The sequence below is a fragment of the Hyperolius riggenbachi genome, chromosome 7, assembly GCF_040937935.1.
Source record: "Hyperolius riggenbachi isolate aHypRig1 chromosome 7, aHypRig1.pri, whole genome shotgun sequence".
Lineage (NCBI taxonomy): Eukaryota > Metazoa > Chordata > Amphibia > Anura > Hyperoliidae > Hyperolius > Hyperolius riggenbachi.
The window spans coordinates 220,140,353-220,284,531 of NC_090652.1; the positions used below are offsets into that span (position 1 = coordinate 220,140,353).

The window sequence follows — 144,179 nt, forward strand, 5'->3', positions numbered from 1 at the left end:
ATCATCATCTGATTTGTCCATCTCTTGGCATAAATCTAAATATACCATCATATTGCTTTGTATTATGCATGCTCAAATGCTGCCTCTGTTGTGTGGAACATAACACCTGTAGCTTAAAATAATTTTACACATTTGATCACATGACCAAAAGTAGCTAATCTGAAGCAGTCAGTATGTGGTTCTGTAGGAGGGGCTACTGCTAGGATTGTATCATTTTGCACCCAGTAGACACCAACAGCTTGATTAGGACTATTAGTTGGCACCTTCTGACTGAGTTGGTTCATCAAAATTCCTAAAGATGAATATATTTGACTTAGTTGGTGGTACTGCCATAAATCTGTTTTATTTTTTCTTTCATGGTTCAAGTTTCAGGGAAAGTTTTAGATGCACCCTCTGTGTATAGTAAGTTCAGCAGGCAGTAAAGGCACAAGTGTTTTTCATTATTGTATTACCATTTATGGAAAACATACTTTAGTGCTAGAGCCAAATGAGAAAGAAGCAAGACACAGTGTGACAGGAGAACATTTTATTGTCATTACAGCTCCAGGACAGATAACAAATAGGTTTTTTGTTTTGTTTATTCCTGGGTCTCTGCATCATGTGACAACAAACTGTTATGGGGTTAGCTTGTCTCTTCCCAATGTACAAAAATACCCACTTACACCGCCCCCCTTACCTCCTCCCCCACCCCTGCCACAGGTTTAAATTCAGGTCTCCATGTTATGTGACCTATTGTTAGCACCACATGAGTGTGACACGGGACAGTGACACCAAACAAATATCTGAGTGTGACACTGTGAGCTGCTCCAATCTATTTCACTCTTAGAAAAGTTTCCCTTAATTACAACATCAACAAGAAAATTCCAATTTCAAAAACATGAGTTATAGTCATTAACCTACAGTTGAGTGCAGTTCTTTATCTTCTTCCTATGGTTGTGTGTCTTCTGCTTATGTATGTTTCAGACATCATCATTGCCAAAATACGACTTTACAGTTTGGACTGTATTGAGCACCGGGCTGTAAGAATGGGCAGTGAGAAGCTAATAATTCTAAGCTGATGCAAATTATATGCCAATGTATGCAGCTTGGATAAGAACCAATTAAAAGGAGCAGCTGCAAGATTTTACTGGCCTATTTTCAAGCTGCATAAAATCTGCATAAACCCAGAATTATAAGCACCTCATTGACCATTCCTAGCAGTGTACAGAAAGCAAAAGTGTGACATAACTAAGACCATCAAACTGAAAATCAGATTTTAGCAGTCCAAGTGCAGCATGCTATACTGTCCAACATTTACGTATGTACAATTTTGACACTTTCAAACTCATTCTAGATTTGGTCAAGAATCCTCCAAGAACAACTCATTTAGCCCCTCCCCTGCCTAAGCCCCAAAGAAAGACGGCCTCTGAGGATTCAGTTATGCTAAACTGCTGAAAGTTGATTTGCACTTGATTTCTCTCAGTAATTTCACGCGATTTGGACAATGTTGTTAAATAGGCTCCTAAAGAAAGACGGCTTCTGAGGATTTAGTTATGTTAAACTGCTGAAAGTTGATTTGCACTTGATTTCTCTCAGTAATTTCATGCGATTTGGACAATGGTGTTAAATAGGCTCCTGAGTCTATGTGAAAAGCCAACTTTATTACTATACTTTTAATTTACTGAGGCCTGAGAAAAAGTTATCTTAATTACTATGCTATTATTTGAATTGTGGGTAACCCAGCACCATAGAATAACACAGTAATTAAAACAGGTGTGTTTATACATCTTTCTACAACTGTGTTTTTTTCCTGTTACCCAATGCTCTGCTCAACAACATCTTTTAACACTTCTGAAACTGAGCTGAACCCAGTGTAAAAGGCTCTACTTGGTCATATAAAAGATATAAATGAGAACAAATCATTATGGAAACGATTGCAGAGCACTGAGTAAAGGGAGAACCTATGTTTTATCTTTGTACTGATAAATGTAGACCCGTGTCTAGCACACCCAACGCACAAATCTGTCCATGAAGGAACTTTCAGTAATCTTGGAATAATCCTTTGCCTTAAAGATAGCAGAATGCTCACCTAAACTGAGCTGCTTCAGAACTTGCATGTCCAGGTCACTTCCTACAGAAACCAAGGTAGAAACCACATTATTCTTTTTCATTGCTGTGATAGCTTCCTTCAGCCCCTCATCCCCTGTAACACCATCAGTAATTAAGACAAAAGAGGTTTCTGCAAAGCGCCGTGCTCCCCTGGTCTTGTCTTGAAGGACATTGTTGATAGCATAGATGATGGCACTTCCAACATTAGATGATGAATCATAGTAAGTGAGACGTGACAGTCCTTGGGAAATCTCAGTAAGGTTGTAGGAAAGAGGGAATGCTACGGCCTGTTGATCCTTTCCACCATACTGCATCAGAGCCACACGGGCATTGGATGGGTCATCATCCCTCCTAGATAGTGACAATCTTCTAGAGACCTCCTCTACAAAGGATGCAGCTTGTTTGAAGTTCAGTGCTCCGATTCTCTCAGAGCTATCCAGAAGGAAGACGAGGTCCACTGGGCGCTGTGTGCACTGGGCAACGGCAAGCTCTGTGAAAGAAAGGTGTATATATACTATGTATACAGCTCATATACACACTATATATACTAGACAAATCTACAGTACATACTAAACATATGTAACAGTGTGTCAAGTCTTTCCATTTGTTCTGGTCTCCACAGTTAAAACGTAAAAGAGACAATAGAATAATTTCATGTGCGAAAGTAAACATCTGTGATCAGGATCAATTGTGGGACATGGATGCACCTAAATGCATTAAGAAAATAGAGCAAAAAAATCCTTCCAATATGCAAATCTCCACTGACCCAGGAAGATAATTAAATTCAGCCAATGAAAGCCTCTTGTTGCAAGTTAACTTCCTGGCTGTCAGCTAACTGAGGGTTTTTTCCTCTTTATTCTCTTCCTGGGTCAGCAGATATTTGAATCTCAGAATTTTTAGCTCATGACATGAGCATTATGCAAGTGCCATGTTTTCTATTCTTCTAAACGATGTACAGAACACAGGAGACACAGAAGGATGGAACCAATCTACGTATACCCTAGCACTAGTCTGCTACATTATATACTGAGGTTAAACATGCTATGCCACAAACACTACATTACTCTACTTTGTAACTTGTATTAGAAAAAAGAGGTAATGCAGAGCCAAGACTTTAAAACCAATACTAATGTAGGCTGAGGCAAGGATTTCCATGCATACAAAACTCCATGTCAATACACATGCATGTAGATACATGCACAACACAGTTAATATAGGTCAACGAATATTAGCAAAGTGGTAGACAGACATGCAAACTTAAAGAGGCTACCGTCTTAACATAAGTATTTAACTATGGTAAACATAATTATAATACCTATTTATTAATGGGTAACTCCCTACTCCATGGAGGGCTTACATTAACAATAGACCTACAGGGTCATATTTACAAAGAGTTTATTATTGTGTTGAGAGGGACTACACAAGTCCCACTTTGCACTAAATCCAGCAAACTTTTTTGTCAGCTACAAGCTAGTGACGTAAAAGTTTATAGTCCCTGGTTACCGATACTGTTCAAGGAACAGTATCGGTAACCAGTCAAGAACAATATCCCTATATATTTATTACTTCTGCTGCTGACATGACTGGGACATCATAGCAGACCTTATGGCACAAAGGGCTGGAGCTACATTCAGAAGCTGATTGCACTTTCTCCATCTGCTCTTCTGTGTTCTCGTGGTGGGGTAATCCCACGGCACTACATTTATTAGAGGCACCTGTTAATTTGAGTGCCAGGTGGTGCCAGTAGTAAGAATATTAGTAATGTGCTGTTACCAAAATTCTCCTTATGGCTTTGCAATGATATCTTTATTGTTTTTTGGGTGTTGTCTCCCCTTGTCTCTCTTAACAAAGCTCTTTTGTTACTTAACCCTTTACCCTAATTTAATTTCTTAATTACTTGACCCTAACCATGTAAAACCAAGCATCATTTCTAACCCTACCTTATCATCTAACACTAACCCTTTTAAAACGACACCAATCCTTAACATTTGACCATAGCAGATACTGACCTTACGTGGTCTTTCTTTAGGTTTTGTATAGCCAAGCACTTGGGAATCATTATAGCCAATGCTCAGCTAATCTATAGTTGGGTGCCAGTGCCCAAACTACCCTGTAAAAGTAAAAGAAAAGCTGGCACCCAAATGAATTCACTCTGAAACCAATAGTTGGAGCTTGGCTTTGGCCAAAGAATAACTGAGCACCAGCACCAGAGCTGTGGAGTCAGGACAAAACTACCAACTCCGACTCCATGCACCCATAAATTGCTCCGATTCCTGAACTCCAATTCCACAGCCCTGACCAGCACACAGATTAAACAAGCACTGCCACATAGCTGCAATGTTGCATTGTATTCTATGTTGCGCCTACTGAAAAAAAGTATAAAGTAAAGGTTGACGCTACAAACAATACTAATGATGATATTTATTGCCACATACTCCAACATTTCAAGGCAACAGCCTGCCTCTTTATTAAGGTAAACGATGCAGAAAGATGTACGCATGTGGCAATTCAGGCATGATGTGCTCTGTTCGGCAGGAGCAGCAGCTCAAGTGATCATGCAACAATTTACGCAAGGCCACAACTTTCTGCAATGTTTACCTTGATAAAAAAGGCACAAAAAGTAGGATTTGTATTATGCAGGAATAAATAGCTTCATCACAATTGCTTGTAGTACCAAACTTTACTTTAGGAATACCCAGATAGCTCAGGGTGACCCAAAACTATTTAGCAACCTTTACTTTATACTACTACGTTCTTCCAGTGACCACGGTTTGAGCAACTGGGGACTTATGGGCCATGCCATACAGAGTGCATCATCACCACTTCTCTAAGCTTTATTTGAAAAAAGTAACTCACATCCATTTTACCTGTTTTGTTCAAAGGAACTGCCAGGCTGTGCCACTAATTCCTCTACGACAGCGGATCACCCCTGAACCTGCCAGGGGGATAGCCGTGTCACTGCTGTAGATCGCAGCACTGTACACTGTAAATAGACGGCGATTTCGCCATCTAACAGTCTCCTAGTGGCGATCGCCGCTGGTAGGCTGATGACGGAGCGGAGCTCCATCATTCAAGCGGAGATGCACGCACATCGGCGCATGCATCTCCTGCAAAACACGCCACCAGGACTGCATGCCAACCTGCATTAGGCGGTCCTGGGGCTGCTGCCGCGTCCACGCCAATTGCCGTGGAGTGGTAGTTAAATGGTTAATCGGGATGATTTCCAGAAGCACAGCTGTGGCTTTTGTACCATAGTGTGATTTATTAGGTTGTGGAGTACAACAATAACTTTAGGTGGTGAACCTCTTTAGCAAGAAAAATGGAATATGAGACAGAGAAGAAGATGACCATACAGCAGGCTTAGACATTGAGATAATAAAAGAAGTCTTGAGAGGAATAAGCATGCCTCTCAAGTTATTTATAGGATATTGCACAAAGAATTAAATAGTTTCCAAAATATGCAGATATATAGTATTTATATTTTATACATATACAGTACAATACAATTATAAGATTTCTTCATGTATGGCCCTGCAGAGTCCTGTCTGAGGACTTATATATATATATATATATATCTATGATAAGCGCGCTGCATCTGACTAAGCACTACATCCTAATATACACACCTGATAATACAACCTGTTAAACCTGTAACAGGGACATACCACCTTGCAACTAAAAGGCCAGATAACATACTTTTAACAGAGTCCAATGAGGGCATTTGTATCCCCTACGATGTCTGTGTGAACCATTTTAAACGTGTCAATAAACAGCCCAGTCCACTTCTGCCTCTCTTCTCCATTGGAGAACTTGGCTCTCTCAGCTGTATAAACCATCATAGCAACGAGCTGGGAGTGCGGTGGGGGCTCGGAATTCGCCTTCTGGACCTCAAGAAATTCAGCAACCTGAGGGAACGTTTTAGGAAAGGCAATCTCCATACCCTCTTCACTTAGGTCGAAATTAACGATAGTTTCGGGGTTATGCCCACTCCCACCTGCAAGTGAGTGTCAGAAGGACAGGGTCAGGGCTCCCTTACCCTGAGACAATAGTCACTAGACTTATAACATTCAAAAGTCCTTTTTGCCTCTGCTTTCTTTAGAACTTCCTAAACATGTCCTCATCAGTTACTGTTAGCAAGGATGTCATTGTACAGTTGTAGCTAAGGTGTGCAAATAGCTTACAGAACAATCATGAACAGAGGAAGGGTTGACAGATCTTGGTGACATGCAGTGAAACAGTAGCAACAGAAGCATTGTGCAAGAAAGGTGCAACAAAGATGGCTATTGATTGATAAGGAGGTGTAACAATGATCTTTACAACAATGTATTATCAGGCTCTGGGACTGCTGTCAGTCATTCTTTCTGAGCATCCTTATCAATGCAGAAATTTGAAAAGCTAAGATAAGAAATACCTTTATGGAGTGGGAAGGGGATAGGTCTAATTTTTTTTAACTGCCATTCCTCCATCTGTGAGAGATTTCATAACTTCCTGTCCAGACAGGAAGTAAGGAAATTTCACCAAGAGTAACAGAGATTGCAAGCAATGCAGTGTTTTTGAACACTGAGAAAAAGTTAGCATCGCCGAATAGTTTTTGTTGCTATTTCTCATTATCTGATCAGTGTCCTGGATTACCAATATTTACATGCAAGCCACAAAGCTCTATGGAAATTCCCAGTTAAAGCAAGACTGAGGGGAAAATAAACTACGGTAATGAGCTGAGCAACTGTTGTCCTAATCCTAAATATGACTTTTCTGGTCATATTTTGTTTTTAAATGTAAAAAATGTAGTTTAAAAGTTTTGACTGTCCCAGCCAAATGATGACAGTTAATTAATGTTTATTCAGCTAATGGACAGGGAAATCTTGAACTATTGAGCATTTTATCTACCCGAAGTGTTTCTTAGCCAACAAAACTTACTGTCTGTCTGTTACTGGGGGGGAGTGCTGCCACTAAGGGTCCTGTCTGCTACTGGGGTCTATCAGGGGAGTGCTGTCACTAATGGTCCTCTCTGTTACTGGGGTCTGTCAGGGGGGTGCTGTCACTAAGGGTCCTGTCTGTTACTAAGGTATATCAGAGGAGTGCTGCCAATAAGGGTCCTGTGGTGTTACTGGGGTATATCAGGGGAGTGCTGTCACTAATGGTCCTCTCTGTTACTGGGGTCTGTCAGGGGGGTGCTGTCACTAAGGGTCCTCTCTGTTACTGGGGTATATCAGGGGAGTGCTGTCACTAAGGGTCGGGACTATTACTTGGGTATATCAGGGGAGTGCTGCCACCAAGGGTCCTGACTATTACTTGGGTATATCAGGGGAGTGCTGTCACTATGGGTCCTGTCTGTTACTGAGGTATATCAGGGGAGTGCTGCCACTATGGGTCCTCTCTGACTGTTACTGGGGTCTGTCAGGGGATTGCTGTCACCTTGGGTCCAGACTATTACTTGGGTATATCAGGGGAATGCTAACACTAAGGGTCCTGACTATTACTGAGGAGTGCTGTCCCTATGAGTCCTGTCTGTTACTGGGTAATGTCAGAGGAGTGCTGCAACTAAGGGTATATATCAGGGTATATCAGGGGAATGCTGCCACTAAGGGTGTGTTACTATGTTACTGGGGTCTGTCAGGGGAGTGCTGTCACTAGGGGTCCTGTCTGTTTCTGGGGCATGTCAGGGGGGCGCTGCAAATAAGGGTCTCATGTGTTACTGGAGCCTGTCATGGAACTGCTGTCACTAAGGGTCATGTTACTGTGGTGTGTCATCATGGGCGTGTTGTCTGTTACTGGGGTGCTGTTACTGAGGGATTAGTTACTGGGGTCTGTCATTGGAGTATTTTCTGTTACTGTGGTCCCTGACTGTTACTGGGGTGTGTCATGGGGGTGCTGTCTGTTATCGGGGGTCTTATTTACGTTATGTCTGTTTTGAGTAATATATGTTGCGGCTGGAGGACTGTTATGGGGTCTGGTATTTACTGGGCATCTGTCTATCACTAAGGTTAGTCACAGGTGCCTGGGCTTTTATTCGGGACATGCGTGCTGCCTAACTATGACATTTCTGACTAATTTTGTTACTTTACTGCCTAGTTGTCACTTCTATTTCTCACCACTCTCTCCTCTTCTCTAGAAATATATGCTCTCTCTGCCACACAGAGCAAGAATGAGTGTATAAGGACTGCTGGTCAGAAAAATAGATTACAGGATTGTGTTTTGCCTATTTGACTAATATGAAACATCTATACAGGTTTGTGTGTATGTGTGGTCTGCAGTTCTTGTTCCTTTTCTGTATAGTGCATACATATATGGTAAAGACACCTCACATTACCTTCATGTTATAATTACCTGATTGACATGGAAGGTCCGGACACACAATGTGAGGATCTGTAATGGTAACAAAAGTTATAATAAATTAGCATAATAAATTAACATTTACCTTCTAATGCATATATTATTCTGGCGTATAAGACTACTTTTCAAAAGTTGGGGGTTGTCTTATACGCCGGGTGTCGTCTTATATGGCGGGTGCTGAAACTTCCGAGCCGGACTGGAGAATCTACGGTTGCCGCATATGGTGGGGGGAGCTCAAAAACGTCTGCAGCATCCCCACTGGCTTGGAGACAGGGATAGCTGACCAATGCAAGCAGGCTTTGTATACAACCAGCTAATTGCTGGTAAGGTTCATCGCTTGCCCTGATTGGCTGGATGTTGTATACTGGGTACCACATACAGTACAGCACCAGTATCTGTACCTGTTTATACAGTATAGCACTAGTACATACAGTGCAGTATACAAATGTCCAACAGTCACGAGGGGTAGTCTTATAGGGCGAGTATATTCCAAAATGTATATTTTAACTGGAGAAGTTGGGGTCGTCTTATACGCCCAGTCGTCTTATACGCCGGAATGTACGGTATATAAAAAAAATAATGAATTACTTGTGTATAATAATTGTGGTTAGTATACTTTAAAGCAGAAAATACAATTAAAAACTTGTCTCCTAGCTCCTGGACAATATAGGTATCCTACAATAAAAATAAAAAATATCTGCTCCCCAGCACATCAGCTACTGCACCCAATATAATTGGGGATCAGTGTGAACAACACAACTGGATGAGAATAAACTATCAAATTCCAACAACCCAGAGATATCGGTAAATAAATAAATGTTATTGAACTACCTGGCAGTGCTTCCTTAAACCATTACTGTACTCATCGCACACAGAGTGCCCAGGCGATCAATCTGTCTTTCTGTCTATCTATCTATCTATCTATCTATCTATCTATCTATCTATCTATCTTTCTATCTATCTATCTATTAAGGCTATTATCTGTATGAAAAGTCCTCCCATATCAAAAAGCAAGAGGGCTGGTAGCTGCCATCTTGGACAAAAATTAAGATAAAACTGTTAACTGTTTTTCCAAACAAGACTTTGTTCGTAAAACTTATAATAGTGTGGCTAATCTGTTGTACCAGGGATGTGGGGGTGGGAATTTTGACTGTAGTTCTGTTTTAAATAGCTGTATAGCAAAATTCAGATCCCCTGGTAATCCATTACTTCCGGGTCCATTAGACCTTCAACACCATTGCATTTATGAAAATTTATAAGGCTTTAAACATAGTGGGTTTTTTTAGCATGTATTAGGAATGTACATTATTTTAGCAGTCTACGTAGTCCTAATACCTGGGCACAGTTCCTTGTCCATTGTTTCTATGAACTCATCAGCTACAAGTTCTGAGAAGAGCTTCATCTTCCGTACTTGTTCTTTTTTGTTGCAGGCAATGGAAGTCAAGGTCTCAAGATCATCTTCTTTGTGGAACATATCTCCAATGCCAATAGCATTGACTGTAACATTGTTTTCACACATTACATTCAGATTATCATCGGGGTCCCTTGGGTCATGACGCCCATCAGTGATCACCACAGCAAAGATTTTGGCCTTGTCCCGTCTTGTCTCTTTGATCAGAGTATTATATGCAAAGTGCAAAGCAGATGGGGTCCAGGTGCCTCCAGCAATCCATTCCAGACGTCTTACTGCCTCTTTGAAGCTGGACAGAGAGTCAATGCGGGGATCATTCAGCTGGACAGCTTCAAATGTACCCTCATGACTGTACTGGACGACTCCAACTCGAGTACCTGCAGAAATGCACTAATATTAACAAATATACTCCTTTTGTTATACTAAAACCACTTCAGCGTTTCCTTTCTGTATTTTTATAAGGATTAGGATTAGTGTTTGCTATTTCATTTTTTTATTCCTCATGAACTATCATTAAAGTGTTAGTGTACTTACCGTAATACTAGGGGTGCTTAAAATAGCTTAAATAACTCCCGTATCAATAATGCAGTAAACTTGCATTATCTATTTTTACACCCTTTATAAAATATCGGCTGGTCAAGCCCAGTATGCTCAGTATAAATGACCACTTCTGCCGAGAATCTAGAGTGAGTACAGCAGCCCCCGTTGTCACCCTATGCCTCGGCCAGGTGGACTGATTCGGCTGATCACTAGGCAAGAGCATTGTTCTCTTCACTTACCCCACTTGCCACTTGACATCACTAATGCACTGCTCTGCTGGCCCTCTGCCCCCCTCACACATGGCAACAGAACATAGAATCTGTTTCCTTTTGCCACTGAGAGCTGCTGTATCTTACCCATTGTGGTTTGTACAAAATTGCTTGTCAATGCGGTAACTATGTTGATGAGTATTACTTTATTATAGAAGTCATAAAAAAATATGGTTCTTTTTTATATTTACATATTGTATTGTTCCATTTCCCCCTTTTTTTATTCTTGAAAATAAAGATCAATGTTTTATATCAGTGAATGGCGTGTAATTTTCTATTGATTGGACTAGATTTGTATTGTCCCCATTAAACTTCCATAGATAGACTTAATTAAAGTAAACCTGAACTCATGCACAATACAGAAGTAAAGCATGTTATTTATCCCCCTGTTTGTGTTTAGAGTGAAGAGCCTTTCGAATTCTCCATTAGCTGCAAGTAATCACAATTTTAATTTGAGCTCCCATCTGTGTCAGCACGGGAATCTTAGCAGTCTTAGCTAATTTGAAAACACATGATGTTAACCCTTTGTCTGATTCCATGAAAGCAGGAAGTAGACACACTGCAGATTTATTGCAGGCGTTCTGTAGGCTGCAACAAATACATGTTTTACTGTTAAGGTTGTTATGCTGTAGCTTATATTTTAGAGCAGAAAGTAAGTTTTGTGTTCAGGTCCAATTTAACCGATCTAAAAAGTTAGTGTGAGACTAGGTTAAGATAGGCAATACTAGAATATCTGTATCCATAAATAGTAGAATACTGGTAGAATTACCGATATTCTGCTATCAGCAATATCTTGTGCCCAGTTTTCCTCGTAAAGCTTTTAAATGTACAATAATCCAACCTTGTAAGTGATTCTAAACACACCAGACTTTTTCTCATATGGAAGTTTCCTAATTACTGATACCTATATCTGCATTTGGATCTTTAGCGAAGGTTCCCAGTTGGCTTGCAACATTGATGACAAAGTTCTTCTCCAGAGTAAAGTTGGTGTAGCCAATACTTTCAGAACTGTCAATAATAAACACAAGGTCCACAGCACCACAGCGTTTCTCACAGTCTGAAGAAAAAAAATGAAGATTTACAGTTAATCCTACACATGATTCAATACAGTATTCACACATTCAGAAACAGAAAGGCAGCTTGAATAGGGCTGTGAAGTGAAACAGAATTATTTGGAGAAAACTGTTGTAAAGTAGGTGCTAAAATGGCATCACCTTGTTTGATAGCGAAATAACGGCATGAAATAATTAATGTTAGAAATACTATAATAATCTTGCTCCTTTGTGCGCAGGCAGGGGAGTAACTAGACTTCGTAGGGCCCCCCTACAAAAATGATAGCACGGCGCCTCCTTTGTCCCCGAACCCCGCCGGATTGGGAGATGGCAAATGGCAGCAGAGAGTGCTCTGCTGTGAAGCAGCCTTTGGAAGCAGGAAATTGCACACGCTCCTGCACTTGGTTTTCGTCAGTGAATAGGGAGGTCTGTTTGCTAATTGGCTGCATTTGCGGTTGGGGAGAGGGAGGTGGAGGGGCCCACAAAGCCTCTGGGCCCCCCTGCGATGGCAGGGGCCGCAGTTGTGATTGCTACACCCATGTGCGCAGGAATGTAGAATGTAGGAGAAACAGATATTAATCAGCCTCATGGCTAATGGCTTTCCTGGCTATAACACAACAAGAATACAAACAGTTTTTTTCACAACTTCCTTTTACAGACACAGGTTGTAATAAGACATTTGCTACTAAAGCACTTCACACCCTGTGGTTATAGCTGGTAATGCATCTTACCTAATAGATATACACATAATAGACTGTTGTTGCTAAATACACATCCCAACAATTAAATTACAAAAAATCCTGGATTGTAAAATTTTCTAGGTCAACTCTATAACAGTTTCTTCTTTAAAAACTCAAAATGAGGCTGACATTAAAGCAAACCTGTAAATGCAAAAAAAAAATAAAAAAAAAATCTGATAATTACCTTAGCAGAGGGAAGACTCTGGATTCTCCAAAGGCTTCCCATGTCCTGCTCCAGACAACCACTGGACACTGAGACCCCCTGGAGTTTCATAGCCGTGGGGAGTCCCAGTACTAGATCAGTGGAGGCAACTAAGGAAGCCTCTAGATTATCCAGGCGCTTCCCTCTACTGAACTAAGCACCCATTAAGGGCACATTTTATCCATTCAGGTTTCCTTTAAAGGCTGTTTCACACCTGGGGATGTTGCTGTATTGCAACCCCATCACTCCTGCTTGACTTCTCAAGGAACCGGCAAGCACACATATTCGGGATCAGGCAGTCCCCGCTTGTGCTGGATATTAGGGGTCTTACTGTATTGGCTCCATAACCTGCATAACCTCCTTGCCGGTCTAAAAAAAGGAGGCAGCGCCGCACTTTTTTTTTTTTTTTAAATCATGTAGCGAGCCCAGGGCTCATTACATGATAGCCGCTGAGCGGCGGCATCCCCCCACCCACTCCGATCGCCTTCGGCGATCAGAGTATGCAGGAAATCCTGTTGAGAACGGGATTTCCTGCAGGGCTTTCCCGGTCGCCATGGCGACGGGGCGGGATGACTTCACCGACGTCATGGACGTCGGGACATCACAGGGAATCCCGAACCGCCCCTCAGCGCTGCCTGGCACTGATTGGGCGGCTCGGTGCGGCGGGTAGCGGCGAATCGGCGGCGAGCGGCGACGATCGCATACTACACGCAGCTAGCAAAGTGCTAGCTGCGTGTAGGAAAAAAAAATTATGCAAATCGGCCCAGCGGGGCCTGAGAAATCCTCCTGCACAGGTTACCCCGAGCTGAGCTCGGGATAACCGGCAAGGAGGTTTAAGAGACTCTGAAGTCTCCCTAAAATGAGGTTTTTAGTTTAAAAACCTCATTACCATTATTGTCCCACCTAAAACACCACAGAACCGTGGCTGAAAACCCCCTCGGTCACCCCAAACTCACGGGGGTACACGGCAGGCAACTTCCGCATAGAGGTAGCGTGGCTCTACCTCTATGCTCGTCAATCAGCGCTGATCGCCGCCTCTCCCCGCCCCTCTCAGCCTTCCTTCACTGAGAGGGGCGGGGAGAGGCGGAGATACGCTCTGATTGACGCGCATAGAGGCGGCAGCAAAATCCACGACCAAGAAAGTAGTGGATTTTGGCTGCCGTGTACCCCCATGAGTTTAGGGTGATCGAGGGGGTTTTCAGCCGCGGTTCTGCGGCGTTTTAAGAGAGACAATAATGTTAATGAGGTTTTTAACATAAAAACCTAATTTTAGGGAGACTTCAGAGTCTCTTTAAAACATGCTTGAAACACGTTATCCCCACTGCTTCTAAAGTGATCCTTTCTCTGTTTGTTTGGCCTGCTTATAATCTCTGGGCATTTCTGATCAGCACTTTAATATATACAGTTATTAGAGGTGTGTATCATTAATCATAACAGTGAATATATAAATATGGTTATAGAGGTTACTACTGACCACAGCATCCACATGTCTCTCGGACATAGGTCATGACATCACATTCCTGAAAATAAAATAAATGCAACATGAAGTTAATATTGTTGTTATTCCATGCTGCAGAAGAATGCATTGTTCATGCTAAAGACAAGTTGTACGCTCATTGAAAAATTGCTACAGACGTATATTAGTGCTACATATCGACAAGTCTTTTGTAGTGTTTGATGTTATTAAAATTAATTTTCATTAATTGTGTCATTATTGTCAGTATGCGGTTAGGTATGATTTTCCAAAGCTAAAAGTATACTCAAGTTACACTTCTATGCAACCATGCAACAGGATCTGGCAGTACAGGTGGCCCACAAATTCTCATTTTCTGAATAAATAATTAGCCGCACATACAGTAACAGCTGCCTGCCCTGCACAATCCCACATTAACTGATGTAACAGCAAGCTGTGAATTCTAAGGGCCCGATTCATTGGCGAATGGGACCCGAAGGGATGCGATGCGGCTACGCATTACTTCCGCTCCCATTTGCGTCACTTGTGCATCAGGAGATGCAGCTGCCCATGGGAGGAGACGGGACACGGATGCATGTGAATCTGCAGCATGCTCCGCACCGTTCCGTATAACCAGCAAGCAATGGAAACTGTTCCACTGCCGTGCATTAGTTTCAGTTCAGCTGCAAAGCGATACGGTTATGTAGCCGCATCGCACAGCATGTAGTGGAAAAAGACACAGTGAAAATCTGACAGAACCGACAGGCTTTGGACTGGTCCATCTCCTCATAGGAATTCACAGGGCTTCTTCCTTTTCAAAAGCATTTCCTGAATGGCAGTTTAACTGCCAAATAGTAAGATAACAGCCAGCCTCCCTACTCACTTGCACTTGTCAAAAGAAGGGGGACTGTTGTTTCTCAGCAAATAAGGGATTTCACTTTAAAGCATATGGCATGTTTGAATAATTCTTCCCCATCATTTTTGCAATATTATATATTTTAATGGATAGTATGGCTGGATAGTGTAATGGTTAAGGGCTCTGTCTCTGACATAGGAGACATACGGCTTTATTCAATAACCGGCGCTAAGCCAGTTAGTGTGCCTTATCACTTAGTGGGCGCAAACTACGGCACTAAGTAGTTTGCGCCCACATACCAGTCTTAGTACCGCTCACTGCGCGCGCAGCACGGGTGCGCCTATATTAGTGCACGGTGCGACGATAATGTCGCAACAGCTGCCCCTTGATAACTGCGCATCGGGTGCCCCTGAAACACCGCATTAATGCGCCGCTTCGGGGGCACCCAATGCGCCGTTATCGTCACACCTTAAGGGGCAGTGGGTACGACGATATCGTCGCACCGTGCGCTAATATAGCAGTGAGCTGGGCTGCGCGCAAAGTAGCTTTGCGCACACTAGGGGCAAAAAATGGCTTTTCACACCGGCGCTAACACTTAGCGCCGGTTAGTGAATCAAGCCCATAGGCTCTTCCTGTTTAGTAAGCCAGCACCTATTCAGTAAGGAGTCCATGGGCAAGACTCCATAACACTGCTACTGCCTACTGAGCACACCCTATTGGTTGCAGCTCTGGCACTTTGAGTCCGCCAGCAGAAAAGCGCAATATACTGTAAATGTTAGTTGTCCAGTCTTATCTAATGAAACTACTCTACAGTTGTGATATAAAAAAATAAAAACAAAAACAAACAACTCACGGTCAATGCAGGATCACCTGATGGTCCAACATCACCCTACAGGTAGAAAATATAAAATAAATATTTAACAAACATTTTTAAAGCACAGATGTCTGATGTGTACATTCACGCTATGAACAATGAAAATGAGTAACACATAAATAATGTAGAGCTATACCGGGCCTCCGGGGCCTCCAGTCGTTCCTCGAGGGCCGGGTTCTCCTCCAAGTCCTGGGTCACCCTACGGGGAATTAAATAAAAAAAAATTCTTTACATGTGTGGTTTACGTTTGTATTTTATAGGCCATTTCTAGGATTATGTTCTTTAAAGTAAAAAAAGAAAGAAAGAAAGAAAGGATTATAAAGCCATGAAACAAACACATACAGTATAATAAAGGTAGTCTGTCTAATGACAGAAGTATGCATTATTTCATTAGGCATGCATCAGATCTGATGTTTAATTTGGCCACTCACAGGTTCTCCTTTCACTCCTTTGAGTCCTGGTCCTCCTTTTTGTCCAAAGTCCCCACGTCCTCCCTATATGAAGATTAAATAGAAATACAGATCACATGACTTGAAAATGAACATCATAACTTATAGTGCACATACATTCTTCAGCATGTCACGATTTCAAAGGGGTACAAAAGTGCCAACCTACTTAACCACTTTATCCACTACTGCAGTATATCTACGTCCTCTGTGACTTCATCTAAGCCACGAGAATATAGATATACGTCTCTTAGCTAAAGCAGTGCTGTGCAGGATTGGGCTTGTTCCTGTGCACACCTCCGGCATCTCATGCAGCACTAATTGGCGAAAGGGAATCTATGTTCCCTGAACCAATAACATTGGTTTTTACCATTAAAAATATTTTTCTTTTCTCAGTTCATAGTGAAAAATAGGCACTGTAGCAATATTTCAGAATCAAATATCATCATGATAAATTGTGACAGGAACATAATGTAAGTTTTGTGACAAAATTTAGAAATAGCCAAACACAATTTGTGTTTTTTTATCTACAGTAGTGCTTTAATGTGTTTTTTTTTTCAGTTTTTTTTCCTCTTTTTCCAATTAAAATGCATAGAAAACAGAATTGACTGAGGGAAAAAAATGCAGTGAATATATATATATATATATATATATATATATATGTATATATATATATATATATATATATATATATATATATATATATATATATATATTAATTTAGACAGAGGTGCTCTGATTAGACTTGGATGGTATAGCTGTATACTCCTGTCTTGCTGCCTGATGAAGCGGGATCACGCCCATGAAACGCGTTGCAACCTTTGTGGAGTGTATAAATAAATTGTGTTAATACGCTCCCTTTGGTCATTTCCTTTGGAATGGGTTAGGATCCACCTCCTCCACTTCCATGTTTTAAAAATTGTACATCCTTTTATCCTTCTGGCGCCTCTGTTCTCTTTTGCTGCTATACCAGTCCACCCTGGATGGAAGGGCTCTCACATTTCTTTCTATCTACAGAGAGCGACTTCTTAATCCTGAGTGGGGACAGGCTTGTTCTCCCCACATGCCTTAACAGTGGTTGCCTAGGAGGTAACCCTGGTTTGCAAGTATTACTCTACTTACTATACCATTCCTTCATCACCAGTACATACTACACCATATTGGGCTCTCGGTGTCTCGGTGTCCCTATTTTTATCTCTTCAATATATTTAATTTAGGTATCATAAGTAGGAATAAAGTTATTGCTGAATAAATAGGGACATAGCTAAAATGTAAAAATTGTTCTGGTGCATAAGTGGGAAACAAGGTCTGGATGCGAAGTGGTGAAACATCTGGTGTAGGCACCACTGGAGGACAGTAAACATGCCCCGATCACATAGAGGCTGATTTGTGTTTTTGGTCATTTTCATTAGATCTACCAGATATCTACACCTTCACTCAAATGTGATCTATACTGTTTAATTGATTTTATTGACTTCAAGAAAAAAGTAATTCTGGACCAAGAGCAGGAATTGGGACAATCTTAATGGGTCATGTTGCAAAGTGGTGGTTTTCTACCAAGAAATGCAAAATGAAGCACAGCAATAGGCTGTATTTGTACTGTGTAACATTCATAGAATGGGAAAATCAATGTGTTACATTGAACAGCTTTCAGTATGGCCTGGGTAACGGTCAGTAGCCTATTAATACACTTTTTTAGCTCATAGAAATTCATATTTTTATAGAACTTTTCTTACCAGGGGTCCTGGTGGTCCTTTGTCTCCCTTGTCACCCTAGAATAGAAAAGAAAAGTGAGTTTCTGCATAATCAATGTGCGTGGACTTCTTAAAAAAAATCTTCAAGGGAACTTCAGATCACCTGGCAACAATGACAGGACTGGGTACAGAATGAACATCTACAACCCTTAGGGCTCTTTCACACTAGAGGCTGCGGTAGAAAAGGCTGAAAGTCAGCCTTTTGCCTAACGCCAATACATAGCGTTTTCAAAGCGTTTTCAAAGCCTTTTGAAAGAGTTTTACAGCCCATATGAAAACGTCCTTTTTTTTTTCTTCTATAAAAATAAGTGAACAAGATAGATGTAAAACGCTTTGAAAACGCTTTGAAAAGGCTTTGAAAACGCTGAAGTTGGCGTTTTCCATTGACTATCATTGAAACGCCAACAGCCAACTTCGGCTGTAAACAGCCCTGAAAAAGCTCCTGGGAGCGTTGAAACGCAACGCTCCAAAACGCCGAGTTAGATGTGAAAGGTAAAATGAAAGTCTATGGACTTTCTTTTACCTAGCAAAACGCCAACTTCAGCCGTGGCGTTAAAACGCCGAAAAATCTCTCTGGTGTGAAAGGGCCCTTAGTGCATTTCCCCATTCATCCATTATACGGTTATGGACACAAACTCAGTACTGACAAAGTCTCCAAAACCACATGTAAATTACATTGATTAACCAGCATCAGCACCATCGAACAATTGCTAGATTCACAGCAAGATGCCAAGAATCATCTGACGTGTGTATGAGGCTTTAGGAGTACTGACCAGAGTCCCTTGCAGCTGACATGTCTATCTCTGATTATATTTAGAGAGAGAATTCCTGCTGGCTTGTTATAAGCTGAGTTAGGCATGCCTTTATTGTAGCACTTTATACTGTATATTGCAAACACTGTGTTCCTTCAAGCTGGTTCTAAGAAGATCGCCAATTTATTTTTTTCCCATTCATTAACCATTGTGTGTATTGTTTCAAGCCCGGCTTCAAAAGTGCTATATGGTAGAGCTCTCAATGGTGCTTTATCTCCCTGTTATACAGAGCACAACTCCACCCAATATTGACTATTATTTTGTTATAGATGTTGTGACACAAACATTAAAGCCCTGCAAGATCTTTACTACCTCTATAGGTAGGCAGATCCAAACTCCCAGCCAGGCTGCCTTGGTGAATAGCACACATATAACTTCACGTACACTTGGGGCACATTATAAAATGTATAGATAACACTGAAATATCACACCAGTTGATGGTTAATGGACTCTGATAGAAATGCATAAATATTTAGCTGTTGGTCTTTATAGCTCAACAGAAACACGGTAGAAAAATCTTCTTTTTAATAATCTGATTAGAATATAAATTCTCCATTCAGAGTTAAGAGCCAGTTTTAGGGCCGGTTTCCATTACAAAGTGATGCGAATGCGCTACCTAGCTGCATCGCATCACTTCCGCTGCCGGCCGCATCATTCCCACATCTCCCGATGCGGAAGTCAATGGCGGAGATGGGATGCGGCTGCTGGTCGGAAGCGGCCATGCGAGAATCTGCAGCGTGCTGCAGATTCTCGGATCGCTCTGCACCGCTCCGCACAACATGCACGCAGTGGAAACTCTTCCATTGGCGTGCATGTGTTTCATCACACACGCAGTGCGATGCGGCTATGTAGCTGCATTGCACCGCTCCTAGTGGAAACGGGCCCTTACTCTGACCAAAATTGAAAATAGGCATGAAGCTCTCTAACACCACTCACAACTATGTAACATCAAAAACATCCCTCAGATACATCTCACCCTCTGCTAGAAGTCCTCCCTAAGTGCCACCATAGAAATGAACCTTAACCAGGGTCTGGCTGTAATGTGCATCTTTCTCATCCAATTCTTTGTGTATACTTACTGAAGGACCCCGTGGTCCTGGATAACTGATGCCTGGTCTTCCTCTATCTCCCTACAATACAAAGGAACTGTATTAGCATATCACAGAAGAAAGAACTAAGTGAACACATGGATATTTTTATTTTTTATAATGATGTGTAAAAATCTTTTCAGAATTTAATTATCAAGACTCTTTCCTTTGCTACTAATGTTCTATTTATTATCCATACTACACATACAATTCATTATATCATACTTTTTTTTTCGCTTCAGGTTTGTTTTAAATACGGTAATTGTGGCAAAGTATGGTGTGGTCCTGTGAGTACATAAAAAAATAAACAAATTAAGAGAAGAGGAATAATGTCTCTCAGAGTCCAACACAGATAAACTTACCTTGAGTCCAGGGCCACCTGGGTTCCCTCTCTCCCCCATGTCTCCTGGGTCTCCACGTGAGCCCTGTGCATGAAATAAACAGCAGGGACATCAGCTTTTTAATAGAAGGAAACATTTCATACCAGATCGTTAGTGAAAATGAAATAAACATCGAAAGCGCTGCTTAGAGCGGTGAAAATAGGTGATCAGAAAGGGGGGGGAGGGGGGCAAATCAGAGGCAGAAATCCCATAATGCACAATAACACTGCAAACAGTTCACAATACCTCAACAATTACGAAAAGGTTGGGAAAGGTGATCACAAACAATCAGTGCAATGCATGTGTGCAGACAGTTTACCCACTTTTTGTGACTATACCCCAATATGAGGTAAAGGAAAATTCAATTTTCATACTTACATTCCTGCCATTCACTCCTATAGGTCCCTGTGCTCCCCTTGGTCCAGGAGCCCCACGATCACCCTGTAAGGATATAATTGTGTTAGTATGTGATTACCTCAACACAAAAGCATCTCTGAGACATCATAGAGCAGTCACCATCATCGATGTTTAATGTCACTGTAGCTACGTAAAAGGCAGGTGCAGGAGATGAGCTCTAGGTGCTCCGCACCACATGCCCTATTCAGCACTTACAGTATTTTGCCTGGCTAGTGGCTGCTGCTTGTATTTTACCTGGCTAGTGGCTGCTGCTTGTATTTTACCTGGCTAGTGGCTGCTGCTTGTATTTTACCTGGCTAGTGGCTGCTGCTTGTATTTTGCCTGGCTAGTGACTGCTGCTTGCGTTTTGTCTGGCTAGTGACTGCTGCTTGTGTTTTGCCTGGCTAGTGACTGCTGCTTGTGTTTTGCCTGGCTAGTGACTGCTGCTTGCATTTTACCTGGCTAGTGGCTGCTGCTTGTATTTTGCCTGGCTAGTGACTGCTGCTTGCGTTTTGCCTGGCTAGTGACTGCTGCTTGCGTTTTGTCTGGCTAGTGACTGCTGCTTGTGTTTTGCCTGGCTAGTGACTGCTGCTTGTATTTTACCTGGCTAGTGGCTGCTGCTTGTATTTTACCTGGCTAGTGACTGCTGCTTGTATTTTACCTGGCTAGTGGCTGCTGCTTGTATTTTGCCTGGCTAGTGACTGCTGCTTGCGTTTTGCCTGGCTAGTGACTGCTGCTTGCGTTTTGTCTGGCTAGTGACTGCTGCTTGTGTTTTGCCTGGCTAGTGACTGCTGCTTGCATTTTTCCTGGCTAGTGACTGCTGCTTGCGTTTTGTCTGGCTAGTGACTGCTGCTTGCGTTTTGCCTGACTAGTGACTGCTGCTTGCGTTTTGCCTGGCTAGTGACTGCTGCTTGTGTTTTGTCTGGCTAGTGACTGCTGCTTGCATTTTGCCTGGCTAGTGACTGCTGCTTGCGTTTTGCCTGGCTAGTGACTGCTGCTTGTGGTTTGTCTGGCTAGTGACTGCTGCTTGTATTTTGCCTAACTAGTGACTGGCTGCTGCTTGTATTTTGCCTAAATAGTGACTGCTCCTTGTATTTTGCCTGGCTATTGACTGTTGCTTGTATTTTGCCTAGCATTGGATACCTGCCTCTACCTTGCTTCTTTACCTTGCTCAACTACTGACAGCAGATTTGCAGCATCAATGCGGCACAGGAAAATCTGGAATTGATGAGGCTGGAGTTGATAAGTCGTCTGGAGCGCAGGAAGAGGGCGAGCTGTGAGAGCTTTGAACATGTATTTGTTATACTGTAAGTTGGGCAGTTGGGGATATTTTATTTCATGCTGGTGGGGTGTCAGGATTGAACTGGGGGGGTGGGGGGACATTTGTCATGCACTGGTGGAGATGGTGGCGGCTCTTGTTTTGGTAGTTGGAGCATTTGCACTTGTATGGGTGAAATTTAGTGGGGCATTATTTGGTGGGAGGGGTATTTATGAGTGCACTTGGTTTGTAGTTTTGGAGGAGGAGAGAATAATGTTATTTCAGCACTTGTTATGGGAACCATTTATGGTGACCCTTGCTGGAGGAGGTTGAGCAATACTCTTTGGCAACAATTGTGAACTGCATTTATGGCATCAGTTGTTAAAGAGGGGTTCATTACTTGCTATGGAAAGTGAGCACTCATGGCACTATTTGGTTTGGGGTGGATTTATGACAGCACTTGCTGCAGTGGAAGGCACTTGCCTTTGTCGTAGGGGGCAACACATGGTATCAAAGGGAGGCACTTATGAAAGTACTTATTAAGTGGTGGGAACCTTAACAGCAGCACTTGTTATAAAGGAGGAGGAGTAATTTTGGCGGGGGGAGGGGGCATTTATGGCAGCAATTATAGAGGACAGCACATGTCATTGCTACTGTAAAAGGCTTGCTTGCATTTGGTAGTATAAACACTGGTCAGTCGTATGTAGCAGCTAAAAATTTAAAGAGGCACTTCTGACCAGAAACAAAAAATCATAGGGAAATTATAATAAGTCATACTTTTACTACAAATGCATGAAAATACACATATTAATGGAGGCACATGTAATGGGCTGTACCTAAATGGAGGTACGTGGACAAAGATCCACATTGAATGAATTACACGGAAGGGGCTGAACATACGGAATACACAAATGGGTTGAGTGGGTCAATGTGGGAAACATATTAATAACGATTGCCTCATCCTAGAGCCACACTCACATTAGTGGCCAAGCCCAAAAGTAGCATGTCTCTGCATAAGCTTGAGATTGTGGAAAGATAGAAAAGGGAGCCCTAGAGAAAGTATGTGTGTGTGTGTGTGTGGGGGGGGGGGGGGTGCAGCAGATACAAAGCAGGCTGCACAGGTGCAGTTACAATGTCAGATGTCTAAGGGGTAAGATACAAATTTTACTTAAATATATTCTGAGCTATCTGCATTTACTTGAATGGCTAGGAAAACAGTTAGTAGGCCAGGAGGGCTGATTAATTCTGCCTGAATTATAGGACTGACTGAATAGAATTACTTCAATGCCTATAGCTGTTTGCCTGGAGTTCATCTTTAACAAATATATATATTCACCTTTCCTCCTTTTAAGCCAGCTTCTCCACCGAGACCACGTGGACCCTCTGGACCAGGATCTCCCTATAACCAGAAATACAGCATGAGAAGAAAGTTAAGGGTTATCAAAAACAGATTTTCTAACTTATGATGGCTGAAACATCAGCTACAGCAACAGTTTACCCACCTTCTCTCCTTTGGATCCATCTGTGCCGGCACCTCCTTTTGCGCCAGGATCTCCTCTACGACCCTAGAGAAAGACACATGTGAGTAATGTCTGGGTACAGCTACACTGCAAGGGGCAGAAGAGGCAGTGGAGACAAATGAGGAAGACTCCTGTGAGGTTGATGTTCTTGGGCAAAGGGTTAATTTACATATGTACTAGTTTTGATGGAGCTGCACCGCTTAAGTGCCGCCCTCAATTCAGCCTATTTAAATTCCTTTGGTCACTTAAAGAAAAAACAGGAAGAGGAGTAGGTAGGTAGGAGTCAAGGAGGGTATCGGAACAGTTGACCACATGCACAGAAATTACCCTGCGTTTTAATGCTTATGCATAGCCCAAAAACTGCTGGTGCAATCGCCTCTTTTTGTAATTTAACGTTATTAAGAAAATCCATTTTGCTATGCAGCTGAGGATACAATTCTGTCGACTTAAACAGCAGTGGCATACCTACAAATCATGGGGCCCCCCAGCAAAACTTTGATGGGGCCCCCTCAATGCTCACGCCCCTTCCCTTGCCATCCCCTTGGTGTCCTTCACAGCGTTGGGGCCCATCTCACAAATCAACTGTAGCCATCATGGTCTTCACACCCATAACAAGTAAAGCCACAAAAACAACTGATCTAAAGTGTAGACCTCTGTATCAAAGGAAGGGAAGGTTAGTAGTCCCCCAAAAGCGATCACAGGAGCAAATCCACTCTACTTAAAACCCTGTTAAACAGAAGTTATTTACAAATACCCATTTTCACATGAGCACCAAGTTACTCTCATAACTTTAGGTCAATGGGTGATTGCTTAAATTCTTACTTCATGTTCCATGAAAAGCCATACATCCAGAGCAGTTCTTTCACATCATCCTAAAAATAATCCTGATAATTGGTTGGCGCTCAAAATAGGTCTTATACCTTGACAGGGATATTAAACTATAATATGGTAGGGAATAGACTGTGAGCTCTTCTGGCAGAGTGACATAACTCTGTAAAGTGCTGCAGAAGATGCCAGTGCTATATAAATGCATAATAATAATAATAGCCTATTCATTTTCCAGAGCCTAATAATCTAATTTCCACTCTGTTCTTTTAGGCTATTTTCAACATTTATTAGTGCAAAGTAAGGACAAATACAGCTAAGAGCAGAGGTATTGAAGAGGACACTTAAAGAGGAACTGTCGCAAAAACTTTTAAAATGGAAAACACATACAAATAAGAAGTACATTTCCCCCAGAGTAAAATGAGTCAAAAATTACTTCTCTCCTATGTTGCTGTCACTTACGGTAAGTAGTAGAAATCTGACATTACCGACAGATTTTGGACTAGCCCATCTTCTCATAGGGGGGTCCTCAGGGTTTTCTTTATTTTTAAAAGCACTTAGTGAATGGCAGTTGTTCCGTCCAACTGCCAAAATAGTGTGCAGCGAGCAGGGAGGCTGGCCAGCATCTTTGTGTAAATTTTTTTTCTGGGAATGTCTTTATAAAGAATAAAGGCCATGCTGAGAATCCCCTATGGAGAGATGGACTAACCTAAAACCTGTCGGTAATGTCAGATTTCTACTACCTACTGTAAGTGACAGCAACATAGGAGAAAAGCAATTTATGGCTCATTTTACTCTGGAAGAAATGTACTTCTTATTTGTTTGTGTTTTCAATTTTAAGATTTTTGCGACAGTTCCTCTTTAAGTAACGAAGATCAAGAACAGTTAAGATTTAGTAAATGGCTAAAAGGAACCAAGAAGCAGTACAATTCCTCGGCTATAGGCATGCTGTAAACCAGCAGCTCTGCAAGTATTCCTGGCTTTACAGGGACATAAGGGAACATACAAAACAATGACCGACACACTCACATAACCATGACAGTAAACTATTCTTAGAATGGGAGCAAAAGCCACAACAAAAACACTCACTATACAAATGGATCACACGCAACAATTGTTATCAAACAAAATAATCTTTATTGAAAAACATTCCATCATTTGTGGTAGAAACATTCCCCAACAATAAAAACAAGCTACAAACAACACTATGACATTGTAACTGAGCTACCACAAATATGGGCACCCACACGGCATACTTTCAGCCCTAAGCTTGGGAATTAGACAGTGGGAGTAACATCTAACAACTAAGATAACCCAGGTAAAAGCTAGGTGTGTAAAAAAGCACAGGTTAAGCAGCTGGATAGTGGTCAGTTGGGGTGGTACAGGGTAGATCATCCTGGGCTACTGAAAAGTTAATCAGTCCATTCTACATAGATAGATAGATGTCCAACTTCACCGCATCAGTACAAATCTGACGACTGATGCATTTACTGGGGTATTTCACAAACAAATGCATCAAACACAACTATACCGCCACAGAATTAGCCAGGTATGCAAACCAAAACATATAACTTTGTTCTGTTGTTAATTCCCCGGGCATAATATACAGCTGTAAGCTTGTCTACTCACATCCCACTAGATACAACCAATGGGGCTCATTTTTCCACCCCGTTGCAAATTTGGTTGCATCCCTTGCAAACTTGTATGCAGGTTGAAATTGGATGATTCAAACATCATTGGTGTCTACTTGGATTGGCCCCATTGAAAGCTGCAGGCAATCTACAACAAAATAGCACCAATCATCTCTGCATCCCACATACAGGGCCAAGCTGAGGCAGAGGCTTGGGAGGCACCAGCCTCTGGGCACGGTGCACGGTGCACTGAGGGCATACCTGACCATACAGGTGCCACAGATGATAAAAGAACAAATATTTTTTCTCTCAGTCGAGCTGGTGGTGTTCCTTGTATGCTCAACCTATCCACACACTGAGCACCAGGCACAAGGATATGCATTCGCTGAACTAAAGTGCTGCATTATATAACTCCTTGCTTGGCTGGAGCTGAATATTTGCAAATATATTTTGTTTTAGGTAAACAAGGCTGTACTTAGCACTGCTTTTTGTAAGAGTATTTTTTTTCCATTACTTTAGCTTTCTATAAAAACTTACGGTGGCCACACACCATATCATTTTTTACATTTCTTTTCAATTCAAGAATTACAATCAATTTTTCTGATTGATTGTAACATTTGAAAAATCTGATCATTCTACCACACGCATGTTCAATTTTTCCCCATTTATGAAAAAAAAAAAAGATTGAAAACGCTGAAAAAACATTCTATTTCAAAAACATTGCTCAGAAAAATTCATCTCTCCCAATTGACTTATTTTGAAAAAAAAATGATCAGATTTCTCCAACGAATAAAAATTTTTTTTTAGATTTTTCAGTAAAACTGATCGTTTTTATCAAATGGCTGTAAAATCGGTTCATTTTATTTAATGGCGTGTGGCCACCTTTAGAGGTTCTATTTTCTCATGATGTAACTGGATATTCTGTGAAGGCAATATTGTTGCCATGAGACTATCGAGAAACTGCAACATTGGCTGTTTATATTGCAGGGATTAATGACAGCCAATTATCATGCAACAAACTCAGAAAACTGAGCTTTCCTGAACAAAGGTGGAGTTTCCCTTTACAATAAAATTAGGGAGCTTTGGGTAGAGTAAGACCTAGTCCACACTAGGCCCGGAAACGTATCCATGGCTGCGTTTTTCAGCCCTGATGAAAAAATGAGTCCCGGATACTAATGTTAAAAATAGCAGCCGTCCTCACCCAAGAAAAAAACGGATCCGTCTGCGTCTGCAAGGACCCGTTTTCAAAACTTGAACGGAAGGTCCGGAATTGCTGCATTTTTACGGACCACGGATACACGGATGGGTAGTGAAAAGCAATGAGAAAACGCATCTCCATCTCCACAGGCAAAATAGCAACAAAAACTGATGAGAAAATGGATAGCCTGAACTTTATTATTGGCCCAAAAAATCCTCCCACTACCTTCCTAAATACATGTAACCAGGCCAGTTACCATTTGAATTCGGAATTTACGATGTCTCCCCATCACCAGAGTCTGCTTCATGTCATGTTGAGGATTCTATTGATCTTATCAATTTAGATAGGATGCCTGGGAAAGCCTCCTCAGTAACAGTTAAGGCATCTAATTACATTTATGTTTGCTAAAGAATGTTTCTCCTCTGTATGTCAGTGTATATAAGCTGTGTTTTTCAGTTCTGGTCAGGAACCAGTCCGACGAAGGCTTTTTATAAGTCGAAAGCTCACTGTTTATCCATCTCTAAGTTAGCCAATAAATGGTATCATCCTGATTCAAAACTTCTACCTTCCTAAAGATAGGGACGTTTTCTGTCCGTTTTTTGGGGTAAACAACTGAACGGAAACTGATGCAAAACTGATGCACTTTGATCAGTTTGCGGTCTGGTGGTACTTCCCCTGCTCTTCCCCTGATCCTGGACTGCAGTGTCCGTCCTGCAACCGTGCCTAGTGTGGACCTCCTTAGTTGGTTTGGCTAGTTTTAATGGCTTTAGCTTGAGTTTTTGTGACTACACTTGTTACAGGTGTGAAAATACTGAAGGCCACACTTTTTTGGCCGTGAAGGTCACCAAGGTGAGGCAAGGGAATGTGTGAACATTGGGGGCCTATTCTAAGTTTTGCTGGGAGGCCCTATGAGTCGTAGCTATGCCACTGTCTGCAGTTTATGCACTAACGCAGCGTTAGGCCTTGTACCTATTGTTTGCGGTCTGATCCACTTTTTGGTTCACTTGCGATTTCCTGTGGCACAAGCTTTTTTTTTTATAGTAACCCTTAACCCCATTAGTGCAGGTATTCCTCTCGGAATCCCAAACATGTTTCATGCTGCAAAGGAGTTCATAAGCTGACCAAATCTTGCTCAACAAGCGCACAGGAAACATGCTTTATGATTGTGAGTGGGAACAAGGCCACAGTCATAGTTTTTAGCAAATAGAAATGTACAGAGAGTTATTACATTACTACATTAACTCATGACAACATAAAACAAAAATAAAAAATGACTCACCGGCTCTCCTTTCGGTCCCTGTGTTCCAGGTCCCCCTTTGTTCCCCTTGGTACCTGGAGATCCCGGAGCCCCAGCACTTCCAGGAGGACCCTACCGGGGGAGAAGAGTCCATCAGTTATGTTTATGGGGGAGCAGTAATTGTTTTATGCTTAAAAAAAACCCTCCTAAAATATGCACATTGTATCACCCCATGTTCATAAATCACCATTCTGAACCTATAGATTCTTCGTATGGTTCTTCCAGCTTTTACCAGCAGACATAAAGAATGTGCTAAGTTCTACATTCATCTTGTGTACAACTTCTCCTCAAGTATGATGGAGGGCGGGCCAAGGGCACGGACACCACTGGGGTGCAAGTTCACTAAGGTTCTCCAGGGCTGTTAACATCGGAGAACTGTTTGGAACATCAGAGATCCAGTAAACCTGGCCTGTATTTTTAAATATACTTTACATAACAAAATACTGCAAAGGTCTCCTGGGTCATATCAGGTTAGTAAAAAAAGCAGCATTGATAGCAATCACTTGTCGTAAGAACATCTATATAGAATGAAGGTGGCAATTGCAAATGGGGGATCAATACTCTACACATATCTTACTGCACAAAGTGTCACCTGAGTCATAATTTTAGCCACTGTTCATCAGACGCATGAAACCTTTGCAAGAGGATATACCCATCAAAAAATGGCCATTTCCAAGAGGCCTTGCCCTATGATATGGTGAAAGTATAAACATGATGAATAAGCACTAAACATTTAAGTCACAACCATAGGTTCAATCCACCAAAAGACAAATGAACAATTTACTAACTAGTACATGGGTATATAAGGGGGTTCCTCCTGTATTTTCTTATCCTGTTTAGTTTAACTTACCTTATCTCCCTTTTCTCCAAAAGGCCCTGGAGGTCCCCCGCGGCCTGAACGTCCAGGATCACCCTGAAATAAGAAACATGCAGGAATTAGTGATCTCGTTCATAACACTGTTCAAAAGCTCATATTAGACAATGATCTGCCTATTTTACTTGAAGTTTTACAGAGGCTTTAAAGGGATACTGTAGGGGGTCGGGGGAAATGAGCTGAACTTACCCGGGGCTTCTAACGGTCCCCCACAGACATCCTGTGCCCACGCAGCCACTCACCGATGCTCCGGCCCCGCCTCCAGTTCACTTCTAGAATTTCAGACTTTAAAGTCTGAAAGCCACTGCACTGTGTTGCTGTGTCCTTGTTTCCGCTGATGTCACCAGGAGCGTACTGCGCAGACATAGACCATACTAGGCCTGCGCAGTACGCTCCTGGTGACATCAGCGGGATAGAGGACACGGCAACGCAGGCGCAGTGGTTTTCAGACTTTAAAGTCTGAAATTCCAGAAGTGAATGGGAGGCGGGGCCAGAGCATTGGGGAGTGGCTGCGTGGGCACAGGATGTCTGTGGGGGACCATTAGAAGCCCCGGGTAAGTTCAACTCATTTTCCCCCGACCCCCCTACAGTGTCCCTTTAAGTAAACAGCATTCTTGCTCATTACAGATTACCAGCTTTGATGTTTGTGCAATTTATTGTACAATGTGCAAAAAGAGTAAAAACTAAACAAAACCGCAGCCTATGCAGATGCCTTGGACCTCTTGAGCGCCCATGGTCCTAGCTGTCATCTCTTCTTAGCCCCTGTCCCCACCTTGCCTCACTGAAGAGGTAATTTGCGATGCAGTGAGAGACAATACTTGGATCTCACCTAGGGTACTCATGCCATCTGCCTTAATCACTCTCTGAATGATAAAAGAGTGATAAAAGCTACCAGCAGTATTATTCAAGGTACAGACTGCAAGGCTGTCAATGTGATCCTGATTAATCAGGACGACAGTCAGGTATCTTGTCTTGTGTTTTTTTGTTGTTTTTTTACAGTTTTGTCCTTACAAATTCAGTTTAGTTTGCATATGTATAAAAACATGCTACTTAGCCAGAGTTATAAAATAATATTTGTATAATGAAAAAAAAATTGTCTCTTAGGTGCATGCAATTATATAATCTTTATTTATCAAAAAATGGCATGGATTAAAATGTAATTGTATTTATCACCTACAAAATTCCCACACAACTGAATTAGAAATATGCTAGATATGTATAATTTCATTTGTGTCACTGTTAGTCCTGTTCAAACCAAAAGAAACATACCCCTTGACGCTGCAGTGCTCATTAGAGTGGAGTCCATATACAGTACTTTATATTAGATTTGGAACTAATGTGCACATGAAGTGATCCTGGATATTATTAGTGCTTAGTAACCAAATCATGGATGATGAAATCTAATGCAAACTGTATGGGCTCCGCTCTAATGAGGACTGTAGCCTCAAGGCCTTTGTTTCCTGTGGTTTGAGCAAGGACCAACAGTGAGTGACGCAAACGAAATGATATATTTCTAGCATATTTCTAATTCAGTTGTTGTGTGTGTGTTTTTTTAACTGATTCATACTGCTAAATTTTAATCTATGTCATTTTTGATAAATAAAGATAATATAATTGTATGCACCTAAGAGACAATTTTTCAGAGGCACTATATTCAGTCCTGACATCTTTCCATTTGTTCCTTTTTGTACCTTGTCTGAGGAAGTTGGCGATAGACTCGCGAAATGCATTGCAGATTATATTGGAGTAAGAAGTAAACGTTGTATAAACTTTATGATACTTTTGTCATATCATCTGTGGGCAGGTAAGTCTACCAATACCAATGCCCCATTTTTAAACTGTTTTTAAATATTTTATTCTTTACTGGTGCCTCTGTACATTTTACCCAACTTTTCTTTTGTTCGTTTTCATTGTTATGTTAGCATGGTGAATTAGATTGTACATGCATAGTGGGAATTTACTTATTTAGATTTCTCTATGGTTGTTTTTCATTGTTTTTGGTCTTTTTTTGGCTTTTTTTGCCTTTACAGAATCTGTGCTGTACAGTATTAATATTTGTATACATTTTATGACAAAGAAATGTAGTCAATATACACTTTAATTATAATTTACAATACTGTATATATTTGCATTGTCTATTGAACACTGATGGGTGTTCTACTGGTTCATTACTATTGCTGTGGTTCCCTCTGGTGGCAATTGCTGAAATAGCAGGTATAGTTTCAGGAAAATCATCCATTGCTGCTGAAACTTTGCAAGCCATTTCTGACATGCAGGATTAGTAAAGTCAAATATAAAAATATATATTTATACAATATAAGCTCCCTGCTGTTATTAACCAAAAATGCCTTCTCAGTTTGAACATTTCTTGTAATCTGTATACCGTATATACTCGAATACAAGTTGCCCTTGTATATAAGTCGACCCCAATATTTGACCCTCTTAAGCTGGAATTTTGTATTGACTTAAAGCATAACTGTATATTCCTTTTAAAAAAAACTGTTTCACTTACCTGGGGCTTCCCGAAGCCCCCAGCAGCCGTCCTGTCCCAAGCCGGTCCTGCATGAACGTCCGTTCTCCCGCGCCAGCTACTTTCGTCACCACCGTCAACGGCAACTGCGCGCCCCAGGCTATGCAAAACTTTCTTCACGTTCCTGCCCACTATAGCTTTGCGTAGCCCGGGGTGCGCGCAGTTGCCATCGGTTTGCAAATTGGCGTTAATGAAAGTAGCTGGCGCAGGAGACTGGAGGATCGTGCAGGACCGGCGTGGGACAGGATGGCTGCTGGGGGCTTGGGGAAGCCCCGGGTCAGGGAAACTGTTTTTTTAAGGGATTTACAGTTTTGCTTTAAAGGGACTCAGAGGAGTGCCCGAATTTAAAAGAATATACTTACCTGGGGCTTATTTCAGCTCACCGTAGGCGGCGAGGTTCCACGGCGTCCTCCTGGCTCCTCTCCTTCAGCCTCCGCCGGCCCCCGTTACCCGCATCACCTGGGCCGGGTGTTGGGCCGGCTCTTCCTGGTTAATGACGCAATGCGTCATCACGCCGGTTGCTTCACATCATCACGCCGGCCGGCGTGACAGGTCTTCGCATGCGCGGAAAACCCGCGCATGCGCAGACCTGTAACGCCTCGCCACCTACGGTGAGCTGGAAGAAGCCCCAGGTAAGTGTATTCTTTTAAATTCAGGCACTCCACTGAGTCCCTAGTCTACCCAGCAAAGTTAATGGCTGCACTTAGGGATTAGGAAGAATTAGCACCTGCACTTGGGGCCTAGGAGGAGTGCACTGCCTACAGTATTGCAGCCATTAACCCCTTCTGTCCCTTAAGTGCAGCCAATAGCTCCTCCAGGCCCCCAAGTGCAGCAACTATTCATTCCCTTTCCTGCAGCCCAGTATTTCACCCTGACCCTTTCCTTGTTAATTGTTGTGGCCAAGACTTTCAGAACTGTGCTTTCTTGGCATTATCTTTATCAAGAAAGAGTCAATTGCTGCAAATAGGAATGTCGCTAATTACTCAGTGTGCTCAGTGTTGCCCATGACTTATGTATAAGTCGACCCCTATACTTTGATTTAGTAAGTCAGACCTAAATTTCAAGACTTATATTCGAGTATATACAGTATATTCTCCCTTGAAGTGAAAACTTGTGAAGCATAAGATGGAACAGCTAAAGAAATAATATTTTTAGAGAAAGAACAATACGGTAGCATACCTCCCAACTTTTTGAGATGAGAAACCGGGACACTTAAGCCACACACCCCGACACACCCCCAACCACACCCCCTGACACACCCCTAGTCAAAAAAAAAAAAATATATATATATATATATCTGACTGGTGGGGAGAAGGGTGAGGGTGCCCATGGCCCTGGGTGTGGAGGTGAAAAAAGGATCGAGGCGCCAGCCGGCGGCTTTGGTGTGTGGGATGCGGGTCTGGGATAATAGTGTCCTTCCCTCCCTCCGAATGTGCCCCCCACAGTGTCCCACTGTATGGAGAGATACGAGTGCAGCAGAGCGGGCAGTCTTACCATTCCTCGTCGTGTACGGGCATCTCGTCTTCTCCGCTTCCTGCTTCCTGTGACGTCACAGGAAGTAGATGGAAGCAAGAGATGCCCGGTACGCGAGGAAGATGGTAAGACTGCCCGCTCTGCTGCACTCGTATCTCTCCATACAGGGGGACACTGGGGGGCACATTCGGAGGGAGGGGGGGGACATTCTTATCCCAGACCCGCATCCCACACACCACAGCCACCGGCTGGCTCCTCAATCCTTTTTTACCTCCGCTGCCTGCCGGGCTGCCGGGACACAAGGGGGGCTATCCCGGGACAGCGGGACCCCTCACCCAACCCGTGACCATCCCGGCGAAAACGGGACGGTTGGGGGCCCTGCGGTAGTGCCCAGCAATTTATTTTTGGTGGTAACATGATCTATCCCTTACACCCAAAAATAGCAACAGTTTGTGAGCAAAAAACAATAAGTGAAACAGAAGCCAGATCTAGACTAACAATCTATCAGAATGCAATCTATCATAATCTATCATAAATGCAGTCTAAAGTAGAGGTGTCTGTGTTACAGGAAGTGGTGGTGAGGTGGCTTCCGACCAGCTAACTTTAAAGCTATCCAGGGAGCTTATTTACAGATTTTTTTTTTTAAATAAAGCATTGCCGTAGAGTTCCTACACAGGAATATAAAATATAGACTAGGATTTGGGCTTTCAAAGCCTTAGATAAAGTTTGAAGAGTATGTAGGCAGCATCATAGTATCGGGTTGAATACTTCTTATAAACGTATAAGTCATGAAGTATTTGACATAGCATGTACTTAGTGAACGCAAGCAATAAAAATATAGTACATACTGCAATGCAGAGATCTATGAGTCCATATATGATTCTTATTGAACTTTTTGATATATGAGTATGTTTCAGTAACAGCCTGCAAGAGCTGCTAAACGTTTGACACTAAATGCTTGAATAAATGCATTTAAAATGTAGTGATGACCATTGTCTGTGCTTTGACACTGAGAGGACAGCCATCATTTCCTGTTTCCAGTTGACATGTTTATCGAAAACAGGAGGTAGATGGAAACTTTTCAGCATTGCTATAAATAGCTTATAGACTGTAAACTAAAAGAATAAAGAAAAAATAGGAAAAATACAAGTTTGACTGGAGTTTCACTATGTATTTGTGTCTTGGGGGTCAACCCTGAATATTACTGACTCTTTTGTGCGGAATAAGAGAAGCATAATAATTAGTAAAACACAGAAATGACACACCTTTGGTCCCTGGTCTCCATCCGCTCCTCTGTCTCCAGCGTCTCCAGGATAACCATCTGGACCCTAAAAAAGAGTGAAATAAATGCGTATTATAAATGTGAGCTCATTAGCATAGGGTTCTGTCCTCTATTATAACCTGTAATTGCAGAATGTTTTGTTAGACACACTAGGCTTAATATCCAACCTATTCACACGTGCTAGGCATATCAGTTCATGGATTTCTGTTAGATATCACACATAATATAGTCACTGGCAATTCACTATGTGGTAATTATCTGGTTTCTGATAACTATCACATGCATTACTAAAAAAATGCATTAAAGTAAACCTATGAGGTTTGCAAATTAATAAACAAGATACAAGATACTTATCTCGAGAGAGGCTTCCCCCGTCTCACTTCACTTCCCCCTTCCAGCTCTGTGTACTCCCGAAGCTCACCGTACCACAGACCGGTTCAGACCTCCTCAGAAACAGCCAGTCGGGTCCATGCTACTGCATATGCGCAAGCCATTAACAAGGGCCTGCTGATGGTTTTGCGGAGGGGACAGAGCTGGAACGGCCTAAGTGCAGGAGGATTGGGGTAACCTCTGGATTATCCAGAGGCTTCACTCTAATGAGGTGAGTACCCATTTGGCGAACTTTTTTTCTTACAGGGACACTGTAGGGCAAGTACTCTTGGGATCTTTTGTTGTACATAGTTTTTGCATTGTTTTTTTAAGTTTAGCAGGCTGGGCTTGCAAAACCATCTTCATGTGTGCTGTCCAATGCAACTTAGTTAGACTAAATAGCAGTCTCTAAACCTACCAAAACTCCTATACCTATCCCATTAGGATTGGTAAGACTACTTATAAAAAAGCCCAAAATATCTGCTTTGTAAATGAGTATTTGAAATGCCATGTACAGTAACATCATCAGATAAGCATGTTTATACAATACCATGTATCCCGATGACGGGAGCACGGCAGGGAGGGGAGCAGCTTGACCGGCCTGCACAGTTAGCCCCAGAGCAGAGGACTTTCTGGGGCCAATTGCAGAAGAACGAGGGCGCGGAGGAGGACAGTGAGGGAGCGATAAGCCTGGAGGGGGCTGGAGGAAGCCCCAGGAATGTATATTTTTTATGTTGAGTCTCATCTCAGATAGACTTTAATGTTTTAGGTTACTCTGAGCCAATTTAGAGCAACTGAAAATGTATACAGAGTGGATACAAAAGGCTATCATTCATAAAGTATTCCCCCATGCGGTAATGCTGAAAACAGCTGCCTTTACCGAGCACTTAGTAAAATGTCAATTTATAAAAGCTTTTACTGCATGAAAAGCTACAATTACCGAGCACTGCAGTGAGGTAAATTACCGCCTTGTGCTGTGATTATCTCAACACGTCACTAAATGTCAATTCATAAAGATTAGAGCAGGCGGTATTGAGACGGAGAATACCGCTTGCTTGGAAGAGGTGTTAAGCATGCGATAAGGGCAAAGTTAATGGAGACAAATCTCCTAGACAGCAGGAGAGAGGGGGGAACAAAAAAAGGATTTCCAGAATACCCAAGCTGTGTTTTTTAACCTCTTGGGTACCTGTTTTCATATGTTTTTTTACATCAGAAAGCCTGCATGTGTAACATTTCTTGAAGTTCTTCTAAGCTGTGGCAATTAAATAGATTGTTTAGAAAGACTAATAGACAGATTCAGCGCAGATTCAGGGCAAACGGAGGCAGTTTAAAAAAAAATGCACATCTAAAGGAAAGCTGGGGATGCTTTTTTTATTGTAACGCTGTCTCTGCAGGAGAAAATGTATCAACTCAGGAAGCTTCTCATGTTACCGCCAGGCTAGAGCCAGCCTTACTTCGGGAAAATACCGAACTTCAATCGCAACTGTAAACATTTTTATGAATTAGCACACAGATGTCTAAACTACAGAATGCAGTATTTTCCCGCCCGTTTTTTTTTTTTTTACTGAACACACTTTTATGAATGATAGCCAAAGTATCATTAGAGGGCTTAGTGTGATCACAGATTACAGCAAAGGAGGAAGCACCAGCACCTCCCCTTTTTCATACACAGCCCTGTTACTAGGTTAAAATAGTGACAGGTATTTTTAAGATTTTTGTGGCTCTAAATCTTACCTTGTCTCCAGGATCTCCCTTACAGCCAGGAGCACCAATTCGACCCATTCTACCCTATAAAGAGAAAAAGAAACCCATTTCATATTCTGCTTACAGATATATAAGAAATTCAATTTAAATATTTATTTTTAGAGTTATAAAAACAAAATCACAACTCTACTATAAAAGAAAAATCAGTGACAATACAACCTATTGTAATTAAAATTAAGCTAATAATTAAAAGCTGCAGATTATTTATTGCTGAAAATCACATCACTTATTGCATTCTGCCTTGACCTTATACTGTTCTGGTGGGCACATTGTTCTTCTGATATTCAAATGAGGGCCAGGGGCTTAAATGTACATAACTGCTGATATAACTGGGAAATATCAGATCTAAACTTTAATCTACACTAATGTACATGTTTAATGATGCACAGCACAGTACAATATTTGCACCTACAGTTCAGGGGCCTAACCACAGAGTGCCTCCCCCTCCCCCCCCCCCACTATCACAAGGAGGGGTGGGTGTTAGCTTGAGCGGCTCAGCCTTATGGGTATGCAGAGTGTAAGTGCAGCGTTGTATGTTCCCTGCTACTGGCAGCTATACAGGTCCTCTTCCCTTCCCATCAGCATGCCATACTGCCAGCCAATCACTATGCAGCTTCTGTCCCATATCATGTGACAGGGATAGAAGATGCATGGCACTTGTACACTAAAGAGGAGAGGAATGAAGAGTTCCTGTATGACTGCCAGGAGCAGGCAATTTTCAAAGAGACTTTGAAGCGAGATTAAAACTCAATTTTTTTACCTTATATTTAACAGGGGCATGTTTGCCCCTGCTAAAACGCCGCTATCCCGCGGCAGAACGAGCGGTCTTTACCCCCCAAATCCCCCCATGCAAAATCCACAACCAACTTGGTCTTAGATTTTGCTGCTCATGGAGGCAGAGCTAATGGCTGTAGCTCTGCCTCCATGCACTTCTATCAGCGGCGGATCTCCACCTCTCCCCCGCCCCTCTCAATGAAGGAAGACTGAGAGGGGCAGGGAGAGGCGGCGATCAGCGCTGATAGATGCGCTGAGAGGCAGGGCTGCGGCCGTTAGCCCTGCCTCAAGCAGGAAGAGATCCCCAGACACCACGGAGGGGACTTGGGGGGTAAAGACCCCCAGTTCTGCCGCGGGATAGCGGCGTTTTAGCAGGGGCAAACATGCCCCTGTTGATTATAAGGTGAAAAGCAAGTTTTAATCTCGCTTCAGATTCTCTTTAACACTCTGCTGGCACTCTGCATACCCACGGGACCAGCCCCCCCCCCAAGCTGCCCCCCCCCCCCCCACACACACACACACACACACACACAACAGCGGGGGTTGTGGGGACTATTGCTACACCTATGCTGCAGTGGAATTCTCTCCTAAAATAGGATATAACAAGCTTCACTGATCATTTAGTAATACATTATAAAACTTGAGAGTGAACTAAAGTTGTAAAATGGGTTACTGAATAATATTGCAATATACCTCCATTGCTGATTTTACTTCAATGTTTTTTATAATGTTATGGGACATCAGCAGCAGATACTGAGACAGTGGTCATGGTATTCAATGTTATTCTATTCACAATACTGGTAAATGGCAGCAAACTTTCACTAAGCACATTAGTAAATATGCCCAGGATCACACAATGCAAGTTCTGTGTGCATTTACAACAAAAAAAAAAATAATAATAATAAGTACATGATAACTATGTCCCGTATTTAAAATTATTATTTTTTTCACTATATAGCCAACTATGTAACATCATAAGAAAGCTCAAATTGCTCTTATCTGGAATGATGGCAAGATAGCTAGATGTAAGTAAATTTAACCATCCTCCGACACAGTCTCATATTTAGAATGCTGAGTCTTTGCTTTTATGTCAATTTACATGGGATGGGCACCTGCCTTGCTCTGTTTCCACAAACCTGGGACTGGTCAACTATACTATATGTACTGATATGAATTATTTGCTATGTTTTCTGTTATATATACAACAGAAGTAAAAAAAAAAAAAAAAGGAAACAATTTTTCATTTAGTTTTAATTGCTGTTCTAAATATAGAAATGTGCTCTTACCTTCTGTCCATCTGTGCCATTTCTTCCGTGGAACCCACCTGACCCCTGAAATAAAGAGAGAACAATGAATGGAGTACCGGTAGAAACCCCAATTTACAATCCTTTCCCATACAAACATTAGCTAATTTACTCACCTTCCTTCCATCTGCTCCAAAATCTCCCTGCGAGACACAAAAGTATGAAAGTTAGAGGTGTCCAACCCCTGCTTTATTAAACAAGTCAGGGTAAATGATTTCATAATTACCTTTTCTCCCTTAAGACCTGGAACACCCTAAGATGTAAGAAATAGTGGTTATTTATGTGATTGCTACAATGAGAAGAATGCAAAATGTTGAGCAGCTGATAGCTGTTCTCTTGTGATCTTCCAACCTTAGGTCCGGGATATCCAATTGGTCCTTCAATGCCAGGATCACCCTAAAAAGAGAGGAAATGAGATGAGTGCAAAGATTCAACCAAAAAGAGGAGGCCCCTACAACCCTTGTAGTCTTCAATTATTAACCTGTCGTCCTTTTGGTCCAAGGGATCCAGGTTCTCCAGCGTTTCCTTTAGCACCCTAAAATGTATAATAAAGATGAGATGAAGATATCACAGAAAATGTACAGAAATATAACAGGACATGGTAAATTGGTTCCGTTTTAAAAGAAATACAACAAACTTTTTAGGCATGCAAACTTTTGGTTCAGTCTTGAAATGTCTGAAAATTTGTCCCATAGGTGAGTATTGGCAACAGAGGTGGAAATATTGCTCCTACTATAAGTCAGATGTTAATAGCATGCTAGCTACCATCATATAGGGAACACAGTAAAGCTTTTATTAGCACTTTTCAGCTTTTACTAGCAATGAAAAGTTAAAAGTCAATTAAACCCAACCCTAAACAAGGCCAAGATATAAAAAAAAGATGTTGATGAGTGTAAATTATTATCATTATCTTTAAAAGTAAAATTTTCAAATTGGGAAATAATATTTTGTGTAATTTGTGTAACAGTGCTTGCAGAAACTGTTAATCTATCTATTCAGACTGAGGGCCGGGACCCACTAGGAGTGCTTTGGCACGCTTTTCAATCGCCAGGAATTGGCAAAAAATCTATGCCAGTAGATCCCTATGGGGTGGTGCCAACTTTGTTTGCAGCATTTTGTGGGTGATCCACTAAGGGATGCATCTGTGGCCACAGTAGGCAAAATGCTATCGCTCTGGGAAATCCAACTTCCACTATTTATAGTGGGTCCTACTGTCCCAGCTCTTAAACTGTTTTCCTGTTGAGTTACAAAAGTCTGGCCTTCTAATGTAGTCATAAAGACCTTCACTCAATAAGCTTTACTCCTGAGTTTTCTCATAGGAGCTGTTTCACCTTGTAACAATGAAATACTTTTTCAGCCAACAGCAAGTAAATAGTACTTGAAATAGGCTCACCCGAATGTATTTAAGTTATAAGATATACTTACTTAAATACTTTTTAGTACTTCTTTTACTTGCTAGCTATGAAAAGTGTTTTGGGTAGAGATACCATGAGATAGAGAAGCTATAATAGCCTTCATGGTAACATAGTTCATTGGAGTAGAAGCACTGTCTGGTTGCAATCTAAAAAAACAACCATTTTTTTGTCTTGCCACTTCCATTCTGTAGAATCAGTCTTTATGTAGGGACAGATTTTATTCCCTGGTGATCTGGTGGCTTAAAGTGTGTTTACCCATAATTCCCCTAAAGTAGCACTTAGAGACCCCATGAGACAAACATGTTAGAAACAAAAATCGCTGTCTTCATTACTTCCTATGAGGCTTGTCACTATCAAAGTGGTGATCTCCATAGGTAACTATCTGATCACCAATTTATACTTGTGGTCTTCGGAGGGAAAAAAATAACAATAATTTTAGAAGTGACGGTTATGCAGAAAATATGCAAATTCAGACTTTTATACATATGACCATTAGAAAAATGCCATTATTAAAAAACAAATGACAGTTTGACAAACAGCCTTACTTTTGGTAACACAGGTTTGGCATCTTTCTCTTGGGATATGTTACATGTAAATAACAAAGAAACATGCAGGTAAAGAGTCAGGTGGAAAAGTTACCTTCTGTCCTCTCTGTCCAGGTAGACCAGGTGGTCCTGTGATCTCCAGACAGCTCAGCTTATAACACTGGAAAAGAAAAACAAAAAAAAGTATATAGCAACAGAAGCTAGACCCTGCATCCATCTCTGTACCAATGCTGATTAAATTACTTATGCATTAGTTAATTTGATTAGGAAACTTAATATACTTTATATATCTAGGCTTCAATTGATATACATATACAGCATTCAAATACATCATAGTGATGTGTAGTTTTAATTATTTTGCACCTTAAAGCATAATTTGACTATAGTGTAAAAAAGTTTATAATGTACTGTATATAATCACACCATTTTATAATTGAATGCTGTTCAATCATGGGACTGTAGACAATACATACATCCTTAACTTAAAATAACTTAACAGAAAACAGACTTGGTGCATAAAAAAGGCTGTGGCCAATTTTATTGGTTTAGATTAATGCAAAAGAGGTCCAAATGACTTTATTAACTTAAATAAATAACCAATAAATAACCAAACTTAGAAATAGGTCCACCATTACAGTTCAGACCTTAACTAGCAAATATTTAATACCGCAAGGACCCCTTGATGGAACCAATAAACTTGACCACAACGGATCTTCTTCTTGCTGGGAGGGTGGGCGGGAAGCTTGTCCCATCCACGCTGGAAACTTAAGGCAGATAAGTGCTGATGGGCACCTACTTATATACCCTGAGAACGCCCCTGATTGGCTGCTGCAACAAAGTTTAGGCCTAGTAACACCTGGCAGACTTCACCTTATACCTTACCGACCAATCCTCAACAGGCCTACAATCCTTTGCCTCACTACCTAGAGAAAGAATAGCAGCCAATCAGGGGGGAACCTACCTCAGCCATAGAAGCCAATGTTATTTCTTCACATGCAATCTATACAAAGTTAAAACATCTGTTTTAATCATTAGTTCACCTATATAATCTTACCTACTAATCATTCCTTTTTGCCACATTCCCATGAAGGGCCTTCTTTATTAAATACGGCCCTGTACATTCCCTTTAGTTTCTTCCTCCAGCTGCTAATCCTTTCTAATACTGGCAAAAAGTTCGGAGCAAAGCTGCTAGAAACCGTGGCAACAGTACAGGGTTTTATGCAAGGATTTCCCATACTCTTTCTCTATTTTTACCATTGCTTCATGGAAATTTGCACAAGGCAGGAAGTAAAGATTCAGATGACCCCTTTGTCCCCAAAACTCGAATCCACTGGCTACAACTCTTGTCCTGGCATGCATTGCGGCAGACACACGTAGGACAATGGCAGGAAGTTGAAAGTTCAGCACAGTGTGGGCTCTTCTTGGACAAGATGGTGGCTTCCATAAGGGCCTGTTTCCACTACATGCAGATTCTGGATGCAGAAAAACTGACTCCAATGAATGGGCCTGTTTCCACTAAACGCGATTTTTCTGATGCAGATTTCCTATAAGCATTAATTGGAGTCAGTTTTCTGCATCCAGAATCCGCGTGTAGTGGAAATAGGCCCTAAGGGTGAGAGGATGGAAAGGCAGCACCCCGTCGGTAAGTAATTCTGAACACCCCAACCTCTGCCCCCCTTCCCAACAGCACACTCCAGTAAGAACTTTACTTATGTGGAGGTTTATTTAAAAAAAATCCCTGGTGCTCAGTTGCCTTTAAATTTGCACGCAAGGGATTGCAAGCTAGAATTATTTTCATCTCATTAACCATCTCTAAGGACTTGTGTGTTGTGTTCTCCTCTTTTGTGCAGTATATGGAATGCTGTGGACTTGAACTAAAAATAATGAGATAAAACGACATTGTGGATCACCCCGCACATTGGGTACTATGGCATTATGCAAAAACTGATGTATTCATAGGTTTGTGTGACTTTGATTTGTTAAGAAGTTTTGCTACAAGGCCCAGTAGTAGCCACTAGTCAAGTTCTGCAGCACCCAACAGGCTTAGCCGGTGCCTGACTATACAGTGCACCCAGAGGGAGAGGTAAGGCAGCGCCCCAGTGTTTATCTACTGCAATACGTGACCAATTTGGGTATTTTCATAATAGTATAGGACCACAGCTGTAAGATATGGCCATGACAAGATTGTGTTATATAGGTGCATACATGAAAAACTGTTTTTTGTTTTTTTTTATTTAGTAACAAGTATTATTTTGTAGACTTGGTGAGAGTTGAGATGTGGTACCTTTTTTGTTTCTTGATTGACTAACTATTGACCATTATGCCTATGCAACTTCAGTTTTATTCCATTTGCACTAATGATTGCGTATGCTAGAAAAAGCATAAAATGCTTGGCAATTTCCTGGAATCCATTGAAAGTAAGGGGGAAGGGGCAGGGCCAAATGCGATGCTTGTTGAAGCCACGACTCTCTATTGATTGACAGCCAGTTGGATAGATTGTCAGTCACTAAAGACACATGGCTGCAATGTGGACTGCAGTGAGCCGCGCCCACTTTGCATAGATCACATCACCGCTTCTCTAAGGTTGGGAAGGAGAAGGAAGGGCAAGGAGAATGCCTATTGTTGACAGTGAGGATCTGGGCATCTGTGTCCTGTTGCAGCCGTACGTTTCTTTTTTTTTGACATTTGAAATTACAATATTGTATAATGATATTCTATCATTTGCATTTCTATGAAACAAAATTACAGTATATAAAATGTATCTGAGCTAGGGCTGTAAGGGTATGTTTATGTTAAGCAAGATGACCTGAAAGGAACAACAGGTACTGGACAGTTTTTTAAGTCTGTCTCCTCAATTTTTATTGGCAAGGAGATGGTACTGCAGACATAAGATCTCATTCATATTAATGAACAGAAAATTATCCTAACATTCATATTTCCACTGACCCAAGAAAGGAACTACATTTAACCAATTCAAGCCTCTAGCTTTTGTAAAAAAACTGCCACAAAACTGCCAGCTAATTGACTATCAGATGCTGGCTTTGATTGGCTTAGTGTTTTTCCTTTCTTTGGAGAATATACCCATTGAGAGATATTTATTTGCTCATCTGTAACCCATTCTTATAGCCAGTTTAGAGCACAATAAACATATTTTTGCACATAATAAACGTATTAGTCTAATATTACATTTAGTGTACATACCTCTCCATAAGCTTCATGTTTCTGTAGGAAAAATACAAAGAAACAGTTAGTTTTCTCAGTAGAAATGCATACAGTTATTTTAGTCTTTACATATTTATAGTGTAACCCAACAAACCGATGAAGTTATGACATGTACGTTTCCTAATATCCTGGTGCATACAACGCCATCATTTCTGATCATTTTTCATTTAAAGTGGAAATGTCTCCTTCATTCCAACCAAGTCTGCAAGTATGAAATGCATTTCAAGCATACATAGTACATTATTTTGTGAAAAAAAAACAACCTGGAGCTTCAATCATGGGACGAAAATGTAACATTTCTTTTCTGGTAGCATTGCATTAGAATGATGTAATCCATAGCATGTAAAACATAAACCCAGAGAGAGGAAGTTGAAGCACTTTTACAGTGCATATTACCAGAAGAAAGATGTTACTGTATGTATGTACAGTACATGTCGCCAGTGAGTTGGGCCAGACCAATGATGGTTCTCCCTCTCCGATGGCGGTAAATACTGTTCCCCCTCCAAGTTGTCACAACTTGGTGGAAGATGTAATTCAGGGTTCGGCAACCACCGGAGTCCCAAATTACCCTTACATGCCCCCGCAGCATTACACTGCTGTTATTGGGCGCCTGGTTTCAGCACCCGCCAGTGAGTGCCGTGTGCCGAAATCACCTGCTTCGAGATGTTGGCCCAAGCCCTAGAGAAAAATAATATGGCTGTCCCCATTGAGGAAAAATCACAACCTGAAACCTTTAGAAAGTGTAAGCTTCGTCAGGAACTTTTAATATAACATATACTCTCTCCAAGAGTCATTGTGGGCAAACTATGTGTGTCATAGCCAATATACCTAAGACTGATATTCAGGGGATTTTGCAGATAAGTTAGACAATGTCTTATAAAATTTATGTTTTATTTTGGAAATGTTGAAGGCAAGATGAGGCCTGTGCTATTTTTTATCTCCCAAAGGTTTAGGCAGCGAACTAACTCCATAAGACTTACTAGTCTTACACAAAAGTTATGGGCATGGATCAATGGACTGTCCATAGCTAGAGCTGGTTGGTGAAATGCTGAAGTTTTGGCTTGCATGTACATTTAAAGAGAATCTGAGGTGAGCCGGGTCAAAAGAAAAATACTTACCTAAGAAGAGGGAAGCCTCTGGATCCTCCAGAAGCTTCACACACTGTCCTCCAGTCCTCCACCGCTGCCCCGGAACCTACTGAACCTTGCTACTGCACTTCTCTTCATGCACAAGCGTGTCTGCACTGCACCTGCAGAGGCACGGATGGGCCTGGACAGTAGCATGGAGCTGGCTTACTGTGCAGGCACAGCAGTGCTCGCGCAGGTGCAGTATACACGCAGGTGCAGTATGACCACGCTCATGCTTGACAAGGAGCGCAAGCGTGGAATCTAACAGGAGCTTTTTGGATTCTCCGTAGGGATCTGCACTCGGCAACAGAGGACAGTGTGGGAAGCCTCCAGAGGATCCTACTCTTTAGGTAAGTGTATAACTTTTGACCTGAGGTTTGCCTCGGGTAACGTACTCTTTAATATATATTGTGTGCAGCTTGGAATTAGGCCAACTCCAGTTGCAAGATGCAAATAATTTACATTAAACTTGCATGCAAGCCAAAATAATTAGCATCTCTTTCACCATCTCTGTCCATGACATAGATAAGTAAATGTGAATTCTGATTAAAGATTCTAAAAGCATTGCAAAGTACACTGCCTTCTAAAAACACAAAGTGCAGGTCAACTCTATCAGAACATGTCCAAAAAGGTAAATGCATAATGCATTAGTACAGGGAAGCCATGTACATCAAAGGTGGACCTTGCATCCATATTCACTAGTTTACAGACCTATAGCTGAATTCTGACTGGCAGGGCCGGATTTCTGAAAGGGCCACAAAGGCCCAGGCCTTGGGGGCAGCAGCCCATGGGGCCACCTGGACATGAAAGGGGCTGCTACATATGAAAGAACAGAATAGAGAGCAACACAAGAAAAAGGGAAACTGATGCTCAAGGAAGCTGTTCATAAAAGCGAGGGGCTGCACATGGATGTCTTACATGGAAGAGGCGGCTGCACATGGACGTCATTCATAACAGATGAACACTTCACAATAAATGTACAATAAAGGGGAGGCTATAATGGAGAGCACAAAGATAAAAGTACAGTATAATAAAAGGGTACCATAATGGTGGAGCTCAATAAGGGAATACCAAAAAAGGGAATATTTTAATGGAGGAGCACAATGGGTACAACACAATAAAGTGGGCACTATACTGGGGGAGCATAATTGAAATCACACAGCATAACTTTATGTAGCCTTAGAAGGGGAGACCATCAAACTGGCACTACTACAATAGGAGGGAGGACACCATAATGAAAGGAGAATGAAGGCAGTAGCAAGAGCTTGCTTAGCTGCCCATACTGAGGTTTGACAAGCCTAGCATATAGGAGGTTGTTGCATAAGTCTGCATACTGTCCTGAAAAGATGAATGAAAACTGAAATGAAGAAGGGATTCAAACCTCAACATTACTATAGGGCTCCCAGACCCAATGAGAATTATGGCCACTTCTGGATCATAAGGTACCAGGAAATTGCCATAACTTGGTTCCAATACAGTACTGACATTCTCTGTTACACTATTCATTCAATAATAATCAGGATATATGTACAGGCAGTACATTAGGGGGTATTTGTACGTTAGAAGGCACAGAGCTATGCACTAACAAGCAGAAGAATCATTCAGTTGCCACTAATCCCAGTCACAATAGTATGGATGATATACACTACAATACAATACAATAACATGTCTATAGCGCTTTTCTCCCATAGGACTCAAAGCGCTTAGGCTCTCTCAAATTCATTAGCTGGTAGTAGGATGAAGTCTTCACACAACAAAAGTTATATTTCTGCAAATGCCAAACTGAACAGGTGGGTTTTCAGTCTGGATTTAAACATGTCCAGAGATGGAGCTGACCTGATCTGGTCCTTATACAGGTATTCCATCGCAGTATCATAAGTTTACTCACCCAACATTTAAGAAGTGCATTTTACAAAAATATGTTTATTTTTAACATTTAAAATTATATTGGAGTGCATTTAACGTTTTGGCAATATCTTAAGGCAGCTCCAGGTGCCTTGGTTCTCTCAAACCCAGAAAATGTTGTTGTTGTAATATTGGACTGCAATCATGAAGGAGTGGAACAGGTAGAGGTTCATCAGGGCAGAGTCTGATTTACACTATAAAATGTACTGTATGTTTGTATATCTATATATTAAAGAGACACTGAAGCGAAAAAAAATATATGATATAATGAATTGGTTGTGTACTATGAATAATTACTAGAAGATTAGCAGCAAAGAAAATATTCTCATATTTTATTTTCAGGTATTTAGTGTTTTTTCTAACATTGCATCATTCTCTAATATGTGCAGAATACACGACACTCAGCATTCAAAATGATTCTTTCAGAGCAGTCTGTGAACTAATGACCTCTTCTCTGGCAGAGAAAAAGTAAATAGTTAACTAACAGTTGAGATAATAAAAGTCAGAAAACAGCCCTCTCCACGACTTTGAAAGTCGTAGAGCTTAATGGCTTTTTTGTATAGAGATAACAACTGGAGTTTCTTAACTCTTCCTGTACTGGAAATCATTAGACTGATGTATCTGATCTTAATGTTTTACTTCTTAGCTGTACTACACATACAAATCATAATATCATAATTTTTTTTTTCGCTTCAGTGTCTCTTTAAGTACTACTGACCTAACAGCATAAGAAGAGTTTCTATCAGCTCACTGGAAGTGTTTTTGATTACTCTGCCTAACCTTGTGGCATACTCTTTTATTAAACCCATTTGAATGTTCTATAGTGGGCCAGTAGGGGTAACGGCAACCTGGGGTCATCTCTCTGCTCAAGGTAAGTCTAATGGGGGGAGAGGGACTCTATAACATGCTCAACATCAGCTATGGAAAACTAGCAGGATCTAATTATACCATGGAAAGTTATAAAATTATTTCAGAAGACAAAGTATTGGCTGGCACATGAGTTTTGAGCAAACACCGTTTACACAGCATAAACCATACCATCAACTGAAATGAGAAGTTCAGAGTCGGGCACCAGCGTAGTATAACCTTCAACATTTTATTTCATTAGGAAAATACAGTAAAGCAGCATGAGAGTGACAGAGCAGCCTGACAGCTGACGGGGCTCTCTGCTTTGTTAGAGACCAAAGTGACATCTGACAAAGCTGGGAGAACCGTAAAACATCTGTCAGATTGTAATATGCGCTGCGTAATATGTTGGCGCTTTATAAATACAATAAATAAATAAATACTACTGGAACAAAATTTTGAACGTTCTACTAAACTGGAGCCCGACTCTAGACTTCTCTTTTCAATTGAGGCCATTACAATTTACAGTAGGCCACTGGATTTCAGCCTGGCCATACTGGTTATATCAGTATCTCTTTTCTGTAAAATCTATTTATTGGGGCTACTGTAACATCTGCGGCTGCGGGCACGCAGGGTGTCTCCTCAGCTGCCTCGGTTCCCTGCTCGGAGGATTTTTCCATTCGGCCGGCGTCTAGCGGAATTGTCATTGGCACATAGGGTTGCTGTATCGCGCGGCCGAGCGCGTAGACAGGACCTTTATGTTGGGAGGAGGCGCGTCAGCTGACCCGCTGGTCGGCTGACGTCAGAGGGAACTCACACCGCTCAGGATTGGCTAATTGTAGTGGGCGCGGCTGTGAGGTTTCCTCTGCTTCTTAAGCCTTCACGGTTCACTTGCAACCTGTCTGCTGTTGCGAATACATACGTGTTAGCGCTCAGACCTTAGACTAGTATCCGGTGTGCTTTGATCTGGGAGGAAACCAGGGATTTCACACAAGACTAGGACTATTGTTTTATTGTATTATTATGGATATTCTGTGTATGACTCTGGCTTATCTCTGACTCTGCTATTGCTTTACGTTTCTGTACCTCTGCCCATCTGATCTAGTTGCTGAACCTCTGCCTGAATACCTACTACTCTTTTGCCTACTGATTCTGTACTGTATCTGCCTCTCAGTTGCCGAACCTAGTCTGTCTGACCTCTCTACTCACCAGTGAGCCCTTGCCACTAGTGAGGTGCTCTTCTGATAGTACCCACCAGCTCCTCTGGTGAGGTTTAGTTAAATCTACTTAGTTACTGTTTCTGATAGTACCCACCAGCTCCTCTGGTGAGGTCTCAATAAACTGATCAGTTACTGTTGCACCAAGCACATCTTTTTCTGTGTTCCTGTTAGCTATACTTGCATTATTGGTGATTCTGCAGATCACCACATAATCAGGTATAGCGTCTGTATTATTGGTGATTCTGCAGGTCACCACATAATCAGACGCTTGTGTTGCTACACCAAAACGTTATACAATCATTACAGCTACATTATTTCCCCTTACAATTAGCCTTCCTCATTTAGTGCTTTAAGGCATGTATATATATATATATATATATATAGATGTGATATGTATAAGATGACTGGTGACGTCCTGCTACTGCTTGGTACATCTGAAAATGTTCTTTACCTTCTCATGAAAAATCAATGTGTTTGAATTTATATAGCCAGCATGATGGTCTCCAAGGATACCTCTTATAGTTATCCACAAAGTGTGTCTCATCATCATAATAGTGCTAATATTTGAATGTATTTTGAGGCATCTAACACCCCCAGTATGTTCCCAAGGAATAAACAGTAATTCATATCATTACCTAAGTGAACTGATGAAAGCAACCGATAGAATGGAAACTTATCAATAAGTAAAAATGACTAAATATGTTTAATTATATGCTGCAGGCTATGGTAACTCTACGGACTTAATCGTGGTGCTTAAGTTCATACATTTTCTCTGCGTTGCGATTGCATAGTATTGCAACACTATGTGCATGGTATGAATGGAACCTTAAAGGCTGAAACTTTTCTCTGTTATGTTTCCAGTTTCTTACCATAACTTGGATGATTTTATCAATGGTTTTGTGATCTATCTCAGTTTGGTCTTCTTGCTGGGTCACTGAATATGAATTCCTGAACAGCTCATAGGGCTGGTTTGCAATCTCTCGGAGACCAGATTCGTACACATCCCGACTTGCGGCAACTGAGAATAGCTTGATGCCTGCACTCTGTGCGAGGTCTGCTTGCTTTTTCACTCCACCACAGGGGTTTCCAGTCACATGACCATCAGTGATCACCACTGCAAAATTCACAGTTTGTAGACCTTGGGCAGCCTGCTCCTTAATTTGGGCCTCAATCAGGGCAGTCATGTTGGAGATGGCACAATCGGTGAAGGTGCCTCTTCCGATGTACTTGACATTACGCAAGTCTGAAATGTATTTTTTCTGATCGCTAGTGAGTTGGCTGTAGATCTCTACCACATCTGAGTAATGCAGACCACCATACATCCAGTTCATAACAACTCGGTCCAGGTATGCTGCATTCTCTAACTTTGACAGGAAAGCGGGAATAAATCGCTTCATATGGTCCAGCAAGCTCTGGATGGGAGCGGTCTGTAGGATTATACTCTCAGATGTGTCAATTATGAAGAAAACATTGATTGGGCATTTGATTTTATCTGCAAAACAGTAGTAAAAGGACTTAGTTATTGGTGAAAAGGAGAGTAAAATATTCTACAGCTTTTGTCTAGTAATAAGTGGTCTGCTTTGGTTGAACCAGAATTTGCATGCATTAAAATAATCTACAGAGACTAGGATTACCATGGATTGTCTGATCCTCCCATCCATATGGAATATAAACGCTGATGAAATAAGGGAATCCTTGGATCTCTTAACCTCCTTGGCGGTCTGATTCTTTCCAGATTTTAGGGTCTAAAAGCGGTGCAATTTTTTTCCACTCTTTCAGACCCTAAAACCTGAAAAAAATCATTCTGGCAGGGAGATCTGCAGCAAAAAAAAAAAAAAAAAAAAGTACCTTCCTGGGCTCCTGTGCTGCAGTTTTCTCTTTGCCCACAAGATGGCGCTAATATACATATAAACAAACTTCTCTATATTTCTCTAATATAGAGAAGTTCGTTTTCAATATTAGCCCCGCCCCCGATGACGTCACGCTGCCACCACCGCTCTGCTGCTGCCACCACGGCTGCGCTGCTCCAACTGGCTGCCGGGTCCCCGGAAGAATAGCGGGGACATGGGGGATCCCGGCGGCCAGGGAAAGACCCCACACTGCCGGGGAGAGAGGCTGGAGTCCCGCTGCGCAGCGAGATCGCGTGCGGGACTCCACAACTACAAGTAAAGCTCTGCAATGCCTACCCCGACCTGAGCTCGGGATCACCGCTAACAGCTTCTTTTTTCTACCCCGAGCTCAGGTCGGGAAAACCGGCAAGGAGGTTAACTGTACAATTTTTAGTGAAAAATTGTATTTTGAATACGATTATTCAGTTTATATTGTATGAGAACAGAGTTGTTGGTTGGCCCAATCGATCCTGAATGATTTTAGACAAGACAAATAACATTTATATTGTGCTATTCTCCTGGCGGACTCAAAGCACTTGAGCTTCAGCCACTAGGGCGCACTCAGTAGGCAGTAGCAGTGTAAGGGAGTCTTGCCTTAGGTGGTCTCCTTGCTGAATAGGTGCTGGCTTACTTAAAGTGAACCTTAAGTAAGTGCCCTCGCAGCCACTCACTAATCCTCTGGTCCCCCGCTGCCAGCTAGTTTCGTTTTTGCCGACAGGCCCGTCAGGACTGGCCACGGGTAGCTTTTTCTGCATTCCCGACTGTAATTAGCGCTATTGCGGGCCGCAACGCGTACAAAAATACACGTTGCCGCATTACGTATTTTTGTACGCGTTGCGGCCCGCAATAGCGCTAATTACAGTCGGGAATGTGGAAAAATCTATGCGTGGCCAGTCCTGACGAGCCTGTTGACAAAAACGAAACTAGCTGGCAGAGGGGGACCAGAGGATTAGTGAATGGCTGCGAGGGCACAGGACTGCTGCAGGGGGCTGGTAGAAGCCCCAGGTGAGTAAAACTCTTTTTTTTCTGGCTTAAGTGTCCCTTTAACAAGAAAAGCCGACATTTGAACCCTGGTCTCTTGTGTCAGAGGCAGAGCCCTTAACTAGTACACTATGCAGAAGTATAAAGTAAAGTTTGATAAATAATTCTAGGTCCCTCCCCATGAGTTATCTGGGTATTCCTAAAGTAAAGTTTGGTACTACAAACAATGCTAATTAAGCTATTTATTGCTGCATAATGCAAATCCTAGCTGAGATTCAAACCCAGGTCTCCTGTGTCAGACGCAGGGCCTTTACCTATTACACTATCCAGCCACTGCTGGTACGTAATGTGCGTGTTGCTAGAACACCAGGGGCTTTATTCACAAAAGAGTGATAACTGAGTTATCACGCCTAAAAGCTTTGCATGTGCAAACTTGCATGCAAGCCATTTTGCACGCGTGTTGCGCATGCAAAGTTTTAGTGCTCGCGCGTTAACTTTTATTATTTACCGTAGTATTTATATAGCACTAACATCTACCGCAGCGTTGTACAGAGTATATATAGTCTTGTCACTAACTGTCCCTCGGAGGAGCTCACAATCTAGACCGTACCATAGTCATATGTCTATGTATGTATTGTGTAGTGTATGTATCATAGTCTAGAGCCAATTTAGGGGAAAGCCAATTAACTTATCTGTATGTTTTTGGGTTGTGGGAGAAAACCGGAGTGTCCAGAGGAAACCCACGCAGACACAGGGAGAACATACAAACTCCTTGCAAATGTTGACCTGGCTGAGATTCGAAACCGGGGACCCAGCGCTGCAAGGCGAGAGCGCTAACCACTATGCCACCGTGCCGCATTACGCCGATAAGTTCGCTTTGCAAGTGATAACTATGGCGCTTCGCGTGCCAACCTATTAGAGTGTATGCTTAGCACGCCGTTCTAAGCTGGTTTTCAAGCAATGTAATGCGCGCAAAACTTAACGCGCGTAAACTAATGACTTCATTCGAAGTCATTAGTTTATGTGCGTAAAGCTTTATACGCATGATGTCACGTGCAAAGCAGCTTTGCACGGGCGTGCTAAGTGTTAGCACTCTTTTGTGACTCAAGCCCCATGCGCTCTGCTACCTAGGTAACTAACGTAACTAGTGTTAAAGTGAATCTGAGATGAACTTTTATTCATTGCATAATTGTGTTCCTTACATATAGTTTATAGGGCATTCCTCAAGCCAAATACTTTTTTTTTAATACTCTAATTCCCTATAAACTAAACAAGCCTCACCCACCGCTTCTCCAAAACACCAAGGCACTCAGACTCCTGTACCAATGGCTTATGGGAGCTCAGTCTGGGTAGGAGGAGGAGGAGTTTACTAGCCAGAGATTTCAGAGGCAGAGGGGAGGGGGGAGTGCTTTTTTCACAGGCTAAGGAGGAGGGGGGGGGGGGGGGGAGATGCAGTTGCGGATTACCTGTGTAATGATGACAAGCAGAACATGGCGGCTCTCATTGCATCACAGGAAGAAATCATCATATACTGTTGAAGCTGTTTACTGTTAGATTTTATGTGTAAACTATCTAAACTTTAGATAAGATATATAGACAAGTTACTTGTTATAGTTAGTTTTTCATCTCGGATCCGCTTTAAGTACTGGTAAAATTGCCATGAATCAACCCATGTCACATTAGTTCAGGAACCTTTTAAAGATATATCCTGGACCCTTGATTTGGAGACCTTAAGGCTAAAGAATGATTCTTGTTTTTAAAGAGAAACTCCGACCAAGAATTGAACTTTATCCCAATCAGTAGCTGATACCCCCTTTTAGATGAGAAATCTATTCCTTTTCACAAACAGACCATCAGGGGGTGCTGTATGGCTGATATTGTGGTGAAACCCCTCCCACAAATAAATTCTGAGTACATACTCTTGGCAGTTTCCTGTCTGTGAACCCTGTTGCATTGTGGGAAACAGCTGTTTACAGCTGTTTCCAACTGCCAAAACAGCAAGCAGCAGCTACATCACTTGCCAGCAGTAAAAGTGTCACCACGTGATAAATGTCAGAATATAAATCAGGGATTTAAAATATTTTACAATGGGCAAACACTGACTAAATCATTTATACATAATTATTGTAAAAATGAAGCACTTTTTTATTACATTATTTTCACTGGAGTTCCTCTTTGAGGGTGACAGTACTCAGCTAATGTTCCTTTGATGGTGTAGTGCTATTTTGATCATACAAAAAGTCATGCTAATAATTGTAACAGTACTAAACAAATAATGACAACTCTGATCAATATATAATTCAGAAGGTGAATTCTGGAGACTGAAATCCCCCTGCGCTGCCACAGCCGTTTTTAACATTATGGTGTGTTGTGGTGGCCAAGTTAGGTGCAGCCTGATGAGATCAGGCGCCTAGATGACCTGATCCACACCTACAGGCCAGCTACGCTGTCACCTGCTGTCTGTCTCTGGGGTCTGCTTGTGCTCTGAAGTGTGGGCTGAGGGAAGGGGAAGTGTCCCATGCCCCGGATCGTTTCAGATCCTAGTAGCACCCCAGTCTTCCGAGTTCATTGATGAGCACTATGGTACATTTTACCCATTTAGGTCACAGAAGAGTGTAAAGCTTTGAAACAGCTGGATATTCTTCCACTTTTTGGCATTACAGACTGAATCTCTCTGATGATAGCAGCCTATAGCAATGGCAAAGTGTGCTACAGGAAGTGTGCCAAGAATAGGCTTTAATAAAATATTTCTGATACACTCCTTAAAGGAGAGAGTTACCTGTGCATGATTTTTCTTCACCGTTCTGTGCCCATAGCGTTCCAAATGTGATGGCAAGCAGCAAACACAGCACATGGGGCCGGGCCATGACTGCTCTCTGGGGAAACACAAAACAATGCAGAAGGGAGAAAACATTAGATAGATACACTGATGCTGGAAATACAGCAATACATAAGCCACATTCACTGCAGTAACAAACACTCAACCAGTATATATTATTGATTGTGTGTGTATATTGGCATACAGAAGCATTGTGCTTCTCTCAGTTTACAATAGAATCTTCTGAACAATGAATAAGGGAGAACGAAGTTACAGGGGCACTTACTAAGGGCTCTGTACAAGGAAGCGTTAGAAAGAGGTTATTATAAGGGAAAGCACTGCAACAGCGGCATTACAAAGAAAAGCACTATTGGTGGCAAACTACCAGTATTGTAATCAGTGGCGTAACTACAATTCATAGGACACCCAGTGAAACTTTGATGGGGGCCCCAAAAGTTCACACCCCTTCCCTTGTCTCCCCTCGGAGCCCTTCACGGCCTGGGGGCACGTCTTGCAAGGGTCATAAAACATGTGGCCATCATGATCCTCACACCCATAACAAGTGTATCCACAAAACACCTGATCTGAAGGATAGTCCTCTGTATCGGAGAAAGGGAAGGTTAGAAGTTGGGGCCCCCACAGCTCTGGGGCCCCCTGTAGCCACAAAAACACCTGATCAGAGGTATAGTCCACTGTATCGGAGGAAGGGAAGGTTAGTCGTTGTAGCCCCCCACAGATCTCGGCCCCCCGTACAATCGCAGGAGCTGCTCCTTTCTAGTTACACCCCTGACTGTAATTGAGGAACACCAGAATAATACCTTTGGGCATTATAATGGATGGATAAGGGGGACATAAAGAGTAGGCATAAAGGGGACTAAATCATAGTCATCATGGAGACTCCATTGGAGTGCCACAGTGTATGAGACCCCCCCCCCCCCTTTCATTGGGGTTTGGGATGCTGGGATCCTAGCAACTCAGCATGGCCATGAAGTAGGGAGTATTGGATTACATGAGGGAGACACATAAAAAGCAAAGTAAAGCCAAAAAGCTTTGAGATGGGAGGGATGTAATGTTCCATTGTTCCATTGCTCAAGTATATGCCATAAAAATGTAAAGTAACAAAATGTGTTACCTTGGCCAAAGCTGCCGTCATTCAGGATCTGGCATGTCAAAGTGCTAAATCACACATCCCCAACTAAAACATATTTTCGGCTAGTGAGCAATGAGCATAATCTGACTTACCTGTGCATTTTTGCTCATCACTGCAGTAAACATGATAAATAATATGGCAACAATATCAGTCATCACAACAAATAACCATGAAAAAGCATCAGGTGTAAAAATCAGTGCTTGAGTTACCTTAGAGCATACATGTCAAACTCCGGCCCGCGGGCCAGATTTGGCCCTCGGAGCCATTCAATTTGGCCCTCAAATGGTTTCCCTACTTTGCATTATGTTTGGCCGACTCTAGACCACCAGGAAAGCTATATTTTAGGCAAAGCCCTAGAATAGCAGGGAAGCCATACGGGGAGGTAGGGGGAATGCACTAAACACTAAGGAACTGTATAGGGGAGAATGGGGGCCTCTAGACACCAGGGAACTGTACAGGGGTTGGAGAGGGGCCATTAGACACCTGGGAACTTTATAAGGTAGGAAGGTGGCCAGTAGACATCGAGGTTGGCCCTCGACTGGGTCCCAGTGTACAAAATCGGCCCACTTTGTATTTGAGTTTGACACCCCTGCCTTAGAGCATATTTCCTATAATTTATTGAAATTACCAGTGCCTCCTGGTCTGAAGAATAAAACTATTTATGTGCACATTACCCAATGAGATTTTACCCTCCACTATTCCATGCTACAGAGCAATATACAAGAGCACAATCTATGGTTGTGGCAAGAACAGCACTCCCTTCAGAAACCTTCTATTGTGGAATCACTAGTGTGGTATGAGGCCTACATAGGTAGGAATCTCACTAAAAATCGTTGATTAGTGGATTATTAGTATGTTGGAGATAAGGCCTATGAATTACTTAGATGACTACTGATTGCTTCAATTTGGTGCTGCCAAGCACACATGCAATGCGATGTGACATCACAAACATTAAATGGCTGATAAAGTGCTGACACTCCATTTTGGCCAGCGACCATCATCATCTGTGATTGGCGGGCTGCTAGACAGGAGTGGTAGATCATGCGCATTTAGCTCAGCCAAGTTACAAGTATTGACCTATGGAGAAAGTAGGGCAATATGCGGCCCAGCCAATAGCTTGTTGCTCAGATAAAGTCAGGCCTGCACTTGCAACAAACTGACCACCAAAAACTATTCTGTTGGTTGGATGTTTCCTCACACCTTAAGTGTAGGGATGGCTCTGCTTAGGAGAACTCACGGAGAAGCATGTGATCAGTTTGATCAGATGATAGATTTGTAAGGCTCTGATTTGCTGGTCCTGATCATGTGTTAAACCAGGAAGTCATCACAGCAAATCAGGACCTTACAAATCTATCAGCTGACCAAACTGATCACATGCTTCTCCATGAGTTCTCCTAAGCCGTGCCATCCCTACTTAAGTGTATGACCACCATGCTTGTTAGATTACTATTACAGAATAGGCTTATAATGAGAACCTGTAGGCCCCAAAGTTGACTTGACTTTATGGTATGAAGATGGACAACCATGCTCCCTCATTGAGCCATACACTTTGCATCAACATAGAAGTTGAAGGATAGTCTGATGGGATAGGTAATGGCCATGCAACTGGGTCCCATTCAAGTTTTCATCTAGCCTTAGAGGCCTCCTTAGTTTAGTAGGTCACAGATTTGAAAAAAAAGATATGATGAGCTGATTCCCTTCTGAAAGGAACCATGTGAAACCTAATGTTGGAAATATGGCTAGTAACCGTAAGATAAATATTTGTTCATCAGTAGCTGTCATTGTAGATCTTTACATGGCTTAGCAATAAAACTTGACATGGATTCTAAAGCTTCCCCACTTCAGAAAATGTTTTATCGTGTTTGTATGTATGCCATGGTGTTTGGACAATCTATTTACATTAAAACTACAGTAGTTAAGATGGCAGCATCCACGCAAGTGCACAAACACTACAGTGTGCCGCGAAGTCAGCCAATGAGAGGCTTTATATATCTCCAAAGGTACACTCCTACTAAATAAAATGCCATTAAAGCTGTCATGCTTGAAAAACATGCCAGGTGTGTCAGCTGGGTGAGTCTTGCTGTGCCTACCTGATTCCTGTCTTAATTTATTTCAGTGGTGTTCTGAATCCGGTTTGTAAAACAAACAAGTATGTGCCTTTTGTAAAGGGAAGTAGACATACATTACTGTTTTAAATGGAAGGTGGTGTCTTAGGAGACTAGGCCATATAATATGCATAGAACAGGAAAAGAAGCATAAAGCTAAACTCCTAAAGTTCCCTAGCAATACAGTAAGTGAAACCATGATCACATTAAAGGACTAACAGGAAGTCTAGAGAGGCCATGGGGGAGGGACTTCCTCTTCACTTCTGGTTATTATCACCTGACACTCTTAACAACAGTAGTAATTTGCATGATATTCTCCTTGGTATAACTCTGCAATAAAAAAATATTTCTGTAATGATATACTCTTGTCATGTTTTATACCATGCTATGCTAAATTTTTACTGCACAGGTTTACTCCAGAGCCATTTGAAAACAAATTTGTAGGCAGTTATTCTACCAATCAGTAATTATAATTTGGCCATGAGTTTCCTGTTTTTCGGCAGGACTTGCCCCACCCCCTTACACTCATGCCACAAAGCAATGTGGCTAACTGAAATGCCCATGCATTTGTCAGGTGAGTGTCTGGTGCCTATGTGAATCATGAACAGGATGAGGATCACAATTGTATTTTGTAGAACTACAGCATGAGTACTGGAATAATTTAGCAATAGCATTATCACCCATGGATATGACAGAATACACTGACTTATAATGTACAGAGAATTAAGGTGTGGGAGAATATAGCTGCCTCCACAAATGTAGAGAATAAAGGAAATCAGTACAGGGCACTACATCTCACAAATATTGTTCTCTAAAAGAAATTATCAATACTTTTCCTTTCATGTCTTGTCTCTAGTGATGTCACTTCCTGCAAGTTAGCAACGTCACATTATTTATAGCCACAACACTCAACACAGCTTCCTTGCAGCCACTCAGTATGTGAGAGCCCACTTATTCTCACTCCCCATAAGGCACAAATCCCACACCCCATTCCTTAAGTGACTGACGGAGGGGGATACAACAGAGCGGGATACAACAAACAAAACGCCCCTCCCTTTAGATTGTCAGCCTTTGGCAGGGCCCTCCCTCCTTGTGTATAATTCTTGATTATGCATCCTGTCCACAGAATAAGGTAAACTAGAATTACTGCGACTACTTTTCCAATGCGTAAGCTAGCATTGTGTATATTACTGCATATTACCTGTATTGTGTATCTGTTACCCCTATTATCATTGACTGTGACCTTATTTGTTCAGTGCTGTACAATTTGTTGGTGCTATATAAATCCAATAAATAATAATAATAGGGACACAATGTGTCTTCACCTGCCCCCAGGCCCCACCAAAACCCTAGTCATAACAAGTTAGGGTACCTGCTGTAATAGGTAATGTCAGTCTTTCAGTCTTCAGATTCACATTAAAGTGAACCTGTCTGTACAGAAATGAGACTTGCTTACTTTTATTTGGACTGTCAAGCTTAACCTGCAACTTCCATACTTAGTGAGTGACTATTCTAACCAATCACACTGGTCAGTACTTCTGACATCACACAGACAGCAGAAAGGCTTTTTCCTGGGTAGTAAGTCATTAAATAAAAGCCACTGGACTAAGATCAAAGCCATGAACAAACAAGTAATAAGGGAGCTGGGCATAAAATCAGCAATTTTGTGACATTTGGAGAATAGGTGTATGTTTGCCTAAGCAATAAAAAAAAAAAAAAAAAAAAAAAAAAAAATGACCACAATTGCAATGCTTTCTCCATGTCATATTTTAAAAGCTTATGGTTGTTTATCATATAATTTCTATTAAGGAACAGGTGTCATTAGTACCCAACATAAACCTATGCTCAGGAGAATTTGATGGCTGCCATCACTGGCATTCTGATTGGCTGACAGGCTGGGGTGTGGACACCATGGATTCGATCTTACCTGGACTGAGTATACAGATTGTTTTTCTTTTCACCATAACCCTAACTTTATTATCTGCATGCCTGCTGTGGATCAGTGGCACAGAAACTGTTTAAGTTAAAGACAACCAAACAGCATGCATTTTCAGGAGGTCAGATATGACAACTTTCATGTAATTTTCACTATAAATTTCCTTCAAATCAATCCCCTGTCCAATAGAAGTTTAGCTAAATCTTACAAGTACACTATCAGAACCTTTTATGATATGGAATGCATAGTCTTATCTAGTCTGATATATATTTTTGAGTGTAGGATAGTGTATCCCCGACACTGTACAACACTTGACCAAATTACAGCAGTTACCAGTCTGTATGGAAAATAAGCACACCCAAATGACATGTTCTGAAAACAGGAGATGAACAAATTCAACTTGTAATATAAATAGAAATTACAGTAACAACTGTCAAAATTAGGTTTAGCTTAACCCTATGTGGATTCTTGCATTTTGAATATTATTTTATGTACCACAAAGCAATGCTGATCATTTTATTATTCCCTGAAAATGGAATCGCAAATAAGCACAGCAATGGCATTTTCTGGGGGTTGGCAATATGCTTATACACCAAGAATAAAAGAAAATACATACAAATGCAACAATAAGCTGCTGATCCACAGAATGGTGCACTTTTTTCTTTCTTTTTTCTAGCAGGGGATTAGAAACATACAACTGCTATATAGGGTGCATGGAGACACTTACCCAGATGGTAACAGCAACACTCTCTTCTATATTGTCAGTTGTTGTCTAGACCTGTGCATCCTCTGTGGGGAGAGAGAAGACGCTTCTTAGTACAGGACCTGCTTCCTCAGAGAGAAACGTTTGCTCCCTACACCCTAGTTCTCTGAAAACTTTTTTCCAAGTTTGGGCCGTCCCCTTCCAGACCTCATCAGTTATTATAACTAGGCTCAGTGGCCACAGGGTGGCGCTGTGGATCCACTATAAGGAGTTCAGGTATTCCAGCCTAGCCTCATGCGAAGGGAATGTCTGATTCTCTAACCTTTCTCTAGATTAGTACTTTTAGCTCCTCAAATGATTATGATGAGTCACTTATTTCCTGTGAACAACCAAGGAGCTTATGTACTCCAGCTGTTGTGGGACTACAAATCACAGCACAAGCTGGCAGTACACTGAAAGCTGTCATTTTCTTGGATATAGCCTCGCTCTTTTCTATCCTGATAACTACTTGTCAGTAATGGACTTGAGATAACTTTCTACAGCTTTTTGTAGCAGGTTTTATGTTAGGTTGAGTCCCATTTTTGTAATTTAATAAAATATAGGTAGAGACTTTATGTTAGCCATAAGTGGTGACCTTTGATGAGGACTTTTATGTTCAAAGTAAATCCATAATGGTCTGTGATCACCGATGGGTAGCAATGAAGTTTTGTAGGAGTGATGCTGAAGGATTAGGGAATTGGAGAGCGCAGTCGGGCGCACATGCTTAACGCTATGTATATATTTTCAATAACTGTTGCCTGTAGGGATCTGCCTAATTCATAGGACAACACGTCCTTGCAAAAGAGCATGCAGATGCATCTAGCCGCTCTGTTTGTATGGAGAGGGGAGGAGGGATGACAGCATGGGACACAACAGAGCGGAGGCAGGGCTTCAGCGTGCGGCAGTATTTACCTATCCGCACTCCTGCGCAGCGCAGTACAAGCTTCCTCTCAGCGGAAATAGCCGAGGCAAACCGGGTTGCCAAGCCACCTACGCAGTAGAGCAGACCCGATCGAGCTCGCTATTTCCGCTGGAGCCCAAGTACTGCCGCGCACTGAAGCCCATGTCTGCACTTGTCGGCAGATATTCGGGGGCTGACAGCGCTGGATCCCTGAGGATGAAGAGGACGGGAAAAGCCTCATTAGGATCTAGAGACTTCCCCCTCTCGAGGTAAGTATTCCATAGGGGCCTTATAGTGTCTCTTTAAGTGACCCAAGGTGACACCAATCCAAATGCTAGATTTTTAGCTGAGATGGCCCCAAACAGCCACCTCGAACAAGTTAAATCTTGCATAAATGAATCTAATGGTGCCCATACATAGTACAATTTTTTTGATTAGATAATTTCGTTCAATTAGTCCGTTAGATCGAATAAAAAGATTTTTCCAACATATCCGATCAGAATTTTACTGAAAAACAGGATAATCATCACTGGCATACCAATAGGCCCTGCAGCCCCTGCGCCTGCGGGGGCCCGCCCCCCCCCTGGGGCCGTTTTGTGGGGGCTGGAGCGGTGGCAGCATGAGGGGAAAGCCTTGGCCACAGTCGGCGGGGAGAGGGGAAGTCCCCCCCCCTCCCTCACCTCGGGGCTCTCCCCTCTGTGCTCACCTCCAGCTAATGTTATAGTGTGGGCAGCGGCCGGCAGATACATACCTTCCTTGCGTTCCACCGCATAATCTTCACTCTGGCGTCTGACGTCACTTCCGGAAGTGACGTCAGACGCTAGAGCGAGGAGTATGCGGTGGAACGTACAGAAGGTATGTATCTGCCCGCCGCTGCCTGCTGCCCACACTATACCTTTAGCTGGAGGGGAGCGCAGAGGGGAGAGCCCCGAGGTGACGGAGAGGGGGGGAACTTCCCCTCTCCCCGCCGACTGTGGCCAAGGCTTTCCCCTCATGCTGCCACCCCTCTAGCCCCCACAAAATGGCCCAGAGCGGGCCCCAGGGAGAGGGGGGGCCCGCTCTGCAATTTTGCAGGGGGGGCCCGTTGAGGCCTAGTTACGCCCCTGATAATCATTCTTTTTTTTTATTATAAAAAAAAAAAAAAAAATTCTTTTAAACTTTAATTTCATTCAATCGTTTTGGTTGAATAAACAGGAAAATCAAACGTTTTTATTGTACCGTGTATGAGCACCATTAACCTTCCTGGCGGTAACCCCGAACGTCGGGGTAAGCCGCGCAGGAGGTTTTCTCAGGCCCTGCTGGGCCGATTTGCGTAATTTTTTTTTGCTGAACGCAGCTAGCACTTTGCTAGCTGCGTCAGCACACCGATCGCCGCCGCCCCGCGCCGATTCGCCGCTATCCGCGTCACCGCAGAGCCCCCCCCCCCCTAGACCCCTGCGCTGCCTGGCCTATCAGCGCCAGGCAGCTCTAAGGGGTGGATCGGGACTCACTTAGACCTCACGCGTCCATGACGTCGGTGACGTCATCACACCCCGACACCAAGGCGACGGGGGAAGCCCTCCAGGAAATCCCGTTCTTTGAACGGGATTTCCTGATCGCCTATCGCCGAAGGCGATCGGAGGGGCTGGGGGGATGCCGCTGAGCAGCGGCTATCATGTAGCGAGCCCTAGGCTCGCTACATGATTTAAAAAAAAGAAAATAAAAAAAACGGCAGCGCTGCCCCCTGGCGGTTTTTAATAGACCGCCAGGAGGGTTAAGGAGAACCCGAGCCTAAGTTCAGATTCAGAAACACATGTAGGATTAGGACTCAGAAGCACAGATGGGCAAAAAGAGCCTTTGGGACATATGCAATTCACTTTTTCTCCTGAGTTTTCTCCTAGGTGATATTTTCACAATCTTTATATATAATAGACTAAGTGCCTCAACCTTCAAACAAGAAGAAGAAGTACTTTGCATGAGAAAATTTATGCGTGCTCAAACACCAAGTTTAAGGCCACTTTTCCACGGACTGTTGAGCTGTGTGCTCAGCAAGCAGTTACCAGGCAGCAGCAAGCAGTTACCAGGCAGCAGCGAGCAGTTACCAGGCAGCAGCGAGCAGTTACCAGGCAGCAGCGAGCAGTTACCAGGCAGCAGCGAGCAGTTACCAGGCAGCAGCAAGCAGTTACCAGGCAGCAGTGAGCAGTTGTGAGAGTTTGAGAGGCATTTCACTGCCTATCAACAGTCCATGGAAAAGAGGCCTTACCCTAGCAAGTCTGACTTTGCAAATCTGGCCTAATTGGCTATTCATGAAGCAATGCTTATGCAAATGCATGCACAAACCAATACCGCAAAGCGGTCACCCTGCTACATGCTACATTAGCGCTATTCAGGAGCGCCACGGGGAGGATTCCCAAAGCCCCCTTTTTATACATCCGGGGGGACCACAGGGTCCCAGGCTCTCTCACTACCTGGAAACCACAGCGGCACCCCGGAGGGGGAGGCTGGGTGGCGCAGCCGCCCCCCCCCCCCCCCAAGTGTGGCCAGCGCCGGGGAGAGCCGTCTGCACCCACCTCCCAATATTAAAAACAGGCACTTACCTTAACGTCCATTGCGCTCTGCTACATGCGCATTAACTTGGGGGCACCACATGAGAAAGGAGTGAAGCATGGGTCACTCCGAGCTATAGAGCTCAGGGCTGGCTCACATACAACACTCCTGAGGGGGGGGGGGGGGAGGACAGGCGCAGACAACTCACTCCAGGGTTCACACCACCGGAGCAAGCCATCCACCTCCTGCCTCCAAAGGATACAAACTGCACAAAATGCTTTCCATGAGAAAATTAATGCGCATGTAGCAGAACCCAATGGAAGTTAAGATAAGTGGCTGTTTTTAATATTAGGAGGTGGGTGCGGACGGCTCTCCCCAGCACTGGCCACGCTTGGGGGGGGGGCTGCGCCACCCAGCCTCCCACTCCGGGGTGCCGCTGTGGTTCCCAGGCAGTGAGAGAGCACTTTGCGGTATTGGTTTTTTGACCCTGCATAGTTTGGCATGCGAAAGCAAATGCATATTTGCATGAGCATTGTCTCATGAATAGCCAATTAGGCCAGATTTGGAAAGCCAGACTTGCTAGGGTTAAACTTGGTGTTTGAGCACGCATGGATAGTGCTAATGTAGCATGAACTAATTCCCGCAGGGCGATCACTTTGCGGTATTGTGTTTTGGACCCTGCATAGTTTGGCATGCGAAAGCAAATGCATATTTGCATGAGCAGGGCCTCAACCTTCAAACAAGAAGAAGAAGAAGTAGTGCCCTGCTTCCAGGGCGTGCCTCAACCTTCAAGCCAGAAGAAGAAGTACTTTGCATGAGAAGATTTATGCGTGCTCAAACACCAAGTTTAAGGCCTCTTTTCCACGGACTGTTGAGCTGTGTGCTCAGCGAGCAGTTACCAGGCAGCAGCAAGCAGTTACCAGGCAGCAGCGAGCAGTTACCAGATTTGGAAAGCCAGACTTGCTAGGGTTAAACTTGGTGTTTGAGCACGCATAATTTTTCTCATGGAAAGCATTTTTTGCAGTTGTATCCTTTTGGAGGCAGGTGGTGGATGGCTTGCTCCGGTGGTGTGAGCCCTGACGTGAGTTGTCTGCGCCTGTCCTTCCCCCCCCCCCCCGGAGTGTTGTATGTGAGCCAGCCCTGAGCTCTAAAGCTCGAGGTGACCCATGCTTCACTCCTTTCTCATGTGGTGCCCCCAAGTTAATGTGCATGTTGCTTGCAGGACGCAATGGACGTTAAGGTAAGTGCCTGTTTTTAATATTGGGAGGTGGGTGCGGATGGCTCTCCCCGGCGCTGACCACATTTGGGGGGGGGGGGCTGCGCCACCCAGCCTCCCTCTCTGGGGTGCCGCTGTGGTTCCCAGGCAGTGAGAGAGTCTGGGACCCCGCGGTCCCCCCCCGGTTGTATGGGGGCATTGGGAAGCCTCCCCGTGGTGCTCCTGGATAGTGCTAATGTAGCATGAACTAATTCCCGCAGGGCGATCGCTTTGCGGTATTGTTTTTTGGACCCTGCATAGTTTGGCATGCAAAAGCAAATGCATATTTGCATGAGCATTGCCTCATGAATAGCCAATTAGGCCGGATTTGCAAAGCCAGACTTGCTGGGGTTAAACTTGGTGTTTGAGCACGCATATATTTTCTCATGGAAAGCCTACTTCTTCTTGCTTCAAGGTTGAGGCATGTACTCTATTAGATAGATGCGGCGTATGCTACGACGCGGGTTGGCTAGTTTGTCATAAAATGCATTTTAAGCCACCAGCAAACAAGAAGATTCTCAAAATATATTTGATAGTACTTTTTCACCAACTTTTGAGTACTTTTTCAATTGTAAAATGCTGAAAATTTAGTTTAAAGGGAAGATCAAAATTCTCTCCTAGGAGATAACTCAGGTGAAAAAGTTAATTGCATATGGGCCATTGTCTCAACTGCCTTGAGCAATGAGAAACCAGTGGCTAGCAGAGCTATGATCGGACATGTTGGCAGGGACGGATCTAGACCAAGTTGCCCCAAGTTGCGCCTGGGGCAAGGTCAGGTTTTGGCGCCTAAACTGCCATTCCCCATCCACATTTTGCCGCCTTTTTAAGAATTCAACAAACTGCGCCTGGGGCAAGAGACCCGCTTGCTCCCCCCTAGATCCGTCCCTGCATGTTGGAAAGATTTTTCCAACATGTCCGATCAGAATTTTATTGAAAAACAGGATAATCATCACTCGCGTACCAATAGGCCCTGCAGCACCTACGCCTACCACATGGCACTGCTGAGCAGAGGTGAGGATTGGGAGGTATAGATGTGTGTAAATATAAATATGTCATTGTTCATTGACATTTGCGCACCTAAGGGTGGATAACTCCAAAGCATGTTTGTATTTAACCACTTCTAAATATAAATTGCTTTTTTAATTAGCCATTGGAGTATCTCCTTCATTTATATTGCTAACTACATGTGATCACTTTCTTATGCATGAAGCATATAGAATCCATGCAAAATCATTATTTTCACTAGTAAGCAGATGTGTAGAGAGTCTGTGGTTATTTTACATCTGTGTGATCCTTGGTATGAGTCACCACCGTGCATCATCATGTCATCTCCACTGGAAACTCTGATATATATTTATTTAGGAGCCTAAGTTGTTTATTATCCACTGCTGGTGTGAGCACTCCTCCTTGTGCATATCCACTATGCTGTGCCCACTACCTCACCACTTAGCTGGCACAGATACTCCATTGGGAATGTATAGATTCTCAATATCTATCTAACTTGTAGACACAATGAGTACCATGGGCTTCCCTGAGCAGAATATGGAGGCTACCATATCTATTCCCTTTTAAAGAGGCACTAAAGTGAAAAAAAAAATTACGATATTATGAATTGGTTGTTTAGTGTGGATAATTACTAGAGCATTAGAAGCAAAGACATTCTCATATTTTTATTTTCAGTTCTATAGTGTTTTTTTATAACATTGCATCATTGTAATGAATAGCGGAGATGCCGCCGCACGGTCTGGCGGCGGGGCGGCTGTCTCCGCGTTCAGACCGGTTGTTTCCGCACAGCAGCATGTGTCTGGTTTGCCTGGGCCTTCTAGTGCACACAGATGGAGAGCTACGCGCGCGCGCTAGAAGACAGGACCTTTATGCCAGCAGGAGAGGTATCAGCTGATCAGGACGATCAGCTGATCCCAGCGGAACTCCTGATTGGCTGAGAGGCTGGGGGCGGCGCTGAGGAGCGCTGTAGTATATATAGATCTTGCTTGTCAGTTGCTGGTTGTCTGCCATTGCGAATACTTACGTGTGAGCACTCAGACCTCAGTCAGATCCTACAGTGTGTTAGAACCAGGTGGACCTGGGAATTCACACTTAGCCAGATTACGCTCTTGTTATTTACTGTGTTATACTTTAGACCAGTTCCAGGGTGTTGAGACCAAGGACCTCACACCCAAGCTTAGGATTACTGTGTCATTGCTGTGTTATACTTTAGACCAGTTCCGGGGTGTTGAGACCAAGGACCTCACACCCAAGCTTAGGATTACTGTGTCATTGCTGTGTTATACTTTATACCAGTTGCAGGGTGTTGAGACCAAGGACCTCACACCCAAGCATAGGATACTGTGTTATTCTTCAGACTAGTTCCCGGGTGTCGAGACCAAGTACCTCACTGTGATGATTTGCTCAGCTGCCTGTGCAGGCAGGCAGCTTTTTGACCATTGTGTAGGTTTGCATGCTGCAGGACTCTGGAAAGAAGAGCTTCTGTCAGTTTTGCAGCTTGTGCTTGCTGAGGAATTTGCATACGTTGTCATGCAAATTGCCTGGCCACATTCATTGGAGGCGTGTACTATAAGTACTATGTGTTTCCCACAATGCTTGGCTGGTCATAAGGAGTCTTCCTGTGAAACACGCTGGAGAGTGTCAGCCATGCTCTTTGTTTGAAGATCAGCTTAGAGTAATTCCTGGAAACTGTGCTAGGCAGATTCCCTAATGCAGTTAGGATTGTTTATCTGTTTGTTTGTTCTGTTGCTGTTGTCCTGTCCCAGCGGTGGTCGACAGAAAATGGTTCTGATCTCTGTTCTTGGAGTATAGCTAGTGCAGCGGTTGCTACCAGCTATCTCTTCTGTTCTGTCTCCTTGGATCGCGCTAGCCACTTTTCGCTAGCGCTGTGGATCCTTCTGTTCTGTCTCCTGGGATCGTGCTAGCCACTTTTCGCTAGCGCTGTGGATCCTTCTGTTCTGTCTCCTGGGATCACGCTAGCCACTTTTTGCTAGCGCTGTGGATCCTTCTGTTCTGTCTCCTGGGATCGCGCTAGCCACTTTTCGCTAGCGCTGTGGATCCTTCTGTTCTGTCTCCTGGGATCGCGCTAGCCACTTTTCGCTAGTGCTGTGGATCCTTCTGTTCTGCTACTCTGTACCTGGATCGCGCTAGCCACTTTCGCTAGTGCTGTGGATCCTATCTCTCGCTTGTCCCTGTTTTCGTGTGTCTGTCTTGTCTGCTACGAACGCTTGCTGGAGGCTCGGTGAGGTAAGCATTAAGCAATCGTTCGCGTCCTCTGTTTCATGTTTGTCTGTCGATAGTTAGTTAGGCGTGCTTGTCTCTATTGTGCTTATCACGTGGAGACCGCGCATAACCGCGTGCACTGTTGCGAATGAGTGCGGTGTTCGCGGTTAGCTAGCGTTTGTTATTTTCCGCATCTCCTCATTGTATGATTTGCTGTGCCTTTGCTAACCTCGTATTCTGTTCTGATCTGCCTTGTGTCACGTCTGGCGATCACACCTCTCGCGATCGCGTTCCTGTTTCATATCTGCTGTTGTGTGTGCACTGTCGCGGGGTGGCGACTAGGTTGGCGCACACACATACAACCTGTCCCTTTGCTCGTCTCATTCGCAATCGCCTCTCTTGCGATTGCGTTCTGCGCTTCGTACAATTCCTGTCTGGCATTTGTGGAAGTACAGAGGATTGGTTCCTCTGCACTCCCCAGCGCCATCTGCCGACAGGAATTTTCCCTCTACGGGTGCGTAGCACCTTTTGCTGGGTGCCTGCAAATATACGCTTGTGGAGGATTTCCGCTGTGTCAGCGCACGCGTTGTGCGCTGATCACGGAGAAAGTTCCACAATCGTTACACTCACACCTCAGACTAGGATTGTGCTTGATATCTGTTATGACCTGTTGCTCTGTCGACCTCTCTCTTGCTTTCTGATTCGGTACCTCTGCCTATCTGCCTACCAGTTGCCAACCTTGCCTGTACCCGGTTACTGAATCAGCCTTCTGTCTTTGTACCTTATCTGCTCGTGTGTTGCCGACCTGGCCTGCCCGACCCTTCTGGCTGTCACTCATCCCTCGAGTGTTCAGTCTGTCTGTACTACCCGTGACACTATTCCACCAAGTGTCAGTTAGCTGCAAGGACCTCCTGCTCCTCAGAGAGTCCTTCCTGCAGTGCAGCCAGTGGCCTCTATCCCATAGGAGTCCCCTGGCTGCAGTACAGTCTGATTCCCAGTTTACCAGGGAATCACTGGCTGCCAGATTATCTCTATCCCCTTCTCTTAAGGAGATAGTCCCTGCACAGCCGAGGGCCACCTGCTCCTCAGGTGGTCTCTGGCCAAAGTTATCTGTGTCTCCCGCCTCGGGAGATAGCCTACAGTTGCACCAAACACTTACACTTTATTAGGTGTCCAGAGGTTAGTCATACTTTTATTATTGGTGATTCTGCAGATCATCCATAATCAGGTATACATCTGTATTGCTGATGATTCTGCAGGTCATCAATAATCAGATTCTCTCTGTGTGGTGACACCAATCGTTACAGAACGGCAGACCCAAAAAACAACATGGACGCACTCAACAGCCATCTTGATGGACTAACCACCTCGGTGGAGAATTTCATCAGGGTGTTGGATGGCCAACAGACCCAGATTACCGCTTTGTCTGGGTCCATACAAGTCCTTCAAACGGCTGTGAATGCAGTGCGATCTTCTCCAGTTACAGACTTGCGTATGTCTGTACCCGAAAGGTTTTCTGGCAATAGATCTGACTTTCAGAACTCTAGAAATCGAGTATTGTTTTATTTTGAGTTGAGACCCAATTTATCGGTATCTGAGTAACAGAGAATTACTTTTATTAAGACCCTTTTGTCAGGGCACTCACAAACATGGGCAAATAGCCTCCAGGCAGGGCATGAGGCTTTGTCATCAGTTGAGGAATTTTTTAAGGCTATGGCCATAATTTATGATGATCCGGACATTGCTTCCACCGCTGAGTGGAAGCTTAAGACTTTACGTCAGGGTAAAGATCCGGTAGAAGTTTATGCAGCTGAGTTCAGGAAGTGGGCTGTGTCAGCTAGGTGGGGGTCATTCGCATTGTTAGACTGTTTCCTATCAGGTTTATCAGACGCAGTTTCTGATTTGATGTTGGGACACCCTGAACCAAAATCTATTGATGAGGCAATCTCTTTAGCAGTACGGGTTGATCGCCGTTTGTGCTATCAAAAACAAACCCGGGGTAAGAATACTGTAAGATATGTCTGCTATGCCTCTCCTCCACCCGTGTCACCTACGCCAGAGCCAATGCAAATTGGACATTTAAGATTGACACGGGTGGAAAAGAATCGCAGGAAAACAGAACAACTCTGTTTGTACTGTGCAGAGGAGGGTCATAAGGTACAGAATTGTCCTAAAAAGTCAGGAAACGCTGCCGCCTAGGTGTAGTCAGAGGTAATACCCTAGGCGCGCAGTTATTACCTCTAAACAATAATCGTCTGCTCCTTCCCTGCTCTGTCACGTGGGAGGGTCAGACTGTTCCCACTGAAGCTTTTCTAGACTCTGGTTCAGCGGCTAACCTTATAGACTACGAGTTTGCAAAGAATTTGGGGATTTCCTTACTCCCGTTAGACCAACAGCTCTTGGTCACTGCGGTAGATGACTCTCCTCTGCAAAGTAGACAACCCCTTTCTCGGACCCCTGAGTTGATATTCAGTGTTGGGGTGCTACACAAAGAGAGTCTACAGTTTCTGGTCCTGCGTATGGCAACCTCCACCATTATTCTTGGCATGCCATGGTTACAACTTCACTCCCCTCAGATTGACTGGGCTTCAGGTCAGCTAACGAGCTGGTTTACCCATTGTCATCATCACTGTTTAGCGAAAGTAACCGTAGGAAACACCAAGATTCAGGTTAAAGGTGTGCCAACTCAGTACGCAGAGTTTGCTGACGTATTCTGTCCCGAATCAGCAGATAAACTTCCCCCTCACCGTACCTTCGACTGTCCCATCGATTTAAGATCTGGTTGTATGCTTCCTAGGGGTCACCTCTATAATCTATCTGGGCCTGAGAAACTGGCAATGCAGGAATACATCAAAGAGAACTTGGCCAAGGGTTTAATCCGTCCCTCTCGTTCACCAGCAGGGGCAGGATTATTTTTCGTAAAAAAAAAGAAAGATGGAGGCCTTCATCCCTGCATTGATTATCAAGGCTTGAACAAGATTACAGTGAAAAATCGTTATCCATTACCCTTGATTGATGATTTATTCACTCAGGTTACCAACGCCAAGATTTTCTCTAAACTAGATTTAAGAGGCGCATACAACCTAGTTCGAATTAGAGATGGTGACGAATGGAAGACGGCCTTCAACACACCCGACGGGCACTACGAGTATCTGGTGATGCCCTTCGGGTTGTGTAATGCCCCGGCCGTCTTCCAGGAGTTGATTAATGAGGTATTCAGGGAGGTGTTAGGGAAGTTCGTCTTAGTACATCTTAGTACATCTGGACGACATACTGATCTTCTCTTCCAATCTGTTGGAACATCTTTGCTTTACGCTAAATTGGAAAAATGTCTCTTCGATGTAACCTCTGTTGCCTTCTTGGGGTACATTATCTCTACGTCTGGCCTCTCCATGGATCCTGGAAAAGTCTCTGCTGTTTTGGAGTGGCCTCAGCCTGTGGTTTTGAAGGCACTCTAAAGATTTTTGGGCTTTGCCAACTACTACAGGAGATTTATAAAGGGGTACTCCTCAGTGGTCTCGCCTCTCACCAGTCTCACCAAGAAGGGTGCTGATACTTACCACTGGTCAGCAGAGGCACATTCTGCTTTCTCTACACTGAAAAAACTGTTCTGTTCTGCACCCATTTTAAGACATGTGGATGTCACCTTCCCCTTCATCGTGGAGGTTGATGCCTCAGAGGTAGGGGTGGGGGCTGTATTGTCCCAGCGCTCAGGTTTGCAGGGCAAACTCCACCCATGCGCCTACTTGTCTCGTAGGTTTTCACCCGCAGAGAAAAACTATGATATTTGCAACCGGGAGCTTTTAGCTATTAAATTAGCTTTTGAAGAGTGGCGACATTGGCTAGAAGGTGCAGAGCATACTATCACAGTTTATACAGATCATAAAAACCTGGAGTACATAGAGGGCGCCAAGAGACTTAGCCCTCATCAGGCCCGGTGGTCTTTGTTCTTTTCAAGATTCAGATTTGTTATAAAGTATACCCCTGGCAGTAAAAACATCAAGGCCGACGCCTTGTCCAGGTGTTTCGAGCCCGAGACAGTACAGCCCTCAGCCCCTGAGACCATTCTACCCCAGAGGGTAGTCCTGGCAGCTACCGAGACCTGTAAGGATTGGACAGTCACCCTGAGTCCCTACCAACAGGATGTTCCAGAGGGGAAGCCCGAGGGGGTGATGTTTGTACCACTACCTTTTCGTCTGCAACTCTTACATCTGTTTCATTCCCATAAGAATGCAGGTCATCCCGGGGCCACCAGAACTCAGGATTTACTGTCCAGATGTGCTTGGTGGCCTACATTAGCAACAGATTGTAAGGAGTTTGTGAGGGAATGTGCAGTGTGTGCTAGGAGTAAACCTTCTCGCCAGGCACCTGTGGGTACTTTACAATCCTTACCAGTGCCAAGTGAACCATGGACTCATCTGTCCATGGATTTTGTAGGAGAACTCCCCAGGTCTGAGGGCAAGACAGTCATTTGGGTGGTAGCAGACAGATTCAGTAAGATGGCTCATTTTGTTCCATTAAAAGGACTCCCCTCGGCCCAGGAGTTGGCTGATCTCTTCATCCAGCACGTTTTCCGGCTGCATGGCATTCCGGAAAATGTAGTGTCAGATCGGGGAGTCTAATTTGTATCAAAGTTTTGGAAAGCTTTTTGCCATCAGCTGGATATGGACCTTGCATTCTCATCAGGCTACCACTAGTGTTGGGCGAACACCTAGATGTTCGGGTTCGCGAACGTTCGCTGAACATCGCCGCGATGTTCGGGTGTTCGCGCCGAACTCCGAACATAATGGAAGTCAATGGGGACCCGAACTTTCGTGCTTTGTAAAGCTTCCTTACATGCTACATACCCCAAATTTGCAGGGTATGTGCACCTTGGGAGTGGGTACAAGAGGAAAAAAAATATTTGAAAAAGAGCTTATAGTTTTTGAGAAAATTGATTGTAAAGTTTCAAAGGAAAAACTATCTTTTAAATGTGGAAAATGTCATGTTTCTTTGCACAGGTAACATGCTTTTTGTCGCCATGCAGTCATAAATGTAATACAGAGAAGAGGTTCCAGGAAAAGGGACCGGTAACGCTAACCCAGCACAAGCAGCAGAACACGTGATGGAACAGGAGGAGGCGCAGGAGGAGAAGGCCACGCTTTTTGAGACACAACATCCCAGGCCTTGCATGAGGACAAATAGCGTGCGGATATAGCAATGCTTTTTGCCGCCATGCAGTCATAAATGTAATAAAGATGAGAGGTTCAATAAACAGGGACCGGAAACGCTAACCCAGGCCAGCAGCAGCAGCAGCACACGTGATGGAACAGGAGGAGGCGCAGGAGGAGAAGGCCACGCTTTTTGAGACACAACAACCCAAGGCCTTGCATGAGGACAAGAAGCGTGCGGATAGCATGCATTTTGCCGCCATGCAGTCATAAATGTAATACAGATGAGAGGTTCAATAAACAGGGACCGGAAACGCTAACCCAGGCCAGCAGCAGCAGCAGCACACGTGATGGAACAGGAGGAGGCGCAGGAGGAGAAGGCCACGCTTTTTGAGACACAACAACCCAGGCCTTGCATGAGGACAAGAAGCGTGCGGATAGCATGCATTTTGCCGCCATGCAGTCATAAATGTAATAAAGATAAGAGGTTCCATAAACAGGGACCGGCAACGCTAACCCAGCAGCAGCACACGTGATGGAACAGGAGGAGGCGCAGGAGGAGAAGGCCACGCTTTTTGAGACACAACATCCCAGGCCTTGCATGAGGACAAATAGCGTGCGGATATAGCCATGCTTTTTGCCGCCATGCAGTCATAAATGTAATACAGATGAGAGGTTCAATAAACAGGGACCGGAAACGCTAACCCAGGCCAGCAGCAGCACACGTGATGGAACAGGAGGAGGCGCAGTAGGAGAAGGCCACGCTTTCAGACACAACAACCCAGGCCTTGCATGAGGACAAGAAGCGTGCGGATAGCATGCATTTTGCCGCCATGCAGTCATAAATGTAATAAAGATATGAGGTTCCATAAACAGGGACCGGCAACGCTAACCCAGCAGCAGCACACGTGATGGAACAGGAGGAGGCGCAGGAGGAGAAGGCCACGCTTTCAGACACAACAACCCAGGCCTTGCATGAGGACAAGAAGCGTGCGGATAGCATGTACTACTAGTACTACTGTTCCCAGCAGACATAGAGTGGCAGTAAACACAATGCTATATAGTGTGGCTGAGCGAGGTACACAGAGTGGCAGTAAACACAATGCTATATAGTGTGGCTGAGCGAGCAGTGTACTACTGTTCCCAGCAGACACAGAGTGGCAGTAAACACAATGCTATATAGTGTGGCTGAGCGAGGTACACAGAGTGGCAGTAAACACAATGCTATATAGTGTGGCTGAGCGAGCAGTGTACTACTGTTCCCAGCAGACACAGAGTGGCAGTAAACACAATGCTATATAGTGTGGCTGAGCGAGGTACACAGAGTGGCAGTAAACACAATGCTATATAGTGTGGCTGAGCGAGCAGTGTTCTACTGTTCCCAGCAGACACAGAGTGGCAGTAAACACAATGCTATATAGTGTGGCTGAGCGAGGTACACAGAGTGGCAGTAAACACAATGCTATATAGTGTGGCTGAGCGAGCAGTGTACTGCTGTTCCCAGCAGACACAGAGTGGCAGTAAACACAATGCTATATAGTGTGGCTGAGCGAGGTACACAGAGTGGCAGTAAACACAATGCTATATAGTGTGGCTGAGCGAGCAGTGTACTACTGTTCCCAGCAGACACAGAGTGGCAGTAAACACAATGCTATATAGTGTGGCTGAGCGAGGTACACAGAGTGGCAGTAAACACAATGCTATATAGTGTGGCTGAGCGAGCAGTGTACTACTGTTCCCAGCAGCGACACACAATGACTGGGGGGACCCTGGCTAGCGTGGCTGGAGCGCGAACTACTATGCCTGCCTACCCAAAGCTAAACCCACAGACAAATGGCGGAGATATGACGTGGTTCGGGTACTTATTTACCCGAACCACGTGACAGTTCGGCCAATCAGAGCGCGTTCGGGTCCGAACCACGTGACCCGTTCGGCCAATCACAGCGCGCCATGCGCTCTTAGTTCGGCCATGTGTGTGTTATGTCGCACATACTCAGTCCGATTGGGTAACATTTTTGCCATTTGCGGAATTTGCGCACAACAACCTGAAAAGTTTCTCTTCAGGATTTTCCCCATTTCAGGTAGTGTTGGGAAGATCACCCAAGTTTGCCCCGTTACCTGTGGCATCTACACCATTCCCAGCCTTGGAGGATTGGCAGAGAGCTTTGAGGGAGATTTGGGGAATGGTTAAGAGGAACTTGGGGAAAGCTTTCCAGACCCAGAAAAAAACAGGCAGACAAAAGGCGGTCTGTAGAATGGAAGTTTTCTCCGGGAGACATGGTATGGGTTTCCACTCGGCATTTGGCCTTGAAGCAAATGTCACCCAAACTGGGTCCTAGATTCATAGGACCACTCCCAGTGACCAGAAAGATTAATAATGTCACTTATGCGATTGATCTCCCAGCCAGCATGAGAGGTGTGAGATCATTCCATGTGTCTCTGTTGAAGCCGGCAGTGCACGTGGATTCCTCTCTCCCCCCCCCCCCCCCCCCCCTGTGATGGTTGATGACCAACCTGAATATGAGATTGAAAAGATTCTGGACTCTCGCTTAGTGCAAAATTCTGTGCAGTATCTGGTCCACTGGAAAGGATATGGTGTGGAGGAAAGAACTTGGGTGCCAGATTGTCGCATGCATGCGGAAGAATTAAAGAAAGAATTTCATGACTCACATCCTGGGAAGCCGGGTGGGAAGTGTCCGGAGTCCACTTGGACTTGGGGGGGTACTGTAATGAATAGCGGAGATGCCGCCGCGCGGTGTGGCGGCGGGGCGGCTGTCTCCGCGTTCAGACCGGAGGTTTCCGCACAGCAGCATGTGTCTGGTTTGCCTGGGCCTTCTAGTGCACACAGATGGAGAGCTACGCGCGCGTGCGCTAGAAGACAGGACCTTTATGCCAGCAGGAGAGGTATCAGCTGATCAGGACGATCAGCTGATCCCAGCGGTACTCCTGATTGGCTGAGTGGCTGGGGGCGGCGCTGAGGAGCGCTGTAGTATATATAGATCTTGCTTGTCAGTTGCTGGTTGTCTGCCGTTGCGAATACTTACGTGTGAGCACTCAGACCTCAGTCAGATCCTACAGTGTGTTAGAACCAGGTGGACCTGGGAATTCACACTTAGCCAGATTACGCTCTTGTTATTTACTGTGTTATACTTTAGACCAGTTCCAGGGTGTTGAGACCAAGGACCTCACACCCAAGCTTAGGATTACTGTGTCATTGCTGTGTTATACTCTAGACCAGTTCCAGGGTGTTGATACCAAGGACCTCACACCCAAGCTTAGGATTACTGTGTCATTGCTGTGTTATACTTTAGACCAGTTCCGGGGTGTTGAGACCAAGGACCTCACACCCAAGCTTAGGATTACTGTGTCATTGCTGTGTTATACTTTAGACCAGTTGCAGGGTGTTGAGACCAAGGACCTCACACCCAAGCATAGGATACTGTGTTATTCTTCAGACTGGTTCCCGGGTGTCGAGACCAAGGACCTCACACCTCAGACTAGGATTGTGCTTGATATCTGTTATGACCTGTTGCTCTGTAGACTTCTCTCTTGTTTTATGATTCGGTACCTCTGCCTATCTGCCTACCAGTTGCCAACCTTGCCTGTACCCGGTTACCGAATCAGCCTTCTGTCTCTGTACCTTATCTGCTCGTGTGTTGCCGACCTGGCCTGCCCGACCCTTCTGGCTGTCACTCATCCCTCGAGTGTTCAGTCTGTCTGTACTACCCGTGACACTATTCCACCAAGTGTCAGTTAGCTGCAAGGACCTCCTGCTCCTCAGAGAGTCCTTCCTGCAGTGCAGCCAGTGGCCTCTATCTCATAGGAGTCCCCTGGCTGCAGTACAGTCTGATTCCCAGTTTACCAGGGAATCACTGGCTGCCAGATTATCTCTATCCCCTTCTCTTAAGGAGATAGTCCCTGCACAGCCGAGGGCCACTTGCTCCTCAGGTGGTCTCTGGCCAAAGTTATCTGTGTCTCCCGCCTCGGGAGATAGCCTACAGTTGCACCAAACACTTACACTTTATTAGGTGTCCAGAGGTTAGTCATACTTGTATTATTGGTGATTCTGCAGATCATCCATAATCAGGTATACATCTGTATTGCTGGTGATTCTGCAGATCATCAATAATCAGATTCTCTCTGTGTGCTGACACCAATCGTTACAATCATGCACTAATATTTGCAGTTTACACACTACCCAGCATTCTAAATGATTTGCAGAGCAGGCCAGCGAACTTTTGACCTGTCCTCTGGCAGAGAAAAAGAAAATACAGTGACTGACAGTTGAGATGATAAGCTTTAGAAGACAGAGCTCTCTGCAACTTTGAAAGTCGTGGAGCTCAATGGCTGTTTTGCATAGATAACAACTGGAGTTTCTTAACTCTTCATGTACTGGAAACATTATTAGACTTATGTCTCTCCTCAAATGTTTTATTTCTTATGCCCCGTTCACATCACAAATGCTGATTGCCATGCGTGCGGAACGCAACGCATGCGAACGCACGCCATCCGCATTTGTGTGCGATGCGTGGCTGATCCCATCACTGAAAAGTGAGTGGGACAGCCACGCGTTTTTACAAAAAATGCGTGCAGCATGCGTTCCCGGACCGCACAGGTTCGGAACGCATGCAGTGTGAGCATCAGACAGTGCACTCTATGCACTGTCTGATGTCGTGCGTGTCTGCCTCCTGCACGCGTTTCCAAAACGCGGCTGGAAACGCGTGCAGTGTGAACTGGGCCTTAGCTGTACTACACATACAAATCATTATATCATATTTTTTTTTTTTCGCTTCAGTGTCTCTTTAAACAAAGCTAATTCTCTTCTTTTGGCTTCAATATGTTTAAATTATACACCTGAAACAAGTACTGTATACCAAAAATCTCGCAAACTTGCCAGTGATGATTTCACCCAGCCCTATAGCTAACTTGGTACCACATCCTGCTGTTATGGCTACTTTAAGAACTGTATATTTTGAACAGCATCCAACTGCAGTAGGTCATATTCCTGCTTCTGGCCGCTCATCTGCCCAGAACTGTCTTTTGGAATAACAAAAAGACTAATCTAAACATGAAAATCCACTGTTTTTCTAAGTACTGCAGCAGGCTGGCTTGTAAAATCCAAGGTTTACAGTTCTGTCTAATTTGGACAGTGGTGTCAGAGCATCTGATTTGCATACTGTTCTCAGTCGTTGAAGAGCAGAGTGCTATCATAACAGCCAAACAAATAGCATGTTCAAAAAGGAAGTCAGCAATATTTTTCGCTCATTTACCTCTCCTTCTTACCGGTAAATAGTATTTGTCACTCTGAAGTGGGAATGGTCTTGAATTATGCATTGTAAAAAATGAAGCATAGCAAAAGAGTACTGTCTCACCCACTCATTGATGAGTATGCATAGGCTAAACAACAAATTAGCAATACTGTATATAGAGGACAGAAGCCTGTAAATATCGTTTTCCATTCTATACTGTAGTTTTGGCCCCGAAACGACTCATTGGTCTTTGGAATGGTTGTGTCACGTGTTTGAATAAACAGAACTTGGTACTGCGGACCTTCTGGAATTTCTTGTAAATATCGACTGTTCCCTCCTCTTGAAAAAGTGGATTATATTCCAGGGAAAAAGTGGGCATGTTGGGGAGTCTCCACTGCGCTGCTCCTTCTACTTCTACCTGTCCTGGACTTGCTTTACAAATTACAACTAGGTGATGTATTCAGTGTCAAACCAAGACTTCCTGCTGCCTGAAGCAAACTTTGGAAGATGCCCCCCTCCCCCCGGAACGCTGATATACTGTATATATATATATATATATATATATATATATATATATATATATATATATATATATATATATGTATATATATATATATATATATATATATATATATATACCCCTATCATATATCATATTGCTGGAAGGCAAGATCACCAGACTCAGACACATATTTCGGCCATGTGATGCAATCAAATTCCTTAGAGAAAGACCTAAGTCTAGGACTGATCAGTGGCAAAAGGCGACAAGGCTGCCAGAGAACGTGTTGACCCCATCAAAGCTGACACAGGATTGACCTTAAGGCAACTGGCTGAAATAGTACAAGATCAGACAGCATGGAGAGAGCTAATCCATAGAATCACCAAGAGTCGGATATAAATGAATGGATAACATCATCTTCATATATATATACCTCATAACATATACTGTATATCTCCCATATACACCCCATCTACGGCGGAAATGTGAAGCTTTGGCATGCGACTACTCGAGGGGGTGGGGGGGGGGGGGGTTGTCAATCAATCACTGCCTTCCCCCTTTTGCTAACTGGAGCCGATGGTCTCTGGCGGGCAGGACCATGGCACTGTCAGTGGGCAAAGATTAGTAGCAGTGACCTATCAGATTTCACTGCTACTGATCGAGTGCAGCACCAGTGGATGTGATTGGCCAGTCTGGTGCCAGCATCCCCGCCTGATTGGTTGCAGCAGGTGAGACCGGTTGAATAAGGGTGATGCGAGGAATGTGGGCAAGAGAGCAGAGAGGAGTTAGGCATCAGCTGGCCCAAACAATTTGCCCAAATGTCTCCCCCTAGATTGTTGCTGCCTGAATCATGTGATTCAATTGATTTCATGGTAGGTCCGCCCAGGGCCGGGCCGAGGCATAGGCTGGAGAGGCTCCAGCCTCAGGGCGCAGTGTAGGAGGGGGCGCAGAATTCATTCAGCTGTCATTCCTAATTGTGTTTGAAGCAGAAAGAAATAAGAAAAGGGGATACATGGCAGTGACTGCAAGCCAGATAACTAGATATTAAGGTGTTGGGGAGGTTGTGGGCCCTGTGGCACCTCTTAGTCTAATAGCAATCAGTGTGTGATGGCTGGGGTGGGTGGGATGGAGGGGCGCACTTTGGTGTCTCAGCCTTGGGTGCTGGAGGACCTTGTCCCGGCTCTGGGTCCGCCCCTGGATGTATTCAAACCTTTTACTCACTATGCACTCTCTGCATTGCTGCAAGGCTGCTCCATCCACTTTGGTTTGTTTAACATTGCACTGGTGCATTGCTGCCTATTTTGCTGCATGATTTTTGCATTTGTGAATTTAAAAGGAATCTGAAGTGAAAATAAAATTATGATATAATGATTTGTATGTGTAGTACAGCTAAGAAATAAAACATTATTAGCACAGTTATGAGTCTCATATTGTTTCCAGTACAGGAGAGTTAAGAAACTTTAGTTGTTATCTATGCAAAAGAGCTTCTGTGAGCTCTGACACTTTCTAAAGTCGTGGACAGCAGTGTCTTTTGAAGCACTTATCTCAACTGTCTCTCATTGTTTCTTTTTTTGTTTATGGTTTTTCTGCAGAGAAAAGTTCAAAGGGGTCACTAGCCTGCTCTGTAAAATCATTTAAAATGCTGAGTGTATTGTGGAAACTACAATTATTAGAGAGTGATGCAATGTAGCACAAAAAAAAGCTATATACAGTATATATATATATATATATATATATATATATATATATATATATATATATATATATATATATATATATATATATATGAAAATAAAAATATGACACTATTTTATTTGCTACTAATGTTCTATAAATTATCCATATTACACAACCAATTCATTATATCATGAGGTTTTTTTTCACTTCAGTGTCACTTTAAAACACTCTTTTGCACTACAGTATATGTTTTGCATTGAGCACTTTGAATTATGTATCTGATATTGCACATGCAGTTTATATACAGGACCCGGGTTCTAGTCAAGAGGTTCACTTGTTGAACCCTCATTGACTCATATCATTAATAGTCCAGTATTCTACTGATTGGTGACAATTGATTGTAACAGTGAATTTTATGGGGATTTTTTAATGTAAATTTTATTGGTGATTTATCTTGGATTGTGGTATAACGATGATGATATTGAATAAAGATAGTTATATTTTTCTCTACTTTGTGAGTGGTGCTATTTACAGTCTTCTGTCCTCTCTATGTATTGCTAATAGGAAATGAAACATGACATATGCTGGGGCTGTAAGGAGGAGTTGTACAGGAGACATAGCTCTGCTTAGTGAAGACAGATGGTGATGTAGATGTAGAGACTAGAGAGCCATGGAGAGGACAGATAGAAGATACTTAGTACAGCTGCATTTCATAACCACAGATGTACCTACATTTCACCCACACTAGCAAGAAAAGTTCAGAAGCAGATGAGAGAAAACTTCAAGAATGATGACCATGTCATTACCCTCATGTGCACTCTAAAACGTGTCAGGTAAGATGGGCTTTGAAGTAATCTAGGGCTGAACAAATGGTGCTCTGGAAGGCCTGAAGGTCACAAATGTTGACTTGACCTCTGAAGTCTCTGCTCTGAAATGCTCTGCTGCAATGTGCCTCCCTCTGTTGGTTTACAAGACTCAGTATGTTGCACTGAGAGATAACTGAACAAAGCAGAACCCCCATTTATAAGCTGGCATCTGTAGGTTAAGCTTTGTGGATTTGGGAGTTTACAGTTTGTGCTTTAAGGTAAAAAAGCATATTGTATGCAGGATAGTAGGGATTCTCCTCAATGGATGAACACAACAACAGACCTCTATATGGCTCTGTAACGATCGTTGTAACACAGAGAGGATCTGATAATCGGTGATCTGCAGTATCACCGAGAATACAGATATATACCCGATTATTGATGATCTGCAGTATCACCGATAATCAGATATATAAGTACAGACCCCTTGGTAATTTATCGATAATCAGATATATCTCTAACCTCTGGACACCTGAGTAAGATGAGTGTTTGGTGCAACAGTAATACTTTGAGGAGAGCACCCGTATCGAGGGTGCAAGGCAGTAAGAGATACTGCCCAAGAACAAGCTCCTTCCAATGGCCTGAGGCTCCCCAAGGGGAGGAGTCAGGCTGAGAGTGGGAAGGACCAGAGTGTGAGTGACACCAATGGTGGAGTGTCACTGACAGATCTGTGAACTATCTCTAAACAGAGGAGATAGTTCTCGAGGTCGGACAAGCCAGGTCGGCAACAGACAGACAGATAAGATACAGTGGAAGAGACTGATTCAGAGTCCTAAGGCAAGCAAGGTTTGGCCACGGAGTATCAGATATATCGAAGTACCAAATCAGAGATCAGAAGAGAGGTCAGGAAAGCAGAAGGTCATAACAAATAATCAACAATGTCTAGTCTATAGGTGTGAGCTCCTTGATCATCAACATCCTGGAACTAGTCTGAAGAATAACAGGATGGTAAAGCTAATTCCTAGTCTTGGGTGTGAGCTCCGTAGTCATCAACACCCTGGAACTAGTCAGAAGTATAACACAGATGATACACAGTATTCCTAGTCTTGGATGTGAGCTCCGTAGTCATCCACACCCTGGAACTAGTCTGAAGTATAACAGAATGATAACACAGATTCCTAATCTTTGGGTGTGAGGTCCTTGATCATCAACACCCCGGAACTAGTCTGAAGTATAACAGAGATAACACAGATTCTGACAATAAGGTCTGAGTGCTTCCACGTAGTGATCGCAATGGCAGACAACCAGAAAATGACCAGCACCCCGTATATATAGCAAAGCGCTCTCCAGCGCCTCCCCTAAGTGCTGGACCAATATATATACGCTATAGCAGGATAGAGGGGTGATATAGCGGCTGGGAACGTGGAAAATCAGCCGCGTTCCCAGCCTGTCGGCGGCTGTCGCCGAACCCGGAAGTAGCCGCCGGCGGGGACAGGATGATCGGAGCGGGGCTGCGAGGGCACCATCCAGCTTCAGGGGGCTGAGGGATGCCCCGGGTGAGTAAATGTCATTTTTTTTGTTTGGCTTAAGTTTTCCTTTAAGTACCAGCTGTCTCTGCCCTCTTAAAGTGAATGAGAACCACATTTAAAAAAAAATGAAGCAAATACTTACCTAAGGAGAGGGAAGGCTCTGGGTCATATAGAGCCTTCCGTCTCCTCTCTCGGTGCCCTCTATCCTGTGCTGGCTCCCCCCATTTCAATCCCCCACCGAAAGAGTATTTGGAAGTCTTCGGGTGCGGCTGCATACTGCAAAGGCATGAGCGTGCAAGAGAGCGTGCTTGCGCAGGTGCAGTACAGAGCCGCCCTTCTTCAGGAGCACTCGGGCTCCCTGAAGACTTCTGAAGCCTCCTTCGGCCGGGTAAAACAGTATTTGACTAAATTAGTCAAATACTGCTACCGGGCGAGCCAGCACTGGAACGAGGGGACCAGGAGAGGAGCAGGAAGGTTCTATAGGACCCAGAGCCTTCCCTCTCCTTGGGTAAGTATCTGTCTCATTATTTTTAAATGTGGTTCCCATTCACTTTAAGGACCAGAGACCCCTGGTACCAGAAACTGTGGAATACCGCACATACCCACCACAACCACTGTCCACAGCCCCGGGCCGCCCATGAGGTGGGTAAGACAGGTACCTCAGGTGGCGGGAAGGAAGGTGAGGGAGGAGGGGGGTCTGACCCCCCTCCCCTCCACTGTGCCTGCTGCTCCCCCTTCCTGGCTGCTACCCCTTCCAGGCTACCTATACTTGTGGCAATATTACTACTTATGGGGGGGCGACAACCTCACAAGTTTGCTTCAGGCGGCAAAAAGTCTAGAACCGGTCCTCGCCATCCACACCACACGCTGGGAACCACAGGCCACCCACTCTGCCATCTCTAGGACAACAGAGCTCTGTGAGCTGGTCAGGAGCTGCTTTCATTGTTTCCTGATAATGTCTATCTATGTAAGCCAATGGGAGTTGATAGACAGGGTCAGATGCCAATGAAATTGGCTCCTGACCCACTCACAGAACGCTGCTGTCATAGAGATGGCGGGGGCGAGTGAGCTGCGGCCGGGAAATAGCGACATGGGAAAGACGAGAGCGATGAAAAGGCGTGGCGGTGGTGAGTTGAAATCTACACCCTGGCAGCCTCTTCAGCATCAAAACGGCATAGATTTCAGTTGCTTCGTCCTTAAATGGTTAAAGGACACTGATGTGAGAGGAATATGGAATCTGCTATATTTATTTCCTTTTAAATAATGCAAATTGCCTGGCTGTTCTGCTGATCCTCAGCCTCTAATACTTTTAGCCATAGACCCTGAACAAGCATACAGATCAGATGTTTGACTGGAGACCTTTTGAATGACGTTTGACTGGATTTTGTCACATGCTTGTTACAGGTGTATGATTCAAACACTACTGATGCACGAAAGATCAGCAGGACGCCCTGTAACTGGTAATGTTTAAAAGGAAAAATGGCAGCCTCCATATCCCTCTCATTTCAGGTGTTCTTTGAAATTGAACTACCTGCACTGTCAAAGTTTCCCATTTGTTCCATCAGGTTAGCCACATCATAACAACTTCAAGGGGCAAGCAGTTATTGGATGAAAAGTTACAGGAGGGGTTTCATATTGCTAAGAAGGTTATAAATGACACTATAACACTGTCTAACAGCTCCCAATATTGTTGTTTGATCACTAATTGTGGTTGATAAGAGCTGGCCACTAACAATCCAATTTCTAGCGAAAAATCGTTTGAGCGATCAGAAATTCTGATCGGATTGGTTGTAAATAATCTCCATTGGTGGACACAATCGATTATGAACGAGTGAAAAAAATGTCGCCCGAATGAATTTTCGTCGAACGAAAATTTGGATTTTCTTGGTGGTCGTGATAGATAGGAAGCAATGATTGGTTAGTTGATGGTGTAGTGAACGATTTTTCGTCCGATCAGAATTTCTGATCGCTCGAACGATTTTTCACTAGAAATTGGACCGTTAGTGGCCAGCTTTAACAAGCTTAGCACAGAATTTTTCTCTCTAGCAGTGGAGAGAAACTATTTTCTCACTGAAGAGGTTTTTGAATATACTTGTTGAGATAATCTGTCCATGCAAAGGCATGTACTCTAAACTGGAGGAAATAGTAATTCTTTCAAAATGACACAATTTTGGCACACAAAAGAGTAGGATAACTATATGGCAATAGACAGCAGGGCAATACGTTGTTACTCCACATTATAGCAGACTGTAATCTTGATTGAAATGATATTATTAAACTTATAAAGCACTGACATATTATTCAGCACAGTAAAAATAGATACAGCAGACAATATAACAGTATAACATGGGGACATTACTACCTTAAACCATAGCTCCCAACTGTCCCTTTTTTGGAGGGACAGTCCCTCTCTGGGAGCCCTGTCCCTCTGTCCCTCTTTCCTCCTCATTTGTCCCTCTTTCAGGACTTTGTCCCTCTTTCTATGTAAATATATATATTTCTCTACTAAAATAATGTGTTTGATTGACTCTAAACTTTATTCCCATCCTTTAAATTGATATATTACTAATTGTAAAATGTTACTATGAAGGAAAATGAACCAGGATAGAAAGGACCAGTGTGGTATGAATTATAAAACAACATATTTTTCTTATGAAATCTTTATGGTATGCCTGACTAGGGGTGTGACTGGGGCGTGATCAGGGGCATGGAAGGGGTGTGGCTTAGGTGTCCCTCTTTCTCATCTCAAAAAGTTGGGAGGTATGCCTTAAACAGTGGTACAGAAAATAGTAAAACAATAAACAATGCATAAAAGTGCACAGATTAGGTAGAGATAAATATAGAAGATGAGTTATGAGTCCATATGGTGGTGGAGAAGAGGACACCGGGAGAAAGGCCCTTCCAAACAGGTTTGCAATCTAAGCTGTATACATCAACAACATATTGTTGATCATTCTGAAAGACAGCTTTGGGAAAAATTGCAGAACAGACACAGCGATGTAAATTTTGCTTTGGGAATTTGGTCCATTATTCAAATTTTGACAATCCGATTTCCAAAGTACAGAGCATGGGCTCCATAAAATTGCTATGGCAATCTGACTGTGCTTTGCTGTGTTGAGTAACCTGCTGCTAAAAAATAACTGCATCCAGTGTTCAAAAAATACTTGTGACAACAACTCAAGTTCAGAGGTCATCTTCAGAGTGTGGCCATTATAATCTAATCCAGATGGTGGAACAACAGGCTTAATAATGCAGACATGGTGCTACAAGTATTTCAGTATACATCATCACTATTAAGTTCACAACAGCTATTAGTGGTTATGCAGCATGCTATTTACAGTATACATTTCTGGCGCTGAGAATAACTAGTATATACACATCGTACTTTTCTTTTTCTTACGTCATATTTGCTGCAATTCTGGCTATTATATTTCACAATGTAATATGCAGCTTTTTTCCTGCTGTGGCTCTGACATCTCTGGGGGCCTGCATACCTCTACTCAAACAACATTCTGCTTAGCATAGGGGGAACCTCCAAGACAGGGGCGGATGCAAACTCTTTACAAGCTTGTAAAAGAAGGATATCCATATAGTCTGATGTAATCCTATAGGAAGAGCTCGGGTCCTTTAAATTAGGTTTGCAGGATGGATGTAAATTGCAGGTGGTTCACTCACACATTCCTCTTGCCAGAGAAGTTCAAGGGAACCCGAGGTGAGAGGGATATGGAGGCTGCCATATTTACTTCCTCTTAAACAATAGCAGCTGCCTGGCAGTCCTCCTGATCCTGTGTCTCTAATACTTACAGCCATGAACCCTGAACAAGCATGCAGCACATCACTTTGACTCAACTGACACAAGATTTACTGCATTAGCCATATGCTTGTTCCAGGGTTTTGGCTCAAACATTATTTATGCCAGAAGATCAACAGGCCTGCCAGGCAACTGGCATTGTTTACAAGGAAATAAGTGTAGCAGCCTCCATATACATCTCACATCAGGTTCCCTTTAAGCTGTCTTCACAGTGCAACTTCTTTCAAAGAACCAGGCTAAACGTTAATTATCCTGCACACTTTTAGCACACAGATTTCCTTTTATTTACAGAGCCACCTTAAGTGAAAAATATGGAAGTAGCCATTGTGGACTTCTTGTAATAAATGTTAATGGCCTGGCTGTTGTGCTGGTGACTGGCAGATTTGAGGAGGACATGGCCAAGTGGCCAGGCTGTCAGAGATATGCAATGGGTGCGATAGGCGTGGCTGGACCACTGAAGCAGGGAGTCCATGTTAATTCATGGACAGCTACTACTCAGTAGAGCCTCCTTAGTCACAGCAATCTGTGGCGCAGAGTTTGTAAGGCTAAAAGTATACAGCCTCAGCGGGTCCGAGACTAGGTCATCCAGAGCCCAAGACACCTTGATTGCTTGCTCAGCCAAGCCAGTCAAACCAATGCAGGTATTCTGCTCACAGAGTCTCAGTGAACCTTAAAGGATACCCGAGGTGACATGTGACATGATGAAATAGACATGTGTATGTATAGTGCCAAGCGCACAAATAACTAGACTGTGTTCCTTTTTTACTTTCTCTGCCTGAAAGAGTTAAAAAACAGGTATGCAAGTGACAGTTTCTGTCCGGGTCAGACTGGGCCAAACTGTAGCATAAACCTCACTGATTAGTAATTACAGCCATAAAATACTTTCCTGTCAGTAAAAGGCTTCTGAGAGCAGCGAAGAGGTAAAAAGGGTCAATAATTCATAGATTTGAGCTCTGGCTTACTTCAATGAAGGTGTCATTGAGCAGAGACAATAAAAAAGTAAAAACTTAATAACCTAGATTTATATATAAAATAAAACTGTGGGAGATCTAAAAAAAATTATTTTTAGGAGAAGGAGGATGGATACAATTGTTTTTCTCATCAGCTTATTTTCACCTCGGATGTCCTTTAACAGCAGTATGTGAAAAATTTCTTCAGATTTCAGATGTACCATTCTGAATTAAGGGCAATTAGGACCTGGGAACTCATTTACGCAGCCCTATCATAGCAGCCTGATTTTATTTCTAGCGTGGACAATAGAGGAACATCAGAGCCCCTTTCTCATCGTCCATTCTTTCATAACCAGCCACAAAAAGGAGAGTTTGTCTAATAGCCAGTAATGGGGCTTGGCAGACCTTTTAAGTATAGCAGTGATTATAGGAATCAGCTCACAGTGAGGCAAGATTGGTTTGCTCTACAGCTGGTTTTATTTTATTTTGCTCTAGTTATTTTCTTTGTAACTGGAGTTACTTTTTTTTATACTTTTTTGAAAAAAGATGTTACGAATTTACACTTGAGGCTTCTCCTATCTGTTCCTTGGAATATCAACCATAAACATATCTATCTTCAGTTAAACTGCTTCCTGTCTCAGGAGAACAGACTTAGCAGAACTACAAATAAAACACACTTTCGTAGCAGCAAAACAGCTTGCAATGCATTTATGCATGCAGTTTTCTTTGTTTGCTATCTCAAACTGAATGTCATCAATCAAAATTGTAATTGTGCAACAGTCCCTTTCCATATGCTGTTCAGATTAAAACAAGCTTTAAACTGCTAAATCTGATTGGTCAGTAGTTCTAGTCAATCAGCAACCTTGTTTATATCCGTAGTAGCCAGTCAGAGTCCAGTTTTACCCCTGAACGGCCACTATTGGGTATAATATGGTGATGTGTATTCATTCTGTCAGTGGCATAACAATAGGGGATGCAGAGCCTGTGACCACACTGAGACCACTGGACCAGAGGGGCCCATCAGGAATCCTCCTTCAACAATCCTATTAGCTCTTCATTGGCGCTATGCTGACAGTATATATGCTTTGAATAATGGTAATCATCAACTAAGTATTTCAAGTATTAAAAAAATATATATATATTTGCTCCATGTCAACTGTTATATACAAAAGTGCCTGATGGGGGCCCAATGTAAAACTCACACTGCAAGCTACGCTCAGGCCAGATGTGCAGCTTGTAGCTCCCTGTGCATAAAACACACTATTGTTTTTTTCTTTTCCAGTAGTATTATAATGATGTTTCTCTGAATTGATACTTCAAGTTAATAATAATACTTGTACAATTGAACAATATGCAATAAATGTTTCCTGGGATTCAGTGAGTAGACATTTGTTTCAGTGCCCAAAGGAAATGCTGGACCTTAACCGGAAGAGTTAGTAAATAAGGACAGAAAATCAATGGCCACAATTCATTGTCTGGTCTCTAGTCTACAGTAGGCAGCATCAGAAAAAAATGGAAATTTGAGTACAGAGAAACAGATGCTTTGGTAAGCCCATGTCAAATGGAACTTGTATTTTGCACTATTTGGCTAGTTGTAGCTTTTAGAACCCAAAGTAATTCGAATTTTAAAGTATCATTAAATAATATATTTTCAAAGTGTTTTCTGGGAATATTTCTGTTAGTTCAATGTTACAAAGTGAAAGATTTTCGCACTGTGTTCCCTGAACCACTCATAAAAGTTATTTGGTTAATGTACAGTAGAACATGGCTGCTGGCTCAGGATCTACCTCTATGTTCTTTCTCCGCAATAGCTAGTTTTCATAAACAAGTGGTTAGTGTGGTTATACCATAGACCACCTACACAACACATACTTTCCCACTTAACCATACATAGGCAAATTCTTCCCCTGCGCTTATATGGGCACTGTACCAAATGTAAACTTTATTAGACGAAACGCTTACGGGGCCTTGTGCATCTGTAATTAAGTATATAAAATGCTATTCTGTTCTGAATTGAAAACATATTATGGAACTGATTTACCTTATCATGGAAAAACAAGTGTTTTTGCACTGTTGGTTTTAGGACTAATACTCAGTAAAACTATTTCCTTTGGTATTGCCGAGGATTGGGTGCCTAATGGTAATGCAGAAAGTTCTTTAACTGTTCAGTTGGGCATCCAAGAAGGTTATGGAAACACTCTGGACTGGATGTCAGAGATAAAGCCAATGGCATGGACAAGGTAACAAAGGGTAGGTATTGGTTAGGGCTGGTGTTAGTGCCCATCCATAAAGCAATGCAAATCACACTACTCCCATTATACTTTTCTTCGTCTAAGGTATTTTAATTGTGTTCTGGGAAGTGATATTTTCAGAATATATTCACCGTCCTATCGAAGCTATTATGCATGTTTAAGGTACTCTTCATCCTGAATCAAGGCGCCTTTATTCTTAAAGGGGCACTACAGCGAAAAACTTAGAATATGTGCAAACATATACTGTACAAATAAGAAGTACATTTTTTTCCAGAGTAAAATGAGCCATAAATTACTTTTCTCCTATAATGCTGTCACTTACAGTAGGCAGTAGAAATCTGACAGAAGTGACAGGTTTTGGACTAGCCCGTGTCTTCAAAGGGGATTCTCAGCAAGGCTTTTATTCTTTATAAAGATATTCCCTAAAAAGGATTTAAACATTGATGCTGGTCAGCTTATCCTGCTCCCTACACAGTTTTTTGGCAGTTGGACAGAGCAACTGCCATTCACTAAGTGCTTTTGAAAACAAATATATCCCTGAGCATCACCTATAAAGAGATGGACTAGTCCAAAACCTGTCACTTTCTACTACCTACTGTAAGTGACAGCAACATAGGAGAAAAGTCATGTCATTCATGTCTAATTTTACTCTGGAAAAAATGTACTTCTTATTTTGGGAGAGGTTAACACGAGGTTTCAGGAATGTTTTTTGATTTTGTTTTTTTATCAGTAGGTGTTGTCGCTAAGAGGATTGGGTATCAGGAAAGTGGCTGTTAGCAGAAAGGGGGTTTTTAATCAGGAAAAATATAAGAGTATCCATCCAGAAAGGGGTTTCATCCAGGGGATCAGTAAGGGGTATTTCTGTAAGGTTTATGCCAATGTAGGGGAACAGATTCCAACACTCCTGATTAAATGATGCCCAAACCACTGTGACAAAGAAAACAAAAGATTGTCTGTGTGTCCCTCCACATAGCAACTAATCAATCACTGAAATTCACTTTCCTAGTTCAGAGTCAGAGACTGAAAGCTGCAATTTCCTATAGCTGGTACACGCAACTGCCTAGTTTTTCTCTGCATTTGTTTCTATAAACTGCACTGGGTCTAACTTATGAAAATGGCTGAAGAATTATAAGGTTTGCAGCCTGGAGCAATTTATGAAATTCTCCCTTTCAATCACTCAGTGTAATATAAGAGAATACATGGAGCACTCTGAATGGCTGGCATGGTAACAAATTATACCCATTATGCTCATGATACTGTTTATCTTCTAATCTAAGGTATTTTGATTGTGTACTATTCATCCTCCTCGAGTCGTTTCTACGGGGGTGCAAATAGTTCAATCGCCCGGGGCGCCGGATTGAGCGGCAGGAAGGGGGTTGCAGCGGTGGGGGGGAGCAGGCATAGCATAGTTACAACTCAACTTCCGCGATCCCCCGCAGCGTCTATCTTCTTCTTGTCCCCGGCGTCCGTTGCGTTGGTAAAAGCACCCCCTGTGATGACATGACCGCATATCATCACAGCAGGGGGTGCTTACCAACGCGACAGACGATGGGAACAAGAAGAAGAAAGAGGCTGTGGGGGATCACGGAGGTGAGTTGTAAATACACTATGCCCACTCCCGCCGCCGCTGTGCCTATGCTGGAGGCACCTACTAATCTAACCTATACTTGGGGCACCTACCTATCTAACCTATATTGGGGGAAGCTACCTATCTAATTCACGGCACCTACCTATCTAACCTATCCTGGGGGAACCTGCCTATCTTACCTATACTGGAGGCACATACCTAGCTAAGCTATACTGGGGGCACCTACCTATCTAACATATACTTGGGGAACATACCTATCTAACCTATACTCGGGGCACCTACCTATCTAACCTATACTGGGGCACCTACCTATCTAACCTATACTGGGGGAACCTACCTATCTAACCTATACTAAGGGAACCTAATTAACCTATACTGGGGAAACCTACATATCTAACCTATACTGGGGGAGCCTACCTATCTAACCTATACTCGGGAAACCGACCTAACTAACCTGTACTGGGGGCACCTACCTAACCTATACTGGGGCAACTACCTATTTAACCTATAGTGGTGGCAACTATACGAGCTACCCTTTACTGGAGGCACCTACCTAGCTAACCTATACTGGGGCAATTATGCCTGGCTACCTATACTGGGAGGGACCTTTAGCTGGCTAACTATACTGCGGATAACTAGCCCTGGCTGACCTATACTGCAGGCACCTATACCTGGCTTCATGGGGGGGGGGGGGCATGATTTTTACACCCTCGCTCTGGGTGTAATTTAACCTAGAAACTGCCCTGCATCCTCCTACCTAAGCTATACCACCTGTTTAATTAAGGCGCTCTTTATCCTGAATCAAAGGCGCCATCTTTGTTAAGTCTTCTAATTGTTCGATAAAGATTTATTGAAAAAAAAAATAAACTGCTCCAATTGCAGAGCTAAGAAGGGACTGGGTGGGGCTACCTGCAGTCTCTGCAGATATGAAGCTACCAGCATGCATCTTGCTGTGTGCAATCGTGTAAGCATAAGCACATAATCCAACTTTTTGAGAAAGTAAGTAAAGTTGCTGCAGAAATTTCATTTTGCTTGTAAATGATACACAGAAAGTAAAATTCATTCAAGAGGTTTTGATAAATAAGCTCCACTTTGTTGTAGATGGCCGTTACACACAATTAGGAACATAGATGATTTGGCAACTCAGCATATATAAATTACTGCATGACTATGTATTGTTTTTGGACAGACTTTACATGTGAATATGAGTCAATAATAATAATCCACGTCTCTGACTTACATTTTTCTCCATACTACTTTGCAACAGTAACATAACTAAGTTGTTTGAGTTTAACTGCTGAAAGCCGCACTGCACAATTCTTTCCATGACTTTTCTGGGAAGAGTTAAAATTTAGGCTTCTTGCTTTTTCCATCAAATTAAAACCACTTGGAAGAGAAACGTATGTTTTATTTTTCGGTCTCCAAGAGAAACCTAAGGAGAAAAAAAGATCTGACATTTGGTTTCCATTAGGAGATCCCAGATTGTTGAGCATCTCATTACTCATACTACGCGGCCTGTCTGGGGACTCACCCGGGAGTGAGAAGTGAGTGGGTTATATCCTGGGACCCCCAAACCGTCAGGTCGCTGCAAATGAGGTACCCGAAATCAAACTGTGTAGGATGTCGGGGCAAAAGTAAACACAGTTCATTTCAGAGAATTTCCAAAGAATACATAAACGTTTGGATGGCTTACAAAAAACCTCCCCCTTTTCTTCAGTGGAAATCCGCCAGCTGAGTTGTCCTGTGAACTGCTTTACCGCCAAAACTCAACTCCTTCCTCCATCACTTCTACAGAAACCTGGTCCCAGCTACAGAATCTCCTAATTAATCCTTCCACAGATGAAACTGTTGCTTTGCAGTTGTTTTCCAACTACCACCACTAAATAAAATTTTCTACAGAAAAAAAAAAAAAAACGCATTTACCGTCTGTGATTTGTTTTAAAAGCTGGAAGCACTATCATGGGACTATAGATCTCTAAAATGTGGGCAGTGGACTTTATGAAAGGGAGCACTATAATGGGACTATAGATCTCTAAAATGTGGGCAGTGGACTTTATGAAAGGGAGCACTATAATGGGACTATAGATCACTAAAATGTGGGCAGTGGACTTTATGAAAGGGAGCACTATAATGGGACTATAGATCTCTAAAATGTGGGCAGTGGACTTTATGAAAGGGAGCACTATAATGGGACTATAGATCTCTAAAATGTGGGCAGTGGACTTTATGAAAGGGAGCACTATAATGGGACTATAGATCACCAAAATGTGGGCAGTGGACTTTATGACAGGGGGCACTATAATGCAGCAGAGTGGTAATAACATTAGAGCAGTATGAGGAAGGCATGTCTAAAGGCTTGTTACAATGAAGAAAATAATCCAGCCATGCTTTATGGCCACACTAAAGCCTGGTACACATTTCAAATTTTGATTGGCCAATAACCAGCCAATTTTGCCACCTCCATGTAATAGTATCAGGCTTAACGATATGGAGACAAAGGCAATTTTGAGTGGCCAATGATTGGCCAATGTCACCACTACCATGTAGTATGAGAGCATACCTAAACAATCTGTTCATAGTATTCAAAATCTGTTGGCACTCCTACATGGAAGTGATAACATTGGCCAATCAAAATTGGATGTGGGTATGCACCCTATACTGTAACTTTTAAAACCAGATTCCCATAAAAATAATACCTCTGCACACGTGTTTAAACTTTTTTAACCATAAAAACAGAGATATGTTGGTAAAAGGACTATACTGAGTAGGTCACTCAAGATGTATATAGTAGCAGAGGAGTGTGAATGTGAGCGATGTGGTTTAACCACCTGACATCACGCTGGTTGCATGTGACACAGTGTCAGATTGGGACTGCTAAAATGGGTTATGCTGTGTCTGTGTGCTACTTTCTTAACACACCACTTCCCTACACATTATGTATGTCAGGATAACCTTAGACAATGTTCAATTCCTCCAGGACCTCAGCAAGGACTCACATCGTATATCTAACCTTTCTTCCTAATGTAAACTTTCATTACACAGTTAAATTACAATCAATAAAGATGTCCCTTATTTTACAGTATTGCTGCTCATTCTCCATTGTTCCTGTATATATTCCGGCGGGCAGGGGCGGACTGACAACTCATGGGGCCCCCGGGCAACAGGAGATTATGGGGCCCCGTACCAGTGTTGGCCCACATTCCACGTTATTTTTTACAGACTAAGATATAATAATTTACTGACAACAGATAATTTACACTGATAAACAACCCTGCGCCACGCCGAAAAATGGGTGTGGTCACGTAACAGAATGTGGGCTTGGTCATGGGTGGGGCAAAATATACATGACCTTAGCAGTAGTGTAAAAGGTCTGCCAGGGAAGTTTGAACTCTGCCATAGTGTTTCCCCCCAAAATGTAATATGGCAGAGGTTCCTCCAAAATACAGATAATATGGCAGTCGTTGCCCAAAATAGACGTAATCTGGCAGCAGCAGTTCCCCCAACATACACAATCTGGCAGCTGTTTCCCAAAATACACTTAATTTGACAGCTGTGGTTCCCCAAAAATAGTTAATCTGGCAGCAGTTCCCCAAAATAGGTGCCCCCAGTATAGGTAACCAGGTCAAAAGGTATCCCCAGTGGAAGTAACCAGGTCTATAGGTGTTGCCTGTGCAGGTATCCAGGTCTATAGGTTTCCCCAGTTTAGATAGCCAGGTCTATAGGTGTCCCCAGAATAGGTAGCCAGGTCTATGGGTGTCCCCAGAATAGGTAGCCAGGTCTATGGGCGTCCCCAGAATAGGTAGCCAGGTCTACAGGTGTCTCCAGAATAGGTAGCCAGGTCTATAGGTGTCCCCAGTAAAGATAGCCAAGTCTATAGGTGTCTCCAGTATAGATAGCCAGGTCTATAGTTGTTCCCAGTATATGCAACCAGGCCTTTAAGTATCCCTAGTATATGTAGCCAGGTCTATAGTTGTCCCCAGTATATGTAGCCAGGTGTATAGGTGTTTCCAGTATAGCCAGGTCTATAGTTGTCCCCAGTATATGCAGCCAGGCCTTTAAGTATCCCCAGTATATGTAGCCAGGTCTATAGTTTTCCCAAGTATATGTAGCCAGGTGTATAGGTCTCCCCAGTATATGTAGCCAGGTGTATAGGTGTTCCCAGTATGTGTAGCCAGTTCTATAGGTGTCCCCAGTATACGCAGCCAGGTGTATAGGTCTCCCCAGTATAGCCAGGTCTATAGGTGCCCCCAGTATATGTAGCTAGGTCTATAGGTGTCCTTAGTATATGTAGCCAGGTGTATAGGTCTCCCCAGTATATGTAGCCAGGTGTATAGGTGTTCCCAGTATTTGTAGCCAGTTCTATAGGTGTCCCCAGTATATGCAGCCAGGTGTATAGGTCTCCCCAGTATAGCCAGGTCTATAGGTGCCCCAAGTATATGTAGCTAGGCCTATAGGTGTCCCCAGTATATGTAGCCAGGTGTATAGGTTTCCCCAGTATATTTAGCCAGGTGTATAGGTGTTCCCAGTATTTGTAGCCAGGTCTATAGGTGTCCCCAGTATATGCAGCCAGGTGTATAGGTCTCCCCAGTATAGCCAGGTCTATAGGTGCCCCCAGTATATGTAGCTAGGTCTGTAGGTGTCCCCAGGAGGGGAGGCAGCCAGTGAAAGGGAGCTGTGGGCAAAGTGGTGGAGAAGGGCGGACGTCTCCCCCCCTTCCCTCACCTTGGGGCCCCCCTACCTGGCTCTCCCCTCCGGATTAATGTTTAAGTCTCGGATGGTGCAGCGGCTGACAGCAGGCAGGGACTTACCGCTGTCCTTCCAGCCGGCGGAGGGAGCTGTGGTCTGTGCGCCGCTAGTCTGGTCTTGAGTAGACCAGACTAGCGGCACACAGATCACAGCTCCTTCCGGCGTCTGTGTAACAGCGGTAAGTCCCTGCTCGCTGCACCGTCCGAGACTTAAACATTAATCCGGATGGGAGAGCCAGGTAGGGGGCCCCAAGGTGAGGGAAGGGGGGGGGGAGGGGGTAGCCATCCGCCCTTCTCCTCCACTTTGCCCACAGCTCCCTTTCACTGGCTGCCTCCCCTCCTACTCAGGGTGCTCTGGCGCCCCCCCCCCCCCCCCTGACCACGGGTCAGTCCACCCCTGCCTGCGGGTTTTAGCAGAGGCAAAACAGCTACAACATAATGGCAGTTGCCAAGGGCAATATAACTTCCTACACAGTCACTGTTGTCACTATGGTCCCAGCACCGCCCCTTCACGTAATCTGCTGAAAATGCATGTCAAGAAGAGGTGTGTTACTTCTCTCCTCCCCTCCGCTTGCTACTCTTCACTTCAGGGGACTTATGGGCGTCCAGGAGGACCCTCCTTACTTCTGAGTTCTGACCACTAATTCCAGGCCCCTAATGACTACAGGCCCCAAAGCAGCTGCTTTGGATGTTATGGTGATCCCAGCGCAACTAGTCTACCACTAGAAAAGAGAGATAACTCTACATTATACTCCCTAATACTAAATAGAATGTTCTCTGGAGACGACAGCTTGCATCATGATAGGGGGTTAATATATTAGAAAAGTGTTCAGGGGGGCTCCATCTCTTCATTCTCCCATCCCAGCAATTTTCCTGTAAAGCTTATTAAAGCACCAGGAATTCTCCCTTCTCTCCACATTAGGAGGAAGACATTCCCCAAAAATGCTATGGCAACTACAGCTGCTGTAGTTATTGGTTTCAACATTATAAAATACAGAAGACATTCTATCCTGAGTTAATAAGACCTGTAATAAACAGCTCACTCGACTGGCTTGGCTCTACAACAGAAACTAAACAGCATCCAAGCTTATACAATAAAGTCCAGTGTATAAAAGTGGAGGAATGTGCCCATTTTTGGAAAGGGAGACCAACAACATGCTTAGCTCTGCCACACCCCGGAATCCTGAAGAAAATGAGTAAAGATTTCTGGTGGAACAGTAGTCAGAGGGAAAATTTAAATATAGCAGTCAGGGTTTGGCATCGTGGTTACCTTGCCATGCAGATCTCTATACTTGCATTAATAAACTGATCAGATTGACATGGAATACATCTGTCCTTGCTGGTGAAGAATCAGCCATATCACTCTGGGAACGGTTCTGGAGGTAGAACATTGTTTCTCAGGTATTCTCATAAATAATCTTCTTCCCACTTCGTCTAACATGAGTCTAAAGGCCCATACACACGTCGGATTTTTGCGAACGACGGGTCGTTTGACCGTCCTATCGTTCAGTCGTCCGCACGCGAAATCGGGCGTGTGTACAGGCTGTCGTTCGGGTGATAAGACTGGTCTTGAGCGATCCGCCGGGCGGATCGCTCAAGAGCAGTCTTATCACCCGAACGACAGTCTGTACACACGCCCGATTTGGCGTGCGGACGAATGAACGACGGGACGTTCAAACGACCCGTCGTTCGCAAAAATCTGACGTGTGTATGGGCCTTTACATGTATTTCTTTCAGCCTCATCCAACAAACCCTCTGCAAGATGGGAGCATTGATAACTGTATTTCATGGTATTTCATGGTAACATGTTAACATGCTACAAACATGATAATGCATGGTAATGTTTGGCATATTTTCACAGTAGATTGTGGACTATAAGAATTGTGCTTTTACCAGCAATAAATCAAGTAACAAGGCTTGGGCTTGCTCTTTTGGCAGGAGCTGATGCAGGAGAATAGTCAGGCTCACAAGGGTTCTCTTTTTTAGTATGCTTTAAAGTAAACCTGAGTAAAGTATGTTTACTCACCTGGGGCTTCCTCCATCTGCTCCCTCGCAGTTATACCGGTCCCGTTCATTGTGCTGCTGTAAAGTCTGCAATGCAGCTGAGTTGCGGGCCACTGCGCATGTGCTGTTCCAGGACATGCGCCTCATCCATGGCACTCCTATGGCCAGAAATGTTTTACCCAAGCGCAGTTACAGCACATGTGCAGAACGATCCTTGCCATGGGAGGACAATTAGGTGGTGTGGGCAGCTTGGACTGTGCATGCGCAGTAGTCTGCTACTGAGCAGGATGGGGCTGACACCCATTGGCGGCACAATGAAAGGGACCGGGTGGACAGCAAGGGAGCAGATGGACAGGAGGGGGTTGGAAGACGTCCCAGGAAAGTAATGATCCTTTTGCCCATTGATCTCAGGTACACTTTAATGTGTCATAATATTTTTTTTAGCAGAAGACTAAGGTTAAGATCTGACAGTTCTTGACCCACAAGCTGGTAGACTGTCCTATGCAATAGTAAGGGCAGAACCTGCACTCTCTCTAGCGTAATCCAAATCTTTCTGCCTTGCTTCAAGTCAGGTTTAAGGTGCGTACACATGCACTACTTCCGCCAACGACGGGTCTGTCAGACCCTCCCGCTGGGCGGACATTCAACCGACAGTAGCACGTGTGTACGCGCTGTCGGCAGACTGAAAAGGCTGTTTCTGAACGATCCACAGCGCTGTACAGAGTATATATATATTCTTTTTTTTTTGTCAGTTGAGAAGCAAGCATTAGAGATTCTTTATTTTCACCAATTTAAAGCGGAATATAACCCTGCATTTCAACTTTGCTCTAAAACATTATTTACAGTATATTATATGCAACCAGCATTTTTTTTTTTACTAGACCAGCATTGGAAGGGTTACACTGGGCTTTAAAGTTCCTGGAGATTTCTGCAGACGCATCTGAAGCTGACATAGATACATTTTGTTTACATAAATGTATCTAAGTGTGGTATGTGACTCACTCTCTCTGACTGAGAAGGAGCTGGAGGACAGCCAAAGAGTGTGTAACATTTATCAATAGATGCATTCAACTAAATAGAATGTAACAATCTGAACTTCTGCATATTTCTCCATGGAACTTTAACCACTTCCCAACTGAGGGGTTTTACCCCCTGACCACCAGAGCAATTTTCACCTTTCAGCGCTTCTTCCATTCATTCGTCTATAATTTTATCATTACTTATCGCAATGAAATGAACTATATCTTGTTTTTTTCGCCACCAATTAGGCTTTCTTTAGGTGGGACATTATGCCAAGAATAATTTTATTCTAAATGTGTTTTAATGGGAAAATAGGAAAAAATGTGGGAAAAAATTTATTATTTTTCAGTTTTCAGCCTTTATAGTTTTTAAATAATGCATGCTACTGTAATTAAAACCCATTAAATGTATATGCCTATTTATCCCGGTTATAAAACCGTTTAAATTATGTCCCTATCACAATGTTTGCCACCAATATTTTAGTTGGAAATAAAGGTGCATTTTTTTCAGTTTTGCGTCCATCCCTAATTACAAGCCCATAGTTTATACAGTAACAGTGTTATACCCTCTTGACATAAATATTTAAAAAGTTCAGTCCCTAAGGTAACTATTTATGTATTTTTTTTAAATTGTAAATTTTTTATTTTTTTTTAATTACAAAAAAAAAAATTGGGGAGTGTGGGAGGTAAGGAGTTAATTTTTTGTGTAAAACGAGTTTATTTGTGTGTAAAAAATGGTTAGGGTGTAGTTTTACTATTTGGCCACAAGATGGCAACATTACCAATTTGTTTCATGCGACCTGCAAGCGTCCTTCCGGACGCTTGCAGGAAGTAGAAAGAGGCTGGGACTTTGTTATTTTTTCACAATGATCGCGCTGCTCAGCCGAGCGGCAGCAGATCATTGCGGGGCTTAGATCAACGAACGGGAATGGATTTTCCCGTTCGTTGATCTCTGGGCGAGCGGGCGGCGGCGTGTTTACTAGCGGCGGGCGGCGTGTTTACGAGCGGGAGTGCGCAGAGTACGGATTTCTCCGTCCCTGGGGGTGAAAGGATGGAAAAAGGGGCGGAGAAATCCGTACGCGCGGGGGTAAAGTGGTTAAACCTCTGTGTTTAACCCTTCCAATGCTGGTCTAGTAAAAAAAAAATGCTTTTTGCATATAACATGCAGTAAATAATGTTTTAGAGCAAAGTTGAAATGCAGGGTTATATTCCGCTTTAAATCGTACAAAGAAGTATACAGTATTTCACAAAACATTAAAAAATAGTAATGTATCAAATGCAATCAATACAAATAAACGTCCACAGCCTTAGCTTCTCCATCCTATTAACTACCTGATGACCGCTCCACGCCGATGAGCGTGGCTGTGGCAGCAGCCCCAGGACCGCCCAATGCCAATTGGCGTCAGGTGCTGGAGCCAGCTACTGAAGGAGAACGATCGCAAGGTGCGCGCGCATCTCCTTCTCGGGGGTGGAGCTCTGCCCTCTCTTCAGTCTCCGAGCAGCTATTGCCACTCGGGAGACTGTTAGACGGCGTGACCGCCGTCTATTTACATAGCGCAGTGCTGCACTGGGGACAGCCGTGTGACACAGCTGTCCCCCTGGGAGACAAGAGAGCGATCGGCTCTCACAGGCAGAAGCCTATGACAGCCGATCGCGTGATTGGCCAGTTGGGGGAGGGAGGGAATTTCTAAAAAAAAAAAAAAAAACTGTAAAAAAAAATCACCAAAATATGAACAAAAATATTTATAAAAAAATAAATAAACACAAGGGGGGCGATCTGACCCCACCAACCCAGAGCTCTGTTGGTGGGGAGAAAAGAAGGAAGGGGAATCACTCGTGTGCTGTTCTGTGCGGCCCTGCAGCTTGGCCTTAAAGCTGCAGTGGCCAATTATGAAGAATACAGCCTGGTCTTTAGGGGGGTTTACCACTGTGGTCCTCAAGTGGTTAAATAGATACAATACATGATTTAGGAATTACATAGGTATTTTTGTGCCCAAAATAACAATTAAATACAATATATAAACATTAGGACTGAAGGCTCATCAGTTGAACCCCTGGCTACTTCTAAAGTTATACTTAATAGGAAACCTAGTGCGAAGTGTGTCCGCAGAATCTCTTTCGTTTACCAAAAGATTATATATTTGTGAGATTCCCCCTGTTACAAAGCCTTCTCCAATGCAGAGTGTCTCAAATGGGGTTGTTTTATGGCCCAAATCAGATCTCTTCCCCTGACTCTTCTCCTGAAAAAGTGCTTAAATTGAGAGAGGGACCATATGTCCAAGGGAGATGATCCCATCCTTGCCTGGATATCTGCAAGAGAGATCCACATAGAATTCTGTATAAGATGGCATGCTCTTAAAGGTCCTACCCTTCTCCACTCCCTATATGCCAATTCATGTGTCCCTAAGGGGAATGGATTATCTAAGAGGGGGAGTAGAGAGGAGGGCCAAGGAGATAGCACCACCATTTTACGATATTTTGAAAAAATAGTTAAGTTATTTCCTACCAGGGGATGTTTGGATCGCAAAACCATCAGGGTACATTTAACTGCTTGCCGACTGCGTCACGCCGATGGGCGTGACCTCGGCGGCAGCCCCAGGGCCACCTAACGCCAATTGGCGTAAAGTCCTTGGGGCTCGCAGTGCAGGAGCATCTCCTGTTGGTGGGCAGAGTTCTGCCTTCAGTATCGCCGCTCGGGAGACATATAGTCTCCCGAGACCGCCGTCTAATTACATTGTACAGTGGGGGGGGGGGGGCATCAGACCCCACCAACAGAGAGCTCTGTTGGTGGGGAGAAAAGGTGGGGGGGCGACCACTTGTGTGCTGTGTTGTGCGGTCCTGCAGCTTGGCCTTAAAGCTGCTGTGGCCCATTTTGTAAAAAATGGCCTGGTCTTTTGGGGGGTTTAAGCCCAGGGTCCTCACGAGGTTAACCCAGGGGTAGTGTCATATATGAAGGCTTACCATATCCTGCTCCATCCCCACCCACTGTTTCAGTGGGGCATGGCGGTGCCAATCAACAATTCTTATAAGTGAAGCGGCTGCATGGTAAAGCTGTAGATTTGGGACCGCCATACCTCCCATATCCTTTGAAAGTGTAGTAAATTTATACTTTAAAGGGAAGGTTCAGGGAGGGGAGTGAAAAAATAAAAATCAATTTCCACTTACCTGGGGCTTCCTCCAGCCCGTGGCAGGCAGGAGGTGCCCTCGCCGCCGCTTCGCAGGCTCCCGGTGGTCTCCGGTGGCCGACCCGACCTGGCCAGGCCGGCTGCCAGGTCGGGCTCTTCTGCGCTCCAAGGCCCGGCACTTCTGCGTCCCACGCGGGTGCGCTGACGTCATCGGACGTCCTCCGGGCTGTACTGCGCACTCCCCTCCCTGAACCTTCCCTTTAATCTGCAAAGTTCCATAAAATACAAACAGGGTACTGTCAGGAATATATTGGGGTGCTTATGATGTAAGGATAACAGGAACATATTCTTTCATTTTTCTGCCTGTGTTCCATATAGGTCTGTTAGAAGGGAGCTGTGGCCTTTGATTGCTTGGGGCAAGGAAGTGGGTGTTGTCTTGACCATATGAAATGCTTTGAGTTTCTGCTAATGGGATTATCTGCCTGGCTTTTTGAACTCAGGAGACGGCCCATTGTCTCAATACACAAAGCAAGCCTAGTCAGGAAAAGTCTAAAACATGTCAACTTGTGGTGAAGAAACACTATTTCACTGTGAGGAAATAAAATTATTAGTGGAGGTGCAAACATACCCTGTAAATTACATCTATTGGAAGGGGGTTGGAAATCTCTGCAGACTTTAAAAACGGAGACAGGAAAAAGCCTTAATCAAGTTTTCACCTGGAGTTAAAAGCCTCACTTCACAATCTTTGATGTATAGACTTTTACCGGGAAATGGAATATGTCTGAGATTTAATTAAAACCTAGTTCCTCCCCTCCCCAAGGAAGTTGCAGCCTCCTGGCGTAGCTCAGAGTATAAAAAGCGGAGGCAGATACCAATTAAAGATCTTCTCTTGGAGATAGCGCATAGCTAGAGTTGATCTCGACTTCTGGTCGAACAAGCGGCATGCTCCTGCCGACAACGTTGAAACCTTCAAGTTGGTAACGTTTTAATCCCCATTTTTATTTTTACGCAAATATCCGTGTGTTATCTTTGTAACTCTTAATTTTGTACCTTTTTTTTACTTTGTTTTTTGTAATCTTTTGTATATATTCTGTTCTGCATTGTTCCATGTTTTTCTGGAACATTAAATTATTATTTAATAAGCTTGACTTCTGCCGTACTAAACTAACACTCATAGCCTAGAGGAGACTGCAGTGTAGCTGTGTATAAGTCCGTGCCTAATTGTATGCTTGAGCAACACTACCGTATGAGATTGTAATTGCATTGTGTGTAGGAGGCACTTCTGCGCTCAACAGCCGAGTGGGAAGTCTAACAGTATCGTTCGGAACGACTGTTAGGGGTTTTGCTGCACGACAGTGTAACTTGCATTACAAGTCAGTGTCTGATTGTGCTGTGTTACTGTACAACTGTACTGTGTGTATGGGTGCGTGGCGTTCTCGTATTCGGCCTAAGCGCAAAGCTGACCCAAGTACGAAAACGCAGAGTGCGTGTTGAGCCCTCGACAGCTGAGGGGACGTGTCTAGCAACGCTAGTGGTGGCAGTGGGAAGTGTTTGAGGGGTTCCAGCCTTGTTTGTAGCTTAAATAAGGCTGTTCCCCGCTTAATCTGGTCAAACCCGCAGTCGGGAACCGTATACGCAGGCGTGCCGCGGGCCGGTTCCTGACAGGTACCTCCACAGGGAGGGTTTGAAAAATGTAAAGAAATCGAGGAAGAAGGTTCATCTTAATTATATGTACTCTACCGAACCAGGAAAATTTTGCTTTATTCCATCTATGCAAGTCCTCCTTTACCCTAGAAAGCAAAGGAGCATAAGTAAACTGGAATATTTCTGAAATATTAAGTGGGATCCTGGTACCTAAGTATGTCAATGTCCAACTAGACTTCAAAATGGAAAGGTATCCTCCAAGTTAGCTTTCACAGTGGGATCTAAACTCGCATCTAGTGCTTCGCACTTATAATTAACTTTAAAGTTAGCCAATTGGCCATATATTGAATATTCTTGCATCAGATTATGTATTGATATAAGAGGATCAGTGATATAAAACAAAAGATCATCTGCGTATGCCGCAATTTTATGCTCTGTTGAAAGAGTATATATATTCTTGTCACTTAACTGTCACTTAATGTGGATCCGAGGTGAACTTTTACTCATTGCATAATTGTGTTCCTTTCCTATTGTTTATGGGGCATTCCTCATGCCAAATACTTTTTGTTTTTGTTTTAATACTCTAATTCCCTATAAACTAAATAAACCACGCCCACAGGTTTTCAGAGAGCCTTGACAGTAACAAGGGCTCATGGGAGCTCAGTCTGAGCAGGAGGAGGAGGAGGTGTTACTAGCCATTGATTTCAGAGGCAGAGGGGAGGAGGGAGGAGGAGGGGGGATTAGGTTTTTTTCACAGGCTTAGTGATCAAGATACAGATAAGCCTGCCTCTGTGTAATGTTTACAAACAACATGGCTGCTGTCATTGTATCACAGGAAGAAATAATCATTTTCTATTAAAGCTGTTTGCAGCTATATTTACTGTGTAAACTATCTAAACTTTAGATAAGATATATAGACAAGTTACTTGTTATAGTTAGTTTTTCATCTCGGATCCGCTTTAACTTATGTGTATGTTTTTGGGATGTGGGAGTAAACTGGTGTGCCTGGACAAAACACAAGCAGGCATGGAAAAAACAAACAAACTTTGTGGCGATAGTGCCTTGGCTGGGAGTCAAAACAGGGACCAAGTGCTGCAAGGCATAAGTGCTAAACACTATGCCAGCGTGCAGCCCTCATCTCTTCACTCCACTGAGAAGCACAGTGGCTAAGTGGTTAGCACTCTTGCTGTGCAGCACTGGAATTCTGAGTTTGAACTTGGTTAGGAACACTGTGAAGATAGACCTTACATTTCTTCCTATGTTTGCAAAAACCTGGTAGGTTCATTGACTTCTCTCTCAAAACTGGCTCTAGTATGAGGTAGCAGCATTACTGTGAGGGACAGAGTGTAATGCTAATAGTTCAGTTTTCTCTGGATCATAATGCGGAAAATGTGTCAGTGTTATGTACCCATTAGGTCTCTCTACAGAACAGTTTGTACCTATCGGTCTGAAAAAGCCATTGTTGTTGTTTTTGTATTCTGTGCTTCAGTTCTCACGCTGTGAAGTGTTTATTAGCAACAATGCTAGTAGCATACAGCATATTGCTTTGGATTGTGTGGTGGGTTCTGTGCACATTGTTTATTCCTGTTTTTGGAGAGATGAAGATAACAGCATTTGCAAAAATACTGTAATCCATCAAGAAATATATTGTGGTGTAGTTGTGCTGGTGGTGGGAGCAATACCAATGAATTTCTGCAATCAACTCCTACCAGGGCCATAATTCTGGAAAGGCTACATAGGCCCAGGCATTTGGCGTCTGTTGCCCAAGGTGGCCTTTTATGTTAGGACTGATGAGGCTGAAAATGGGTAGCAACACATGGAAGAAGCAAGCTGCTGCCCAAGGGAATTGTATATGAAAGCGAGGGGCTGCTATACATGGTTGTCACACATGGTAGAGGGACTGCACATAGAATGGAAGGGCAGTTGCTCTGCATGAAAGGGAGGCAAAAACCAAATTGGTCAAGGAGTGGGAAAAGTATAAATCCAACCTTGTCCAGTGTGATTACATGGTTGCCATACAGCACAGCCTGGCTGGTGTGAAATTCAAACCGTGGAACAAAAGATGATCATAATTCTATTGGTGCTAAATAATAAGAGCAATAGTAAGGACACCAAAGTACGTTAGCTAGGATTGTGTTGCTGCCAGTGTTTCACATTGTACAACTTGTATCTTAAAAAGTTCAGTCTATGTACCTATACAAAGACTCCCTCTTATATTGCCACGCCCTCTCACCTCCTGAATATATCCAATAACTGATAGAGGACATACATATGTAAACTATAGGCAGTCCCAGGGGTATCCATCTGAAAATGGCGCCTGTGAATAATAGCGCACATTGTTGCCGCTAATCCGTTTGCCGCTTATCGCTATTTAACGTTAAAGCCTTATTGTTATTTAGCGTTAAAGCCTTATCGTTATTTAGCGTTAACACACAGAACCCTCTCTGTACCTATCCCTAACCCCTAAACCCCCCCGGTGGTGCCTAACCCTAACCACCCCCCTGGTGGTGCCTAACCCTAACCACCCCCCTGGTGGTGTATATTGTACTGTAACTATACCTAACCCTACTCTCACACAGAACCCTCCCTGTACCTAACCTTAACCACCTCCTTGGTGGTGCCTAACCCTAAGACCCCCCTGGTGGTGCCTAACCCTAAGACCCCCCAGTGGTGCCCAACCCTAACCTTGACAGTGTTACATTAAATCCATTCACCGTTTTGCAGTTAAATAACGTCTGCAGTTTGGCTTATGTAGGGCGCTATTGATAAATAACGTTAGTGTGTGCCACTATTGATAAATAACGTTAGTGTGTGCCACTATTGATAAATAACGTTAGTGTGTGCCGTTTTTCTTCTTTTTTCCCTGTGCGCCATTATTATGCAGTACTAACGATAAATAGCGATAAGCGTATCTTTTTAATGCGGCGCCATTTTTATGCATAGGCGCTGGGCGCCATTATTCACTGATCCCGTCACAGGGGTCCTCTCAGTGTAGTTTAAGACATTTTGCATATATGTTATATGTTCACTTTTCCTTCATATAGGATTTCGAAGAAAAACTGGTTGTTTGGAACCATATGTTGCACTCCTCTATTGTAACTGCTGAATATATGTAGGCTCCTGGTTTACTGCTGACTTGTGCCTAGGCTTTTTCCTATACCTCTTTGTACTTGCACTTCTCACAGAGAGTTCCTTCTTTACATTTGTAAAGGACACAAACTGATTTCCAGTGCAGTAAGCAGCAGTATCTTTGGACCGCTCAATGGGTGGTGGAAGTCAAGTAAACCCCAGCTACAAGCGTGTAAGCAATATTTACATCTCAATTGTAAGCCTAATGGCCCATACTCACGGGCTACTTTTTGTCCTGTCGCCAGCACACGAGAGCATGTGCGCGACAGGTTCGGCGACAGCTCGTCGCCAGGTCCCTCCGCGTGCACACACGGAAGAGGGATTACTGAAGCGACGGAAGCTGTCGCCGACGTTCCTCCCCCTCGCCGGAAGCACCGTGAATTTCCTATTATGTTGCTGTCGCTAGTCCGCATACGCACGCGGACTAGCGACAGTTGCGGCGAAGTTGCGGCGGCAACTGTCGCCGGGCGATTGACCGCGCCAATCGCCTGGCGACAGCAGCGACGGTTCAGGGTGCGCGCCCCTGTTGCGCCTCATACTCACGGGCGACAATTGTAGCCCGTGAGTATGGGCCATAATACAGTGCAGCAAGAAGCTTCCTGGTATTCCACAGTCTGACCTCCTTGCAGGCCTGGTATCTCTCCACGGTTCCCTCCAGTGACATATAGATAAGTAACTCAAATATACATATCTCAGTGAAAGAGAGCGCGTATATATTAAGTGGAGTATACAGAGTGTTTAAGACAGTCAGCAGTGGTGCATCCGTAATGACTGTCTCTACCTTGACTCTCCGTGCACCCGCTAAAGGAAAAGTAGAAGTCTAACCAAAATGTTTTTGTATTTACTTAGGGAACACTCCTCTAATAATCCTAATAAGTATGACTTATATGAGGGTATCAGTGGGATACCAAGGATTGTTTGCATGAAGTAGGTTAACTTATTCCAAAAAGCCTGTACCACAGTGCAATCCCAGGTCATATGACAATAAATGCCAGGGCTATGTCCACATCTCCAGCATACATCACTCATACCACTTGAGAATTTAGATAATTTGACCGGTGTAATATATATTTGATGGAACCAACGAATTTGAATTAGTTTATCTCGTGAACATATAACCGTCTTCATATAAGATTCTTCAAAATCATACCACTCTTTCTGTGAAATCCCCCCCCCCCTCCCTTCCCATTCCTCCCATAAAGCTCTGGATCTGCTCAGTCAGTATAAGTATTTATACAGAGTAAGGTTAGAGTAGAATTTAGAGATGGGTTTATCATCTTCTTTAGCTAGGAGCCAACTTTCCACAATACCAGGTGATAGATTAACAGTATGTGTTTTAAAGAGACACTGAAGCGAGAATAAATCTCGCTTCAGTGCTTATATTCAGCAGGGGCATGTGTGCCCCTGCTAAAACGCCGCTATCCCGCGGCTAAACGGGGGTCCCTTACCCCCCCCCCCCCTGCAAAATCAACGACCAACTTGGGCTAACGGCTGCAGCCCTGCCTCTAAGCGCCGTCTATCAGCGGCGCATCGCCGCCTCTCCCCCGCCCCTCTCAGCGAAGGAAGACTGAGAGGGGCGGGGGAGAGGCGGAGATACGCGCTGACAGACGCGCGTGAGGCAGGGCAGCGGCGGTTAGCCCTGCCTCTATGCAGAAGAGATCCCCCGCTGCACGGAGGGGATTTGTGAGGTAAGGGACCCCGGTTTAGCGGCGCGATAGCGGCGGTTTAGCAGGGGCACACATGCCATTGCTATCTATGAGGTCTGAAGCGAGATTCATTCTCGCTTCAGACTCTCTTTAAACTGGGAAATAGCAGCATGCCTAATCTGGAAATACCTAAATTGAGAGTGCCTGGGAAGACAAAATTCAGCAGCAAGATGAGACCAAGTTTTGAATATACCATTATGATATAGCTAATGGATGTATTTTATCCCCTTCTGGACCTAGAGCTCAGCATCATCAATAGACATAAATTCTGGTAGGTTTGGATTACACGATAGTGGAGAACTAGAAGAGCACATATCATTCATGCTTTTCTCCAAGGTATGCCTGGCCACCTATACTCTCTCGAGTATAAGCCGAGACCCCCACTTTGGGACCACTTTTTGGGTCCCAAAAACTCGGCTTATACTCGAGTATATACGATATATAGCTTTTTTTTTTTTTATAACATTGCATCATTCTGTCATGTATGCAATTTACAAACAGCACTGTAGCCAACCCAAGTTCAGTCAGTAAGCTCAGAGAAGCTCTTTTGCATAGATAACAAATGACGTTTCATAACTCTTCCTGTACTGGAAACAATATGAGACTCATACCTTTGCTACTAATGTTCTATTTATTAGCTGTACTGTACATACAATTCATTATCTCATAAGATTATTTTCACTTAATATTCCTTTTAACTCTCTTTTTCATTAAATATAATGCTGCACATGTGATGGATACTTTCCAGTTTGGTGGGCAGCCAGCAAGATTTTATAAACAATTGCTAAAGGTTCACTCCACACTCCCTCTGGTATAATAGCAGCGTTGAGTGGGTGTAGGACCAAAGGGTTGGTGAGACTGCTGACCAGATGTACCTAAAACAATGTGTAGGCTAGAGCTTATTCAGTCTAAAATAAAAATGTTACAGATCAGTTTTTTTATAATAGTTTACTTTTTATGAAAATAAAAAAACTTTTCCAACAACTCCTCCCCTGAGCCCTTTGTGCACTGCCTTCCTGTGTGTAGTCCCGCCCCCTTGAAGATGTGTGCCTTGGCACTCTCTGTATCGGAGATAGAAAGTGCTACAGCACGTCTCTGCAAGGGGGCAGGGCTGCGCTATGGAAGCCAGCGTACTCAGGGCTCGAGGGTTGAGTTGTCAGAAAAAATAAGGCAAGTTATTATAACTTATAAAGAGAAACACATCTGTAGCATGTTCATTTTAGCCCTTAATAAATGGGCTCCCATATATGATGATAGATGGGAACTTGTCAGCTTGCCCAGAATTCCTTGGAGAATACCAGTTTGCATAGTGAACAAGGTTTTAAAAGTACTTCTGAAGTGGGACCGTACATTGTCCGTTGTATAAATGTGTATTGTCACTTTAAAAGCTGCAATAATTCACTCAAGTAAAATAGTATGTTGAAGGATGGTGATACTAATGAGCTACCATTGAAAAACACTTTTCTTCTTGCTAAAACTTGTCAGGAGGAAGAGGAGACCAGAGGCAGCGTGGACCAGGTAAAGATAACAGCGCTCCTTGGGCCAAATTTATGAAAACATTATCGACAGTTTTTTCTTCTAAAACTGTTCTAACCAGCAGAGGAACTGTTCTGCATGATAGTAAGAAACTTCTCAAATCCTACTTAATAGCAGCAGTTTAGCGTGGATTTCTAGAGCTGCACTACAGTTAAGAAGAGTGCAAATCTATCCCTACACTGCTGCAGATTAAGAAGTGCTTCATAGCAGTTCTACAGATAGTGCAGGCTAGATGTGATTTGTGAAGGGCTCCTCCCCCCTCACTCAGAGCCTGCTGACAGCAGATGTGTCGGTTACTTCAACAACAGTAATTTCCCTCACACATTGCACTGCCTGAGAGACTTTCCTAACTCCTCCTATTCCTAACAGTTTAAGAAGGAATCTGCATCGTTTTGTGATTTCTTAGGATGTTTGAGACAGTTCTGCACGGATTTCTAAAAATCTTCTAATATTTTGTCTCAGACACTCTTGAAAAATGTCCCCTACTGTGCTTTACACTGTACATCGGGAGGGGGGGGGGGGGGAGAGTGGGCTCCTATACCCCTGCAGTCGCGGAGGTCACAGGGGCTATTGTTCCCCCAGTGCCCTAGTAAGACTTGCTTTATTTTTTTCCATGGAGGTGGGATTACGCTTTAACGCTACTGCCAAGAAATATTACACTTGGAGCAAGTCAGTCTTTAAAATTAAATTAATCAAATAAACCATGAAACCACAAGATCCTTATCAGATCTATCTGTTTAAAATAGACTCATTCAAAAAGCTCAGAAGTCGAGGAATAGCTTGCGCACCAAATTATTGCGTTGTGTATTTAGTATCTGTATATCTATCTCTTGGTATGGTTTCTGTTAGTTCTGTTAGTTCTGTTTTACATGAGCGTTTTTGCAGTCCACTCTGTCTTTTATTATTTATTATAGTAGATCGCATTAGCGTTCTCTAAGTAAATATTTACAAATATAGAGATTTAAGCAGCGCATAAATGACCACCAGCGTAGACAGGCACACATGGACAGAAAATGATAAAGTGTATGTCATGTACATACATGTGTACACACTCTGCTATGTGGTTATACAAATATCTTTCTACTCACTGTACTTAGTGTCACTGAGCCACTCTGTGACAGTGCAGCTGATGAATAGAAACATTTGCTCCAGTGAATTAAGCTGCCCTGTGAACCACCCATGCAGTTTCCTAGGCTTAATTCTCAAAGACATATTTTTTTCAGTATTTCATATTCACAGTATCCACCACCAGGGCCACCAATCCACCACCACTCCACGAAAGCCAATTAGAACATTCAAACAGCTGGTTAAATCAGTAGTGTTACAAGCATTCATCATCCTATCACAATTATCTCTCTGCTGTTGAGTTGCCGCTGGAGACTTGCACAGGAATGCTGAATGATTGCTGTGCAACTGCTTATGCTACAATATACTGGAATAACTTGGTGTAATTGCCTTCTTAAAACAGAAGGAAATTTGCAATAATTCAGTTATAAATGAACATTTGTGGTTACCCACAATGCACTACCACTAAATATGCAAATTATCCCTTTTCACCCTTGTTAAGCCAAGCAAGCATCCAGAACCGCTGGTGTATAGCAAGCCTATAGCTTTAAGTTTTACACAGCCATATCAAACCCACATGTAGACAGCCTGTTTCGGACTTTTGGCCCTCATCAGTACATGGCAGGGATTGATAAGGCTGTATGAAATAGGGCTTGGACAAGTACAACAGAGTAACCAAGCAGCTCAGGGTGACCCAAACTACTAGGAATGTATAGGGGGATAAAAGGGACCAAAAAGCCCTCCTACTAAAAAAGCAAAGCTTGGTGTAATTGCCTTCTTAAAACAGAAGGAAATTTGCAATAATTCAGTTATAAATGAACATTTGTGGTTACCCACAATGCACTACCACTAAATATGCAAATTATCCCTTTTCGCCCTTGTTAAGCCAAGCAAGCATCCAGAAACGCTGGTGTAAAGGAAGCCTATAGCTTTAAGTTTTACACAGCCATATCAAACCCACAAGTAGACAGCCTGTTTCGGACTTTTGGCACTCATCAGTACATGGCAGGGATTGATAAGGCTGTATGAAATAGGGCTTGGACGAGTACAACAGAGTAACCAAGCAGCTCAGGGTGACCCAAACTACTAGGAATGTATAGGGGGATAAAAGGGACCAAAAAGCCCTCCTACTAAAAAAGCAAAGCTTGGTGTAATTGCCTTCTTAAAACAGAAGGAAATTTGCAATAATTCAGTTATAAATGAGCATTTGTGGTTACCCACAATGCACTACCACTAAATATGCAAATTATCACTTTTCCCCCTTGTTAAGCCAAGCAAGCATCCAGAACCGCTGGTTTATAGCAAGCCTATAGCTTTAAGTTTTACACAGCCATATCAAACCCACATGTAGACAGCCTGTTTCGGACTTTTGGCCCTCATCAGTACATAGCAGGAATTGATAGGGCTGTATGAAATAGGGCTTGGACGAGTACAACAGAGTAACCAAGCAGCTCAGGGTGACCCAAACTACTAGGAATGTATAGGGGATAAAAGGGACCAAAAAGCCCTCCTACTAAAAAAGCAAAGCTTGGTGTAATTGCCTTTTTAATTTACATATGTAGATATAGTGGGTTTAGAGTGGCACTCCCTATCATGCAGAAAATGTGTGGTAAAAGACAGGCAAATAAACGTTTCTCTCACCCTTCCTCCGGTATCCCTCTGATGTTTTGCGGGCTCAGACGTGTGCACATCGGATCGATAACTTGAAGAAAGGAACGGTTACTGTTGCAATCAGGAAGAGAAAAGAGAGGACATCCGGGCACCTTCCGTCTTTTGTTTTATTGCCAACAATTTTTTACATCCATTCGGGTAACATACCACAGGTGTGTTCAGCTAGTGGTCAATATGGTGGTGGTGAGTGGGAGGTGGGGGTGCCGGGCATCAGTTGGGGCTTGCGACGGCCGTTTCGCGTCTTGCTAGACGCTTGGTCACGCTGTGCTCCAGTAACTGGGGCAACCTGCAAGCTTCCGGTATATGCGGCGGTGAACCCCGCCTCTTCCGGAAGTCACATGTGCCCATACTTGGAAACCAATAGGAGAGAACGCTGGAAACCGGATGTCCGTCCCCGGGCGGAAAAAACTACATTTCCCATAAAGCAATACTGGTGGAGGGCTGGGAGCTGGCGGTATGTCTCCGCCTCTCGCAGGAACGCCAATGGCAGTAGGTCAAAAGACCGCTGCCTCCATCTCGTAGGTATTTAACCCTATTATTCCGTCCTGCATAAATTTTGGCAGGATCTGCAAAAAAATGGGTACGCATTTCACCAATGTCCACTCATGGGGATAAAACATCCGGACCAGTACTTCTCTCTGTATTATGTGTTAAGTGACAGTGAAAAAGACTGTGTAGTTAAAAGCACACACGCTAAAAACACACAAGACCTGGGAAGATGTTTAAGACCTAGCTGCAGCCAAACCAGCAAATTTAGCTACAGCGCACCCCTACTAAACTTTGTATATTTATCACTGGAAGAATATCAGGGCAGCTAAATTCTTGTTTCATGAGGCTAAACAGAGGATGGGGAGGGGGGGGGGAAACGAAGAAGAAGAAAGGGGGAAATAAAGGAAGGGGGCTTTACACGTTGCCCCTCTAGGGATCCCCAATTCCCACACACCAATACCTGCATATTTATGCTGACCATATATAAAAAAATCATAAAAGACATGTATCACAGATATCAAAGATGGCCGTATGGCCAAATAGACATGAAAATACAATTTAGGGATCGAGCATACAGGCCAATTCTATTTTGTCATTCAGACCTGCTGGTCCCATGGCATCAGTACGTAGGATTATACATGTCTCCCTTCTGAGGAGCATCTTCTCCCTATCCCCCCCTCCTTCTGGGGGCTTCAACCTTTTCCAGAATAGCAAATTTCAGACCATGGCTCATCCCTCCATGTGACTCTTTCATGTGGGACACCAATCTGGTACAACTCTTCCCAGCCTTAATAACACTCATGTGTTCACCAATACGTCTTTTCACTGGTCTGGTGGTTTGTCCTATATAATACCTTCTACAGGGACAAAACAACACATAGACCACGTGATCAGTCTGGCAGGTGTATAACCCTTTAATTCGAAACTCAACTCCTCCTACCACAACAACCTTCTGCGTAAGCATTTTGGGGCACCATTTACAATATCCACATCTAAAGTTACCTTTAGTGGCATAATGGTTTAGCCAATTTGATTGTCTAGGCGATACAAACTCGCTTTTGGTCAGAAACGTGCCCAAAGTGGGGGCTCTTCTAAACGCCACTCTGGGGGGTCCTTTTAACTTTCCTGTCAGCTCTGGGTCCTGCTGGACCATACTCCAATGTTTAAAGATACTCTCTCTGATTCTATTAGCCATTGGGTTGTAATCGAAAGTAAAGACCATTCTATTCTCTCTTTCCCTTCGTATGTTTCTGCCTTTCAGCAATGTTGCTCTATCTTTTTCAGCGGCCTGTCCTCTGGCCTTTATCGACAGTTGTGGATCATAGCCCCTCTTGACAAATCTGGCATTCAATTCTGACGCCTGCTTATCGAAAGTCGTACGCAACTGATTGTTCCTTCTGAGGCGTAGAAATTGGCCATATGGGATCGCATCCACCACATGTTTAGGATGGAAACTTTTTGCATGAAGGACAGAATTGGTTGCGGTCGGCTTGCGAAATCCCTCACTAATCAACTGGCCATCCACTACCCTGAGTCTCAAATCGAGAAACACCACCTCCTCCCCTACCATTTCAGAAGTAAATTGCATGTTGATTTGATTAATATTTAAATAATCGACAAAGTGTCCGAATTCTACTTCAGTACCAGACCACACCACCAGGACGTCGTCCACGTACCTGGACCACCATCTGATGTGCCTCCGGAACGGGTTAGAGTCCGAGTGCACAGCAGACTCCTCCCACGCCCCCAAAAAGAGGTTAGCAAAGGAGCACGCCACTGGGGTCCCCATAGCTGTCCCCGCGACCTGCTGGTACCAACGGCCATCAAACATGAAAGCGTTGTGCGTTAGCACAAAGTATAAGCACTCGCAAATAAATTCAATAAATTTTTCATCCTTATTGGTCCGTTCTAAGAACTTCCTGACGGCCTGTACCCCCAGGTCTTGGGGAATCCTGCTGTACAGACTGACCACATCAATGGTGGCCAGTCTGTCTCCCGGGACCCAAGTGGCGCGCTCTACCATCTGCAGAACCTCCAAGGTGTCCCTCAGATACGAGGGCACCCCAGCAAGCAGGGGTTACGTCGTTACTTGGTTACGTCAGGAAGTTCTTAGAACGGACCAATAAGGATGAAAAATTTATTGAATTTATTTGCGAGTGCTTATACTTTGTGCTAACGCACAACGCTTTCATGTTTGATGGCCGTTGGTACCAGCAGGTCGCGGGGACAGCTATGGGGACCCCAGTGGCGTGCTCCTTTGCTAACCTCTTTTTGGGGGCGTGGGAGGAGTCTGCTGTGCACTCGGACTCTAACCCATTCCGGAGGCACATCAGACGGTGGTCCAGGTACGTGGACGACGTCCTGGTGGTGTGGTCTGGTACTGAAGTAGAATTCGGACACTTTGTCGATTATTTAAATATTAATCAAATCAACATGCAATTTACTTCTGAAATGGTAGGGGAGGAGGTGGTGTTTCTCGATTTGAGACTCAGGGTAGTGGATGGCCAGTTGATTAGTGAGGGATTTCGCAAGCCGACCGCAACCAATTCTGTCCTTCATGCAAAAAGTTTCCATCCTAAACATGTGGTGGATGCGATCCCATATGGCCAATTTCTACGCCTCAGAAGGAACAATCAGTTGCGTACGACTTTCGATAAGCAGGCGTCAGAATTGACTGCCAGATTTGTCAAGAGGGGCTATGATCCACAACTGTTGATAAAGGCCAGAGGACAGGCCGCTGAAAAAGATAGAGCAACATTGCTGAAAGGCAGAAACATACGAAGGGAAAGAGAGAATAGAATGGTCTTTACTTTCGATTACAACCCAATGGCTAATAGAATCAGAGAGAGTATCTTTAAACATTGGAGTATGGTCCAGCAGGACCCAGAGCTGACAGGAAAGTTAAAAGGACCCCCCAGAGTGGCGTTTAGAAGAGCCCCCACTTTGGGCACGTTTCTGACCAAAAGCGAGTTTGTATCGCCTAGACAATCAAATTGGCTAAACCATTATGCCACTAAAGGTAACTTTAGATGTGGATATTGTAAATGGTGCCCCAAAATGCTTACGCAGAAGGTTGTTGTGGTAGGAGGAGTTGAGTTTCGAATTAAAGGGTTATACACCTGCCAGACTGATCACGTGGTCTATGTGTTGTTTTGTCCCTGTAGAAGGTATTATATAGGACAAACCACCAGACCAGTGAAAAGACGTATTGGTGAACACATGAGTGTTATTAAGGCTGGGAAGAGTTGTACCAGATTGGTGTCCCACATGAAAGAGTCACATGGAGGGATGAGCCATGGTCTGAAATTTGCTATTCTGGAAAAGGTTGAAGCCCCCAGAAGAGGGGGGGATAGGGAGAAGATGCTCCTCAGAAGGGAGACATGTATAATCCTACGTACTGATGCCATGGGACCAGCAGGTCTGAATGACAAAATAGAATTGGCCTGTATGCTCGATCCCTAAATTGTATTTTCATGTCTATTTGGCCATACGGCCATCTTTGATATCTGTGATACATGTCTTTTATGATTTTTTTATATATGGTCAGCATAAATATGCAGGTATTGGTGTGTGGGAATTGGGGATCCCTAGAGGGGCAACGTGTAAAGCCCCCTTCCTTTCTTTCCCCCTTTCTTCTTCTTCGTTTTTCCCCCCCCTCCCCATCCTCTGTTTAGCCTCATGAAACAAGAATTTAGCTGCCCTGATATTCTTCCAGTGATAAATATACAAAGTTTAGTAGGGGTGCGCTGTAGCTAAATTTGCTGGTTTGGCTGCAGCTAGGTCTTAAACATCCTCCCAGGTCTTGTGTGTTTTTAGCGTGTGTGCTTTTAACTACACAGTCTTTTTCACTGTCACTTAACACATAATACAGAGAGAAGTACTGGTCCGGATGTTTTATCCCCATGAGTGGACATTGGTGAAATGCGTACCCATTTTTTTGCAGATCCTGCCAAAATTTATGCAGGACGGAATAATAGGGTTAAATACCTACGAGATGGAGGCAGCGGTCTTTTGACCTACTGCCATTGGCGTTCCTGCGAGAGGCGGAGACATACCGCCAGCTCCCAGCCCTCCACCAGTATTGCTTTATGGGAAATGTAGTTTTTTCCGCCCGGGGACGGACATCCGGTTTCCAGCGTTCTCTCCTATTGGTTTCCAAGTATGGGCACATGTGACTTCCGGAAGAGGCGGGGTTCACCGCCGCATATACCGGAAGCTTGCAGGTTGCCCCAGTTACTGGAGCACAGCGTGACCAAGCGTCTAGCAAGACGCGAAACGGCCGTCGCAAGCCCCAACTGATGCCCGGCACCCCCACCTCCCACTCACCACCACCATATTGACCACTAGCTGAACACACCTGTGGTATGTTACCCGAATGGATGTAAAAAATTGTTGGCAATAAAACAAAAGACGGAAGGTGCCCGGATGTCCTCTCTTTTCTCTTCCTGATTGCAACAGTAATTGCCTTTTTAAAACAGAAGGAAATTTGCAATAATTCAGTTATAAATTAACATTTGTGGTTACCCACAATGCACTACCACTAAATATGCAAATTATCCCTTTTCGCCCTTGTTAAGCCAAGCAAGCATCCAGAACCGCTGGTGTATACTGGAATAAGAGTGCAAATACTAGGGGTTTAATGGCACACACCACAATCTAGAAAAAGATCTTCAATGATTGTCATGTTTATTGCACGCTTGTTTTTGTCATTATCACCATTGGATAAAATGCCCATAATGAACGATAGGGGGATAACTTGTACTCACAGCAGCTACACTGATACATTAATAGTTTTTCATCCTTCCTGAGTCCTGACTATATAACACTAATGCGCCAAAGGTAATTTTATTTAATATTAGGATATAATATTAATATATATTCAAAGAGCATTTCAATAACATGATTTGTCTGGATAGTTCATGAGCGCTCATAGGGCCTGATTCACAAAGCGGTGCTAACAGTTAGCACGCTAGTGAAAAGCCCTTTATCACGCCTAAACTCAGTTTAGGCATGATACGTTTAGGTGTGATAAGTTTAGGCATGATAAGTTTAGGTGTGATAAGTTTTTAGGCGTGATAAGTTTAAGCACCAACCAGGGACGGATCTAGGGGGGGCAGGCCGGTCTCTTGCCCCAGGCTCAGTTTGTTGAATTCTTAAAAAGGCGGCAAAATATGTATGGGGAATGGCAGTTTAGGCGCCAAAACCTGACCTTGCCCTAGGCGCAACTTGGTCTAGATCCGTCCCTGGCACCAACTGGGTTAGCACCGCAGTGCACAGCTGATCAAAAGTTTTGCGCTAGCAAAATCTGGTGCACTTTGCATAGAGTGTAATGGCACTGCTTTGCGTGCGGGACTTTGCGCGCGATGTAAACTTATCTAAACTTATCATGCCTAAACTTATCATGCCTAAACTTATCATGCCTAAACTTATCATGCCTAAACTGAGTTTAGGCATGATAAAATGGTTATCACGCCTAAAGTCTTTAACTCGGTTATCACCGCTTTGTGACTCGAGCCCATACATTATTACTCTTTTATTGAGAACTATTCCTTTTGAATTGTAATCAATGGTTTTGCGATGTGGTAGTTTATAGCTGTAGCTGGGGGTGTCATAATTGTATTTATAGTAGCAACCAGGTGGACAAGCACCCAAATGGGTGGTGCTGTGGAATTCTCTATTTTGATATTTGTATCTATGGTCATATTGAGATTTTTTTTATACAACTTTTATAGGGCTCCAACTTCTTTTTTAGGTGCAGCATAATTAAAAAATGATGATTTCTTGCAGATTTCAAGGACCTGTGTTCTGGTAATGTATTTTACATATAACTTTCTACGTGGTGTGGCATGTTTGACAGACCAAATAATAGGAAATAAAAATGACAGTCTCCAGTCTCAAAGTATGTGCCTTTTATGGTGATGGGAGTCCGCTGCAGGCCCCCCTTTGGTGCATGGAAGGTGCCGTGTGAACAGAGAACTCACCTCCCCGGGTGGCTCCCCCAGCGATCTATCGCCTCCATGCGTCGCATTTTTTAGGACAACAGCGCCCCCCTCGTCATGTTACCCGACGTCGGGCCATGTGACAAAAGGGGGTGCTGCCATCATGTAGACACAATGCATGATGGAGACAATAGCTCGCTGGAGGAGCCACTTGGAGATGTTAGTTCCATGTTCAGACTGCACCTTCCCTGCCTGTATCACAGGGGTCCCGCAGTGGACCACCATCACTATAAAAACAATACACTATGAGCCCCCGGGCCCCACTGGCCACCTATACTAATTTTTTTGGGGGGAGGGGGGCGGAGCACACTGGCTACCTAACTTTGTGGGGGGGGGGTCCACTGGCTATCTATACTAACTTGGGGGGAGGGAGGAATGCACGCTGGCTACCTATGCTAACTTGGGGAGAAGGGGGGAAAGTACGTTGGCTACCTATACTAACCTGGGGGAGGAGGAAAGCAAACTAGCTACCTCTACTCAGAAACTACCAATACTGGGGCCTACCTCATACTGGAGGGTAACCCTGGCTACCTATACTGGGAGGTCTTTCTTGCTACCTATACTGGGAGGGACTAGAGATACCTAATACTGGGGGGGCTACCTAATAATTTGGGCACCTCTGGCTATCCAAAACTGGTGCAAGGGTAGAGGGCACAAAGGAGCCTAATATTTTTTCCGGGGGTGGAGGAGGCAATCAAAATTTTGCTATGGGGCCTCATGATTTCTAAAAAGGGGTAAATGTTTGCACAGTGTTTACACTATACATAAAATGCAGACATTAAAAAAAGTCCAATCAAGTCACTTTAAATATTCCACAAAGATCCAGTTAAAAAATGGACAAATCAATGATAGTTCAAAATACTCTCACCATAAGTAGTGGCTGATTCGATTACAGATCAGCAATCAGGCTTATTCACAACAATGTCCCTTTAGCACTTGAACTTCATCTTGTATAAGGCTCAATGACAGGATAGAAATAACATAGCGTGATCCAGTTCAAAACAATCACTGCTTGCCTCCACCAACTGCAAGCAGCACCGTGCAACACTCCCCTGCAATGCTCCAACACCAGTGACACAATAAGACAAATGCAGGCTCACCAGATAACGTGGCTGACCCTGCATAGACCAGCTATCAGCAGTCAGTATACAGATCTCCACTGTCTTCAATTTGCCACAGAGATATCCCACGGGTGCCTTAAAAACTTAAAACACGGTTTCCATAGCGTAACTCCCTTTTATTTAACCATCATAACATAGTATTGCACTCACATGATAAGAAGGTATGATGATGATGATGTTATCCATTCAGTCGTGTCCGACTCATAAGCAATCATAGGACATCCTCACCACCGCTGTACTGCACGTCTCTAAGTCTGTTGCGTCTGAGGCTCCACCCTACCGGTTTCGTCATCAATGACTCATCAAGGGCTAGAACCTTATTTGCATTTGACTGGTGTGATAGATATAGACTAGGTAGACTTGCTGGAGGAGCGCACACATACCTCTATAGAAATTAACCAATGATTTCTATCTACGCCCCTGATTCAGGCACACAAATAAAGTTGCAGAAACCAGATCCTCTCCCAGAAACATAGAAATATCTTTAAGCTAGCTAAATGTTTGTCGCTGCTCTGGGGAGCAGAGACCCAGCAACAAATATTTCTGTAATCAGTGTTTATGGCAATGGCAGAAGAAGAATCGCATACCGTTCCTGAGGTGCAGGACATGAGGAGCAAAACCAGAACTCTAAAGGGTGCGCACACTCAAATATAAACAGTACCTTGTTTATTTAGCAACCGTGACAATGATCCATTTACCAATGAATCGTTTCAGGGCCTCAAGGGGTCCCCGTTGTCACTTTTGCCATTCTGTGCTGTTATCTTGACAAAGTGTACCCCTCGGGTGCTGAAACAATTCCTTGGTTGGTGAATGGATCATTGTCACGATCGCTAATTAAACAAGGACCTGTTTATAGTTGAGTGTGCATACCATTTGGATTTCTGATTTTTTGTTTATGGCAAGACCACAAAAGTAGCTAGCCTCTCACAATACATACTAGCAGTCATCACACCTGCTCCAGTAATAAAGAAGCAAGAGCATGGAGTTTGAAACATGATTGTTTCTTAAATTTTAAATGGCCAATTAACTAACCATAGTCATTCACACACTTGGCTTTGGCAAATAAAAACGTACACAGTGTGTAAACTCTGTGTCACAAACGCTATGTCATACAGTGTGTAAACGCTATGTCACACACGCTATGTCACACAGTGTGTAAACGCTATGCCACACATGTTATGTCACACAGTGTGTAAACACTATGTCACACACGCTATGTCACACAGTGTATAAACGCTGTGTCACACACGTTATGTCACACAGTGTGTAAATGCTATGTCACACAGAGTGTAAACACTATGGAATTGATTCACTAAAGCGTGCTAAGTGTTTGTAAGTGCTAAGGGGCTTTTCACTGGCGTGCTAAGTGCCTTTGCATGCGTTAATATGCGCTGCACGGTGCGCGCGAAACGTCGCACCATTCGCGTGCAAAATAGCCTGATAAGCGTACTTTGCACGCAGACGGTGCGACATTTCGCGTGCACCGGTGCGACGCTTTGAGCGCACTAAATAGCGCACGATCAGTAACAGCTTTGCCCGTGCAAACTACTTAGCACCCTAGTTTGCACGTGCAAAGCTTTTAGGCATGCTAAATGTGAATCAAGCCCTAAAGGATGGTTGATATCTAATGCCCTCGGGCATAGCAAGACAAAACTGTCACTTGCAGATACCCATGGAAGTGGCCAGTAATGACCCCATTAGACTATATATACCTGATCCCTGCTACATCGTGTCTCCTATTTCTTCCAGTAGCCACTCCCTCTGTGCTGCATAGATGGCTCCCGATGTCACATGATCGGTAGCCATCACAGAGCTATGGGCCGAAGAGTAGATGGAAGGCAGTGGGATCCGGTCAGTATAGTCAAACAGCTCCACTGTGTTAATACTCTGCAAGGTAGGTTGACGAAGGAACACCCCTCCTTGCCATCATGGTGTTTACGAGGGCTATTGTTACACCTTGCTAATGTCCATCTACCTTTAAAGAGAATCTGTACTCTAAAATTCTTACAATAAAAAGCATATCATTCTATTCATTATGTTCTCCTGGGCCCCTCTGTGCTGTTTCTGCCACTCCCTGCTGCAATCCTGGCTTGTAATTAACAGTTTTATGCAGTGTTTACAAACAAAAGACATAGCAAGTGATAAGCTGAGAGGAGCTCCTTGTGTGAGTCATACAGAATGTGCAGGGGGCCTGGAGAGGGTGTGTATAGCTTCTAGCCAATCACAAGCAGCACAGCACATTCCAGCCTGAATGCCTGAGCCCGACAGAGGAGAGGAGATTAGATCATATAACAGAGATGATACAGCCACTGTGCAATTAGGAAAGGCTGCAGTAATCCAGAGCACATTAGAACAGGCATAGGAACTTATAGGATAGAAGAAATAAGGCTCAAAATTTTGTTACAGAGTCTCTTTAAATGTCTATGGAACTATTTACAAGCGATGTCAGACAAATAAATATGTATCTGAGTGAAGAGGAAAGCCCTGGGTGAGAGGGCACCCTTCCTGACTGCCTGTGTAGAGCCTGCAACCAGTGATGTCACCCTGTGCTGCTGATAGCTGTACAGTTGCACAATACTTCTATGAACTAAGATTTGCAGACACAGAGCTTTCTTAATTAAAATTCCTTAGTCTTGTGTCTGGGTCTTACTCCATTGCTCCGATGAGCTTTCTGGGATGCGTCCATTTATAAATGATTTCCTCATGCATACTGTATGACAAACAGCGCATTAGTCAGAACTGGATGACTACCGCAGGCCTGCTGAGTTCAGGGACAATGCGATGGTTGCCAAACCATGCAGTTCAAAACCAGAAGAGATCTGACCAAGATCACTGCGACATAAGGAACGAAAAGAAAAAATAATTATAACAGCATTCACACTTCGGAAATGAATCAAAATAATATTACATATGAAATGACCAATATTTTCCAGGAACAGAGTGAACTAGTGACAGGCTATGCAGCACGTTGAGTTGTGGTCTATCAAAATGTTTCCCTGCTTTTCAACTTTGCAAATGTATTCTTACAGTTAAAAGGAGCAGGCAATGGAGTATTTTTTGACACAGAGTCCAAAGACATAAAACAAAGTTGTTTAGGTCAGGGCTTTTCAACCTTTTCACTAACTGTACCACTTGTGATCGCCTGAAAAATTTCACGTACCACCAGTGTGCTTGCGCAGTAGATCTAACCTGATCAGGCTCAGCTGTTTCCACTGGACCCCGAGTGGAAAGTCGCTACTGTGCATGTGCTCACACAGAGAAGGAGATCTTCGGGGGTTTCCGGAGGCTTCCCCCTCACGAGGTAGGTACAGGGGCACTTTTTTCTTACAGGTACACTTTAAGAAAAGGAGGGCATATGGGAGGGGAATTACAGGAGGCATTGGTGGGGAAAAGGATTAAATTTATATTGATAGCCTACAGATTGCCATTACTGGCAGTCTGCAGGTAGACAGCCAATATCGGTAGCCTCCCCCTCCACCAGAAAGCTGGGCAGTGACTCACCACAAAGTTTGGTTCTCCCTTGCTCGCTCCTTGCTGTGCTGCACTGCGGAATAGTTCAGACCTCAGATCAGTGGTAATCTGGCCGCAGTGAAGAGATAGCCAGGCAAACGGTGCACAGTGATGGCACTTATGCTTCAAATACAATAAAGTGACATCACTGTTCACTTCCAGTATTTGAAGTATACTACTTCTGTATTTGAAGTATACCTGCCGTCATTGTGCACCATTCGCCTGGCTGTCTCCGTATTTCGCAGGGCAGCACAGCAAGGAGCAGGACGGGACCAGGACAAGCGGCAGGCGGGCAATTAAGTGACAGGCAAACTTGGAGTGTACCACCTGGCCAACAGCAAAGTACCACTGGTGGTACGCGTACTGCAGGTTGAAAAGCCCTGGTTTAATGACTAACTGTACAAGATTTCTTTGCAAGCTTTTCCAAATTAAAGTTTCTTCTTCAGGAATGATACAGAACTGGGACAGAAGCAGCTCACTTCATTCCATTAGTTGCACCATGTATGGTTTGCTGACTCGAATCCAATGGGTGGTAGCAGACCACAGCTACTCTATGTTAGTTCACTAGATTGTGAGGGTAGATAGCCAGAGGTGACATGGAGAGCACATGTTGACTTCAATGCAGAATCTGCCAGGGCATCATATACTTGCCAATGCAAGTTGATGGTGTCCCCAAATGGTACAATGGTGTCCCCAAATGGTACATTCAGGTCTATAAAAGTGCCCCCAGCTGGTCCACTCCAACTGCCACATTGAATACTAGTCAGGGGCTTTCCATTGGCTAGCATAGGCCTGTGGTTTAGACAGCATTAAAAATGCCTGAGGTTAACAACATCCAATCTGAGCATGTGAAATAAGTCTTACTGATATAACTTTTTAAATGCCACAATTCTTTTAATTTTAATTGTTCTATCTTTTCATTAATTTTTGTGCCATATGCTGTGTAAGATGGTATTCACTGTCACTATTCATTTCATTTACTTTCATGTGCTGGCTTTAAATGCCACAATTCTCTTAAGCACAGTAGGAGAATGACAGGATTGGCACATGCGGTTCCTTGTTAAAAACAGCTTTATTCGATCCGGCTGTACATCATAGGGGAAAAATAGTATAAAATTCCAGTATTAACAAAGGTTCCTACCCGGTCCAGTGCTTGGTGGGGTGAAGTGGGAGCGGTGGCTAGCCTGACGCACGTTTCACTCGTAAGAGCGTCTTCTGAGCGTCCTCTTAAAGTGAACCGAGCATCATTTTTAACACCCAGGGCAACTCTATAGCAAATTAAAAATGCATTCTAAAAATGTGGTTTATTATTAAAAAAAAACTTTCATTTTACCTCATTTTTTTACATCTAAGGGTTAAATTAGCCATCTTGTCCGTCCGCAAAGGACCTGCGGTCCCCTGAGCAGGAGATGGTGGAAACAGATAAGAAATCACCTCTTTAGACTTAAAGAGGAACTCCAGTGAAAATAATGTAGTAAAAAAAGTGCTTCATTTTTTACCATAATTATGTATAAATAATTTAGTCAGTGTTTGCTCACTGTAAAATCTTTCCTCTCCCCGATTTACATTCTGACATTTATTACATGGTGACATTTTTACTGTGGGCAGGTTATGTAGCTGCTCCTAGCTGTTTTGGCTGTTAGAGACAGCTGTAAACAGCTAATTCCTGTCTGTGAACATTGTTACATTGTGGCAGTTTGCCCAGAGTACCGCGGTACTCAGAGCTTCTTGTGGGAGGGGTTTCAGCACAAAATCAGTCATACAGCGCCCCCTGATGGTCTGTTTGTGAAAATCATTATATTTCCCATGTAAAAGGGGGTATCAGCTACTGATTGGGATAAAGTTCAATTCTAGGTTGGAGTTTCTCTTTAATTGACCACAAACAAACCCCCATTGTACTTCAAACAGAAAACATCAGTTACAGTTGAAGAATTTCACACCTAGCCTGGATAATAGCAGTTGTAAAACAGCAGGGGTTGAGCTTCTGAACAATGGCAGCCCTTGCAGCTATTTGAAGCCAAGGGCTGCTTGGATCCCTTTATGCTTAGAATTAATGGTGCATGTAACCAGCCCCGTTACAATTTTACCTCGAATTTACGATGTCTGCCCATCACCAGAGTCTGTTTTCTGTCATGTTGAGGATTCTATTGATCTTATCAATTTAGCCAGGATGCCTGGGAAAGCCTCCCCAGTAACAGTTGAGGCATCTAATTACATTTAAGTTTGTTAAAGAATGTTTCTCCTCTGTATGTCTGTGTTTTTCAGTTCTGGTCAGGAACCAGTCCGACGAAGGCTTTTTATAAGTCGAAAGCTCACTGTTTATCCATCTCTAAGTTAGCCAATAAATGGTATCATCCTGATTCAAAACTTCTTGATATGACTTTTACAACGGTTTTTGTAAAGTTCTGTGGAAAATATGTCAGCAATACATAAATGAATAAAGACAAAGCTAAAGCAAAACCCAATATTAACTGCACTGCTAATATAGCATAATGTCCAAATTTCACAAAAGTGAGTACACCTCTCACAAAGTTTACTAACATTTTATTATATATTTTCATGGGACAACAGTGGAGATATGACATGGTGATATAAATGTTAAGTAGTCACTGTATCACTTGTATAACATTGTAAACTTGCTGTCCCATCAAATTAACTCAACACACAGTTATTAATGTCTAAACCACTGGCAACAAAAGGGAGTACACCCCCAAGTATGTCAAAATTGTGCCCAATTGGACACTTTCCCGCCCAGTTGTCAAGTTACTTGTTAGTGTTACAAGGTCTAAGGTGTAAATGGGGAGCAGGTATGTTAGACTTGGTGTTATCACTCACACACTCTCTCATACTGGCAGTTCAACATGGCACCTTATGGCAGATAACTTTCTCAATCAGCATGATTAGGGTTTTAGTGGACAAACTGTCTTTTACAGTATGTATTCATACTATGTCTTCATACTGTGTAATTGTGGTGCAATAGTAGTCAAATAAAATAAAAAAGTTAGCTCTTTAGCAGTGGCGTAGCAATAGTGGATGCATCTTGCAACTACAGCGGGCCCCTAAGAGACCTCCTGCCATGACTGTATTGGTACTTTATTGGTGCTTGTAACGGTTGGTGTCAGCACACAGAGAGTATCTGATTATTGATGATCTGCAGAATCACCAATAATACAAGTATGGCTAACCTCTGGACACCTAATAAAGTGTAAGTGTTTGGGTGCAACCGTAACTTTAATGGTTAACGAGACCTCACCAGAGGGGCTGGTGAGGTATAAACAGTACTCTAAGCGTGCACTAACGTACCACCTCCAGCAAGCTGGAGGAACAATAGTAATGAGGCTGAATCTCCCGAGGAGCGAGTGATTCAGAATATTATACTGCAGGCAAATGAACACCCGAGGGGCGGATGAGTCAAACTGAACTGCAGCCTGTGAGACACAGTAATACTACAGTGACAGGTTACCTAACAAGGAGGTAATTAAGGCAGAACTCTAGCTTAGCAGAACTGCTTTCACCAGCGGAGCTGGCGTAGTAACACCTCACCAGTGGCGAGGGCCCACTGGTGAGTAGAATGGTCAAGCAGGCAAGGTTCGGCAACAGAGAGGTAATTATCAGTACAAAATCGTGAGACAAGGGCGTAATCAGTAATCAGGCAGAGGTTCAGCAACAGGAAGGTACGTATCGGTACAGAATCGTGAGACAAGTGACTAATCGGTCATCAGGCAGAGGTTCAGCAACAGGTAGGCAGATAGGCGAAAGTACAGGATCAGAAGGCAGGATAGAGTCAGAGAAATCGCTAAGAGTCATACACAGGAGATCAATACAGTAGCAATAACCTAGTCTTGGTGTGAAATCCTTAGCATCAACACCAGGGAACTAGTCTAAACAAATAACAATCTCAAGGTAGCAATATCCTAGTCTTGGTGTGAAATCCTTAGCATCAACACCAGGGAACTAGCCTAAGGTCTGAGCGCTAACACGCTAGCATTCACAACAACAGACAAGGTAACAATGAAGCCCGGAGGCTTATGAGGCAGAGGAGACCTCACTGGCATGCCCCCCTCTCCTCAGCCAATCCTGGGCGCTGTGGGTCTCCTCTCACGTCAGCTGACCAGCAAGTCAGCTGACGGGCTTCCTCCCCGCATAAAGGTCCCGTCTGTGCGCTAAGGTGACCCCCGGCAAGGACGACGGCTCCGTCCTCGGCGTCCTGGACACTGGAGGAACGGATGGCCGCATGGAGGCAGCTGCGGCGGCGGTGCTGTTCGCCGCAGCTACCCCGTACATTACAGTGCTATGCTGTTAATGACCACCTCTATACCTGCTTTGAATAATGGTTACCATTAATAAACAGTCCTTGGATGATGTTATTGCTTGATAGAGTGCTAGAAGCGGACCCACTGTTGAACTCACACAGAGGCCCACAGCTACAACACTGCTCTTCAGCACAAGTTCTCTGCAGTAGAGTGTTTCAAGCATGGGCTTATTAGTTTCTACCATTAACTAAAGGTAATGTCAAAAGTCATCAGTTGCCAACTTTCACTCATGGTGCTGATGAAGGGGTCTAATGGACCTTTGACTACTGTGCCATTTTGTGACTAATAATGGAGCTTAAAGTGGACCTGAACTCTTGCACAGGACAGAAGAAAAACAGAGAAATGCACCCTATATGAGAGTTTAGCCTGTCTAATTTCCCCCTCATCTGTAACTAATCACAACTAATATCTCCGCTGTGTCAGCTCAGGAATCTAGCTGCCTCAGCAAATCAGCTAATTTGTAAACATAGGATGCTAACCCTATGTCTACTTTCATGAAAGCAGGAAGTAGGCACACAGGATTTGTATCGGCTGTAACAAAGAAATGGTTTTCTGTAAAGGTTATTATGTTGTTGCTTATCTTTTAGAGCAGAGATAAAGTTCTGAGTTCAGGTCCACTTTAACCTGTGCTTCCAATGTGTACAGCTTCCTCCTCCTGGGTGAATTTACATTACCCCTTTATTTTCCAGTGATTGCAAGCAACTATGCCATTTCCTATGGTGCTTTGTCTAAAATGCTCTTCCAGATGTTGAAACAGCCTTCTCCAGATGTGGCGTTTAATCTTCCCTCTCACAATGACATAACGTAGTGAAAGATCAACTTGCAGGCTTTCACAATACTGTACAGTGACTGATCACACTGCACTTCATTAGAAATAATGACAATTCTAATTGAAGCTGCTTACAAGTATTAAGATGTACCGATACCATTGTATAAACACATCATGCTTTGTAGAATGCAGCCAATTATTTATTGATTTGCGAGCTGTCTAGCAATGTATATATGTACAATCAGCTTAGCTTACATCCATGGCGTCACGCACTTTTAACATGCTTCCCTCAGCAAATGTATTCATGTTTAAAGTACAACCAAGTCTTCTAATTAAAAACACATCAATGATAGACGTTGTATAAAAGTATCTCATAAGGAACATATGGGAGTGGTTTGGCACTCATCAAATATTCAGTTTTCAAACTTTTGTTTGAAATCTAAAAATATCTGGGTGAACAAAGGCACGCAATAGCCCTGCATATTTATCCGGCTGATTCCAAAATAAAAACTTGCTTTGCTCTGTAATATGCGTTCCCCAACCGCAATGACATATTTCCTGGCCTGGGAATCTCCTGTATATAGCGTCTGCTATTTTAATTAGATGGTAATAATTACATTACAATATATCAGGGCTTAAAATTCATTCAAGTGCAGCTTCCGCCAATTAAAAATAATGGGATGGCGGTTTTATGTGCTTTAGCGAGCTCTCATTTTGAGTTACTGGGAAATGTATCTTAAAGTGTTAGCACATTAATAATTAAAGCCCCTTTTCAGCTAGAATATATATTAAAATATCGTTTTCCTTCCCTCTTGTCACATGACATAAGCTAGTTGTAAGGGCTGAAAATACTGGAAAAAGTGATAAAATGACTGAAGAGGAAAATCAGATCGCGTTAAGAGTTATGTTGGTATGGTTAGAGTTACAGGAGAAAGTATGGGGAGGTTATACTCAATAATTAGATATAGGAGGATAGGGTAAGAATTGAGAAGAAGTGTACACAGGGAGTTAGGCATTAGGAGAGGGATTATATTAAGCAGGAAGGTTTGAAGGAGAGATTAGGGTTAGGCATTGAGAAGGGGTTTTATTAAGTGAGGTGTTTTGTGTTAGGTAGTAGGTAGGAGTGTTTGTTAGTGGGGAGGAGGTTAGGGTTAGGCATTAGGAAGGGGTTTTCAGTAGGAGAGGGGGTTAGGGTTAGGCATTAGAAGTAATAACTCACTCATGGATAGCTTAACAAGGTAAAGCAAGAAGTCCCCCCTCAGTGACTCAGACTGCCCAATGTAATGCAAATACCAGAAAAGTGCATTATGCTGCCAATTTCATGGTTTTCTATCTTAATCAAGTGATGCAGGGAAGGGAGTCCCGGGAATTTTCCACCAATGTCAGAATAGTGGAGAGCGGGCAGAGAGACTGAGATCAAATCAGGGCTGGTGCTACCATACAGACAAAGAGTGCTATTGCCCCAGCACCTCCAAGCAGTGCAGCACACTAATAGGTCTTCCCTGACTTGTGCTCCTTGGGGCCCTTGTACCATTTTTGCAGCATAGCAACTCACATGCCCCAAAGATCTTCTCCGTCCATGCTCCTCGTCTTCATCCCCGCTGGCTGCCTCTTCTCCATGACCTGTCGGCATGTCACTACGTGATAAAAAACACTGGGTAATGGAGAAGAGACCCCTGTTGCTATGCTGCAAAAAAAATTGTGCAGGGGCTTGGGAAGCACAGTGGGGTTCATGGGGCCGCCCAGGTTACTTTTGCCGTGGGGCCCCATTGTGGCTTGAACCGGCCCTAGATCAAATGCTGACTGCAGCTTCCAAACCTCTGTTCTCAGGGAAGATATTTACTGGGTTTTGCGTGAGGTGGCAATTGCAAAGTACTTGAAAAACGTTTGTAAACATGGTCGCTAATGTGATTTTTTGTGAATAATTACAAATTAAATATATAGTAACTATCTCCTTAAGTTATTAGGCTGTTATGTTTTTTTCATACTTTTTTTGTGTAGAAAGTCAGTGTTGCCAGGGAAAACAAGAGCTCCATAAAGGAACTATCCAGGCAACCTCGTTTTTATCCAAACACCTTCCACGACTTAGTAGACGTTTTCTGTGGGATATCTCCAAACTTGAGGTCTTCAGACAGGCAGCAGAGAACCAGGGCAAACTTACAAACTGTAAAACAAATTCAAAGCTAGGAAGAATTTAAACGTCGGGGCAGGCAGCAGACAAGCATTGTCAAGTATGAAGAAGAAGGTCAAAGAAGGCAACAGGACATTTTAGTGGAGCACCAGAAAGTGGGTAGGGCTGGTGGCAAGATGTTGTAGTCACAAAGCATTTACCGTACTCAGTTTGCAACAAAACACTACAATGTAGGAAGTCATGAAGGACCTCAGGCACATGTACCTTACTATAAACAACCCATTATATTTGATGCAAGACATGCAAGGAGTTCCCTACAGTACAGTGTCACTTTCCTACCAGAAGACAGCATAAAGGTAGCCATACACTGGTCGATTTGCCATCAGATTCGACCAACAGACATATCCCTATCTGATCGAATCTGATCAGAGAGGGATCGTATGGCTACCTTACTGCAAACAGATTGTGAACCGATTTCAGCCTGAAACCGTTCACAATCTGTGGTGGTGCTGCCGCCGCTTCCCCCCATCCCGCATACATTACCTGCTCCGCCGGCGCGACTCCCGGGTCTCCGCTCTACTTCTCCGCTCTGGTCTGGTCTGGTCTCCGGCATGCTTCCCTTCTTCCTGTCTGGGGGAAGTTTAAACAGTAGAACGCCCTCTACTGTTTAAACTTCCTGCCGGGACAGGAAGAAGGGAAGCATGCCGGAGACCAGACCAGAGCGGAGAAGAAGAGCGGAGACCCGGGAGTCGCGCCGACGGAGCAGGTAATGTATTGCAGCTGTATTGCGTCGGTCGTCGGGCACTCGAACGCCGCTAGCGATGCGCTCTTTACCCGTGGGCGATCGACGGTTATTTTCCGCACGGCGCGATCAACGGGATCGGACAGAATTGATCGAAATTCGGCATGTAGCGCGAACGATTGGCAGCAGATTCGATCCCAGTGATCGAATCTGCTGTCGAAACGGCGGCAAATCGGGCCAGTGTATGGCCAGCTTAAGGGTGTGTGTATTGAAGACATGCAGTTGGCATTCACAATAACATTTAGGAGGCAGATCAAAGGAAGTACCAGAGGGGCAAGAATAAAAGCCAAAGAGTGAACAGCTGCATGAAACTGGGTCAGGAATGATAGTCTGGGAATGATACTGAGACAAAAATTGGGCCAGCATCTGTGACTTTTCGAGGTAAAGGGACCAGGTCTGCCCTGCATTTTCACCCTATTTGTTTAGTCAGGATAAAAGATTTTGTTACATGCAGTACACACTTCAGTTCAGGCTGAAGAGATCTCTTATATTTATTGTGATCTGTTTGTGTATGGGGCAAGCCAGGCAGGTGGATTTGTTAGACATGTAATCAGGCCACTAGTTATTGAAGGCTAGTGGTGTATCTTGGGAAAACAGCATCAATGACAAACACTGAAAGTGTGCCCCAAAGGCAGACAGAAGGACAGAGGGGATGCACTGTCCACAAATGTGAGAGTGTAGTCTTAACTTAATTTGACAATTTCCGAGTTAAAGTGGAACATGGTCTGTAAGAATGAAGTGTGGCAAATACCCCCCGAAAAATATGACCAAGCAGCAGAATGTCCCTCGAATAACGTTCTGGGCAGTAGCATGTCACACAATTAAAACCTAGGTAGTATAATAATGAAATTAGCCAGGCATTTCTTCTGAATAAAAAGATTAGGCAGTATGCATGTCCCCAGTAAAAGACCAGACCTCATAACAGACAGCAGTAACAGGTAGTGTCCCACAACAGACACTGAATTACAGAGAACCCAGAAAGTTCATGGTGAACCAGAAGTTCTAGTAGTGTGTAAGGGGCTACAATAGACCAAAAAGCCCTTTTACTAAAATGCTATGGAAAATAAAAGTTTGCTTTCTTAAAACAGAAAGTATTTGCGATAATTCAGATTGGAGTGAGCTCCGAAATGTCTCCCAGTGCATCACTGCTGAATATATGCAAATCAAGCATTGTTGTCCTTAGAAGCTAAACACACCTCCAGATCCACTGGAATGCAATGAAGTGTCAGCTCGTTATTTGTACAGAGCCATAATGATCCACCATGCATATAGACTGTTTTGTATTGGTTGATCCTCATCTGTGCATGGCATGGATTAATTTGGCTCTATGGAGTAGGGCTAGTAACACCCAGAGGTACTGACTAACCAGCAAGGTGAACCAGGACTTCTAGGAGTGTGTGAGGGACTACAATGGACCAAAAAGCCCCCTTACTAAAATGCTATGGAAAACACAATTTTGCTTTCTTAAAACAGAAAGTATTTGCGATAATTCAGGTTGGAGTGAGTTCCGAGATGTCTCCCGGTGCATCACTGCTGAAATGCAATGATGTGTCAGATTTTTTAAGGCTTGCTTTGCTAGCTTTGCTTTTTTAGTAGGAGGGCTTTTTGGTTCCTTTTATCCCCCTATACATTCCTAGTAGTTTGGGTCACCCTGAGCTGCTTGGTTACTCAGATTTTTTAATGATACATTAAATGTCACATTAATGTTGCATCTGCTGTAATATTAAAAATCTTACACATCGTTGCATTCCAGCGGATCTGGATGTGTGGCTGGCTTGCAGGGACAGCAATGGATAATTTGCATATTTCAGCAGTGATGCACTGGGAGACATCTCAGAGTTAACTCCAACCCGAATTATCGCAAATACTTTCTGTTTTAAGAGACACTGAATCGAAAAAAATTAATGAATTGGTTGTGTAGTACGGATAATTACTAGAACATTACTAGCAAAGAAAATATTCTCATATTTTTATTTTCAGTTATATAGTGCATTTTATAACATTGCATCACTCTCTAATATTTGCAGTTTACACACTACTCAGCATTCTAAATGATTTTAAAGAGCAGCCCAGTGAACTTTTGAACCCCTTCTCTGCAGAGGAAAAGAAATTACAATGACAGACAGTTGAGATAACAAGCTACAGAACACAAAACTCTCTGCGACTTTGAAAGTCATGGAGCTCAATGGCTTTTTTGCATAGATAACAACTGGAGTTTCTTAACTCTTCCTGTACTGGAAACAATATTAGACTTATGTCTTTGCTCCTAATGTTTTATTTCTTACCTAGACTACACATACAAATCATTACATCATATTTTTTTTTTCACTTCAGTGTCTTTAATGCTTAATTATGGCAGCAGCCCCAGGACCGCCTAACGCCAATTGGCGTCAAGTCCAGGGGCAGGGAATTGCAGGAGATCGTGCGCTGTTGCGCGCGCATCTTCGCATGGATGACGGTGATCCGCTCCGCCTTCAATCTTCCACTAGGAGACTGTTCCGCTAGGAGACTGGTTAACATCAAAGCTGCCATCTATTTACTTAGTACAGCGCTGCGATCTAAGCCCAGGGTGGACTCAGGAACGATCCGCTGTGATAGGCTGAAGCCTATCACAGCCGATCACTGTGATAGGCTGACGGGAAGAGGGAGGGAGGGTTAGGGAAAAAAAAAAAAAACAGGGAAATTTTATAAAAAAAGATATATATTTATTAAAAATAAACAAACAATCCTGGGGGCAATCTGACCCCACTAACAGAGAGCTCTGTTGGTGGGGAGAAAAGGGGGGGTCATTTGTGTGCTGAGTTGGATGGCCCTGCAGCGAGGCCTTAAAACTGCAGTGGCCTATTTCCAGTAAAATGGCTTGGTCTTTAGGGGGGTTTAACACTGCGATCCTCAAGTGGTTAAAGGAGTTCTTTCACGAAAAAAGTAGGCAGTTAAAAAATTTGACAGATGACAGGTTTTGGGCCAGTCCATCTTTTTAAGGGGGATTCTCAGGGCTTTCTTTGTTTTCAACAGCATTTCCTGAACAACAGTTGCAAAATCTAACTGACATAATAGTGTGCAAGTGATTAGGGAGGCCGGCTGGTATCTTGCTATTTTGGCAGTTAAACTGCTGTTCAGGACATGCTGTTGAAAACAAAGAAAGCCCTGAGAATCCCCCTTAAAAAGATGGACTGGCCCAAAACCTGTCATCTGTCACATTTTCTAACTGCCTACGTTTTTCGCGAAAGATCCCCTTTAAGAAACATACTTTTGTTTTCCACAACAGACACTGGTAACAGAAAACTTCCCTTCCAGTAACTGCACAGCTCTTTTTCTGAGTCTGAGCCTAACCAGCTATGGTAAGTCAATGTAGGGGTTCTTCAGGTGCCGAACTTATGATTGTCCCCACCGTCCATGTTGAATAGTGAGAATTTTTGAATGTAAAAAAAAATAAATATATATATATATAGCAGGATGAGGTTCCATCACATAAGCAATAAGAAACCTAATGATTATAAGGGTTTCCCTCTGCATCATCAGCAGCACCTGATAATAAGATGGGAGGCAGTGTTTATGTACTTTCAATTGGCTCACAATGGACCAAGGAGATATTATGTCCCTAGATGTCCTTTGATCTATTGATTATGTTTGAAATCATCCATGTTTTTATTCCAACCCTAAGGTTCATTTTTGTCTTCTTTTGTTAATTTAAGAGTCTTTGTTCCTTGATTAAAGAGTCCTTCCAGCAGCTTCAAGTCACTGATTTTCTTACTTCAAAATCTAGTGCTACACAGAAACGAGTACTTGCAGCCCCATATACATTTACACACATGACAGGATTGTCTCAGTGACATCACTGGCCATTTAAGGACACATCAGTGCTGCATTTTGAAGGGTTAAGATACAGTTGTGTTCAAAATTATTCAACCCCCACTGAAATTGAGTGTTTTGGCCAGTTTGGCACTTGTAAGTCAGACAAATATAACATAACATTTATAATGAAATAACCACAAATGTCTTTTCTGTGCTGACATCAATATCAGTTTTATTCAACCCCCAAGTGACATTCATTCTTAGTACTTAGTACAACATCCTTTTCCAGTTATAACAGCTTATAAACCTGAAGCATAGCTTGACACAAGTGTCTTGCAGCGATCTACAGGTATCTTAGCCCATTGTTCATGGGCAAAAGCCTCCAGTTCAGTCACATTCTTAGGCTTGCACACTGCGACTGCTTTCTTTAAGTCCCACCAGAGGTTCTCAATCGGATTTTAGTCTGGGGACTGCGATGGCCATTCCAAAATGTTCCAGCCTTTAATCTGCAACCATACTCTAGTGGACTTGGAGGTATGCTTGGGATCATTATCCTGTTGAAAGGTCCAACGTCTCCCAAGCCTCAGGTTTGTGATAGACTGCATCACATTTTCATCCAATATCTCCTGGTACTTGTAAGGAATATCGGAGATGCCGCCGCTGAGACAAGCGGCATGGTGGCTATATCCGCGTATCAGCCTGCGGCCTCTGCCGCGCGGTTACATGCTCAGGTTATGCCTGGTCCTTCCATTGCTCACAGGCTAAGGGCTACACGCGCGCGAGCAGAGCGACAGGACCTTTATGCAGCTAAGAGGGGAGTCAGCTGACTCCAGCTAGCATCCGGATTGGCTGAGTGACTGGGGCGGCGCTGTGGAGCATGTTGAGTATATATAGAGCAGGCCTGTCAGTAGCTCCGCGTCTGCTGTTGCGAATGCTATATTGTGTTAGCGCTCAGACCCTAGTCAGATCCCAAAGTGTGCTAGAACCAGCCGGAGCTGGGAATCCACACTTAGCCAGATTCTGTTGATAGCTTTAAAGTACTATTGCTTGCTACTGTATATGTGTTAGACTAGTTCCCAGGTGTTGAGACCAAGGACCTCACACCTAAGACTAGGAGATTGCTACTGTTTATCTGTTAGACTAGATCCCAGGTGTTGAGACCAAGGAACTCACACCTAAGACTAGGATTGAGAGATATTACTGTTACCTGTTATGACCTTTGGCTTTCCTGACTACTCTCCTGTTCTCTGATTCAGTACTTCCGCTCATCTGATTATCTGTTGCCAACATTGCCTGTACCTGGATACCGAATCAGTCTTCCGCCATCTGTCCATATGTTGCCGACCTGGCTTGTCTGACCTTTCTGGCTGTCACCTAGCCCTTGGGTGATCAGCCTTACTGTACTATCTGTGACACTTACTCTTCAGGTGTTCCCTAGCTGCAAGCAATGCTCTATGGTCACCTGCTCCTCAGGAGGCCATCCTGCAGCACAGTCAGTGGTCTCTACCCTTAGAGGTCCACTGGCTGCAATACAGTCTGATTCCCTGCTCCTCAGAGAATCATTGGCTGCAGTAGTGTCTGTATCTCCCGCTTCTCGGGAGATAACTTCTCTGATTACTGTTGCACCAAACACAATACCATATTGGGTGTCCCGTGTCTAGCTATACTAGTATTATTGGTGATACTGCAGATCACCAATAATCAGAATATCTGTGTTGCTGACACCAATCGTTACAGTACTGAAGAGAATTCATGGTACCTTGCACATGCTGAAGCTTCCCTGTACCTGCAGAAGCAAAACAACCCCAAAGCGTGATTGAACCCCCGCCATGCTTCACAGTAGGCAAGGTGTTCTTTTCTTCATAGGCCTTGTTCTTCCTCCTCCAAACATAGCGTTGATCCATGGGCCCAAACAGTTCTAATTTTGTTTCATCAGTCCACAGAACACTATCCCAAAACTTTTGTGGTAGTGTTCTGTGGACTGATAAAACTGATAATGATGTCAGCACAGAAAACACATTTGTGGTTATCTCATTATAAATGTTATATTTGTTTGACTTACAAGTGCCTCTTTGATTTTGATGATTTCAGTCATCTTGTTTACAATTAAATCAATGTCAAACTGGCCAAAACACTCAATTTCAGTGGGGGTTAAATAATTTTGAACACAACTGTAAGTTTCATTGCTGGAAAATCACCTTTCAATAAAGCAATGAAGATTATTCAATCTAAGTAGCACCTGGACTAAAGACAATGGAAAATTACATGCACACAAAAGAAGATGGAGAATATGTCTTTTTATGTTATCCAGTGTGGGATTAATTAAAATATTACAACTTTTGGAGTTAGTTTTTTATTGTTGTCCAAATTTATGATAACTGAGTAAGGAGCCTGAGAAAGACCTTTAACCTTTCCCCAGGGGGGTGGTGGTTTTCTGCTTGTTCTCCAAACTTCAGGGCAATGTTCAAAGAGTTCACTAGAAAATGTTTTGTACATCAGGATACACTGTAAGACAAATTGCTGCTCTGCAGGCACAAAGTTGTGTGAAGCTACGTACCCATGTCACGATTTTTCATGTGATTTTTCCCATGGCTGACACGCGGCGACTACTACTGTCGAGGCAGACCGGATCTTTAAAGTGACACTGAAGCGAAAAATAAACGTATGATATAATGAATTGTTTGTGTAGTATGGATAATTAATAGAACATTAGTAGCGAAGAAAAGAGTATCTAGCTTTTTTTCATAGCATTGCATCATTCTGTCATATTTGCAATTTACAAACCACACTGTATATTAAACTATGTAACAGAGCAGGGCTAATGACCCTTTAACTTCCCTTGCAATAAAAATCTTATCTGAAGCTGTGTCACACTGTTTCTTTGAAGTATAAGTGCCTCAGTAAACAGCACTGTAGCTGACTAAACTGGTCAGAGAGCACAGAGAAGCTCTTTGGCATAGATAACAAGTGAAGTTTCTTAACTCTTCCTTTACTAGAAACAATTTGAGACTCTTTTCTTTGCTACTAATGTTCTATTTCTATTGGCTGTACTACACATACAAATAATTATCTCATACGTTTATTTTCCCTTTAAGGTCCCCGATGACTCCCTCTCAAGGTGCCACGATTGTTTAAGAGAGAGCAAATGAGTGTTGTCAACTCCAGAATAAGTTTGGTGAAATGCCTTTTGTTTTGTTAGAGTCTTTGCCATGCCAAGGTCAATGTTGTTTTACAGAGAGAGGATCCTCTTATTGCTATTATTTTATTATTACTTGTACTCTTTGTGGTCACAGTAAAAGCTTGGCCTACGACACTTAAGAATTTGTCTTTTTCTTACTTTACAATAAACAGTCTTCAGATGACCTGTCTAAAGTCATCTGAAAGACCAGTTATTGGCGTTTTCTCCCTTTGTGTTTTTCTTCTTTTTTCCCCAATATATTGGTCAGTGTAACATTGATGTTGCCTACCACTGTATCATAATGTTTATTTAATGTATTTAAGTATTTAGATAGCGTTGGTATATTACGCAGCGCTGTACAGAGTATATTGTCTTGTCACTAACTGTCTCTCAGAGGGACTCACAATCTAGTCCCTACCATAGTCTTATGTCTATATCGTGTAGTGCATGTGTCATAGTCTAGAGCCAATTTAGTGGGAAGCCAATTAACTTATCTACTTATCTGTATGTTTTTGGGATGTGGGATTAAACCAGAGTGCCTGGAGGAAACCCACGAAGACACAGAGAGAACATACAAACTCCTTGCAGATGTGGACCTTGCTGGGATTTAACCTCCTTGGCGGTAACCCCGAACGTAGTTCGGGGTAAGCCGCCGGAGGGTGCCGCTCAGGCCCTGCTGGGCCGATTTGTTTAATTTTTTTTTGCTGGACGCAGCTAGCACTTTGCTAGCTGCGCCAGCACACTGATCGCCGCCGCCCCGCGCACGATCGCCGCTATCCGTCGCGCCGCACGGCCCCCCCCCCCAGACCCCGTGCGCTGCCTGGCCAATCAGTGCCAGGCAGCGCCGAGGGGTGGCCCGGGACTCCCAATGACGTCCCGACGTGACGTCGGTGACGTCATCCCGCCCCGTCGCCATGGCGACGGGGGAAGCCCTCCTGATCGGAGATCGCCGAAGGTGATCGAAGAGGGCGGGGGGATGCCGCTGAGCAGCGGCTATCATGTAGCGAGCCCTGGGCTCGCTACATGATATAGGAAAAAACATTTTTTTTAAAAACTGCTGCGCTCCCTCCTGGCGGATTTTTTTATACCGCCAGGAGGGTTAAACAGCGATGCAAGACGAAAGCACCAACCACTATGCCACCGTGCTGCCCTTTTTAAGTTCCCATGTTTCTTTCTTAAAGAGTAACTGTCAGGCTGCAAAAGCTAATTTAAACCTCTATTCTCCTGTGTTAAACAGTTGAGAAGGAAGCCAAAAAGGCAATACTGCAGTTAAAAATCTCTCTTACTTTAGATGTTTGCTGACAGCAAGGCTCCGTATTACCAGGCTCCTAAGGAGGACGCAAGCCGAATAACAGATACTGCAAAGCATTCTGGGGCCCTCCCCTGGCTGCTAGTGAGGCTCAAGTTTCAACAGCATGTAACAATCTAGCTCACAGCACTAATAAATCTCGGGCAGAGTACACTGCAGGAGTCCGCTGTTGTTCCTAGCCACATGGCTAATTAATATTCACTGCACAGTAGTGTTATTCATTACCAGCGTTTGTGAGAGTGGAATCATCAGGAAGCAGGCAGGACATGATGACACATTTGGCTTCATAGGAGACAGACAAACATGGAACCTGCCATGAGCTGTCAGGAGCATCATTCTCTGCAAATACTATATAAAAATTATGTGAAGTACAAACATGGACAGTGAAATGCATATGTAATGTAAGTACAGCCAATCTTTAGCTACTGATATATGTGTTTATTTTCTCTGAGACCTTATACCTAACAGCTCCTCTTTAAAGAAAACCTGAACTCAAAATAAGCATACACAAGTCATACTTACCTTCCATGTAGTCTACTCCTCAGTGTCTTTCTCCTGTCCCGCGTCCTGTTTGTTCACTGTGATCAAGGGAATTTTCCATCCTCCATTTTGAAAATAGCCATTACCCACAACAGCTTTCTCGTCAGCACACAGTTAAACTGTAACATCGCCCACTTGAGCCATAGGGAAACATTGACATTACCTGGTACATCAGTTTTCCTCTCAGCTATAACTGACAGCAACTGATATTTTACTGACAGCAACTGATATATTTCAGATCTGACAAAATGTTGTCAGAACTTGAAGGGATTATTGTCAGAAGAAAATGGTGAGCTTCTGAGAGGAACTGATGGCAAGGTAACTCTATAATGTTCATTTGAAGTTACCTCATGTGTTTATTTTAAATATTTTTACTCAGTACAGGTTCTCTTTAATCTTTACAGCTCCATGGAAGATGATGGTGCTATATTAATCATAAATAATGACTGCAAGAGGGCAGGTCATAAGCTTCCCACACACGTTAGGTGAAGCTTGTTCAAGGAGGCTGATAACGACCACCTATGCCAAGAATCCTGTGTGAGTAGAGTGTCCCCCGTTGCCTCGGCCAGCAATCATCTGGGCAATGGATTTGTCCAAGAACTTCATTCTTCCCACTCACCCCGTTGGCCCTCCTTCCCCCCACATAGGAACAGAACATGTCGCTCGCATGCACACTAGCAATGTGTCTGCACAGCCTCAACTCTGCAATGTAGCCCAAGGGACCAGGTATCGATCCCCACCGGGTGTGTATGAACCTATAGGCTGAACTCTGTGAGAGGATTGCAGCCTATAGCTGATGAGAGTCTGGAAGGCCACAAACACCTCTGAAAGGCATTTTTGTGATTATATCATGAATTAATTAAAACGTTTTTTCTCATAAGGAAAAAGAAGTTCTGGCACTCACTCTCTGTAATGGACTAGAACAATATTTTGGCCTGAAAGTAAACTATATGTCCACCATCCGAATCTTATCAGAACTGGAAGGTGCATTTCAGGTCTAGTCTAGTGAATTCACATGGGCAATGCAAATAACTGCATGCAGTTCAAAAAAGGACCAATCAAAATCAGCACAAACCTATTTTGATTGGTACCTTTTCAAGCTGCATAACATTTGCATGAAATATGAATACACCCATGTATAATATGCATCAAATTGACCATCTCTACTTGTAGTCAGTGAAACAATCTCACAATATGCTCATTAAATCTACTTAGAAAACTGAATTTCAGGTAGTAAATCACTGAACAATAGCTGCTGTATTATGTTCCTGACCAATTCTCAGTATTGCCGAATGTGGGTTGAAATCCACCATACATGAAAAAGTTGGCTGCCCTTGATCATCTGTTACTTTTTCCGGATGAGTCCCTGTCATAGTTCTTACTTTCACAGCTGAAATTTATAATTTGTGAAAAAAGTTGACAGCAAGCAGCTTAGTTGGCTACAGATAAATAATGTTGCAAGATGAGGAGACTGCAAAGACAATTGCATGTATGTATTGATGAATGTTGGCCATCTCAAAAAAGCTATTAGCAAATCCAAAAATGTCCTACAAAAACCCAAGGAGAGATCCAAGAATGTACCTAATGCTAATACCGTTAGGTGGTCAATGGGGATGGAATGAGTCTAGTTTGTACTTTAGAAACCTGCAAGACCAGGATGATAACGGAAGTGTTCAGCCTTTAGATGTGTTAGATAAACTGCATTGACATGGTTTTATAAAGTTATTTACAAATGCATGGATTGGTTCACCTTAAACGTCATACCCTAAAATGCACGCGTGTTTCTACAAAAATACAGGTTGTCCAGCAGGCTTGTCTTTAATAACGAAGCAAGCTCATTTCTTTTACATGAGATCTCTTCTCTATACATGGCTGAAGTAGATGGAAAGCATTTCTCCTAACTTGTTCTCCCTTTACGGTTCCCTTCTAAATTCCCTTATCACCCCCTCCCCTCTGCTCTCCCACTCCTCTTGTGTGTTGGATGGAGGCCAGATGTTACAATTGCACTCATGACTCATTTCTTAGAGGTCACAACAGCTGGATCCTGTTATATCCACAAGATGTGACTCCAAGCTGAACCCAGCAATATATATGTGGGGCTTCCATACAGCTAAACTCCCCTCCCCTCCCCATTGGTTGTGTGCGTTCTTTCCTTCACCTCCGCAAAGATTAACCTCATTGTTTCCGTCAGCGCTCATGTTGCCTCCAGTCATATCTGGAGCTTTTAATAGTAACAGGAAAGCAGAAGCCCATTTTTCCTCCACTTCCAAACTGTATGGTTTGTCTTTGTACTGCTATATGCATGATGCTAGAGCAAACAATCTTACACTATGTGTATTATATATTGACTCATTACAGCTATTTATGTAGAAGGATGCTAACATTTACTGGGTTAGTCAACAGCGTAAATGTACAAACATATGGTACACTAAACTTGGCCAAGGTGGCTGTTTGCAGCAACGTC

At 43.4% G+C, this 144,179-nt stretch overlaps 1 protein-coding gene and 1 long non-coding RNA gene across 3 annotated transcripts; one reads left to right on the forward strand and one right to left on the reverse strand.

Annotated features, from left to right (window-relative positions):
* Window positions 1–511: 511 nt before the first annotated feature.
* On the reverse strand, window positions 512–90,971 carry COL6A2 (collagen type VI alpha 2 chain). 2 transcript variants are annotated; one of them, XM_068245253.1, is made up of 29 exons: window positions 90,850–90,971; window positions 60,680–60,741; window positions 54,723–54,819; window positions 49,943–50,565; window positions 43,955–43,975; window positions 40,848–40,913; window positions 39,275–39,328; window positions 39,145–39,189; window positions 39,020–39,046; window positions 38,910–38,936; window positions 38,776–38,820; window positions 36,686–36,739; window positions 34,566–34,628; window positions 29,274–29,336; window positions 28,406–28,495; window positions 23,455–23,517; window positions 23,289–23,351; window positions 20,677–20,739; window positions 20,281–20,343; window positions 19,910–19,960; window positions 18,001–18,036; window positions 16,250–16,312; window positions 15,955–16,017; window positions 15,798–15,833; window positions 14,110–14,155; window positions 11,546–11,698; window positions 9,757–10,209; window positions 8,416–8,454; window positions 512–2,578 (listed from the first exon to the last, which is right to left on the reverse strand). In XM_068245253.1, the coding sequence occupies exons 3-29, from the start codon at window positions 54,808–54,810 to the stop codon at window positions 1,980–1,982; spliced, it is 3,057 nt and encodes a 1,018-aa protein (XP_068101354.1). In that variant the 5' UTR covers window positions 54,811–54,819; window positions 60,680–60,741; window positions 90,850–90,971; the 3' UTR covers window positions 512–1,979. The 2 variants fall into 2 exon arrangements, with proteins under 2 accessions (XP_068101354.1, XP_068101355.1); XM_068245254.1 differs by lacking the exons at window positions 512–2,578; window positions 90,850–90,971 and adding an exon at window positions 5,583–6,082 and having other exon boundaries at window positions 60,680–60,834.
* Window positions 90,972–91,056: 85 nt separating this feature from the next.
* Window positions 91,057–120,036, forward strand: LOC137525771 (uncharacterized). The gene is made up of 3 exons (XR_011023007.1): window positions 91,057–91,124; window positions 110,973–111,005; window positions 120,001–120,036. It is a non-coding gene; the product is annotated as an uncharacterized lncRNA (long non-coding RNA).
* The last annotated feature ends 24,143 nt before the right edge of the window (window positions 120,037–144,179 follow it).

Excerpts from the sequence above, each read along its gene's own strand:
- COL6A2 (XM_068245253.1), bottom strand. The coding sequence starts at position 54,810 with ATGGCCCGGCCCCATGTGCTGTGTTTGCTGCTTGCCATCACATTTGGA. Across the intron at positions 19,961-20,280 it reads CAGGTGGCCCTGGACTCAAG|GGAGATAGAGGAAGACCAGG; the intron begins GTAAGTTTATCT and ends TTTGTATTGTAG. Across the intron at positions 14,156-15,797 it reads CAGGTGATCCTGCATTGACC|GAATGTGATGTCATGACCTA; the intron begins GTGAGTTGTTTG and ends TTTTATTTTCAG.